Source organism: Ambystoma mexicanum, chromosome 12, assembly GCF_040938575.1.
Source record: "Ambystoma mexicanum isolate Mex_15411 chromosome 12, UKY_AmexF1_1, whole genome shotgun sequence".
Classification (NCBI taxonomy): Eukaryota; Metazoa; Chordata; class Amphibia; order Caudata; family Ambystomatidae; genus Ambystoma; species Ambystoma mexicanum.
The window spans coordinates 576,825,640-576,969,818 of NC_090936.1; the positions used below are offsets into that span (position 1 = coordinate 576,825,640).

Consider the following 144,179-nt stretch of genomic DNA (forward strand, 5'->3'; position numbering starts at 1 on the left):
GTCAGTGTTACTGTCTCATCAGCAGCTTATATAGCAAAACTAATCAATGTAGCAAGACAATTCCTCACCACAGATATCTGCATCATAAGGGCGAGGTTAGATTAATGAAACGTCCTTTTTGCGGGCACATCCAAAAAGAACTTAAATAAACTGCAAGTAATACAAAATACTGCCCTTAGAGCAGCAATGAACATCCCAAAAAAGGACCACATCACAGCCGCCAGAAAAAAGGTCTCACTGGCTCCCGATTAAAGAAAGGATTATCTTCAAGACTCTCTCTATTACCCACGAATGTTTGATCAAGACCTCCCCCCAGTACCCGTGCCAAAAAAAATTGAAAGAACACAATCCAACAGACCAATAAGATCTCTCCATGCCCACAAACTATCCATACCAAGAGTGAAATGAGCCCAAGGAGGGGGGTAAGCTTCACAGCAGTCGCAGTTAACCACTGGAACTCCCTCCCAGCAGAACTAAGAGCAGAGATCTCATACTGGGCTTTCCAAAAAACCCTAAAAACCTTTCTCTTTGCCTAACTACTTCCCTGCTTGCAATCTTTCTTGAACTAACTGAACTTCTTTCTCCTATCAGAATGTCTTCTTCCAATGGATTACTGATATGCCCCCTGTTATGAACCAAGCTTGAGTATAAATGTAACTGGTCTGCAGCAATGCCCTGGTGCCTGAGGGTTTAGGCGCTCTACAAATGAAATAATAAAATAAATATCTGAGTGCAAGGCACCGGCACACCATGGAGCAGCATGTTTTACTGGGCGTGGTTGATAAAGCAAGCATGATAAGTGTTATTATGTAGCTAGACTGGCATTGGAATGCAGCCAGTCTAGCCATTTCTTATTGTGATATATCATTTTATTTTGGTCAGCTTTGATAAAGCAAGCATGATCAGTGGTATTATTCTTTCCGGTGTTCTTTGGTTAGTAAGTGCTTCCATTTTAGGTGAGCAGTTGTTGCAATAACTCCATACCTGGGTTGCATTTGAGCATCAAGTATTCACCTAACAGGAGATCTTTCTATTTTTCTTTGGTTAGTAAGTGCTTCCATGTTAGGTGAGCAATTGTTGCAAAAACTCCATGACATTTTGTTTTGGGCATCTTTGATAAAGCAAGCAGGATCAGTGATATTATTCTTACTGTGGCATGACATTTTAGATTGGGCATCTTTGATAAAAGCAAGCATAAGTGTTATTATGTAGCTAGACTGGCATTTTATATGCAGCCAGTCTAGTAATTTCTTATTGTGGTAGGACATTTTGTATTGGGTATCTTTGGTAAAGCAAGCACTATAAGTGTTATTATGAAACAAGCTGGTACTTTTATTCAACCAGTCTAGCCATTTCTTATTGTGGTATGACATTTTGTATTGGGCATCTTTGAAAAAGCAAGCATAATTAGTGTTATTTTATAGCTCGACTGCCATTCTAGTGCAGCCAGTTTGGACATGTTTTCATACTTTGGCATGTATTTTTAATGGTAAAGCCAACTGGAGTATGTTCTTATGCGGGGATACTGCCATATATAGGCAGAACAAACATGGACTTGTTTTCTTATCACATCATTACTGGCATTATGCGCAAAGCAAACATGAGTATGTTCTTATAAGGGAATGCTAGGGTATAATGGTGCAGTCAGCATGGAAATGTATGGGCACAGCCAGTGTGGAATTGTTTTATACTGGCACATATTGTGCAAAAAGGCATAATGAAAATGTGTTAGAGAAATGCTCCTGTGCACTGTTGGTGACTTGCATCTATTGGATTTTTTTCATGTGTTACTCTACAAACCCCAATTGCAAACTGTTTGGCTTTTTACCATACTTTCCTAAAAAAGTGTGCTCTTAAGTGCACCATTATTTTAGAAAAATTATCCGGGGGGAGGCGGGGACCCCATGAACCACCCTTTATTGGTGCAGGCTGTGGCATATCTAAGACGTATACTTACACCCCTCCCGTTAAAAAATTCAGCAGCCGCCACTGAATATGTGCAATGACATGTAAAAACATGAATGTGCAGGTATCCCAGGACACGTTTTTAGCCTGCTCTCCTCTGTAATCACAGACTAGGTTCTGCAGTAATACGGGTTGAACTCGACAAACCACACAATCATGTGCACAAGAAGACGTGTCCGAGAGCCTTCGGCTAGAATGCACGCGTTTTTCAAAAGCACTGCGGCTCCTTCAGTCCCAGTCCCATCTGGAGCACCTAATTAACCAACCTGTACTAGGTTTGAGGCTTGCTCGTAGTCTACCTTATCACTCATGGTGCAGAACCTCATGAGAATTTTCTGGGACATAGTTTGAAGGAATAAGGCCAGGCTGAGTACTTGTCGCAGGCAGGAGGCACTTTAACCTGCTTCTGGTGTACGACTGACAGGATGAGTGATGATGCTGAGGCGGTCTCGCGCATGCGCATATGACGCACCGCGTAGCCCGGGGCTCATAAACTGCATGAGGGCACAACAGAACCTTGGTACTCTCTACACTAGAGGAGAGGGCGAATGGGGTCACGCATCAATTGATCGTATGCCCCCATAAGACACCTCGCCCCAATTAGCTGCCGACACGTTTGCAGTGTGTCTTAAACAAGAAAGCGAAAACACATCACACATCTGCCGTGAAGCTGAGCGTTGCACGCCTCTGCCATTTAAACACTTAAGATGAGACCGTGTCACTGGCATTTCTGGAACTTAATTGTTTTGTTAACTTAGTCCATTGCCTCTTTTGAAATATTGAAGATGAGCCTATTCGACGCAGTTCGTCCTCTTCTAATGACATGTCTATTTATTAATAAAGCGCAGACGCCCGCAATAGAAATGACGCACTTTTTTTTTGCCTCACCTGCAAGGAACTTCTCTATCGAGAACACAGTAGAATCCATGCTCATTATGGGATCGCATTGGTAATTTGCATAGATGCGTTCCCCCTTGTGCTGCCCCCCCTCTCCTCCTTCCCGTCGATTTATACTAGATCTGGCCGGCACGTTCGGCGACGGTTTTTCATAAAATGACAGGGTTATGTCTCGCAGGAAGTACGCACTTTGAATGTCAGCTTTACTCGCCGCAGAACGCTAAGGGAGACTCGCTGACTGAAGGGAGTGCTCAGGGGCAATTCATTTTACCCCGCCGTGCCCTATTTTCCCGACACGTCAAAACTAGGAGAATGTAGCCGCAATTCAGCTGATGAGGCACGTTTATTATTTATTTGTTTAACTCGTTTGTGAATGGTTTAATATACTTTGACGATAGCTCACAGGATGGTAAACGCTCGGTGCAGACATGTGGGCAACCGACTCGTCACTGCTTGAATCCCTAGGCGGGGCTGGCTCTCTCCTTCATCCTTCCGACGTCGATGCATTGCTTACCAATACATTGGGCAGTTATTGCAGCGCTTAGAAGCAGCATGAAGTGTTGTGTACACAAGGGGGTGGGGGTTGATCTCTAATGTTTGCACAGATCGCGGTTTGAACAGTTTCTTGGTGTTGCCAAGAGTCGGGGCAAAAGAGGAGAGAGGGCAGACACAAGTTGGCATCACCTTCCTGCCAGATGTGGAGATGGCAGCAGCCCCCTGTTGGAGTGGGCCAAAGCAGGGAACTATTGATTCCAGCTATGGCAGGGTTGACCTGAAACGGCCACCTAAGTACTCCATAACAATTCCCTAAACCAAACACATGTTCTTGCTTTTAATGTCGTGGACTGCTCTGGTTCCGTTACAGTGCTCATCATACCTAATCGACTTTCTCATCGATCGTCCTTGCAGGGATGGCTCCTTGGTTAACTGACACTCATTAGGGTCCCCCTGCCCTCGCTGAGCCACAGGTGGGCGAGGCCTCGCGCTCAGGGAGGCACGGAGCTGTCTCTGTCGGGGGTTCCCCGTTGCCATTTCTCCATCGCCTTTCATCCCTCTCGTCGCCTGGTGCTTACCCTGGTTGCCAGGAGACGTGGAGGCGGTTGCTAAGAGACAGCCGCGAAACGTCAGACTCCGGCCTTCAAGGAAAAGAGAGGGTAGGACGTGAGGGAGAAAGGAGGGCGGCGGGGAAAGGCGGGGTGGGAGGGAGCAGGCACCTGTACCTCCGATAGACAAAGGCAGAGTCCGAGAGCCTGCTCCCAAAAGCGGTAGGGAGTTAGGGGAAGGGCACACGGGGGTGGGCAGGGAATGTAGAGGGAGAGACACAGTCGGGGTTAGAAGGCATCGCTGGCAGCTTCTCCCACAAGGCTCAGGAAGCGACACCACCCTGATGTGAGGGCATCGGACAGCGGCTTGTGGTGAGTAAGGAGACTCTTTGTCGTCGCTGTAAGGTTGGGGGCGTAATAGTAAGGAGAAGCAAGAAGACGTGAGCCCCAGGTAAAAAGGGAACAGGGGCAGGGGATGGGGTTAGAAAGTCCGCTCCGCTCGTTCAGTTGGTTTTAAATGTAAGGGCGGAATATGGCGCATTCTCCAGTTGCTCACAACTCTTAGGGGGAGGGGGGCCTTATATGAAGATAATGGCCCCGGGGCCGCTATATATATTCCAATATGACCCCAGCACTACGGCAGGGCATTAACATGATTGAATTCCTCGTGGTCTAAGCGTACAGCCAGAGAGATGGCAGGACACGTTGCATCTTTGCTGCAGAATGAAGCCTCCCGTAGCAACTCAGAAGCGGGGCTGTCAACTTTTAAATTTCGCTGCTGGCAGGGAGATGGGCGACACGCTTCATGGGCGACCCACACCCAGGCGTGGTCGCGATGTAACGGGAAGTCACGTCGCAGGTACATATCCGTGGGCTGCACGATTTTTTTTTTTATGACACTCCGCTTTCCACCAAAAGTAAGTTGAGGAAATAAGGGCTCCAGGCAGCAGTGATGAAGAAACAGTAATTTATTTCATTACAGCGACAGCGGCCTATGAGAGCCAAATGCCAACATGGCGCTCTCCCTGCAGTCTCCACTGTAACTCCTCCACATTCTTTTCAATAACATTCTTAGAACTTAATGAGCTCATAGTGCAGCTCAATGTTAAACTAGGATCTGGTAATACATTTTTATGAACTTGTTTTAACTTACACTTACATCATAACATAAGTGATGGGTGGATCCTTTAAAAAATAATCATAACTACTGACATTGCTCTGGGCAACCTTCTACACCATAACTATTGTACCTCCATTACAGAAGGGGACCGGCCAAAAACTTCAAAACCAGCCCTGGTCCTGCCAACCAGTGGGAGCAGACAAGTCAGAACTGCGACGCCATGCCCCCTCCCCCCTCATCCCCCCTGCACGTGAACACACGCGACCCCAGACTTATTTCAGCCTTCGGGTATCTAAATGAAGTGGTTCTGTTTGATACCCTGTGTGTAAGCAAGGCACCACCAGCGTCTGAGCTTACCGTCCTTCCAAGGGAGACAATAGTAACCAAAAAGTCTTTGAATCAGTCACAACCACTGGCATTTCTCTAGACACCCTTCCATGGCATCGTATGCAAGGACGTCTTGGTCTTGCCTTGTTGTGTGCAGTCTGGTCCGACTGTTAGACCTCAAAGCCAAAGCATGGCTGAGGTTCCTTGGGCCCCCCTGCACAGAGCATGTGGCCAAACAGTTCAGACTGGACTGCATCTATTGGATGACCAAGACTGATTTGCATATGACTGGCCCCCTTCTATAAAGCCACAGATGGGTTATAAATCATGGTATTTAAGGCTGCCCAGAGCAATGATAGTGGCGATGATTGATTCAAAGACTTGCATCACTTTTTGATTTATCGACGCCCCCCCCCATATAATTATGTTTCTCATAACCCCACCCCTTTTTATGTTCACATACCTTTAAATTGTAGTTGGTTATTTATAATGCGCTTAATACCCAGAGGTTTCTAAGCACGGACCCGGGGATCGAACCTGTGTTGCTCAGCGTCGTCTTGCTTCCAAGACAAGCACGTTGCCCCTGAGCTATCCTGCCAAGACAAGTTGACACACCCACAAAATAGTTAATTTGAATATTATTTGTAGGGCACCTCCGCTGGTTCATGTACCAGTCCTCCAGTGTGGGGAGTAGCTGGGGAGAGCGTTTGGGGAGATGGGCAGAGAGCGTGGCAAGGGGCAGGGTGCCTGGCCTCCTCCATGCAGAAGGTCAATGTGCCACCCACCACCCTACTCACAGGGCAATAGGCGTGGACCACATTACCACAGCTTCTAGGCTGGGGGCTGGTAGGAGTACATGAAATTGTTCTGGTGAACTTGTTGTAAACACAAAGCCAATGTGCCCAGAAACACCCTCTCCAACTGAACATTGAAGCCTATCATGTATGCCACGTTCTGTTAGGAGAGGAACCTGACCCGCAAGGGATTGTGCCATGAGCAACTAAGAACCTACTCAGACGGCAGCTCAAAAGGGCCATGCAGTTTGCGCCAGCCCTCATACTTAAATCATCACTATAAATCATAAGGGTGCTATCAGCTCTGTAACTCAGTGATAATTTGCCATATTCCTGTACCATTCTGTTGTTTATACTCTCCCCAAAAAAATATATCTTTGGTTCACGTCAAAATAATCCCGTTTGATAGCTGTGTTCTGTTCTTATCCAATTCAGAAAGTAGTCAAGTCTTGGAGTGGTGTTATGTGTAGTCTTATACACTAGTTGGACAGGTGTTGGCGTTAACCTCAATTTTGTTCTTAACCTCTACACGTGCTTCGTCACAGTGGCTCCAGTGGGAGGAGGTTTTTCTAATGCTCACTACTTCAACATGTCCTTCTTATTTTGGGTCAATTAATCTTGCTGCTGAGTATCCTGCCTCTCAGCAACAGCTCCTTGTGCTATGGAAGTTATCTTTTTATGGATAGTTCTCTGGGATTCAGTTGTCTTCGAGATTTGAAACACCCTTGGATCTACGATTTAAACAGGGACGTCATTTAGGGGTCGCACCTGAGGTCTCCCTTGCAACCCCTGAAAAAAAAAAAAACTATTAAACTGTGGCTCCTGGGCTGTGGCCAGCAGCATGTTGCTCTTTGTTTCTGGAGTGGCTGGTTTTCTAATAGCTATAGCTGGTAAGATGGCTCAGTGGGTTGAGCGCTCACTGCTCCAATGTGCGTGTGATTTGCAGGTTGGAGGTTCGGCTCCCAGCAAGGTCAACTCAGCCTTTCATCCTGCTGAGGTTAATAAAGAGTACCAACACAGGTTGGGTGATACTGTATGTATATTTGTTCTATATGAAGCGCTTAAGCGTAAGTGCTGCATAATAACACATCCTTGTCGTTTGGCCTTGGACGTCTGCTTGCACTCACAGTAATTTGGTAAAATCGGCCTAGACGTGCTGATATTAACGATGATTATGGTGATCCATTCTTGTATAAATGTATATCACTTGACAGTGATATTGTAACCATATTTTTCGAAGTGTACTTAGAAACAATGCTATGTGATGCCACTTCATGTTTTGTCAAGGGGTGAAAGGTCGTGTTCCATCGTTTCCTGTGATGTCACTTTGGGCTAGGGTCAAATGACATCACTTCCTGTGATGTCATCAGAGGTCAATGGTTGTTGTCACTTCCGCTACCCCAGGCATTTTGGTGAAATGACGTCCCTGGATTCAAATCTCGGGGACAACTGAATCCTGAAACCTCCTGAAGACCCACTGGAGCCACAGAGGCGAAACACGTGTTGAGGTCAGGATCCACACTGGTCTGACTATTGCATAAGCCTAAACATAATAGCAGTACAAGACTTGAATTGAATAATAACAGAACACAGCTATCAAGGATATCATTTTTTGGGTAGTATATCAACAACAGGATGGTACAAGCATATGGCAAATTATCATTGAATTAAAGAGCTCATATCATGCTTAGGATTTAGAGTGATAATTTAAATATGAGGGCTGGTACAAACTGCAGGACCCTTTTGAGCAATCAATTCAATTAAGAGTTTTGTGCAGTCACAATATTGGGACATCCTTTGCAGACAGCTACGCGCTTACAATATTTTATTCTGATTCTCCGCATGAAGGTTGACCAATGCCTGCACCTGTGATTGTAGGCCTATTGAGACGGTGTTAGAGAACCCGGGGCACGTGCCATCAGCACCACGGAGTGTTCACATCCCCCAATCCCCGGAGACAGCCATGCGCAATAACAAGCTGTCAGGGCACAACACATCAGTGCAGAAGGGTTTCTGCACCCCTTATCAGGGCTACTTATCCAAAATGTGGGACCCATGACATTATGACTGCAGGATGTCCCGCCTCTTAACTCCGCGCGGGCAGTTATACAGTAAGAGAGAAGAGAAGCCCGTCACGTTATCACTGTAGACTGTCTGCACCCCTTAATACTTGGGGGCATTTATATAGTATGAGGCAGGCTCTTGCCTAGCGCAACACCAATGCAGGGTGTACACACCAGGCACTACACAGTATGAGGGAAGCCAAAGTCCTGGAAAATCCTCACTGTAAGATGGGTACCCCCCTTAACACATCAGGGGCAATTATAGGGCATGGGGGAAGAGAAGCGTGCCACTTCTTCTCCGCAAGGGGTCTGCACCCCTTAATAAACAAAGGTAGAGAGATGCCAGGATCCAGCACATTATCACTGAAGGGGGCATGCACCCCTTATTACCCCAGGGCAGCGATACAGTATGCGAGGATCCCTCAGAGTAGAGAGCCTGTGTACCCTAATATTCTAGGGCAGTTATACTAATAGGGATGGGGACGTCAACCATGTAAGGTGCCCATACCCCCTGCACCCCGGGGCAGTAACACACTATGAGAGAAACCATTGCCTAAAATATCATCACCAAAGGGTTTCTCTTTCCTGCACCCACATTCGGCGGGGGGGGGGGCGGTTATATGGTATAAGAGAAGTGGGGCCTAGCAGCGCCTCATTACGGGGTGCACACACAATTAGCGCCCTAGAGAAGATTTTGAAGTTCACTGCCCATTATATGAAGTTAGCATTTAAATGATTTTTTCGGGAGTAAAAAAATAATTCTCATTCCCAAAGGCGGTATTTAATCATACATCATTGTGTAATCCATACGTCTTTGCACCAAGTAATTCATGCACATTTAAAAATGCATTTTTATCTTAAAGTTCCTCTTGGGGTAAGGCATTACCCTAATCAGAGCTCCTTCTTGTGGCACTGCTCTGGTGGCACACCTGATCCAAACAGGATGCTAGTTGGGGGCCGGCTTCTGTGCGTGGGTTGTTCCCTAATTCTTGTTGGGAAAATGTGCACTCCTTTTTGGGGGAGTACTTGCTTGTTTGTAAGGAGTACAAATGACTGGTACAACACTTACCCGCAGGGCACTTACACACTATGTGAAGGTCCAGTGCCTAGAAACCACCGCTTACTACTTTGTGAGCAATTATATGGTACTTTATTTATTTATTTTGTCATTTGTATAGCGCACATAACCCAGAGGCATCTAGTCGCTTTTTGCTTAAGGATTCGGTTGCAGTGGATGCGTGTAGAGAGAAGCCAGGGTATGGAACGTCTTCACAGCAGGGTGTCTGCACCCCCTTGTAACCTGGGGGTAATGATGAGCGAGTCGAGGTCTGTCACATTGTCATAGCCGGTCAAGTGGCACTGCGAGTAGAGCGCTCGCTTTGACACCCGTGCAGAGCCTGTTAACGCAGGTTCGAATCCCGGCAGGGCCAAACTCAGCCTTTCATCCTTCCGAGGTCGATAAATGAGCACCACACACCGTGGGTAATAATAAGCAGCGCTCAGATACCTGAGGGTTCGTAGCGCTATATAAAAGCCTAATTATTATTGCAGGGCACTACCACCCTTAAGTGTTGCATGGGTGAATATCCAGCATGGGGTAAGTGGTGCTGGGCAACGCTGCCAGGCACAAAGCGAGGCCTGGTAAACTGTGTCCCATAGCAGCCAGGCGGGGCAGAGGGGCAGCAGCCTAGCAAACAGGGCCATGCTCCCCCTCTCCCTTTCCACTACACAGGCGACGCACAGTCACGGCCCGGGATGACAAGAAGTAAGGGGCGAAGTTTGAAACATCACCTCGCCCTTCCTTCCCAATCAGGTTCTAAGCACCCAGGAAGCGCGGGTAGCGAGCAGGCAGTCATACAACAAAGGGGCGCACCCCCGGGTGCTTAGACCGTCGGCGCTTTGCCGGCCTGGGGGCTGGCACCACAGCCCCCACATGTACACAACAAGGATCCATGGCTTGCCCCTTGGTCCAATATAAGGAGCTGTTTTTCTCAGGAAAGACACAAACAGTTTGGGACCCTGCGCGGGGACCCAAACACAGCGAGTACACTGTGAACGCAGAGTCTCGTGCTTTTCCTGCTGCGCATCCCGCGAGGGTGAGGGATTTTCAGGGTGTCTCTGCAGGGTGGCAGCTTCCAGGAATACCCCAGGAGCAGTTCGTGCGTTTCAGAGGGCACGCCGCGTTGTCCCTGCATGGTATCAGCATTGCCCAGTAGCCCGGGGGCCTCTTTTGCATTGCAGGAGAAGTGAGTACAGCAAGTTCAAGAAGGATGACCGCAGTGCACTGAAAAGAGTACTACGGAGAAATACCGATCTGTTTCCGAAACATGTAAGGATGCACGTGAAAATCACACGTGCAATACACATTGATATTGGTAAACACAGCACACATAGTGGCCAGAGTCAGAAAGAAACCTTTTGATGGGAATTGTTCATATTCTTAACATTTTCTGACACATTTCAGAAACATTTTCAATGAAATTTCACAAGCATCTGTCACTGCTGCCAACGGGTGTAATTGTTGCAAAAAACACTGGTCGGGAAAAAGTCTAACAAATATTGTTTGGTTATTGTCAGCAGATTGCATCCCACCTTTCATTTCTGCCAGAGAGCAATGCGGTCATTGTGTGGGGACATGGTGGTGGCCAGGCTGGCTAAGGGTGATTAGGAGGAATGGGAGGGGGAGGGTCCCTCCTAAATTGGATCTAACCTATAAATGGGATGGGGGTGCCTGTTATTTATGCCTGGGGGTAAGGGGGTTGCTGTCTGGAGGCGTTGGTGGTGGCAACGGGGAGAGCATGGTGAAGGATGGTAAGGGGGCATGCCCCCCCCCCCCCAATTGGATGAAACCTAGAAACAGGATGTGCCTCCCTGTTATTTCTTCCAAAAGGAAAAGAGGGGGGTGTCTGCTGGAAGGGCTGTGGTAAGGGGACGGGAGCAGGGCGCAGGGGCCTACTAATGGGTTGAGGGATAACCTAAAAAGGTATATAATGATAAGTTATTTATACAGCGCCTTAATCCAAAGCACTTTACAGAGCACATATTTACATACAATACCACTCAACCTTTATCGACATCCAAAGGATGAGTTGGCCTTGCCGGGATTCGAACCTACGAGCTGCAGATCACGCTCAGATCATAGCAGCGAGCGCTCAACCCGCTGAGCTATCTTACTGGCTTATGGTGTAACGGGAGGAAGGGTCCGTACTATGTGTAAGTGGGGCAAGGGGCTGATGCTGACCTTTAGGCTCACTGCTGGTGGGACTGCTTTTGTACCACTTACTCGTGGTTCAAACTTATCACCTTTTGTTGCCCTCTGATCGCAAAATGAAGCAACATATCCTCAAAGTGTCCTGCTCAGATTCTGGCGCTCATTGCAGGCCGGGATTTCACTGGCAATGCGCTTTTGCATGGCAAGAACAACTGTGTTTTCTTGAGCAATATTTTTCATGGAGATTTCTCTGCAACAGTGTTTTGCCACAAAGGTATTCACGTGCCACCCTGTCACATAAACATGCATTTAAGGAAGAATATTCCACATTCCTTATAAATAAAAGCAAAGTTCTTTATCAGCCAAATTTTTTCTTGTAATGTCCAATAATTGGTACATTCCAAATTGCAAAGATAATTCCTAAATTCAAGCACTAGTTACAGTGGCATGCCTAGACTCTTTTAACTGGGGTGGGCCAAGTCGGGCTTGGATTTAGGCAGTGGTGGCTTGAAGTATGAGCTCCGGCGCACGCACGCACGCACGCACGCACGCACGCACGCACGCACGCACGCACGCACGCACGCACGCACGCGCGCGCGCACGCACGCACACACACACACACACACACACACACACACACACACACACACACACACACACACACACACACACACACACACACACACACACACACACCTCCCCCCCTTCCCCTAGTTTAGCATAATGGGGTTGCACCTAGGGTGGCCAATCAGATTCAAGGGGCAGCACGTGCTACCCAAGACCACTTCCTGAGCACACCACTGGCTAAGAGCCTCAGATAGCATATTCAAAGTATTGTATACATATCCAAAAAATAATAAGAACAATTCGCCTCGCCTGCTTCAGACAGGCCATAGACCGGAGCGCTGTGTTTCCCAATAGGAATCCCATATTTAGCTTCAGAAGGAAGTCAGCAACACTTTATGCTGCCCCTCCAGGTGGGCATATATCCTGTTAGAGACACGGCCTTGTTAGACAACGAAGGTAGTTAACGATAATCAACAGTTTACAGTCAATATGCATTAAATTAGTGCTGTAAAATTCGTTATGCAATCATTTTTAATAGTACATTTTCAGTAGAAATACACATTTGCTTAAAAAAAGCTAAGGGCCAGTCCCTTTCACTTTACATAAAACAATTATTATTCACAATTCAATTTATGTTAAAAAACACACAGATAATGTAGTTGTGACACTTTGTTATTAGAGCCCTTTAGTGGCCTCAATCTGATTGTCAGGTAATTGATTCTATTGACAGCGCTGGGAGCGATTGCTATCTTGCACTGTTTATACAACCCTACTTCAGGTAGCTTTATTCGTCAATCTAGTGCTTTATCTAGATGGAAGAACTCTACATGTTTCAGTTCTCAAAGCATTATCAAGGAACTTTCATCAGGAGTGGTGTCACTGTCTCTGGAGATATTATAGTAAAAATAACAATAATAACAGCGGTTTTCCATCAACATTAGAGCGTACTATCAATGCATATCTCTTGAGTTGGTAAATCTTGGTGTTCGTGTTTTTATGTTGAACTTAAGTGTTCTTTACTGCAGCTAGTCTTGTCAGGGTGAGTGGGTCTTTAAAAGGTATGTTCCTGTGTATATCGGGAAGTTATCCTTTTAATAGTCCGATGTTGGCTTCTGAATAAGTCTATTCGGACCTCTGTTTGAGAGGGTATCTTAATGCTTAAGATGTAAGGGAGCCTGGAGAAGTAATCTCAGTAAAATTTCTCTCGTCTGTCCTTCTGTGTTAGTGAGATCGTCATCCCCCGGCAATTTCTATTCAGGTGTGCCTTTCCATTGGTATAATGTAGCCCAAATTGGGGAGGCGAGCAGTCGTCATTTGTCTTGTTAGATTTTCATATCGTGGTGACGATAATTACTGAATCTTGTGTATTCTAGTAGATAAAGTTAGAGTGCTCCATTTGTTCACGCTTCCAAACACCGTATCGGTAAAAGTAACGTTACAGACGACTGCTCGCCTCCCCAATTTGGGCTACAAGCTCAGGGGCTACAACCAAAAGGCTATAGCTAGCCCTGTGTCCCGACAGTCCCGACATTAGCATAGCCCCGGATCTTTTCCAGACCTAGCAACACCCAAATACGTAATGAACATTTCGTTTACCAAACAATACACAGAATCGTTCAGATAATTCCCAGCTATAACCATGCAGACTTTCCGCCAGCCTCAGAGTTTAAACACATTCAGTGTGGATTTGTGTAGGTGTTTCATTGCCAGCAAATGACTGAAGGGCTTTTATGCTGCCTCATAGCCTGGTCTTTGGTCAGAGGGTGTGTAGTTGTGGGTCTTAAGAAGAATGAGTCCCCATCTTTTTCAAGTCCCTCCACCATGTCAGCCTCGTGATGGTGGCCGAGCTTCCCCCATCTGCGTGCCTCGTCTCTGGAACCTTTCCCTCTGCACTCGAAGCCCTGAGACAGATGATCCATGTAATTGCTCACAGGGATTTAAGGGGCGTGCACACCATGCAGTGCTAATTTGCTATGCATCGGACTTTCTCATACTCTTAATGTTTTGCAAAGCCATTGAACTGGACTGTGTGGAATGCTATTTGCGAGGGTGTAGTGGGCTTAGCTTTTTTGTATTACTAAAATGATGCAGGTTGATGTGTCTCTGAGAGGGAGGTCGGCTAATCAGACCCTGACGCTTAGTAATGCTGAATGCTGAAAAGCATAGCGCAAGCATGTAACTCTGCTGCGACTTTCTGCTGACACCTCTCACCAGTTGTCTTATAGTTTGATAACCTGGCAGTCCAAAGTGAGATATGCATTCCTATCAACTGGCAGATGGAGCACTCCGCTGCATCAGGCAGGATCTGCCTTTAACGATGGGCACGCCTGATCCTACATTTAATTCTATACCTGTGTGCTCACAGAACATGGCAGGTGACAAATCCAAATGTAAGCCATGTCTGGTTGTGACTTGGTGGTCTCTGGGAATCCACAATTATACTGGCCAAGGTAGTTAGGTGTCATTTTAATGTTACCTAGGTTTACAGTGACCTGCCTATCAGGACCGCTTGTGTATTTGGTGTCTGGGACTGAGTTTCACCCAAAACAGACCATTTGATCTCTGCCCCTGCAAAAGCCTTTGTCTTAACTGGCAAAGGTTTGACACTGTCGAGGAAGAATTGAACTGCCCTGAGTGTACAGGAGGAGGTCCAGGGCTGCAAAGGGCAGGCTATGCCAAGCCAAAAGAAATCACACCAGAGGCGACTTGATATTGAAAGACAAGAGAAGGGCCTGAGTTAGAATTGCCAGGAGATACGCATCAGTCCGCAAAAGGGCTGCCTTAGAGTCTCCCAGGGCTCCTAAACTTCCTGTACCCCCTTTCCCTTTTTCTACAGACAAAGCACTCTGGGTCTGACATCACCAGGCACAGGATTCTGAAAGAGTACCCGGGGTTGGACTCCTTTCAGAAGTCAATAAGGGAACCATTCTGCTGTAGAAGATTTCCCATTTAAGGGGGTGACCTCCCCCACCCCCGGTTGAATCATGTTTGGACACCTGAAGAAGAAGGATTTCGTCGCAAACTCTGCTGGAAGTACAGCTTGCTCCAAAGTCCTCTGCCATAGAGGTAAAGACACAGACCTCCAAGAAAAGGGCAAGCCTTCTCACTTAAACATCCCATATGGGGTGATCTCTTGACTGGATACGACCTACTGTAGCTGAGACCAATGGTATCCAGGACCAGCTCACTGGAGGTGAGAGAACCATGCACGTGATCGCTGGAAGTCCCTCCAGCAGGGACGTTATTTCAGCAAAATTCCAGGGGGAGCGGAAGTGACATCACATGACCCTTGACCTCTGATGACATCACAGGAAGTGATGTAATTTGGTCCCACCCCAAACGGACAACACGGAAAGCGCAGGGACATGACTTTTCACCCCTTGACAAAACAGGAAGTGGCATCACATAGCATTGTTCCTAAGTACACTACGAAAAATATGGTTCAGATATCACTATAATGTGATATACCTTTCATACAAGAATAGATCACCATATGTAGTGTTAATATCAGTGTGTAAAGGCCCACATTACCAAATTACTGTAAATGCAAGCAGATGCCCAAGGCCAAATGATAATGATGTGTTATTATATAGCATCTACGATTAAGCACTTTATATAGAACACATATACACTCAGTCTGTGTTGGTACTCATTTATCAACCTCAGAAGGATGAAAGGCTGAGTTGAGGTGTTTAAGAACAGACAAAGTCAGTGACTCGCCCCCTGAAGTGTGCCTGAAATAAACCTTTCATGAGTCTTGCAATTATTGTATAGAATTCCAGAAAGACAAATTATTTGTTATTCCTATTCATTCTTATTTAGGGTCACTGCTCAAAGTGTCACACTTGTGGAACCCCCTGTTTCTTTTAAGAATCTGTACAAAAAAAATCAGCCACTGCAGAAACAAATAACCACATGGCGCTGGCCACAGCCCTGGAGCGACCACAGGGGTTGCAGCCACCCCCAAATGATGTTCCTGCCCCCCAGTGACCCCTGTCTCTCCCTGCATCACTGAACTGCTTTGACACCGGCATGGTCAACACCAACACCATCCAAGCTGCTGCAAGGGAATCGGCAGAGTCAGTTTCGATCTTGATGCTAGACCGCCTCATGCACCTGTATGTTTTGCTCGACACTGACACCAGAGCTCTGCATCCCCATCTTGACACTGTTAGCTTCTTTTGGCCCCAATCCCTCTTTGTGGCAGTACAATAATGCAATTATGAGCCAGATGAGCCCACTCTACAAGTCTTTGTTTATCCACATCTGAGTCGACTGAGTCTTTCAGCGCCACCGACACGCCCGCCGTGTCCCAGCGTCTTTGACCTGCAAGTAGTCCTTGTTGCCAAACCACACCGTATCACTGGACCCTGTCAATGCCACATCCTGACTCGACCCCGGTCCAGTGCTGAAAGCACCCAGTCTCATACTTGCTACTTGCCGAAAAGACTGAAAAACAAGAAAAAAGGTAGTGATAGTAGTTATGTCACCATGGACCGCTTCAAAGGGCCTTAGTGACATTTAAAACCCAATTTCTTACCCTTATAAAGTCATTCCTTGAACTGGAACATTAGCTGCAGGACCTATTTACCTAGCTACCCCTGTCTTCAGACCCAGAGTGCCCCCTTTCATCGCAGAGTCTGCATATTATGTGTCTTCTTTTAGAGGGGTGGGCTATAGTGCTTTTGATTAGTGTGCGTGTATTTTTGCTTTAATTAAAGTATCCTATTTTTATTGAAACTTGGATGGACATTCTTTTATCTGGGTACCTCAGTGCTATTGCTGTTTGGCATGCTTCTGTGCTAGCTCGCACCCCTCCTGAACATGATAGCCTGCCCCCAGCCAGGTTTCCACAGCAGGGGAAGGCGGTACACCCATCGGGCTGTGTCTGTCAGTGGAGGAACTTTCCTGAAAATGTTGGCGGGAGGATTATGATTGTGCTCACTAAAGGTTTACTAGTAGTGTGGGACTGAGTAGGAGTTTTATTGTGTCCTCCTCCCTCTAGTCCTGCAGAAAACAGTAATTTCATCACATTGACTTTCCCCTTTTCATTGCCAGCCTTTTAATCTCACCTTGTCTTCTAGCACTCAGGTGCCACCTTGATGGTGTTTAGTTGCACTTTACAAAATGTCTAAATAAATACATTTCACTGCTTCAATATAGACATTTCAAATTCTTCCAGTGGAAATGTGTCAGATAGATACATTTCCGACAAAAAGTAAATTTGCTGGATTGGTTTGCAGCAAAGTGACTGGAAAACACGAATAAAGGGCCTCAGCTGGTTTGCCAAGGTCAGTTCATTGTTTCTTCAGAAAAAGATTAAAAAACATATAAACAGGGAATAATGCAGAGATGATACTGCCACCAAGCGGACTCTTTATAATTTGCCTGCAAACTTTCAAGCCCACATGGGTCCCTCCCTGCGGCAGAGCTACCGACGGCCTGAGGAAGAGACACATCCGGTCTTGAAAACTAGCAAGCAATCAATTGGAGACAGCGTAATCATAGGTGAGTCCAGGGAGTATCCTGGGGAGGCGCGTGCTACCCCTGTAATCTGATTGTCCACCCTAGGCGCCAGCCCATTATCCTAAACTTTGATTATTATCACAGGAATGTAAGACGCTGTGATGTTGGTAATAACACTTTCAAAACAGTAATGTAAGATACCAATAATAGTAATTAAAGTACCTATGGGTAGTGGAGACAAATAGTAAATTAATGCTATTCAGACGTGTGTGTGTGCGTGTGTGTGTGCGCGCGCGCGCGCTCGTACTTCATGCAACCCTTCCATAAGTCAGTGACTCACTTGGGCCACCCCAGTCAAAAGAGTCGGGTCATGCCACTGAGCCTAATTGTTAATGTTAATGGTATTTGTACCACACACCATCACCACCGGAGTGGTCCCCAGGCACTCTGCTGGATCTGAAAAGAGGGTGTGAAAGAAAGAGGGGAGTCGGTGGAGTTAGTAGGGTGTAGTGGGACTAGGAAAGTGAGAGTTGTGATGTTCTGTTGGCAACTTCAATTCAGTTTGCACCGTTCGCTGAGCTTAAGTGCGGTTTTCGGGTCGGTGCGAATTCCCATGTGCTGTTGTGCTGGGTTATGTGTTGTTAGTCTGTTGTTGCAATGTGGTGAAGTACGTGCGGATTGCTGTGCAGAGTAGTGGTTGTGTGAGTTTCTGTATCAGAAGTTTATGCAGAAAGTTGAGGTTTTAGTATTGGGTTAGCAGGATTTTTCCCTTTTTTTGGCTAGCTTAACATAGATACAAGATATGGCTAAGGGGCACAATCTACCTATATGCAAGATATGGCGAGCTTAACACAGTCTATCTAGATGCAAGATATTGTTAGCTTAACACAGTCTATCTAGATGCAATATATTGTTAGCTTAACACAGTCTATCTAGATGCAAGATATTGTTAGCTTAACACAGTCTATCTAGATGCAAGATATGGCTAAGGGGCACAATCTACCTATCTGCAAGATATGGCTATGGGGCACTATGTAGATACAGCGAGACACAACAATTTGATAATAGGCTAATGTACATGGGTTGGACAGTTTAATGGGGAGCAGTAATTGCTGGTCCCCCCTGTCAAGACAGCACCTACCTTGTCAGTCGCTGCTGGTTGACGGATGCAGGCGCCACAGGCTAACATGGGACAACACGGTCTGGAGCTGTCTCTGCAGGTGCCATCCTTTGCCTCAGCCCCTTCACCGCAGGGGCTGCAATGGGCAGTGGGCTGCCCTAGCACGATGAATGTTATGAGGCTCTGGATCAATCAAGATTGGGGGAGGGATTACACCTTGGCAACCACCGAACGGCTCGGGTACAGGGAAGGAGGGGAGGCAGGACGAGGCAAGTGTCCTGCACAGAAGACCGCAGGAAGGGGCAGGGGCTCTACAGCACCACTCACCTGCACCTGGAAGCTAAAATGGCAAGGTGAGGGGCTACAAGACAGGGGTCTAACCCTCGGTATTGGTGGAAGTTTGAGCAGCCAATCAGGGCTTTGGGAAGGGATGGGAGGTGGAAAAGGGAGTTCAGGATAGGGGGGGTTCGGGGCAAGCGTCCTGCACAGAAGACCACATGGAAGGGTCTGGGGGCTCTACAGCACCACTCACTTGCACCTGGAAGCTAAAATGGTGAGGTCAGGGGCTACAACACGGGTGGTCTAACCCTCGATGTTGGTGGAAGTTCGAGCAGCCAATCAGGGCTTGGGGGAGGGATGGTAGGTGGAAAAGGGTTTGGAAATGGAAATTGGGCTCGGGAGAGGGGCAGGAGGGGGAAAAACGTCCATCACAGAAGACCACAAGGAAGGGGCTGGAGGGTCTACAGCACCACTTACCTGCACCTGGAAGAAGGATGCAAACAGCAGAAAAGAACAGAAAAAAGATGGAAAGGGGAAGGTGAGAGGTTGCATATGAGAGCGAGGTATGGCAGAGGTCGTAGAAAAAGGAAAGGCAGAAGAATGATGCAAACAGCAGAAAAGAACAGAACAAAAAGCTGTAAAAAAGGGAAATCAGTGAGCTCACAGTGCGGGAAGGGGGACACTCACCTCGCAGGGACCCGGACGCAAGATGGAGTGGAGCAGTCCTGGTCTCGGAAGGTGGTCCTGCCTTCCTCTGGAGGAAAGGCCAATCAGGGGTAGGGATGGTGGGGCGAGCGGGAAAATGAGCAGGGGACAGGTCGCACAGGAAAGCCAGGTACGGCAGAGGCAGTAGAAAAAGGAAAGGCAGAAGAAGTATGCAAACAGCAGAAAAGAACAGAACAAAAAGAAAGAAAGAGGGCAGGGGAGAGGTTGCATATGAGAGCGAGGTATGGCAGAGGTCGTAGAAAAAGGAAAGGCAGAAGAATGATGCAAACAGCAGAAAAGAACAGAACAAAAAGCTGTAAAAAAGGGAAAGCATGGAGTGCACAGTGCAGGAAGGTTTAAAAAAACCCAGAAGAACCTGCACTCTTCGTTTGGCTAACACGGTATGTGTTTATTGGAATAGCATCCCTCCTCACGTATCAGGTGGGCCCGTCTATTCTATGCATCAAATAGGAACTCAGAACCAGAGGCGTTGCTAGGAGGGGGCACAGGGGGCAGTAGCCCGTGTCTTTTGGATATAGCCCCGGATAGAAGATCAGGGGCTAGAACCAAAAGGCTAGCCAGCCCCGAGTCCCGACAGTCCCGACATTTGCTTTGCCCCGGATCGTTTCCAGACCTAGCAACACCCCTGCTTAGAACACATCTCTTTGGCCCCCAGTTGAGAGCCAACATCTCCCTAGATACTCTGGGTGCCTGAAGCAAAGCTGCCCCCCCATGATCTTGGATTGCACCCACCTTCTAAGTATGCACATAATCTTGAATCAAACTACCGCCTTGTATCGCGCTCTGCTGCTATCGTACTTGGTTTGTGTTTCATAAATAACCAAACATACAAAGTGCATGCAATTTGCATCTTCTCGTATGAGCTAAATAGGTAGATAACTAGAAAAAGAGCTGCTCACTCTTCTGATTCATTATTTTTTTCATTTCGGGCACACTTTTGCACACTTCTGTGTTTCGGTGGATTGATGCCCCTCCCCCGCCACTAGCGCCCTTTTCTGAGCGGCACTCAGTTTATGAAATGGGCCATAACGCCAAAGTAAACTTAGAAAGTTACTCTGTTAACCAGACTCCAGATCCATGTTTCCACCTGATATCCGCCTGCTGCCCTCTATTAACAGGAAAAGCTGCACTGCATATCGGGAAGGTTAGCCAAAGCGGGATTATGCAGATTAACTCACAGAAAAACCCAGCCTGAGTCTCAGAGGAGGTGCTCGGCAAAGTTTAACCACTACACCCCCTTGCCTTCTGTTACTGACACCATTCACTTTTCTGCACAGTCTATTTTTGACTATGCCGCTCATGGCTCTGGCTTGACAGTCACAGAATTAACATTGTTGAGTTTGGTCTGGAGGTACAACCTATACAGAGGCCCAGGCAAATAATCCACCAACCTTCCAAGATTGGCTGAGCACACACCCAAGCCCTTCATGCAGCCAAGATTCCATAGTAATTTACAATTCTCTACAACTGCCTGGGAAACACATGCTTTTATGTCAACCCTTTAGGACATACACACGTCCTCCATGTTGCACAGCCATTCTCCACCTAACAGGACTAAGATGCACCCGTGCTGTTACTTACACTCTTCAGCTCTGTATCTCTCCGGCCTCTGTTTTCATTCTTACATTCCCTTATCTTCCCCTGACTCACTGTCTGTCTTCCCGCAGGCCAAGGTCTGGATCCTCTTTCACAGACACAGCCGCCACTCCACAGACAAGCAGAGGTGCTCTGATACTACTTCAGTCGTGGTTTGGCACAGTATAAAATAACATAACACTTTTTCATCATTTGGGGAATCAAAACATGGCAATTTCACAGAGGGATTCTTTTGAGATCCCTTCCTTTTAAGCAGATATTGGGACAGCTAGGTAGAGGTAATTCCAGCAGTTTCCCTAGGCTGGCACAGTTCAGTGATATTTGACTGCAAGGGATAACACTTTGATTCTCGAGTTCCAAATGCAAAAACTTAACCATTTCCTTTCAGTGTTCTGTTCAAAAAGTAATGCTGAGAAGGAATAATCTGTCTTTTTCCTCATCTCCCTTCAGCATCGTGGGGTCATATTCGACATGGTGGCACATCGGACACCAGCGGCAGCCTTGTGGATCATCGCAAGACAGGTCTGGGCATCTGACAGGAGCAGAAGAAGCCAGTGTGGATGTACTGTGGATCTGCACATCTGTAACCAGCAGCAGTACCCTCAGGCGATGTATGGTGATGTGCACACCTGAAACCAGCAGCGGTGTCTGGTCATTGCAAGGCAGGTCCACACAGATGACTCCAGCAGCATCCAGGGTCAATGTACGGAGGATCCGCACGCCTGAAACCGGCAGCGTGTTGGTGTGCCACAGGCCTACACTTTTCAGAAGCGTGGTGAGGACTGTTGGACAAGCAGCCAGACACATCTGATAGGAGCGCCCGCATCCTGGGGAAGTGTGCATCCAGGCTGCATAACTGACGGATCTGGGAATGGGGGGGGCCTATATACCTAACTCCGGCAGCAGCACCACTCATCTGAGTATGGTCGGTCCACCTATCTGATATGAGTGAGAGGCCTGTGGAACAGAGCATGATGACCCTTCGTGTGGTGTGAGGGTAGATGCGTGTTCTGACGGCAGTGGCAGTATCATTTTTATGGGGTACATTTGGCCTTCCCCTCTGGCAGCAGTGGCACTATTTTGGTAAGAGGCACTACAGGCCTTCCCATATGACACCAGCAGCAGCGGTGTTCTTGGTAAGCCGCGCGACAGCTCTCAGCCAAGGTCCAGCAGCAAGGTGCAAGGTACTTCTAGCAAATAATCAGGCCTATGCAGCAGCATGGTGGACAGGAGTATCACTGGCTTGACAACAGTGGAGGTTAGCCAGTTGTGAGGGGCCTGTGCTGCAAAGACAGTTGGCAATAAGAACATCACTGAACAATATTTACACAACATCGCACCTTCGAGCCTGAATCCTAATGTATGTCTTTAAGGTCACTTCAGGCCCGCTTCCAAGTGCAAATTTGCCTTTTCCCAAAATACAAGCAGCCTTCGAAAATAAGAATGTTGTTTCATCTCAAGTCCATGTCTAGAGGCTGTTTAAAATAAAAGCCCTGTCTGGAAAGCTGAGTCCTGAGGAAGGAAGCATACCCTTTTGCTTTTGGCTTACCCGTCTGTTGGAAGATCAACGGCGTGCCTAATGCAGTGACCACTGTTTGTCCAGCAGGTAATAGAACCTCCACATGAATACTCTGCTCAGGCATCAGGGAAGCCTACTAAGACTGAATGCAGAAGGACCTACATTTCGGTCGGCCATATTGACTCTGGCGTATGTGACACAGAAAATTCAGAGCTACCGTGAAAGGAAATTTCTCTTTAGACATTGATGTGGGAGCAGTGAAAGAAGCATTGGGCCACATTTTAGACATATATTGATTCTGATTAGAAACATAAAACTAGTGCGTAAACTCAGAATTTCAAACTTCCTTGCTTCCTCTTAGGGATGATGATATACATTTCAGAGAATGTAGGGATCTGTTATAGTCTCCCGAGTAACATTTTCCTCAGCATAACAAAAGAATTCGGGGGGCATCACTGTGCTGCTCATCATAACACAGACCTGCTCAAGAAGACCATTGCTGCTGAGGTGAACAGTTGACATAAGTGCCTTATGCATTTGTTTGCACGCCCTTTTTTTGTAGGAGATCAAAATGTGCTTCTTTTGTGTAGCAAAGCACACATGGAATGAGAACCAGCTAATAAGTGGTATGGAATGTAGCAATGGCTCCTGATCTCTGCAGACAGACAGCAGAAAAGAGCAACTTGATGGAATATGATATAATATAATATATGCTGCGTCGGAGCATGTTTCGGCTTTTATGGATAGACTAGAACTTCTTCAGGTTTTTTAGCTCCATATCACTCTCCACTTTTAACAATGGAACAATGTGCATTATTGTCACTGGCATTAGACATGCAGATGGCACAGATGTCTAGATCAGTGTAGTCTTGGGAAATTGTCACAAACACTTTGGTTACTGCAGCTGATTCCCAGCAGCCGAGGTTGGAGAGAAGATGCTTGGTCCTCCTCCTGCATCCTCCATCATGATCATGAGGCATGCCCTGTCTTTGTTGTTGGTGGCTCTCGTCCTCCACGCAGTGAATGGCTGTCCTGTCCTTTGTGTCTGCCAGGAGCGCTCTGTGGACTGCAGCAATCAGCGTCTCTTCTCCGTCCCACCAGATCTCCTCCTGGACACCCGCAATCTAAGTCTCGCTCACAACAGAATTGCCAACATCCCACATGGTTACTTGTCCTGCCATGTGGAGCTTCAGGTCCTGGACCTACGGAACAATTCCCTCTCTGAGCTGCCTGAAGGCCTCTTTGTCAATGCCCGCCGGCTTGCACACCTAGACCTGAGCCACAACAACCTCAGCCACCTGCCTGCCGGAATTTTCCAGATGGCTTACAGCCTGGTGCGGGTGAACCTCAGCCACAACCCAGGACTGAGGCTGGTCCATCCTCTGGCGTTCCGGGGCCTGTCTCAGCTCCGCCACCTGGACCTGAGCTTTGGGAGCTTGTCATTTCTGGGGCTGGAGGCACTCGAAGACTTGTCGGGGCTGGTGATTCTGCAGCTGGGCGGGAACCCCTGGGTGTGCGGCTGCACAATGGAACCTCTGCTGAAGTGGCTGCGGGCTAACATCCAGCGATGTGTCGCAGGTAAGTAGATTCCTAACTGCCATGCATGTGTGTGCGCCTGGAACACTGCATCTCTTAATGTGTGATTCTACTTGGTGTTGTTTGGTTATTTACCCACCCATTGATTCCCTATGACCATGCTAATCCCTATGGCCATTCCCAACCCACTTCCTGCACCCCTCCCTGCCCAAAACACACCCTATTGGGATCTCTTTGAGCTATTTTTATCAAACCTTAAAACCATAATAATGTGCACTGAAAGTGCATGCCAGGGTTTTTTCAAAGCAGTCTTCTGAGAGCTAATGGTGTAAGTGGTGCTACTAGTGTAATAATGCCTTTAGCCACTTCATTTGCAAGCAGTAAGTGTGCCTTTCCCTGAAGTCCTGTTATAAACAGGCATTAGCAATGCCAACAGTTTCTGCTTGTGTATAGGTATTAGATGGGCATGTGTCAGGCACAGCTATCATATGCCCAGGTGCGTGCACCATTTCCAAGCCGATACCATTAATGGCCAGTTAGTACCATTACTGCAATGCCTGGCAAATACCTTTCCCATAGCTACACAAAAGCCCAAACTGTTGGCATTGCTAATGCTAGTTTAATGAATGCTCTCTGTACTCTCATTGGGCGGCCATTTTAAATTTAATGCAAATTGCATGCAGGGGATACCAACTTTAGCACGTACGTGCTGTTGGGTCCACCGCATGCGATTTTCATCATTTGCAAGCTGGAATGTAATTACAAAGAGTAAAACAAGGTGAGATCTTCTTGTTTAGGCTGTTTTGCACAAAATAACAGCCACCTGCAAATTACACTTTGATGGCAGTGTGATTTAATGGATTTCTATGGAATCCATCTGCTAATTAACAGGTGCAAATGTGAGGTGGTTGGCATAGGAATCCATTGGGTGCACACCTGCATGAAAATCTCATACAGCGTAAAACCTGGTGCTCTTCCAAGGGAGGAGGGAAGCAAAGCGGAGATGCAAACTGCACAATGTGGACCTCATATGCATCGGAGGGTCACGAAAATGAGCTGGAGCGCAAAACGGAAACGTGAAAGCAACATGTCTTGTTTTTATGCTTTCATTTTCCACGCCGCTCTTTCGAAAATGACCCCCAGTGTGTTCTCAGGGTATTATTCATTACAATGTTATATGAATCCACATTATTTTCACTGAAATGTTTGCAGCAGTAAATGATTATCCTTATATTGAGTCTTCTCCGTTTATTCGCTCACTCTCTCTCCCTTTCCATCTATATTTATCTTTATACATAATGATAAACCTTCATTGACATATATTTTTGAAACTTGAATCTATCTTCACACAGTCATGTCAGTTTTGAAATCACTGGTAAACCGCTTTATAATTCAGGCGAGCATGTATGTTTTGTGCTGAATGCATGTTTTCAGCTGCTCCTACTTCTGTGAACAATAGGGTGATAAATGGCGGCCCGGGAGGAGAACAATTTCATCTTTTTATGCCCAAAAAGGAGAATCTCTGTGTAGCGGTTTCCCTTATGTTTAGCTCTGAGGCCATTAGTGCATGCGGCTTCTCCCTGTGTTAACTGAAGGTGTGGATAGAGCAGTCACTGTCCCGGGGGGCTAGGTGTCCTCAGGAAACGTCTCCTAAGAGCTGGTTGGTGGTGCTTCATGCGTGCGGTTTCACTCAGTAAGGACAACCTTCTGACTTTCCATAGTGCACACAAGGCCGAAATGGAGAACCGATTAAGGCACCTTTGTTTCAGAGTTTATTGTAACATAAGGCCCTCCCTTTCTCCCTTCTAAGCATCGAACCTCTTTGTGACCTCTGCGCCCTGATACCCTTGGGTCTGGTGCGCAATATAAATAAATAAACAAACTAACAAACACACAGACGTACACACACCCACACTCACCCCTCCCCAGTCTTGCTAGGCAAATTTGATAGGTGCTTCTTCATCTAGTAATGCCTTTGTGAGGCAAGATGATCCTCAACACATTCTCCCTTTTAAGGAGAGCCAATGAAACTTGCTGAGGACTCCCACGATTATGTCATAGTTTCCGAAACCCATGTTATGTTCTCGCGCAGGCATTGGCAGCACAGGGAACGGAATTGTAGCCGAGGTTTAGAACCCCGAATATACAGTGGCCCTTAATTCCTAAAGGCTGCTGGGCACAGGAGGCAGACTCATCTTGCAGTCCCATCCTCTGCAGGTAAGCCCCCTGACTCACAGAAATGATATGCGCACAGTGATGTCTGGGACTTGAAGCCAGATCCCTCTTGCATAGCTAACACATCCAACATCTAGTTAGCTACTGGTCCCCACTTTGACTCCCATGATCCCTCACCAGTGACTGTGCTGGCTGGGGCTGATTGCAGTTGTACCCAGAATATCTGGAGAGCCAAAGGTTGCAGCCCCCTGTCATAGGAGGAGACCTAGAGTCAGGCGTTCAGCCATCTGGAAGCTTGGTGCACCAGGCAGGTGATGGGCCTTAAAACTCCACTCACCGGTAAGCCGATTGCACTATGTAAGTGACGCACTTTAAAACTCCACTCACCGGTTAGCCGGTTGCATGATGCAAGTGACACATTTAAAACTCCACTCACCGGTAATCCGGTTGCACGATGCAAGTGATTGGCCTTAAAACTCCATTTACTGGCAATTCCTATTTTCCATTCCTACACTACAGCAGGGCAATGGGAAGAGTGGCGGTGGGAGCTTACTAAGGGGTGCGCCCCAGGGATCGACTTCCACTGCTGCGGCCTGGCAATCCCAACATTTTGTGTGTGGACAACACTGCTTGTGCAAAGGAGTTTTCGGTAAGATGTTCATGTTTATGATAACTCTTTCTGACTTGTGTCAACCCCAAAACGTTTTGCTTGGACTTGCTAATTATTTTAGCTTGTCCCTAGGTGAGTGGGAATCTTTTACCCCACTCATCCTGTCGTTTACTCTTTTTATGGGTGACCTTTTTAAGTCTCTCCATTGTGTGTGCTTGGATTTATAGTTCTCTATCATTTTTGGGCTTAGGCTGCGTTGCCCCTTTGGGCTTCCCTGTTAATTTCTCTTTAATGTGCTTGGGTAAACTGTTGTTCCCAAGGGGTAAAGAGGGATGTTCATCCCCTTTACATTTTATATAGTGAGCCAGCACATCCCACCTTATGTGAAGTGCCTGGGGGAAACAATGCATCCCCTTTCTTACTTACCTGGTCACATTTTTATTACAATTGCAAGTTTACTTTAACGGCTGGTGGCAGTGTAACTACTTTTATGAGTTTTCGTCATTATTACTCATAGGCTGTTAAATCAGCCTCGGAAATGCACAGATGAGCCACCATTCTACTCCTTCTTTTTTTTACCATTTCTCACATGTTTCTTGTTTCAGAGGTCTTCCCCTACCATTCTAGTTGGGAACAACCTCAGTTGAAGTTTTGTCTTTGGCAGAAATCCTTTATGTTCCCCGTCTAGCACCAGAGTGTCTGAGAATGCCGGAAGCGAGGGAGGAGTCGAAAACTCTGCAGCCCTTTGTCTTTCACTTTGCCTGAAAGTAACCAGTTCTGTAAACTGCAGGGAGAGTTCGCAGAAGTTGTGCTGTAGTTCCTGTTAAATAGTCTGATCCTGGAAGCTGCGGACAAGTCGACTACTGTAGCTGATTCCAAAGAGGAAGATGATGAAAAGACATCTGTAGTGATTTCCAGCGACTGGAGAGCTTGCTGTGTAACCGGAGCCTGATGCAACCCTTCCATCCAACAGACCTGCAACCACTACTACCCAGAGGCTGGTGAGATCCATTAGTCTCAAGACCTGCATTTAGAGCTATCCCATGACGAGCTGCGACCGTGCTGGGCTGCAAACCGCCAATACCCTGGGACCTCGATCCTGGGTGTGGTGCATAGGCTTCTGAAGTCCGAATCCAGCTGAAACCTTAGAGGACTCCTGCTGGACCTCCAGAGACATGATTTGAATCTGTGAAGTCTCCTCACTAGAGTGCAGGACTGGGAGACAGAAGAAAACTCGACCAACAATATTCGTTCTTCATCTGGCTTCTTAAAAAGGGTGCAAAATCAACAGATCTCCAGGTATCCATGAAGAAACCTTTTCTGGAAGTCTCCTCTGACAACTGCTGCTGCAAGTTCCCATCCAGTGTGCAGACCAAGAACCCAGGGACCGGGTCCTGTGCTGCTGCACCCTGAAGGCATCCCCTCAGAACATCTCTTTTCTCCTAAGGTACTGTGTTGACTTGGGTGATACCTTAAGGCTTGTGTGAATCCTTTGAGGCTGAGTGGGTGATTCATGTGGTTGGGAGTTTACCCATACAACTTCTATCAAGCCCTTAAATACTTTTAGCTAATTCTAAAGTGAATACTTACTTGTTTAAAAAGATCTCCTTTGGAACTCTGACCTTCCTGCAACTGAACCCCACTCTGACCTGCATACAGCTGGCTCCTAGACAACTAGGGTCCCTCTTCTGCCTGTGGGAGAACTCATGCAGACAAGGGAAGGATTTAATAAGATAAGGATTCTGTCTTGAAAGTACAGCAAGTGTAAAAGTACTTACTCGCTAAAGAAGTTAGTGTGGCAACTATATCTCTGTGAAAGAAGAAGTTACAAAGTGTCCTTAAGTGTCCGAAAGCAGCCGAGGACAATCGGAGCGGCTTATCAGGGCCAAACCTACTTCGTTTCTGAGGAGAAAGCTTCCCTATATTCTCTCTAAGTCACAAGAAAATGGTTTAGCACAATAGAAGTGACTTGACTTAACTACATTTTTTTTGGAAAAGAATATTAGTTCAAGGGAACCGTTGACAATCAAACACACAAATAGGATCATTATTATTTCTTTTTCTCCTGATGAGCCATTGCAACAGGCAATGGGGAAACACGTGTTGAGAAAATAAATACAATTTGAATCTGGAATATGAGCCTAACGTTATAATTTGTTGAGTGTGAAAACAATGAAAACAAACACAATTTGACTCTGGAATAAAAAAGGTCAAAGTTGTAATTTGATCAGTGTGATAACAACACTATGCTAATAAATTTGATTTAAATCACCCAACATTAATTTTTCATTAATCATTTAAGGAGTTGGCGCATTGAAGAGACAATTTTTGCATACAAACCAATTAATGCATTCAGCTTGTGTAGTAGCCACACAAATCTATGGGAAACACTCATGCTGACAACTTCGCATTTTTCATAATAGGAAAAACCAACCTTAATTTTATAAAATTGATGTCGCCAAGGTTGAGCTTAGTTTGGCTACAAATACAATTTCCTTAAGTTTATACTTACATTTGCATTCTGCTCCTCTAAAAAGAATGTATGTTATGTTGCTTACTTTGAATGGTGTTTCCCCCTTCTGAAAAGTAATGTGTTGTTACTGTTTTATTTTTCTGAACTGAATGAGTGTAAAAGCTTACCAATATGGTTTTAACTATCTTGAAATACATTGTGTCTTTCTGAAAGTGTACCATTGGGTTTTTGCTTTCCCTGGTCTGCTTTTACAGATCTAAAACAGTCTTAGAATTTATACTTCTCTTTAAGTAGCTGAATGCCCCTTTAAAATGTATACAAGTCATTTCACTGTAACAAGTGTCAGTGCAAGCCACTACTAGTCAAACAGTGGAACTGTCATATTAATGTAACATTTGTCGGTGTGAGCCATTACTATTTAAGTAGTCACTTGAAAAGTAATAAGTATTGCAACTGTTTTATTATTTTTAACTGAATGAGTGGAAAAGCTTACCAAGAGTTTTTAACTACCTTGAATAGCAGATTGTCATTCTTAAAGTGTACCATTGGGTTTTGTTTTCCCTGACCTGCTAAGTGCAGTTCTAAAACAGTCTTGAAGTTAATACTTGTTAATACTTGTCTTTGAGTTGCTTGTAGCCCCTCTTAAAGGTATGTGGGTCTCTACTTACCTTGAATAGCTGCTGCTCTTTTAAAACCTGTAACACAGGGTTGTACTTTTCCTGAATTGCTTAGTGCATTCTTAAATAGTTATTGAGTGTTCATACTTATCATTGAGTAGCTTCAGCCACTCCAGAAAGTCCAGGAGCTGTTTTACAAGCTCTGAACTGTTTTTAAAAAGTAATGTTGCAAGGTGTATACTTGTAACAGGGTTGGTCTATTAAGTGATTTCTGTAAGTGAGTGTCACTGCGTAACTGACATGGTCTACTACGCTGAATTACTGTTCGTATTATAAAAGAATATCTAACCTGGTTTTATTCTCGAAGAATAGTATATTGCTATCATCAATGTAAAACTATTAGGTTTGACTCGCCTTGACTTGCTTTTTGCTCCTTTAAGTAAGGTTATACCTTGGTTTGTATAACACAGGTATTGAGTTGGTTTCTTTATAATTGTGTTTATATGATATGTAATAGTACTTACTTAGCCAAGACTTATCTTGGCCTACTTGTATTTAAATAAATCCTTTATTTTTACAATACATAAGGCCTCATTACGAGGCTTGCGCTGACGGAATGAAGGGGGTCGGTACGGGACCGGCCCCCTTCATTCCGTCAGGGCTGATTATGAGGTTCCCTTCGTGGGACCCGGATCAGACGTCTGGTAAAACCAGACATCTTTTCCGGGTCCTGCGAAGTGAAGAGGGAGGTAACAACGGGACACATGTAATGTGCCCGTTGTTACCTCCCTCCACATTCCCATTGAGCCCTATGGGGGCTCAAATGGGAATGGGGAATGGTTCCTGCCAGGAGGACTTACCGGGTCCTCCTATGTCGGAATGACCTGCTAAGTCCCCATTGAAGGAACCCGGTAAACGAGCCCGGTTTGGAGGCAGCCATGGAGCTAATAGCTCCATGGCTGACTCCAAACTCGTAACGAGAGCCATAGTGTTTCAGTGTTTCTTTGGACCATATGTATGCTACAATTTCATTGTATCAAGCTACAACCCTCACTCCCTCCTAAAATATGCCTGGCTGCTCTGCCCATGCTACCCACATTTCAGGTGGTACAGCCTTAAACTAAGAGTTGAGTTTTTGTACTGCCTCCGATATGGTTTTATGAAGCCCTTAGTTGGCCTTTAGAAAAACTGTCCCTAACAGAAGGTAATTTGAGATTTAACCCACACTCGCAATTAATTTATTTTTAAGTCATTTTTTTTCCTTGTGTGCACAAGTGGGACCTGCCAATGGCACACAGGTTTTGTGAATCAGGACACAGTGAATTATTATAATCCAGGTGCAAATTCGCACTGCATCCAACTACACCCTTTTTATACTTAACAGGTATTTATCTCACTTGGTAAAGCATAAAAATTAGATTTCCCTCAATTGCTCTGTTTTGAAGTATTGCAGAAAAATGGAGAATAAAATGAGAAGGCTATAATATATCATGGTTAAAACAAAGAAAAATAAACCAGTTCTTATTCACATGAAAAGATAAAATGGAACGAAAACCTACGCGATTTCCTTACAAATGAACCCCCAAAACATTTCAACAAAAATAAGTCAACCCATGATCTCTTCACAAGAAAAATAATAAATTAACACCAGGAAACATTGATATAAAATCCAATTGATATAATATCCAATCAAAAAAATATTAAAAGGTCAAATAATTGCGGAAACCCACAGATAGCCAATGCACAATATGAATATTTTGTTTTCAGTAAAAAAAGAAAGCACTGCAACAGGGAACTGTGGGAATATGATTGCAATACATACACAAAATAACAAAAACAGAATACATTATAATTCATTCTACATAGAATATTTCATGACACTTTATAAAAACAAGTAGTTTGTTGGTTTGTGCGCCATATTTGAGATCATTTGAGATGTTTTTTGTAACATTTGATAACAAAGCAATGGCATTATTTCTTATAACATATAGAGTGTAAAATAGTTTTCTAACGTAGTTCTTTAAGTGTTCAAGATTTCAAATTACTTTCTGTAGAGTTCAATATTTTGAAAAGGCTACTACTGAAGCATATTGGCCCAGGGTTGCCTTGAAAGGTATGTTATGTTATTTGAGTAGGCTTTTATACTGCACCACATCACCACACTAGTAGCATCGGGGATCCCTAGGCTTTTCCACGGAGTGCCTCATCCAGGGGAATCCAGGTCTTATCTGCTTGAGGAAAGAAAATAAGCAAGGGGAAGATAAGAAGATTTTGGGGCGCAGGGAATACATGCTAAAAACACAGGGAGGGCTGGATGGGTGAAGCGGGGGAAGAATGTTTGTGATGGCACGTGTGCATGTCAGGTCTGTTAGATGGACCATACTTCCGTAAAAGAGAGAACGAGGCAATGCCCTAAATTGTTTGGCTAATTCCATCGGTTTCCAAGGCGGATTTGGAAAATTGTAAGTTAGTACACAATGTTATGTTAGATGCATGAGGGGCTCGAGTGTGCTTGGGCAATCCTCAAAGTGTGGTGGTTTATTTGCCCGGGCATCTCTATACGTTGTACCCCAGCGCAAACTCCAGAATGTTAAGTCTATGACTGTAAAGCCTAAGCCAAGAGCGTCCTTGTCAAGGATAGGCTGCATATGAAGATTAATGTTATGAATAGAATGTAAGGGGATGGAGTGATCAAACGAGGAAAGCAAAATTGAAAAAGCCTAGTAGCTTGATGCGAAGAAGGGACGTTATTAAGAGGGTTCTGTCTCATGTCATGATAGACTTTATTTTAGCTCATGGTGAGACTGGGTGCTGCCTTACGTGGCCATAGGCTATGAAAATATAAAGTCTCGGGAGGAAAGCTTAGGGGCAACGTGCTCGCCTCAGAAGCAAGATGACGCAGAGCAACACAGGTTCGATCCCCGGGTCCACGCTTAGAAACCTCTGGGTATTAAGCGCGTTATAAATAACCTATCATATCATATGCAGCCATTTATAGTGAACTCCCTCTACATGTGATCTTCGGACTGTGTGAAAGGCAGGTGTGGATGTGCAACAGAAAAGGGTAGGCAGGGAGAGAAGGGTCAGACTTCTGCCCTTCTGTATGCAGTGACAGCCCGCCACTTCTTTGAGTGTGAAGCCTTCTAATGATGTGACTAGGTCTTTGGTTCAATGGTGGTCAGGCTTTTAAGCTTTGCACAACACCCTGCTGCCATTGTGAGCCTGAGTGTGTTCAAACCATGCAAAAGGGGGTAGAAGAGCAAATGCCCTTCTACTTCGTCTCTCTCTCGGTCCTGAACAGCTACATGCTGCCAGGTTCCTCTTCTTCCTCGTCTTGGTATTTGCATGGAGCACTTTCTTCCAATCAGGATGGTCTGAGCCTCCCCTTTGTGGCAACAGTCTAAATACATTGCTTTATACATCTCCATGATACATTTTCAAAAAGCCTGCCTTTTTTGCCCTGTACTTTCCTTTCCCCTACTCTTAACACATCTGCTACAGATGTAGTTGGCAACCCTAAATCTGCCAGTTCTTAAAATAATGTAGCTCTTTGAACCCTAAACGTTTGGCAACTCAAAATGTGATGCTGTATTATTTCATGTTCTCCACTGTATCACAATCACTGTCCGCATGATACCCAATCTTTTGTAATATTCTGTTTAGTCTCGTATGTCATACTCACAGTCTGCTTAATAGCATGTCTTGCTTCCAGAGACGTCATTTTAACAAAATGCCTGGGGTAGCGGAAGTGTCATCACATGACCCTTGACCTCCAATGCCATCACAGGTAGTGATGTCATTTGACCTCACCCGAAGTGACATCACATGAAGTGATGGAACACGACCTTTCACCCCATGACAAAACAGGAAGTGGCATCACATAGCATTGTTTCTGAGTTCACTATGAAAAATAGGGTTACGATATCACTGTAAAGTGATATACATTTCATACAAAAATGAATCACCATATGTATCGTTAATATCAGTGTGTATAGGCCCATATTACCAAATCACTGTGAATGCAAGCAGACGTCCAAGGCCAAACGATAACGATACGTTATTATATAGCACTTACGCTTAAGCGCTTCATATAGAACAAATATACATACAATATCACCCAACCTGTGTTTGTACTCATTTATCAACCTCAGCAGGGAGAAAGGCTGCGTTGACTTTGCTCGGAGTAGAACCTGCAACCTGCAGATCACACACAGATTGCAGCAGCCAGTGCTCAACGCACTGAACTATCTAATCTGCTATAGCCTTCAGAAAACCTGCCACTCCAGAAACAGAGTCACATGGTGCTGGCAACAGCCCATGAGCCTCAATGTAAAAAAAATGTTGTTTTTTTTTAATTGATTTTTTTCTTTTTAGAGGTAGCAAGGGAGACCACAGGGGTAGCAAGGGAGACCACAGGGGTCGCAGTTGCGACCCCTGGTGACCCCTAAATGACGTCCATGTTTGCTTCATGAGCAGGCTGCGGTTCCACTCCAGTTTATCTAAAACTAGTGGTTGAATTGTATGATAGTCTTCAGTTGTTACTATCTGCCCATTGTTCCTGCCACTACTTCAAATGTTCTTTCTAATGATAAGTTTAATTTTTGGGAGGACATAGAGGCACTTTTAAATAAGGGTGGGTATGAACTGTGGCTCCTCTGGAAGCAAAAAGGCCTTGGTTGAGGCCTGCTAGAAATGCTCTGGGATTGGTTATAGTCAGTGGTCGAAGTGTACGAAAAGAAGTAGTGTCGCTAGGTCTGGAAAAGATCTGGGAGTACCCTAAAGTCGGGACTGTCGGGACTCGGGGCTAGCTAGCCTTTTGGTTGTAGCCCCTGAGCTTCTATACGGGGCTACAACCAAGGACCGGGGGCTATAGCTCCCTCAGATTCCCCCTAGCAACCCCACTGAGTGTAACTATCTTAAATGCTGGCCTGCCCCAGCTCCCTACCAACCCCATGGGCAAGAACCCTCCCACGTGCAATACAAATGCCATGCCAGGGTCCCGCCTTTCCTTCATTCCACCCCTCCACTGTGTGAAGGCTGAAAGAAACATAATGAAGGAAAATGCATTTTAAACGACCCCCAATACCTTTATTCATTGTCCCTCACAGCATGCAGCCTTACGCGCCCTCCCCTTTCTAATCACCCACCATTTGCACCTCTTAAGGGCCATGGTAAAGATTAAAGCAACCCCATTAACTGCATGAACAGCTGTGCCTGCTGTATTTTCGCGTTATGTTGCTCGAATGCAAAAGAAAAAATCTGATTACTGCGGGAGCAGTGCTATGATGGTGCTTGGGAATGGGATTTATCCCAAGCAGGCCACTGAAAAAATAACAACAGTCCAGAATGTATGCGATAGCTCACTGTGATGCGAGGTTGGAGTTGATCCACCAAGTATCAGGTTCAAATCCCCAGTGAAGCAAATACAAAACACAAACGTCGTACCTCTGGCAGCATGACCCCCAACGCAGTGCACTAACGTGGAAGCTTCAACTACTTCCTATACATTTATTTTAAAATGAAACCATTCTGGAACAGTTTCTTTTTAAAATACAAGTATAGGAATGGTAACACTAAATTAAGAAAAAGTAGAGGAGCACTGTTCCTGCTCACTTCGACCACTGATTGTAGTGGTGTGAGAGGCAGGATTCCTCTTGGGCTGGGCTGTTCTGGGAGTTAATCTGCATAACTCAGCTTGCTCTCCTTTTTTTACTTGATCTATAGTTACTGTGGGCTTCATCACGAGTTGGGCGGTAACGCCAGCGCTATTACTGCTGGTGCTATTAGCCCTACCGCCAAACCTCCCGGTGCTATTAGTGATGGATCACGGGTTTGGCGGAACGGTTAGTGCCCATTCCCCATTGGGCCCATTCGGGAATTCCTCATTCCCCATTGGGCCCAATGGGGAAAATGTGCAGTATTACTGTTGGCGGATTTCCCGCCAGCGGTAATAGCACCGAAAATCAGCAAATTTGCCGCTGGGCTTCTACTGATGTCATGAACCACAGATTATGTGAAGGAACAGCCCCCTAAACAGCACGCACCATTTTAAATGCACTTTGTATATGCAGTGTGAACGGATCTTTTTCTTTTTTATTGTGATTTAGTTTACAACAAACTTTTTACACACTAACAAATCCATCGTTAAAACTCCAAAAAAATCAAAACATTTCCCATCAAACTATACATCTTAAAACACAGTATTTATGCATCTTTTCATTTTCATTGTACAACAATTCCTCCATTTTACTATTTTATCTTCTTACAATGTTGAATCAAAATGCTTTCATCTTAATGTGTACACATACACTAACAGGGTAATTCATAGAAATTCGCACAAAAATGGCGCACGTGGCTGGCGCACAGTGTCCCAGTGCGATACACTGCACCAGCCGAGTGTGAAAAAATCCTTTTCATCGCACAGCGTACTCATGGATTCTAGGCTCCGAAAGCAGCCGTGGCTCAGAGTGGCGCAGCGACCCTGCAGCAGCGCCAGTTACGCCCCCAAGAACGCCCTCGCGCAAGGAAAAGCCTTCAAAGTCCCCAAATCATCGCAAAGGGCTGCGCTAACCCTGGACCAGTTCACAGGGCTGGCAAACAGCAAACGCCAAGCGTGGAACGTGTATTTCAGTGGTTTGCGGGAAGTTCCACACGCGATTGTCCTGTGTACATGTGCATCAGGGGTGCGTGGGAAGTAACACACGCAAAAGCAGCAGGGTATGTGTATTTCAGGGATGCACGGGAAGTATCACACGCAAAAGCAGCAGGGTACGTGTATTCCAGGGGTGTACGGGAAGTATCACACGCAAAAGCAGCAGGGTACGTGTATTTCAGGAGTGCGCGGGAAGTATCACACGCAAAATCAGCAGGGTACGTGTATTACAGGGGTGCGTGGGAAGTATCACACGCGATTCCATCAGGGTACGTGTATTCCAGGGGTGCGCGGGAAGTATCACACGCAAAAGCAGCAGGGTACATGTATTTCAGGGGTGCGCAGGAAGTATCACACGCGATTCCACCAGGCCCCCACTCATGTCTCCCTGCACCCCCACCCCCAGCCACCAGGGGCAGCCTCCACCAGGCCCCCACCCATGTCTCCCATCACCCCCACCCCCCGGCAGTGCAGGGCCAGCCTCCACCAGGCCCCCACCCATGTCTCCCACCACCCCCACCCCCCAGCCACCAGGGCCAGCCTCCACCAGGTCCCCACCCATGTCTCCCATCACCCCCACCCCCCAGCAGTGCAGGGCCAGCCTCAACCAGGCCCCCAGTCATGTCTCCCTGCACCCCCACCCCCCAGCAGTGCAGGGGCAGCCTCCACCAGGCTCCCACTCATGCCTCCCTGCACCCCCACCCCCCAGCAGTGCAGGGGCAGCCTCCACCAGGCCCCCACTCATGTCTCCCTGCACCCCCACCCCCCAGCCACCAGGGGCAGCCTCCACCAGGCCCCCACTCATGTCTCCCTGCACCCCCACCCCCCAGCCACCAGGGGCAGCCTCCACCAGGCCCCCTCACATGTCTCCCATCACCCCCACCCCCCAGCCACCAGGGGCAGCCTCCACCAGGCCCCCACTCATGTCTCCCTGCACCCCCACCCCCAGCAGTGCAGAGGCAGCCTCCACCAGGCCCCCACTCATGTCTCCCTGCACCCCCACCCCCCAGCCACCAGGGGCAGCCTCCACCAGGCCCCCACCCATGTCTCCCTGCACCCCCACCCCCCAGCAGTGCAGAAGCAGCCTCCACCAGGCCTCCACTCATGTCTCCCATCACCCCCACCCCCCAGCAGTGCAGGGCCCGCCTCCACCAGGCCCCCACCCATGTCTCACACCACCCCACCACCAACCCCCAGGGGCAGCCTCATCCAGGCCCCCACCCATGCCTCTCATCACCCCCACCCCCCAGCAGTGCAGGGGCAGCCTCCACCAGGCCCCCACCCATGTCTCGCACCACCCCCACCCCCAGCCACCAGGGGCAGCCTCCACCAGGCCCCCACCCATGTCTCCCATCACCTCCACCCCCCAGCAGTGCAGGGCCAGCCTCCACCAGGCCCCCACCCATGTCTCCCACCACCCCCACCCCAAGCCACCAGGGCCAGCCTCCACCAGGCCCCCACCCATGTCTCCCATCAACCCCACCCCCCAGCAGTGCAGGGCCAGCCTCCACCAGGCCTCCACTCATGTCTCCCTGCACCCCCACCCCCCAGCAGTGCAGGGCCAGCCTCCACCAGGCCCCCACTCATGTCTCCCTGCACCCCCACCCCCCAGCAGTGCAGGGGCAGCCTCCACCAGGCCCCCACTCATGTCTCCCTGCACCCCCACCCCCCAGCCACCAGGGGCAGCCTCCACCAGGCCCGCACTCATGTCTCCCTGCACCCCCACCCCCCAGCAGTGCAGGGGCAGCCTCCACCATGCCCCCACTCATGTCTCCCTGCACCCCCACCCCCCAGCAGTGCAGGGGCAGCCTCCACCAGGCCCCCATTCATGTCTCCCTGCACCCCACCCCCCAGCCACCAGGGGCAGCCTCCACCAGGCCCCCACCCATGCCTCCCTGCACCCCCACCCCCCAGCAGTGCAGGGGCAGCCTCCACCAGGCCCCCACCCATGTCTCCCTGCACCCCCACCCCCCAGCCACCAGGGGCAGCCTCCACCAGGCCCCCACCCATGTCTCCCACCACCCCGACCCCCCACCCCACAGGGGCAGCCTCCACCAGGCCCCCACCCATGTCTCCCATCACCCCCACCCCCCAGCAGTGCAGGGCCAGCCTCCACCAGGCCCCCACCCATGTCTCCCACCACCCCCACCCCCCAGCCACCAGGGGCAGCCTCCACCAGGCCCCCACCCATGTCTCCCATCACCCCACCCCCCAGCAGTGCAGGGCCAGCCTCCACCAGGCCCCCACCCATGTCTCCCACCACCCCCACCCCCCCAGCCACCAGGGCCAGCCTCCACCAGGCCCCCACCCATGTCTCCCATCACCCCCACCCCCCAGCAGTGCAGGGCCAGCCTCCACCAGGCCCCACTCATGTCTCCCTGCACCCCCACCCCCCAGCAGTGTAGGGCCAGCCTCCACCAGGCCCCCACTCATGTCTCCCTGCACCCCCACCCCCCAACAGTGCAGGGGCAGCCTCCACCAGGCCCCCACTCATGTCTCCCTGCACCCCCACCCCCCAGCCACCAGGGGCAGCCTCCACCAGGCCCCCACTCATGTCTCCCTGCACCCCCACCCCCCAGCCACCAGGGGCAACCTCCACCAAGCCCCCACCCATGTCTCCCATCACCCCCACCCCCCAGCCACCAGGGGCAGCCTCCACCAGGCCCCCACTCATGTCTCCCTGCACCCCCACCCCCCAGCCACCAGGGCCAGCCTCCACCAGGCCCCCACCCATGTCTCCCATCACCCCCACCCCCCAGCCACCAGGGGCAGCCTCCACCAGGCCCCCACTCATGTCTCCCTGCACCCCCACCCCCCAGCAGTGCAGGGGCAGCCTCCACCAGGCCCCCACCCATGTCTCCATGCACCCCCACCCCCCAGCAGTGCAGGGCCAGCCTCCACCAGGCCCCCACCCATGTCTCCCATCACCCCCACCCCCCAGCCACCAGGGGCAGCCTCCACCAGGCCCCCACCCATGTCTCCCATCACCCCCAGCCACCAGGGGCAGCCTCCACCAGGCCCCCACCCATGTCTCCCTGCACCCCCACCCCCCAGCAGTGCAGGGGCAGCCTCCACCAGGCCCCCACCCATGTCTCCCTGCACCCCCTCCCCCCAGCAGTGCAGGGCCAGCCTCCACCAGGCCCCCACCTATGTCTCCCATCACCCCCACACCCCAGCCACCAGGGCCAGCCTCCACCAGGCCCCCACCCATGTCTCCCATCACCCCCACCCCCCAGCAGTGCAGGGCCAGCCTCCACCAGCCCCCCCCCACTCATGTCTCCCTGCACCCCCACCCCCCAGCAATGCAGGGGCAGCCTCCACCAGGCCCCCACTCATGTCTCCCTGCACCCCCACCCCCCAGCAGTGCAGGGGCAGCCTCCACCAGGCCCCCACCCATGTCTCCCACCACTCCCACCCCCCATCCACCAGGGGCAGCCTCCACCAGGCCCTCAACCATGTCTCCCATCACCCCCACCCCCCAGCCACCAGGGGCAGCCTCCACCAGGCCCCCACCCATGTCTCCCTGTACCCCCACCCCCCAGCAGTGCAGGGGCAGCTTCCACCAGGCCCCAACCCATGTCTCCCTGCACCCCCACCCCCCAGCAGTGCAGGGCCAGCCTCCACCAGGCCCCCGCCCATGACTCCCATCACCCCCACCCCCCAGCCACCAGGGCCAGCCTCCACCAGGCCCCCACCCATGTCTCCCATCACCCCCACCCCCCAGCAGTGCAGGGGCAGTCTCCACCAGGCCCCCACTCATGTCTCCCTGCACCCCCACCACCCAGCAGTGCAGGGGCAGCCTCCACCAGGCCCCCACTCATGCCTCCCTGCACCCCCACACCCCAGCCACCAGGGGCAGCTTCCACCAGGCCCCCACCCATGTCTCCCATCACCCCCACCCCCCAGCCACCAGGGGCAGCCTCCACCAGGCCCCCACTCATGTCTCCCTGCACCCCCACCCCCCAGCCACCAGGGGCATCCTCCACCAGGCCCCTCCCCATGTCTCCCATCACCCCCACCCCCCAGCAGTGCAGGGGCAGCCTCCACTAGGCCCCCACTCATGTCTCCCTGCACCCCCACCCCCCAGCAGTGCAGGGGCAGCCTCCACCAGGCCCCCACTCATGTCCCCCAGCCAACATGTCACCACAATCTAGATCCCTGGCCCTTATGGTCAGCCTCCAAATTGCAAACACCCACCTGAGTATTGCATCCACCCACTTAGAAATGGCAAAAACATGATATAACCCCAATTGCAAGTTTGGAAATGAACACATGCCCCTCACATACACCCAATGGGTGTCAGAGAATGTCAAAACCCATATCATGATATGCATGAAACCAATGAGATGATACTACACATTGAAGTTTGAAGAAAAAATATGTATTAAATGCAACATAAATTGAATCAAAAATAAACAAACAATAATGGAAATTTAAAAAAAAAAGAACAAGCAGGTACGTGAAATAATGCAAAACCACAAATCATAATGCAAACAAAAGGTGTCCAAAGTCACAGTCCACAAAAGTAAATCCAATGGAAAATTAAATTTGAAAACCATTGCTCCATGGTGAAATCATAAAAAAAATATTAAAATCCAAAAGTCAACTATATACAGATAAACAATCCAGGGTCCATGATCCCAACCGAAGAAATGAAACCTATCTAATAACACTACCTAAAAAAATAACTATATACAAAAATGTGGCCCATTGTCCAAAAGGTCCAAAAAAATGCAAAACCAAAGGAAACCTAACACTAACTACATAACTATTTACAAGGGCAGCGGGCTAGTCCGACGGCTCACTTCGGGATGTTCCGGGCCAGGGCATCATCAAACTCCTGCTCAATGTCCCGGAGGCGGTCCTCCTCCAGGGCCCCGAGGGTCCACAGGGCCGTCCACATGTTCCCCCCAAACTCCCTGCGGATTGCCTCGAGGCCTCTTCCGCCCGCTGCAGCTCCGCATCTATGGCGTGGCCCAACCGCTGCCACACGGAAGACACTTCCCGTCCTGGGTCCTCCTGCCCTCCGGCCGATGCCTGCCCCTCCGATGTCGAAGGCCCCGAGCCATCATGGCTCCCACCACGTTGCTGCTGCTGCTGCGCCTCTGCCCGTGCACTGCCTCCTGCCTCCTGCTGCCTGCACATCCTCCGCCGGCTGGGGTGCAGTCGTTGATGTGCTGGACGTCCGACTCCCGACTGTGGCAGGGATGCCTCCTCCATCAGCCTGGCCGCACCGTCAGAGGCAGCTCCACAGGGCACCCAGGTGACTGATGGGTGGGAAGATGGCACGGAGGACGGCTGGCGCATAGGGGGTTCAGCTGAGGAGGGGGCCGGAGCAAGCCCCATCAAACGGAGGAATCCGGCCTGGGTGACCTGTCCCAGTAGGCTGACGCGGTCAATGAGGCATTCGAGATGACGTGCCGTCTCCTCATGAAAAGACTGCAGGTCACCTCGCATGGCCCGTTGACGCAACGCCACACCAGTCAGGACAGGCTCAACCCGGACCCGGAAAGCCACGTCCGCAGGCAGAGGAAGGCCAGTTGTCGTGAGCTCATCCCCTGCCTGAAAACGGGTCTGGACGTAGGCATCCCTGCTGGTGCAAGATGATGCAGTGACAGGATCAGGGACAGGATTGCACACAGGCACCTCCGCGGCGACCTGTGCTGCCTCCTGTCCCTGGTCCTGCACTGCACCACTAGCACCAGTGGAATACCCACCTCCAGACCCCGTCTCTGTTCCTCCTCCACCAAACGCCCCACCAACCTGGATAACTCCGTGCCATCTTCCCCCGTTGGGCCCTGTGGGGTCCCAGCTGCCCCTTCTGCTGCCGAGGAGTCCAAATCCGACCTCCGCCTCTTGGATCTCCCCCCGGCAGCTGTGGCCTGGGACGCGGCACCGGACTCCTCGCTCCCCGATGAGATCACAACCTCGGAGGGGAGCCGGGCCTTGCGTCTCCGGCTGGCGGTGCCATCCCCGCCGCTGTGCTCCACAGCACCTTCTCCGCCCTCTTCATCAGTTGACGCTGCAGACAGGGAGAAATAAAACACAGGCATCAGGGCACTGTACAATGGACACATACACACATGACAGTTGCACATGAGTGGCATTGGCAAACCTCAGACATGGCATCACAATTGGCAACACACATGTCATTTCTACATGCACACATGAGCCATACCACAGCCACATCGCAACTGCCAGCACCATACATACACATACAACAGCATGGGCAGGCAAAGGTGAGCCAGACATCACATGCAACACAGGGAGTGCACTACACATGCACGCACACCACCACACTTGCATGCATGTGTACACCTCAGCCAACTGTCGCAGTATTCCGATGGGCATCCATGTCACATCTGCCAATCAGGCTTCCACATCCCGCTGTCACATGCATCCATGTTGCATCACTGTTGCACCCTTGTCAAATACACACACATGCACATGTACACAGTACTGATACATGCAGCTGAAAACAAAATACATGCGTGACATCACGAACATGCCTACTTACATACACATTCATCCAAACATGTGTGCCCACACAACTGCATTTGGCATGCAAGCCTACACACACAAGCACCATCCATGTCTCACACATGACGGCACTCGCATGTGTTAGCCTCACTGTCCTGTATACCCCCACCCATACTCGGCCTCATACAAACAGATGTGCAACCGGCACACTACTGGCACATCACCGCACGCACAGCTTACAATCATGATGCATGTACACTTACCGCTCGACTCCAGACGGGTCTGCCTCTCAAGGACCTGGACGTGGAGCGCTGGGGATATGCGTTCCAGGACCCTCATCTGATCTTCCGACAAGTGGCCCCGGCGCCCCTTAGCATCCGCTGCCTTCAAGAGGCGCCAGGCCTTGTTCAGGGTCCTGGACCTGAAGTCCTCCCAGCGCTTCTTGACATGATGGAAGTCGCGGACTGCCACCCCCTCCGCGTTGATGGCAGTCACAATGTCCGACCAGATCCGAGTCCGTCCTTCCTTGTCGGCGCGCAACCTTCCGTAGAGGGCATCATACTGCCCCAGGACTTGCTTCACCAGGACACCAACTTCCCTGGCACTGAAGCTGGTGCCCCTCTGCCTCTCTGGCCGGGGGTTGTCAGTGGTGCCAGATGTTGCAGTGCCCAACATGACAACCCCAGAGGCAGGAGAGGGTGGGCAACTGGGTCCTGGGGCTGGGCTGTGGAGCGATGGAATCCCAGTCGGGAGTCTTTGGTTCTAGCAGGGGTGGTCACAGCAACAGCACCCCTGGCTGATGTGCAGGCAGCAAATGGCAGGGCATGTGGGCAGCAGGCAGTCAGGCAGCAGCAGATGGCAGGTGGGAGCGTGCTCGGGGCTCTGGTGGGCAGTCAATCGGCTTTCTGGGCAGGAGCGTGGTCTTCCGTGTGCTTACGCGTGGCCAGCTTGATACGGAGTGATTTGGCACGTGAACAGTCCTGCACGTCTACGTGTAGTTCGAGGAAAGGCCCTTAGCGCATAAGCGTGTCTGCACGCATACGCGATTTCATTGGACCAAAGGCCCTTAGCGCGTAAGCACGTCTGTGACGTGACGCGCGCGGGTGTTTCCCTCATTACACGTGATGACAGAGCACACGTGGATTTCTACCAATCGCGTGTGAAACTTCCTGCGCACCCCAGAAATACACGTACCCAGGCCAATCGCGTGTACGCTCACTTCCCTCCGATTACACGTGATGACACTCGGACGTGCATTTTCACCACGTGTGCTCGCATATGCGATTTCATTGGCCCAAAGGCCACCATGCGCAGCTGTGACATCACGCGCATGGCCGTAGAGAATGGCGCGTGTAAAAAAAAAAGAGATACACGTCCTAGTGTCAAAGCGCGTAATTGGTGGAAATGGCCTCATCGCGTATGCACGTCTGTGACGTGTGTATAAAAGGTACGTGTAGAACGCCATTACTTTGTACGTGCTTTTCGTGGAGAGCGAGTGGGTGAAATCTGTACTTCTTGTCGGTTCACACGCGATTTACTTCACGGCGTTTCCAGTTCGTACTCCCTGTTACCTCTGACAGCTTTTTCTCTTTTCCTCTTTTTTCTGGGCCTGTTTCCTCAAACAGCGTTCCCTTCTACTGTTGTCCTGTCTTCTCAGACAGCGTACAATTCTTCTTTTGGCGGGGGTGTTGCCAACGCGCACACGTGCACATTTTTCACGCTTTTGTTCCTGGCAGACGGTGAGTCGCGCACGTATTTAACATCTGTGCTTGCCCCGTGTGTCACGTACCCCTTCAGAGGACATTCTAGGCTGCGTGTGACACACATACGTTCATTCTTGTGTTTCTGGGTGCCACAGCGTAGTGCAGGTTTATTTTTCAACGCACGTGGTCTAGGAGGGGTTGCGTGCACCTTACCTCCCTTTTTTGGGGTGCCTGTGCGTTGTGTGACCCGTCATCTTTCCCCAGGGGTGACATACAGCCTTGCTAGAGCACTAGGGTACGATAACCATCTGGTACCCAACCCCTTTGACCCCCAATTGCCCAGGACAATAGTTCACATAGACTCCCATAGCACAATAACATCAGTGCCATACTGGGAGGCGAACAAGCCATAAGGGTGGCAAAGGTGGCCGAGCCCCAAGTGGTGGCCATGGTGGATCCGGTAGGGGACGTGGCCGTGACTTGCAGGGTACTCCTAGCCCCCCATGTGTGGAGGAGCAGTCAGGGACACCCATGCCCCCGCCCCCGGTTGAGGTTAACGTGGCTGACACCATCCATGCTCAGCCCTTGTTGGACCAGCCCACTGTGGAACCAGACCTGGCACAGGGTGACTCAATGGCTGACTTCCAGGTCAGCAGGTCTAGGCCACGTGCGCCGGTGAACGTTGGTGTCATCAGGCCACATGGATCAGGGGTAGCTAGGTCATCTGCTGCCCCGCGTAGGCAGGCTGAGGAGGCTGCAGGGGCAGCTGCGGCTCCATCCACCCCACCTCTCACACACCCAGCCAGGACAGTGTCGGTCCAAGTCCATCATGCTGACATTCCCCCTGACACCATCACACTTTTTTTTTTTTTTTATTTTATTTTTACATTTATAAAGCGCTCACACAGCCCGCAGGCATCGAGGCGCTGTTACAGGAATTGTTTGTTTTTCTTAGTTGCGTATTTTTTTTTTTGTCTTAGTTACGTATTTATAACGCGCTTAAACACCCAGAGGTTTCTAAGCGCGGACCCGGGGATCGAACCTGTTGTTGCTTCGTGTCGTCTTGCTTCCAAGACGCGCACGCTGCCGCTGAGCTATCCTCCCGGGACTTGAGCTAATGCCTGCACCAACTCCCATGCTGAGTATGCAATCCCATACTCCTAGTACAGAGTCCACCGGGGCTCCTGCCCCTAGTGTCCAGAGCGGCGTAGGACACTCAGGATCCCCACCACCTTCCAAGTGGAATAGGAAGAGTGCTCGTCCAGTAGAGGCTGATGCCCCAGACACGGCTACACAGTCCGGCCCGTCAAGGAAGCCCAGCTTCAATGAGGCCGAACTGAATGCACTTGTAGAGTATGTGTCCGCACATGACCGCAAAATGGTGATTGTTGCAGGATCCAAGACCACACCTGCACAACGTCAGGCACACTGGCAGACCATTGCAGACATCATAAGTGCCCTTGGAATCGTGAGGCGCACAGCTACTGAATGCTACAAGCGCTGGAATGACCTGAAGCGCAGGGCAAAGAATAAGCTGGCCTCAAGTCATGCCGCAACTCTAGTGACTGGAGGTGGGTCTCCAGCAGACGACATAGAACTCACTCCACATGAGCAGGTTGCTGGAACCTACGTCACGGAGGAACAGATCCAAGGCGTGGGAGAACTAGCAGATTACGAGGCATTGTCCGGTGAGTGCACATGCATGTGTGTGTCATCCATGTGCATGGTGTGTGTGGGAGGGCTTCTGTTTGGGTGCCAGGTGAGGGTGTGTGTGCCTGAGTGGTTTGGGTCACCCATGTGCCTCTTCCTATACATTCTGCGCACCATCATTTGGGTATAGCAGCATCCATTCTGCCAACATTAGACATCCAGACCAACACCACGCCAGTTGCCCTTGGAGTTTCATCTTGCCACAACATTGTTGCTTATTTACCTCTGTTTATTCTGGCAGATTGTTTGCATACCACCACTTTTACTCGGGATTTTTCAGTCCTATTGTCACATGTCTGACATGGCTATGCTACAGTGGACTGGCTTAGTTTCCTGGCCATGATTTGTTTAGACATGTCCCTGTGCTATAGGACCATTTTGGACTGGCAGCTGCAGGTTAAACATTTGAACCATTTCAATGAAAAAATCAATTACATTAGCAAACTGGACTGAATGAACAATTGGTGACCTCCTCTCCCTCTTCACTTCATGGCTAGGGTACATGCCATCTGTGTGATGTCATGTGTATTTGACCTGCCAATCACTGGCCAATGTGTGATGCCAGTGCTAGGCGGCATACAGCAAATGTCTTCATCTTCCATCTTGGTGTCATCAATGTGTGCCGGGGAGGGGTTGGGTGACATGGCACTGTTTTCATGTAGTATTTTGCAAGTGGGTATTCATTTCTGCAGCATGGAAGTGTCTTTTGATGACCCTGCATTGGTGGTGTTTGTGTAGGTAGGGATGCACACATTGTGACACTTCCACATGAACAATCTCAGGCTGCTATGGTTCTGACAGTTGACTGTCCCTTTGTTCGTCTTAATTGTCAGGTCGAGTCATCATTGCTTATCAGATGGTATGTCCCAGGGCTGTGTTTACTCCACTAGGGTGTGATTTCTATGTGAAGTAATTAGCCATCAGCTGCGTACGGGCTGCCTCACCCCGTGCCCTCTCCCCTCCCATGCGCAGCGGGCATGCATGTGGTTGGGGATGTGGGGGCACCACCATGTCCACAGCCTCCCCTTCACACGCAGTGACGGTGCATGCATGGGAGGGTTTTAGTCATGTGGGACATGTGTCAATCAAGTACTGTTTCTGTAGCCTCTCAGCCCTAACTGTGTGCCATAGTGCTAATGCCTGTTTCCATTTGTTTTCTTTTATGTCTTTGCAGGGGATGATGCACTTGATACTGCATGGGTTGTGGAGATGGTGCAGACGCAGGAGGGTTCTGAGGGCTGACCAACCACCAGTGAGGGACGTGGTGTGGTGGTGGGTGAGAACCCACAACTGCTGCAGGTCGTGCTCTCAAGGGGTGTCTCTGGCTGCACCTCCCCCGAGCTGTATTCAGGTGTCGATTCGGATGATGAGACCTATGTGCCATCGCAGGTGAGTGTTCCTGGGAGGGATTCTGTTCTGTCTGACCCACCTGCACCAGGGTTAGAACCCTCAATGGGGATGTCAGTGTTGGCAGGTACGCCTTTGGTGGTTATGGATGCAGGGTCACACTCCGCGACATCTGATCCTGTTCCTGGGCCAGCAGATCAGAGGGGAAATGCAGTCCTGCAGCCTCTGGCAGTGCCGGCACAGCAAGGCGCAGTTCGCCTTGCCCCAGACAGGTGTGGTGCCCGCCGACGTGGTGGCCGTCAGCCACCTGGCAATACTGCATGGGAGCAATCCATATACGGTATGGCAACCCAACAGGCAGCATCATCAGAGATGATGGCTCAGGCCATGGATAGGGTGGCCACTTCCATTGTCCCCACCGAAAGGCTGATGGAGCGACTACAGCAGGCAACAGACTCCATCTGCCAGTCACACAGGGAGGACATGTTGGCGTCCGACAGGGACAGGCGGGCGGCACTGGCGACTCTGCAGGAAGCCATTTCCATAGAGTCCCAGGGCCACAGGGAAGCCCTGAGGGTGGAACTCCTACACCTCAGGACGACTCTTGTTGAGCTTGAGGCTTCAACAAACATAAGGACAGAACAGCAGCTGGAGCGTCTCACACGTACGCTGTCAGCTGAGATGCAGGCAACTAGGGCGGAGGTCCGGGCATCCCGTGAGTTGTTGCATGGGGACCTCCACACACTTATCCTCCAGAACGAGACCTACCACACCTGCATGCTTGCAGCCATGGAGGAACAGACTAGGGCTTTGCGTGGGCTGCCTCCCATAGTGCCACCACCTCCTGATGCAGCTGCAGAGGGTGAGGAGAGCGACAGCAGTGATACTCCCACAATAGGGTAGCCGTGTAGGCCATGAGCCCATGGAGGTGTTTTTTTTTTGCAAGATCCACACAGGTGGGTTTTGGTGTGCACCCTGTCCTCGGACCTCCTGGGTGGCCTCCCTCACCCCCCGGGCCCATTAATGGCAATATTTGATTTTTTTTTTTTTTTTGGGGGACAGTGTGTTGCCTTGTGTGGCTCCCGTGGGCATACGCTGCATTGTGGCTCCTGCTTCCCGTTTCCATGGGCTTGCAAAGGGTGTGCCCAAGTGACATTGACGTACATGGTGACATTAGACTCCCATTCGATGTGTGGGCAGTCTGTAGTTAATACTGTGTATACATTCATAGTGCATATTGTTGTTGGATTGTACACTGCATGGTGCATTGATATGTGCCTCTGCATCCATCTCATCCTCCTAATTTGCAGGTCCATTCCTCATGTCTTCACAATGCGGTCCACCTTGGAACTGGAGTCCATGTTGTAAGCAGTGCACCTACACTCTTGCGTGGCGCTAACACTGTATACTTGGAAGTGTTCGGAGGGCTGGCATCATCAGGTAGTGAGGCTAGCAAATTTTTAAGTCTGTAATGTCATGTTTAAGGTAGGTTGGAGGTTGTGTAGGTGATTGGTATTCTTGGTAAGTATTTGGTAATGTGTGTTGTAGGTCCTGCATTACTGTGAGCATTTCATGTGTGGACATTTTTCCATTAGGGACACTGTAGCTGGTGACACTTGGGGCATGTTGTGGGGATTAATTTGTTTCCTTTCACATTGCATGACATGCCATGGTGTGTTGTGTGGCCGTGCCGGGGAGGGGTTGGGTGACATGGCACTGTTTTCATGTAGTATTTTGCAAGTGGGTATTCATTTCTGCAGCATGGAAGTGTCTTTTGATGACACTGCATTGGTGGTGTTTGTGTAGGTAGGGATGCACACATTGTGACACTTCCACATGAACAATCTCAGGCTGCTATGGTTCTGACAGTTGACTGTCCCTTTGTTCGTCTTAATTGTCAGGTCGAGTCATCATTGCTTATCAGATGGTATGTCCCAGGGCTGTGTTCACTCCACTGGGGTGTGATTTCTATGTGAAGTAATTAGCCACCAGCTGCGTACGGGCTGCCTCACCCCGTGCCCTCTCCCCTCCCATGCGCAGCGGGCATGCATGTGGTTGGGGATGTGGGGGCACCACCATGTCCACAGCCAGGCCCCGGCGTGTTGCAACATTGTGCAGGACACATGCTGCCACTATGATCCTGCACACTACTGGGGGCGCATATAACAGCTGCCCGCCAGAACGGTCAAGGGAGCGAAAGCGTGACTTGAGCACTCCGAATGTGTGCTCCACTATGCCCCGGGTTGCAATATGGGCTGTGTTGTATCTCACCTCTGGAGGCGTGATCGGGTTCCGAATTGGCGTCATCATGTGGGTGTTCAGAGGGTAGGCACTGTCCCCTGGTGAGGAGGTGATGGGTATCATTAGTGGGGTAGTGACATAACTCTGCATCTGACATGCATGCATGTGCAGTGGCATTCATACTCAACAAGCAGCCATGTATCGCCATGCCGCCCAGCTTCTAGGTCCCGGCTTAGGGTAGACATTCGGTAAATGAAGCTGTCGTGGGTGGACCCTGGATAGTTGGCATATGCTGAGGTGATGATTCCCTTGGCATTACATACTACCTGCACGTTGATGGAATGCCAGTGCTTGCGGTTCCTATAGATGTGCTCAGATGCCCTGGGGGGACGTAGTGCCACATGGGTGCAGTCAATGGCACCTAGCACTTTTGGGAATTGTGCCACACCGTAGAAATCGAGGGTGGCAGCCTGCCTTTCTGCAGGTGTCCTGGGCATGTATATGTGCCTACGGACTGATGGGCGTGCAGTGATGATGTTCAAGACCTGGTGTAGGCAGCATGACTGCGTGGCCTGTGACACCCCACCCACTATGGCACTTGTCCGCTGAAATGATCCTGTGGCCAAGAAGTGCAGTACATTGAGGACCTTCTCCAGGGGGCTGAGTGCTTGGGAGCACAGGGTGGGTGATGTGAGGTCATCCTCCCACTCACTGACCAGGTCCAGTATTATGTGTGGTGGAAACCTGTACCTCCCATACACCTGGTCATCAGGCATCCCAAAAAGGCTGGTTCTGGGAGTGAAAATTCTGGCCCTCACTATCCTCCTCCTCCTCCTTTGGTAACCCACGGCCACTGCTGCTAGGAACGGTATATTCATCCGGCCGTCTGAGTTTGTTTTTTTGTTTGCGCGCACTTTTATTCTGCGCAGGTCAACGTACGCCTGCTTCATGCTGGCGTACGTGTTTCAGGATTGGACCATTTATTTTTCGGCGCGTCGTAGGCGAACGTGTGATTCTTCCCGCCCACCCCAGGAATACACGTAGCACGCTCTCCCAGGCCCAGTCGCGAGTAAATATTCCCACCCACCCCTGGAATACACATACCCCACTCTCACAGGCCCAGTCGCGTGTGGTACTTCCCACACACCCCGTAGTACACGTACCCAGGCCAATCGCGTGTGGAACTTCCCGCGCACCCCGAAGTACACGTACCCAGGCTAATCGCGTGTGGAACTTCCCACGCACCCCGAAGTACACGTACCCAGGCCAATCGCGTGTGGAACTTCCCGCGCACCCCATAGTACATGTACCCAGGCCAATCGCGTGTGGAACTTCCCGCGCACCCCGAAGTACACGTACCCAGGCAAATCGCATGGCTGGGGGGTGGGGGTGATAGGGGACATGAGTGGGGGCCTGGTGGAGGCTACCCCTGCACTGCTGGGGGGTGGGGGTGCAGGGGGACATGAGTGGGGGCCTGGTGGAGGGTGCCCCTGGTGGCTGGGTGGTGGGGGTGCAGGGGGACATGAGTGGGGGCCTGGTGGTGGCTGCCCCTGGTGGCTGGGGGGTGGGGGTGGTGGTAGACATGGGTGGGGGTCTGGTGAAGGGTGCCCCTGGTGGCTGGAGGGTGGGTGTGCAGGGGGACATGAGTGGGGGCCTGGTGGAGGGTGCCCCTGGTGGCTGGGGGATGGGGGTCCAGGGGGACATGAGTGGGGGCCTGGTGGAGGCTGCCCCTGGTGGCTGGGGGGTGGGGGTGCTGGTAGACATGTGTGGGGGCCTGGTGGAGGGTGCCCCTGGTGGCTGGGGGGTGGGGGTGCAGGGGGACATGAGTGGGGGCATGGTGGAGGCTGCCCCTGGTGGCTTGGGGGTGGGGGTGCTGGGAGACATGTGTGGGGGCCTGGTGGAGGCTGCCCCTGCACTGCTGGGGGGTGGGGGGGGTGGTAGACATGTGTGGGGGCCTGGTGAAGGGTGCCCCTGGTGGCTGGGGGGTGGGGATGCAGGGGGACATGAGTGGGGGCCTGGTGGAGGGTGCCCCTGGTGGCTGGGGGATGGGGGTGCAGGGGGACATGAGTGGGGGCCTGGTGGAGGCTGCCCCTGGTGGCTGGGGGGTGGGGTGGTGGTAGACATGTGTGGGGGCCTGGTGGAGGGTGCCCCTGGTGGCTGGGGGGTGGGGGTGCAGGGGGACATGAGTGGGGCCATGGTGGAGGCTGCCCCTGGTGGCTGGGGGTGGGGGTGCTGGGAGACATGTGTGGGGGCCTGGTGGAGGCTGCCCCTGCACTGCTGGGGGGATCGGGGTGATGGGAGACATGTGTGGGGGCCTGGTGGAGGCTGCCCCTGGTGGCTGGGGGGTGGGGGTGCAGGGAGACATGAGTGGGGGCCTGGTGGAGGCTGCCCCTGGTGGCTGGGGAGTGGGGGTGCAGGGGGACATGAGTAGGCGCCTGGTGGAGGGTGCCCCTGGTGGCTGGAGGGTGGGGGTGCAGGGGGACATGAGTGGGGGCATGGTGGAGGCTGCCCCTGGTGGCTGGGGGGTGGGGGTGGTGGAAGACATGAGTGGGGGCCTGGTGGAGGCTGCCCCTGGTGGCTGGGGGGTGGGGGTGCAGGGAGACATGAGTGGGGGCCTGGTGGAGGCTGCCCCTGGTGGCTGGGGGGTAGGGGTGGTGGGAGACATGAGTGGGGGCCTTGTGGAGGCTGCCCCTGGTGGCTGGGGGGTGGGGGTGGTGGGAGACATGAGTGGGGGCCTGGTGGAGGGTGCCCCTGGTGGCTGGGGGTGGGGGTGCAGGGGGACATGTGTGGGGGCCTGGTGGAGGGTGCCCCTGCACTGATGGGGGGCGGGGGTGGTGGTAGACATGTGTGGGGGCCTGGTGGAGGGTGCCCCTGCACTGCTGGGGGTGGGGGTGGTGGTAGACATGTGTGGGGGCCTGGTGGAGGCTGCCCCTGGTGGCTGAGGGGTGGGGGTGCTGGGAGACATGTGTGGGGGCCTGGTGGAGGCTGCCCCTGCACTGCTGGGGGGTGGGGGTGATGGGAGACATGTGTGGGGGCCTGGTGGAGGCTGCCCCTGGTGGCTGGGGGGTGGGGGTGCAGGGAGACATGAGTGGGGGACTGGTGGAGGCTGCCCCTGGTGGCTGGGGGGTGGGGTGCAGGGAGACATGAGTGGGGGCCTGGTTGAGGCTGCCCCTGGTGGCCGGGGGGGTAGGGGTGGTGGGAGACATGAGTGGGGGCCTGGTGGAGGCTGCCCCTGGTGGCTGGGGGGTGCGGGTGGTGGGAGACATGAGTGGGGGCCTGGTGGAGGGTGCCCCTGGTGGCTGGGGGGTGGGGGTGGTGGGAGACATGTGTGGGGGCCTGGTGGAGGTTGCCCCTGCACTGCTGGGGGGTGGGGGTGATGGGAGACATGTGTGGGAGCCTGGTGGAGGCTGCCCCTGCACTGCTGGGGGGTGGGGGTGGTGGGAGACATGATTGGGGGCCTGGTGGAGGCTGCCCCTGGTGGCTGGGGGGTGGGGGTGCAGGGGGACATGAGTGGGGGCCTGGTGGAGGCTGCCCCTGCACTGCTGGGGGGTGGGGGTGATGGGAGACATGTGTGGGGGCCTGGTGGAGGCTGCCCCTGCACTGCTGGGGGGTGGGGGTGATGGGAGACATGTGTGGGGCCTGGTTGAGGGTGCCCCTGGGGGGTGGGGGCGTGGTTGTAGACATGTGTGGGGGCCTGGTGGAGGGTGCCCCTGGTGGCTGGGGGGTGGGGGTGCAGGGGGACATGAGTGGGGGCCTGGTGGAGGCTGCCCCTGCACTGCTGGGGGGTGGGGGTGATGGGAGACATGTGTGGGGGCCTGGTGGAGGGTGCCCCTGGGGGGTGGGGGTGGGGATGCAGGGAGAGATGAGTGGGGGCCTGGTGGAGGGTGCCCCTGGTGGCTGGGGGGTGGGGGTGCAGGGGGACATGAGTGGGGTCCTGGTGGAGGCTGCCCCTGGTGGCTGGAGGGTGGGGGTGGTGGTAGACATGTGTGGGGGCCTGGTGGAGGGTGCCCCTGGTGGCTGGGGGGTGGGGGTGCAGGTGGACATGAGTGGGGGCATGGTGGAGGATGCCCCTGGTGGCTGGGGGGTGGGGTTGCTGGGAGACATGTGTGGGGGCCTGGCGGAGACTGCCCCTGCACTGCTGGGGGGTGAGGGTGATGGGAGACATGTGTGAGGGGCTGGTGGAGGCTGCCCCTGGTGGCTGGGGGGTGGGGGTGCAGGGAGACATGAGTGGGGGCCTGGTGGAGGCTGCCCCTGGTGGCTGGGTTAGACATGAGTGGGGGCTTGGTGGAGGCTGCCCCTGGTGCCTGGGGGGTGGGGGTGGTGGGAGACATGAGTGGGGGCCTGGTGGAGGCTGCCCCTGGTGGCTGGGGGTGCAGGGGGACATGTGCGGGGGCCTGGTGGAGGGTGCCCCTGCACTGCTGGGGGGTGGGGGTGGTGGTAGACATGTGTGGGGACCTGGTGGGGGTGCCCCTGCACTGCTGAGGGGTGGGGGGGGGGGTGGTAGACATGTGTGGGGGCCTCGTGGAGGCTGCCCCTGGTGGCTGGGGGGTGGGGCTGCAGGGGGACATGAGTGGGGGCCTGGTGGAGGGTGCCCCTGGTGGCTGGGGGGTGGGGGTGCAGGGGGACATGAGTGGGGGCCTGGTGGAGGCTGCCCCTGGTGGCTGGTGGGTGGGGGTGGTGGGAGACATGAGTGGGGGCCTGGTGGAGGCTGTCCCTGGTGGCTGGGGGTGGGGGTGCAGGGAGACATGAGTGGGGGCCTGGTGGAGGCTGTCCCTCGTGGCTGGGGGTGGGGGTGCAGGGAGACATGAGTGGGGGCCTGGTGGAGGCTGCCCCTGGTGGCTGGGGGGTGGGGGTGGTGGGAGACATGAGTGGGGGCCTGGTGGAGGCTGCCCCTGGTGGCTGGGGGGTGGGGGTGGTGGGAGACATGAGTGGGGGCCTGGTGGAGGGTGCACCTGGTGGCTGAGGGGTGGGGGTGCAGGGGGACATGTGTGGGGGCCTGGTGGAGGGTGCCCCTGCACTGCTGGGGGAGTGGGGGTGGTGCTAGACATGTGTGGGGGCCTGGTGGAGGGTGCCCCTGCACTGCTGGGGGGTGGGGGTGGTGGTAGACATGTGTGGGGGCCTGGTGGAGGCTGCCCCTGGTGGCTGGGGGGTGGGGGTGCAGGGGGACATGAGTGGGGGCCTGGTGGAGGGTGCCCCTGGTGGCTGGGGGGTGGGGGTGCAGGGGGACATGAGTGGGGGCCTGGTGGAGGCTGCCCCTGGTGGCTGGGGGGTGGGGGTGGTGGGAGACATGAGTGGGGGCCTGGTGGAGGCTGCCCCTGGTGGCTGGGGGTGGGGGTGGTGGGAGACATGAGTGGGGGCCTGGTGGAGGGTGCCCCTGATGGCTGGGGGGTGGGGGTGATGGGAGACATGTGTTGGTGATCAGTAGTGCAAGGTGACATGTGGGTTGGCTGGTGGGCATGGCCATGGTGGATGGGTTGCCTGTGGGACATGAGCAGGGGTGCAGGGTAGTCCCCTGTGGTGTGGGCTGCCTGCAGGGGCCGTGGAGGGTGTAGAGGGAACACCTGGGAGGACCCACATGGCCAAATCACGTGTAGCATTCCCCGGCACCACCGAAATACACGAACCCTGCTGAAATCGCATGTGAATCTTCCCGCTCACCTCGGAATACACGTTCCCAGGCCAATCGCGTGTGAATCTTCCCGCGCACCTCGGAATACACGTACCCAGGCCAATCGCGTGTGGAACTTCCCGCGCACCCCGAAGTACACGTACCCAGGCCAATCGCGTGTGGAACTTCCCGCGCACCCCGAAGTACACGTACCCAGGCCTATCGCGTGTGGAACTTCCCGCGCACCCCGTAGTACACGTACCCAGGCTAATCGCGTGTGGAACTTCCCGCACACTCCGAAGTACACGTACCCAGGCCAATCGCGTGTGGAACTTCCCGCGCACCCAGGAACATACGCACACGCTATTTTTCACACAGCGGGTGTCCGTGTTTGTCGGTACCCCTTTGCACCTCATTTGTCCTAGAGGGCCACTGTATGGCCCATTCATCATGGCTGTATATGGGTGCTTTTTGTTAGCGCACATTTTGGTGCACATTTTTTTCAGTCGCAGGGGCGCTACCGCCGGCTTTCTTGTGGCGTACTTGTTTGGCCCTGTGCGCCTCTTTGACAGTGTGCTGGTTTGCCCTATTCGATTCCATGAGTACGAATTGTAGGCGAGCGTGTGGGCGTTCCGCGCACTTGCCTCCTGTACTTCTCCCGTGACGCCCATATTTTCACGCGTTGTTCCCCATTCCGAGTGTTCCGCCTACTTTTGTGATGTGCGCCGCGCTATGTGCGATTTCGCAGTGGCCGTGGCGCACGCTGTTGGTTGACCTGTGCGCCAGCGTGCGTGGTGCACATTTTTAGCGCACATCCAATGTTTTTCTCGCGCACGGACTTCCATGAATAGATGTGCGCTGGTTTCCCTGCGATTTTCGCACTTGCACTGCGATTTTCGCACTTTTACTGCGATTCGCACATTTTGGCACCTCTACGTGGGAATTTTTGGGGCACATTATTTCCATGAATCGACCCCTAAATGTAATCCCATGGCCGGCATGAACCTCCAGGGGTCACCTCTTGATCTGCAACCAGTGTTCAAACAAAGTGTGACCTACTACTGTGACCAACTGTACCTTAGTATATTGAAAGTTGACCCCATGACTGATTGCGATTCAGGATAAAAATGTTCTTTATGATTGTAACTGTAACATTGTATAAAAATGCCACAATGTATATGAAACTTCGCCGTGATACCCACGGGTCTGGGTGAGTAACAAATGTAATAAATAAAATAAATAGATAAATACAATTAGTGGTAAACTGAGCAGCCGTGTGACTCGAAGATAACCACATGGTAGAAAGGTAGTGTCAGTTACATGTTCGCAACACAAGGAGGTGTTAGCTGTTAATGTGGTTCAACAAAGGGGCACAGTGGCTCTTAAGTGTGAGGAGATAGGGTGAAGAGGGGCAGTGGCTAGGGCAGGAGTAGATTGGGATGGTCATGATGGCCGAAAGCGTGTTGAATGTGCATGTCGGACCTTTCACTCTCCAACCCTCACCTTTGGTTATTTTCAAGGATAAACATGAATTCTGGAATTAGACGTTTTCACTTTCGAGTGTAACCCATGCTCTTTTTCAGGTGAAACTACCATGTAGAAATGCATGGTTTGTAATGAACCCCATGAGGACAGAAATCTAGCATCCATGCCCAACCCCTTCCAACAACCTCGCCCACTCCATGAATGCTACCAAGTACCATACCTGGATGGAATTGTGTGATTATTAGCAGTTGCCACACTTGGACGTAGTTGTGGACGTTGGCATGCGCCGGGCCCAGACGGTGTTGGGAATAATGGTAGGTGCCGCCCCTGGAGGTATTCGCGAGTGTCGGCATGTGCCACGCTTGGGAGGGAATGTGAGCGGTAGCATGTGTGAACAGCTGAATAGGATTGTGAAAGCCAACCATTGCCACATCTGGATAGAGTAGAAATGGTTGACCGATATCACGCCTGGACTATATTGAGAATGCAATTAGGGCCAGATTTGGATGGAATCGTGAACGCTTGCTTGCCTCGCACACAGACAGGTTAGTTGGAAGTGGGCGGGGGCTGAACTTGGACACGATTGTGAATTTTGGTGAGCGTCATTTGTGGATGGGATTGTGGGTGTCGACCGGTGCCGGATCTGGATGAAAGTACAGGAATGTTCACGCATTGCACCTGAAGGAAATGTGGAAGCTCAGCATGTCACTTCTAGACAACGATGCCAATTGACCAATCCACTAACAATTTAACCCTCTGCATACACATCTCAAACTCTAACCAAACACAACCACAACCCGATAGCATAACAATCCGCACAAACTTCACTACACTGCAACAAAAAAACAAACCACACATAGAATCCCACAACAGCACAGGACGGCTACCGACTGGAAAACACCCCAAGCCCAGTGAACAGTGTTAACCAGGCTGAGGCTGCCAACAGCACATCACTGCTCTCTTGCACTTTCTCCCACTTATTCCCGCTAACTCCCCCTCCTCCCCTTTTTAGAGCAGCCAGAGTATCAGGGGACCACTCAAGTGGTGATAGTGCGCGGTACAAATATCCTTTAACATTAACATCTCACTAGAGTCTCCCCTCCTTCCAGCCTGCCAGTAACGGCACACCTTGGAGTTCTGCATGGCAGATAGCTCATGCAGCGCTGATGCGTCTGGAATCCCCTGCAATGCCTTCTCTTCTCCCCATCCCCAGCCACCTCTGCATCCCCCTCACCCTTTCCTGCCCTGCCGCCCCAGCCTTTGATGCTTTCCCTCATTAAACTGCCAGTGCCTACGGTAGGCCTGCCTTCTTTTTTCTGACCTTGCAGCTAATGCACCACCCCTACCCTTCACAATCTTCAACTCTCACTACACACCATCACAGCTACCAGCACAACTGTGTTTTACTGTGGTAACTTGCTATATACCATCTTGTTTAGCTGCTCCCCCGTCCCCGATCCTATCCTTCCTTCCCCTCTCTGCCCATCCCTTATCCCTCTGGCCGGGAGACTGGCTCTGCACCTCTGTGATTAGGCATGCAGTTTTAAAGCTATTTTATTGAGAGTTATAGTTCCGCCTTTATCACCTGCGCTGCATCACATCAGTGTAAAATGTCCGACAAAAACTCAATTTCTGAGGATGAGATGAGCAAAAAGGTTTATTACAGTTAGTCATTTAAGGGCAACGGACAGCATTCCAGCATTAACACTTTTGTAACCCACTAAACCGCCCTGCCCTTGAGCTGCGCTCCTTAAATACGCTGAAGTCGATTGACCCCACGACCTCGAAAGGCACTTACCAGGCCTTCTGGTACACTTCTCCAGCCTTATCTAAAACAATAGGTTGCTTTGTCTCCAGGGATGTATCCTTCCTTTATGTCTATGTCCATAGGGTATCACATGACTTACTAGCTGCTTGTAAAAGGGCAGCACTGGCGTCTTTCCTGTCACAACCTCATACCTGCCAACATTCTGTGACCAAAAAGATGTAGGATTTTTCAAGTTTCCAAAATAATAATTCCCATAACGATGACATCACAAGAAAATACAAAACATACATTTTTGGTACCATTGAAACATTCTAAAATACACAACCCATCAAACAGCACAACATGGAAAGATGTTGAAATGTTAAAAATTTATAATTCTGAATGGTAAGTTTACACCAAATTCAATTACCTAACTTCACAGAAGGTAATCACACAGAGCTGGTAGGCAACGTTGGCCACTGCTCTGTAGCAGCAGGCCAGGCAGTACATATTTATTGCAAGTTGAACACTACAGGGTGACTGATACCCCCCTCAGTCTGATAGGCAGATGCTGTCTGGTGGTGTTACACTCTGCCACTTGCCTTCACTGGTGGTTTGCCTAAGGGTTGCCCCTGCAAGAGTGCAGGACAGAGTCACGCAGCTGTTGGGTCAGTGGATTGGTCTGAGCCCAATCAAAGTAATGACCTACCAGCCCACTGTACAGACAGACTAATTAATGTGTTGCATGCTTTGTCCTGCAGCCTGCCTTAGAGTCACATAAATTACTTGCTACTGTAAAAAGCAGTAGGATCTATCACTGAAATCTGTAGGCGGTAGGACTGCTTAAAAAGCAGTAGTCTACTGCCTAAATCTGTAGGGTTGGCAAGTATGCAACCTCCTCAAGCGAGAGGGGTAGGTTTCCACCCCCATGACAGCGTCCGCTGTTGATGAACGGTCCCTTGTGTAATCTGGTTTACAGCAGCTGGATCCTTTGGCTTCGAAGTTGGCCGAATGTCTAGAGTCAGCATTGTGCATGCACCTGCACAGTCAGAAATGGCCACAATCAGTGTAGCCTGTGCTAAGAGAAACAGAGATACCCTAGCCAAAGCCCAATAAGATTTAAGGAAATATAGTAATCACTAGGGACACAAAGGTGACATCATGGCAAGGCATATTTACAAAAATAAATCCTCTTCCTTGTTTTCTTTTGCCAAGGAAGTCCCCCCTGGACCAGTCCACCCCTCCCACCCCCCACCTGCTTATGATTCCTTCCATCATCCCCATATTCAACGTATCATTTAAATTATTTATTTATTCTACTTCTTTTATTCGACGTGGGCCTGCACCCTTCCACGTCAGTAAATATGTACTTATACTTGACCCAGTAACAGCACGTATGCATATAAGTGTTTGCTGTTTTCATTCTAAGCAGTTATACAATGTATTCTTTTGACGCCCGACCCCAAACTACGTGGACAACACTCTGGTGTGGTCTGAGCTTTATAAAACGGCATATATAAAAAATAAACAGAATGGCAGGTGTGCAGACACAAAGAACCGCACCATGAATGCATTGAGCAGGGAATTATGTGCCTTCAGACCTTCCTACCTACAATCTGAGTCTTCTTGAATTTATTTTAAAAACTGTAGTGCGTCCGTGATGTACACTCTTGGCACTTCGCTCTCCAAATGTACATAACTGCTGGGGGGGGGTGATTGTGTATTGGAGAACTCCCCCAGCCTGACCCGATTCTGCAGAGGTACCTGCTTACTTGATAGACCTCCTCATCAATGGCCCATGACCCAGGTGTTACCAAGCCACAGACTTCCTGCTTAATCTTCTGAAAGACAGACTATTTTGGCTGCTACCTGAAAGAAAACAAATGCGGAGGCAGAACTTTGGGGGAAGCTGGGACCTCTCTATGGAGCGATCTATCAGCCCAGTTCAGAGAGTTGAGAGCCATGAGAGGTGTAATACTTTTCGTTTCAGGAAACCGTTTGGCTTGGACTCCTGAATCGCGACGATACTTCCCTGACTGTGCCTTGAACCTTGTTATGCACTTAGCCGCTGCTTGTACTCACTACATGCACCTCATGTATCTGTAATCTACTTCACTGCGTGCACTTGCGCACTTTGTACTCCGTGCCTCATATGCTTTTCCTATGTAACCTCTTCCCCTGCACTTAATTGATCTAGATGTTTCCAAAGCCTGGGAACACCATCAGATTTCCCGTTCCCCCTCCCTTTGGACGGGCCCCAAAACGACTGCGCTCGCGGTTGGTGCTATTTGAAAACCCATTAAATAAATAATGCGATTGAAAGAGCAGCGGTACCGAATATATTGATTTAAGCGCATTTGGGAAAGGGAATTGGTTAAGGGCTGTTGTGGCTGGACCTCTGCTGCTGAGTCCAGCGTTCTGCGAGCAACGGTTCTGTGGACTTTTGTGGACTTTGTGCATTTTTTTTTCATTGTGCACGTTTGTTTGTTTGTTTTAAAACGAACCTGCAGCCCGCCTCTTGCTCCTCCCAGTGACTCCCAGCATTCAATATAACACCAGTTACTACATGGTCTGCCAATAAGCAAACAAGATTCCCCTTTTCCCAAAGTGGCAGATCAGGTACCTCCCCTCCTTCGTCCCCAGTCACCATTTCATCATGCGAGGCACCTATGCCTTCCCCTTTGACTATTGGGAAAGTCAATGTATCCCATTGTACACCATTGAGGCGTACTAATACTCAACCGATTTCGGACTTAACCATGATGGAATCCACAAAAAATTGTCAAGCTGTGCGCAATTCAAATATGTCTATTTGCCCTATTGCATTTCCGCAATTACTATCAGACTCAACTGCGCTCTCAATTCATGCGAGCATATGTGAATCAGAACATTCTATAAGGGGGGCTGAATGTATATCTAGTACCACCTCGTCCTATGTGAATGAACTCCCCATGCTCAAGTCTTTTGCACTGCCAACTCTACGTCCCAACAAACCTTACCAGACTGATAATTCTGCACAAACTCTACTAATGATGCAACCAGCGCTTACAGCAATTAATGCTGCAATTTTCAGCTTGTGTAAACTCTTCGAATCAATAGACTCCAAAGTAACTCGCCAAGCTCTCCAATTTGAGGAATTAATGAAATGGCTGTCTACGCAACAGTTGTCAAAGTATCCCAAAGTAAGGAAAGTCCTGATGAGTCATTTGTAATGGTCTCTAAACACTCAGCAGCATGTCTTGAAAACCCTCCTACTGCACCAATGCCGACACAAACATCTAAATTGGTGACTCCTGTTATCTTGGCCACCTGCCCTCTGCCTCCAATTTTGGGCATAATAGGCCCTGTGCCATCTCATGCAGAGAAAACTACCCCCTTTTACAAAGAACACCTCGGGGGATGAAGTGCCTCCTCGACTTGTGGAGATGCCAAGTGTGCCAACTGTGTTGCCCGTTGGCCAAAGTCATCTACAACAATTGAAATCTAAAAATCCCAAATTTAACAATATTAAAAAAAAATCTGCAATTCCGATCAAGAAAACCAAAAACATGATTGGAACAAAAAATCCAAAAAGCACTCTTAATACCTTTTTTAAAGCACTTGGCAAAACATCAACTTTGCCTGTAGCACAGCAAACCACTGTGTCTGCTACAATTGATCCAGTGCAATCCAAAACAACAGGAGCAATCAATCAGTCCACACTACCACCATCTACTACTAGTGTAAAATCAAAGACGACTGTGATTCTCTCTCCACTTTCACAATTGGTCCAATCACTTCGTGATGCACAGAAAATTCCTCCCTATGAATCGAATTTATTCCCCATTTCATCTGCATCTTGTAAACCGATTTTGACCTTAGATCGCCAAATGCATATAGGATCTGGGTTTCTGTACTCACAGGTGCAATCACAATCTTCAATGGTTCCCTTAATACAGCCCAAATCAGTTTCCTTTGCTCCTCCAGTACAGCAGTCCCAGTTACAGGACACTGGTGTGCCCCAGATCATGACTGATGAACTTAAAAAAAGAGTGGATGAATATTTAAACACCAACTTTGTAAAGGTATTCTCTCAAGCTGTTGGCCAGCCACCTTACCAGTCCAACGTGTTTAGAGGCTCAAGAACTTTGGCTGGTCCTCAGCAAACATCCTCTTTAGCTGCACCTGATAACTCGCAGAGGCAAAGGAATGAAGGGGCATCTAAATCTCATGTTACCACCGTCACAATGAAATGGACACCTCGTAAATCTGAACTCCGGTTGCCCTCATGACATCTGCATCCACAACATGCAAAGTTTCATACACTGATTCTAAAATGTAGAGAGGGCAACCATCGTGTGTATGATCTCAATCGACAAAGTGTCTTGAATATATTTGGTGAAATTGACGATCTGTGCAACATCTCCACGCTAGACATAGATCAGATTGAATTATTAACTGATTCTCCGCTTTCCATAGTCAGACTTTGGATTCCTTCAGGTGTGGTATGGCACTCAATATGGCGTACCAAAATGCTCTTGTTTGACATGGGATTCTTGTTATCAGAGGATCCCGTGAATGCCCTATCAAAATCTAAAACACCTATTATAACACCCAAGATATATCAAGGTACTCGACGTGAGACTAGAGATCATTGGGCAACTGAGAGCTCACATCAATAACCATGACAATATAATATTCCAACAGAATTGAGTGTTGTCAGCTGGAATTCTCGGGGCTATAGCCATCTAACCATCTCATTTAAAGATATGCCTGAACCGTACCATATCATAGCGCTACAAGAGACATGGCTAACCAAACCACCATTATGGAACAATTACGAATTGGCACTCATTCCAGCGGTGCCCACTGGAGGCAGACCGTCATCAGGCCTTCTTGTTACTGTAAATATCATAGCAGGTTTTTCAATTGTACCATGGGCCTCCGTGGGAGCGCATATACAGTTAGTTAAAATTACTAATGGGGAGAAAGTCTTTGCTGTGATCAATATATACCGAAATGTTGCTGGTATGTCTGATGAAACTTTTTTTGCTGGTCTTCTCGACATGCTTTATTATATCTCATTAGACAATATGATAACACACACCATCATATTGGGAGACCTAAATTTGGACTGTTTGAAGGATAAGCCTCAAAGCCAAGCAGTGCGTAAATGGATGTCACTCATGCATGATTGTAACTACCACATGGTGAATGGTTCAGTCCTGGGTGACGTCCCAGCACACTATACATGGCATCGCGGCTTATCCACTAGCATAATCGACTACATTTATGTCGATTATAAATTGTTTCAAATTATTGATTCTTTAACACTTAAAGACCATTCAAAGAGCGATCATAGTCTGCTGATCCTCCAGCTTGAATTGCACCCGACGCCAAAACAAAGCAAGAACTACTATCATGGCAAATTAGGAGTCAATAGTTCACGCTCACGACTGAGATGTAACCCGAGGACATTGAACCGGTTTGAGCACCTGGTTGTTGATAACTCGGAAATAGTACACAAAAATCAGTATACTGATTTGCCACACTCTTTTGCTCAGTCACGATTCCTCAGCATAACATCGTAAGACATCCACATGCTTTTGATTCTAACATCTGACAAAAAAGAGCTGAATTCAGAATGATAAAAAGACAAATCTTAGCCTCACTGTCAGTAACCAAATGGAAAGAATTACAATCTGCTAAATGTAAATATAAAAACTGGCTGCGTAGTCGGAGGTCATTTCTATACCAGCAAGACAGCGAAGCCATGGCTCTCGCAATGCGTAATAAAATCTCTTCGGGAATGTGGTTTCTTTTAAATAATCATACTTGCCATCAGCAAGCAGATGCCCAATTAAATGGAGTGCCTGAACAAGCGTGGGTTAGTCATTTCACAACTTTATATGCTGACCCAAGGTATGCTGCTTGCTCCTACGAACCGGTCTCAACATCAACCTGGCTGCTGGAAGCTTCCTATGACACCATCTACAGAATCATACAGAAGATTAGCTCCTCGAGAGCAGAAGGTCCAGATGGGCTATCTAATCAGATGCTCAAAACAAACCCACAGATATGGGCCCATATACTATCACGAATCTTCAAGGACATATTACTTACACGTAACATATCGCTGTCATGGAAGACCTCCATAATCGTCCCTATATTTAAAAAAGGCGATCGTACTGTCCCTGCAAACTACCGTCCCATAGCACTTTTGGACGCTCCAGGGAATATCTTTACAAGGCTGGTGCTTCATGAATTTAACACCTGGACAGGGACTTGCAACCATCGCGACTCTAATAAGACTGGGTTTATGGCTGGAATGGGAACAAATATAAACCTATTGACCCTCAATGCCATTAAGGGGCAATGTCAGGAGATCAAGCAGCAGGTATTTTTTGCGTTTATTGATTTAAACGCAGCGTTTGACTCGGTCAGTCGCCTTTTACTAATGAACAAGTTAAAAAGAGATAATTGTCCTACTGCCCTATATGACATCATTCATTCCTTACATTTCGCAATATCCGTCCGCATTCGAATCACCTTGGACGTACTTCTCTCAGAAAAAATTTCCACATTTCGGGGATTAAAGCAAGGATGCTCGCTAGCCTCGGCGGTGTTCAATTATTACATACAGGATGTCAAAGTTTCTTTGTCAAAGGTCATCTCTGACTCCCCCAAGTTGAACAATCACCAGATTCAATCACTCATGTATGCCGACGACTTGGTCCTAATTTCCAGGACACAGGTTGGGCTACAACGTTTACTTAATGCGTACCAAGAATATGTACATTTAAATGAATTATCAATTTATCCAACCAAAACTCAAATTGTACAATATTCACCTAGACGCAAGGGGCCTCTAGCGTTTGTTTGGACCATTGGCTCTACACCGATTGGGGTAGTACCGAATTACTGCTATTTGGGAATGGTCTTTGAGGGGAAGTTGAGAGCGCAGGGTCAGTTGGAGCGAGTGGAGACAAAGCTAATCTCAGCCATATCTCAAGCCTGCATCATCATTTATAAATATGGTAAATTTTCAATCCTGCCTGTGTGGCATTTCTGGACCAATAAAATTGTTCCAATATTACTATATGGTTTGGAATCTATGCCGACTGAGTCCCCTTTCAAATTCAATCAGTGGGAAGCTAAATTCTGGCGCTCAGTGTTACACTTGCCCCAATGCATACCGATGGCCTGGATGAGATATGAGCTGGGGTTGCTCTCACTGCAGGCACATTACAGCTGGCGTCTGTGTTCCTTATTTAGAAAATGTCTGTTGTCTACAAAGCAAGATGTTCTGTTAAAAAGTCTTGCACAGTACTTGTTTACAGCCAAACACGTGTTCGTAAATAATTGGTTGGACAAAGTCTATCATATCCTAGTCAAGGCTGATACAACTATTGATCTGTTGTTGTCCAGTCCAGACAAAGCAAAACTAAAGATACAACAAAATGATTGGATCAACACCTGTGACCATTGTCTGACTTTTCGTGATGGTGACACAGTCCGATTTCCACCGAAAAAGGTGGGCATTTTGCCACCATACTTGACATGGTGTCCTTCGCCTAAATACCGTAATGGCATTCTTCGACTCTGCTTTAATTTGTGGGTCACAACTGATATAAAAGCAAGGCACAGGATTGTGAGTGCAGATCAAAATTTATGTCGTTTTTGCAATGATGATACTATTCCTGAGACTCTCACTCATTTGATCACAGAGTGTCCAATGTTAAGATCCCAAAGAGAAATTGCTTTCATAAGACATTGCGAATACTTGGGGAATATATCTGAAACTAAATGTTGGGCGGTCTTGTTGGTCTTGTTGGGGTGCAACAACATGTCAATTCAAATTGCAGCTGTTAATTTTTTACTCAGCTTAAAATTTGAAGAAAATGTGAAATTAACATCGTAATTGTCAATGGCAGGATGTAAGAACCATAATGCTAAAGACTGGCAATAACCTAATCAATTATTTTATTGTACTTATTTTGGATTACAACACACATATTTGATGTTGTATCTTTTTACTAATTTTGTTGCACTGTAGCGATGATGTCGAGAGTATTGGTGTGAGTTGATTGTTATTGCTAAATGAACTTTCTGTTATGATGAATTAATGTAATCTATTTTTAAGAAATGTTTTATGTATTACGATAAGTTTTGTATGTATTTTTGAAAGGTTGATTGAATTCAGCCATATCAAATAAAAAATAAAAATAAAAATTAATATTCATTTAAGCAGTACAGACGCATGCTCCTAAAGAGGACCACCATTTACAATTGAAGCCTTTTGCCTTCCTCTTGATCTCTTTTGGAGTGCTGTCCCCTCGTCCGGCACGCTTCTTCAGCAGAGAGGGTCGGACTCACAGTGAATGTATTGACGGATGACTAAGCATGAAAAAAGTTGCTCCAGGTATTAAACCACTTTGTACGTGATGGGTGCAGGGCGAGTTCAAAGAAGTGTGTTGCTCGTGCTTCTAGATGCAAGTCCTACATCGACCATTCCCTTCTCTGTCTCCCAGCCCTGGGTGGCGTTGATCCTGTCCCCGCCTAATCGACTTGCTGCATTAGCCTGTATTGTGTCTCCTGCAAACAGTCTTCAGTGACCTATCCTGGCACCTAATGCATATAAGTAGAAGAAAACATAGCTCTGCGGTACTGAACCCACCACCCTGGACAACTCTGACAAAAGGAGCCCAGATGAAGGTGCCCTGCACCATACAAAGACACGTTTAGTCTTTTGCGGCTTTCCTGCCCCAATTTCCCACTTTCAACCCTTGGCACTCCTGGGGTTTCCCTACTGACACCTTGCATCGGTGCAGTGATATTAGAAATGGTGCAAGGTTTCAGTAATGAGGTCTTAGTTGCTCAGTCTTTGTGCCTTGCACTGACATTTAGAGGCATTTGCTGGCCCCTGTTGGGACAGATTTCCATTTCTGCGGGTTCCAGGATCTCATTTTATGGCTCCCTGTTCCTGGTGCCTTTATCCACTTTATTGTTTAGGGTCTCGAATTTATGATGTTTGTTGGTCGATGTACCTCAGTAAGGGCAGATTGCAATAGTCCCAGTTAGCATAGTACAGTCAGACTTCAGTGTACCTACTTAGTACAATGAGGCCAGATAAGTCCAGTTCCCACATTAAGAGCAGATTCGAGTATTCCCGGTCAGCACAGTAAGGGACCGATTCCAGTCTGACCAGTGAGCAAAGTGAGGCCACATTGCATATACTGAATTGTCACTTTAAGGGCCAATCTGACTGTGCCAAATTAGCTGTGTAAGGGCAGATTCCAGTGTACTGATAAGCACTGTAAGTGCAGCTTTCAATATGCCTAGTCAGCACATTAGGGCTAGATTCCTGTATGTCCAGCTAACACAGTAAAACTAGATTCCGATAGGCTAGCGAACACAGTAAATGTATATTACTGATAATCCAGTTAGCGCAAAAGCGGGTGGTTATACACAGTAAGGACTCATTCCAGGATGCCCATTTTGCAGATTAAGGGCAGATTTCATAGACCCAGCTAGCACAATAGGACACGATTTGAGCAGGTTCATGTGCAGAATAAGGGCAGATTTCATAGACGCAGTTAGAACAATAGGACATAATTTGAGCAGGTTCATTGTGCAGAGTAAGGTCAGATTTCATAGACCCAGTTAGAACAATAGGACATTATTTGAGCAGGGTCATTTTGCAGAGTAAGGGCAGACCCAGTTAGAACAATAGGACATGATTTGAGCAGGGTCATTTTGCAGAGTAAGGGCAGATTTCATAGACCCAGTTAGAACAATAGGACATGATTTGAGCAGGGTCATTTTGCAGAGTAAGGGCAGACCCAGTTAGAACAATAGGATATGATTTGAGCAGGGTCATTTTGCAGAGTAAGGGCAGATTTCATAGGCCAGTTAACAAAGGGTGACCAAATGGCATTATACTCATCCCTTGCCTCTCAATGCTCTGACACTGATAGCGGGTGTGTAGGGGTGTGCGGGCCAAGGCTGACCCAGCAAACTGCAAGTGAGCTGAGCAGATTTGAATAGATGCATTGATTGACAGAGCCCTTGCTCACTTGACACTAGATGGAAGTTGTATGAGGTGCGTAATAAAACAGTATACAACAATAAAACAGGAGAAAACAGAATGTGAAAATTTAGAAAACCAGCATAAGAAATTATTAAAATATACCCAATATTTACTTTGTTATTTACATTTTATGGTATCTGGTTTCATTTGTGTTTTTTCAAACAGAAACATATTTGTCAAGGAAAAAGAAGACTGCAGTATATTGCGTTTATTGACCATACATCAGACTTTGATAAGCTGAATCGTGAGAAGCTATATGGAATAGTGTCTATATGGAACATCCCGGTTGACCTCCTAGATATATTGAAATCGATACATAGAGACACAAATGTTAAGGTTAGACTAGATGGGAGAGGTGCGAGGTCAGAAGCAGTAACCACAGAGAGGATATTACATCAAGGATGTGTATTGGCACCAGCCCTCTTTTACCTATATATGATGAATTTAGGCAAGTTCGTACATAATGCTAGAGCATTTCCTCCCCATATAGGTACCTTGGCCCTTCAGTGCCTGTTATATGCCAATGATTTGGTGGGGCTGGACCGACCCCCATTGGTCTCCAACATAGTCTAAATGAAATATGTGCATGTATGAAAGAGAATGAGCTAGTAATTAATGTTATGAAATCGAAAGTAATAGTGTTTTTTAGATATTGGGGACAAAAATAAGTTTGTGTGGATGTTAAATAGGGAAATGATGCAGGTTGTGGACTACAATATATTTAGGATTCATGTTGTCTAATAGAAAATTAGATCTCCACCTGGCCAGGGATAAAAAGAAATGTAGGGTCTTTATTGCCCAGATGAAGAAAAGAAATATTAGAAATGGGCGTTTTTCATTGCTTCCCATATTAAAGTACTATGGAACAAAAGTGATCAAGTCCCTTCTTTATATCGCTGAAATATTGTTAAATATGGAGGACTTAATATGGCCAAAGCTGGAAGGTTTATCTGGAGAAGAGTCTTTCGGTTACACAACTGTGTTTCAGTGGCTGTTCTGAGGTATGAATTGGGGGTACTGTTTTTTTTGGAGTATGATTAAATGGAAAACGCTCTCATTTTATGAAAAATGCTGTAGCCTACAACAAATTCACTTTTTGTTGATGTAAGTACTGAGTGAAAGAGGAATCGTTTTCCAGAGCTAAATGCATGGGAGGTCATTACGACCCAGGCGGTAAGTACACCAACTTTACCACCATGGTGGATGGCGGATTTACCGCCCCATTCCAAGGTGAGTGGTGCGGTAAATCCCCATTTCCCATTTACCCTTCCCCATTCCCATTTTTGCTCCATAGGGCATAATGGGAGTGGGGAAGGCGCTAATTACGGCACCGTAAATTACGGTGCCGTAATTAGCACCAAGGCGGTTTAGCGCCATGGATTTTAACGCCTGCTAAAAGCAGCCGTTAAAATTGGAATCAGGCGTTAAGGGTTAACGACGGCATTAACCCTTAACGCCTGGGTCGTAATGACCTCCATGGTGTCTGAATGTCTGAATTTGCTAAATAAGGTAAATCAGTGTAAAGGAAACCTCATTAAAAATCCCATGTGTTAAAAAGTCGATTTGGATTATGACTGGTGATCATAGAGAAGCATTCAACAAATACTCCTTATTCTATAACTTAACCCTGGAGGAGAGACCTTATAATACAACAGAGGAATATATTGAGAAATGTCCATGTTCTAAGTGGGGAATATAGTTTTTCGAGATTGAGGCTCAATTTACTCTCTATGTATAAAGTGATTGGGTCAAGACTACAAACCTCAAGGAAGAATAGAAATTGTCAACTATGCATACATAAAGAGATAGTTGAAACATTAGAACACTTAATTGTGGTGTGTTTCTAATTGCATGGTTGCAGAAAAAAAGCACTCTACATGGTTATCAATCTATACAAACTTTCATCCAGCATCATATCTCTGGAGGAGGTTTGTATCTGGGAAACAGATGTCTCTAACTCTTGCAACCTTGAGATTGGTATCCGAAATTGTAACTATGACTGAAAATAACAAGTTAAGTAAAATTTAGACAATTGATGTTCATGCCAAGGGATGGATTAGAATGAGCTAAATAGTTTACACCATGAACTAACTAGTATAGGCAATGTTTTTTATGAAATGTGTAAATTATTAAGAATGATTGATAAAGGTTTTAACTTTGGCGCTAATACATATATTTGATGCACTGACAAGCGCAGTTGTGGATCAGTTGCTATGGCCGTTTTGGTGATTGGAACCTTACTGAAGTGTTTCTTTGCTGTCTATACCAAGGAGGGGGTGGGGGGGCACTTACAACAAAAACCCCAAGCAAGCAAGCACTAGCGAAGAGCTGAGAAGCACAGTTGTGTAGAAGTTAGCAGTTGCTACAGCTGTTTTGGTGATTGGAACCTTGCCGAAGTGTTTCCTTGCTGTCTATACCAAGGAGGAGGGGCACTTACAACAACCGCCCCCCCCCCCAGAAAGCTAGCGCTAGCAAAACGCTGACAAGTGCAGTCGTGGAGCAATTTGGGAGCAGTTGGAGCTGAGGGTGGATTAGCAACCAAAGCCCTGTTCCCATGACCAACGACACTGTAGCAGCATAGGAGCCCAGACGGAAAGCTCTGATGGGAGGAGCTCTGAAGATGAAAACCGGCTAAGCTACCTTCTATTACACTCAAACAGGCAGTTGGCTGGTAGCTGCTACATCCGAGCTCAGAGAGTATCTGTGCAAAATTGGAAGAACTGACGGCCCTGGGACTTTTCCCTCCACCAGGCCCCACGCCCCGGAACCTTCCTGAATCTCACCTGCCACCATCTCTCAAACTGGTGGACTCCTGGTGCCTCTGGTGGACCCTGAACATAACTAAAATGATCCTATCGCCTGCACCGCCCACCCATTGCACCCCTTCTCCTTGCTAAGAAACAACGGGGTGAGGTCGTAAAACTAATTGGAGTGGGAGAGTGGTGATTAAATCAGGCACTGTAATGGTGGAAAAAAGCTCAAAGAAATGGGAAAACACAAAATCACTCAGCGGGTAACCCTCAGAAGTGACCACTGCACATCAGGAAAGCACCCCTGAGCCCTCAGAAAGTAAAATCAAAATTGATCTCATCCCCCTGTTGGAAAAAAGACAAACAAGAGAGCCACAGGGGGCCCAAGAGTCATTGGAGGTGGGGGCTTCTCTTGAGAATATTTCAATCGATAACAATGGCTCTTTCCTGAAACTCTGCAAAGTCATCCAAATAAATTCCATGGGCCCAAAGGACTTTGCATATGACAACAACTTGGCCTCAATTGTATCACAGTTAAGGAAAAACTACTCACAACATATGGCTCATCTTCTGCGAAAGTGATATGGAGGAAGAATCGAGGCTTGAGGTTTCAACTCTTTTTCAGTCCTCTCAAGATATTTTTTATGCCACTGGTCCATCTTTGGAAACACTATAGGCACAAATAGAGGCAGTATTAAGTCTCTGCTTCCAAATTGCGTAGGACCTGTAGGGGATCCAAGAAACCTTGGTAAGAGTTGTAGACGTGACACTGAGGGCCAGCCAAGAAGCAGAAGTGACCAGAACCACTCACCAGCCCAAGGCGATGCCAAAATACCTGGAGCTTGGCAGGGGACAACTGGAGGACATAACACAACATTGTAAGATCAGAAATGATCTCTCGATAGGAGAAGAGACGTCTAATCTAGGTGAGGGAAACACCTATCTTCCCCAGTCTCTCTCACCTCTCTCACCTCTGGGGGAGGGCTATGAAGTGGCAGCCTCAGAGAGTGATGCCCTTGAGGCACTCTGTGCCGAAATTTCTCTCTTGGAAAACACGTAACAGCTCTCTAGAAGACCCCAAACCAAACAGCAGCTATCAATGAGAAAGAAACAGCAAGCCCGCCAACGCAGGATAAATGCAGAAACTAACGCCAAAGAGGGAGTGGAAAAGCCCCATAACAAGATGATGAGAAAAAAGACCTTAAGCAGGCAGATGGGGGATGGCACAAAAAGGAGGGTACAATTACAGGGCCCATTGGATAATTGGATGGCCTCTGCCAAGGCGACTGAAAAATTGCCTCCATCTTGCCAAGGCGCTAAACCACTTACACCAGAGAAGAGGCCCCCAATAGGTGGAGCGGACTGCCGTGGCTCATGTGCTGCATACTAAATCCTCATGACAACGTGGAGAGCCACTCTCCGAGTAAATCCTCTGTGCCACCGCCACAGAGCAGGGGGGGAATGATGGAGACCGGAGATGTGGAAAGAAAAACTCGCTGAGACCACTGTGGTCACTACATTCAGTAAATGCCAAAGAGGGACACCCTAGTACATAGAACCCCTCAGATCCATGGAAGCGAAGAGTGGAGGAACTCCACCCCCCCAATCTAAAGTAGCAACCAGAGACAAAGATGAATATTACAGACACACACTTTGTAAAATTGATTTAGACAATCCCACCACCTCTTGTCCATTTCTCAATCGCTCGTGGCTCCTAGAACTATTACATCTGGTACCAGACTTGAAAACCATTACATCAAAGGGCATAGGGAAGCTGGAGCTCCAACAGTTTGACAGTCAAACCAATTGGGTACTGGTTAACTTTGTCTCCTCCTTGTGGAAAATGTCTGTAAAGACGCCTTGGCATTTAAAGACCTGGGGTATGAGATTTTGGTGTTCTGTCCACATGCTCAAAGCATCCTCCACGTAGCACCACCGTTAGAAAATAAGAAGCCATCATTATGGGAAATGACTAGAGACAGACAGGGACAGGGAAGGCAGAGGGGGTATTGGTCTCCCATTAAAACATAAAATGTATGACCGATGGAAAGGGTAGAGGATTGGCAGCTTATTCCCTGGAACACTAGGGGTTTACGTTCCTTCCTTAACTACCAGCTAGCGCTGGACTTGATCAGGAGGGCTGAGCTATTTTGTTTCCAGGAGATTTGGCTGACGACCTGCTTTGAGCTAAATGGTTACACAATTCTATTTAATCTATCAAAATACCCTGAGAGGGGTTGCCCTAGGGGAGGCTTGTGTATTGGGGCAAAAACATATTTGAATTTAACAGAATACCAAATTGCGACTCCCTGCAGTAACCTAATATGTGGTCAAGTAAGTAATCTACGGCCGGAAGTGGGACCTATACTCGTGGTAACGTTATATGACCCCCCCCCGGGTGGGGAGATGACAAAGGGTCTGAGAGAGGTTTTGGTAGGCTCCCTCAGAAACTGGAGATACAGCTTCCCGCAGGGCGGTATCATTTTGACAGGAGATTTCAATGTGGACTGTGTGTACAATCACCTAGGCCTCATTTGTTCGGGGAGAAAAGATGGCTTGGGAAGCAGAGCATGCCATTGGAGAGATGCCCTAGATGAGTTTGAACTCTCTCCCTTAGTAGTAAAAGTTGGAGAAGAGCAAACAACATGGTCCAATGGAATACATAAGAGCAGGATTGATTTCCTATTTGTAAACACAACTATAAGGAGAGGTTCCCCTAAGTTTGAAATATTTCCCGGCCGAGCAGTGACCATGCCACACTCAGCATGAAGTGTAAAGGAAAAATTGAGAGACTCACCATAGCGGGGCCAGCCAATCCCACGGTAAACTAGAAGGAAACAGATTATTCTGGTCAGGGGCTAGGATTTGCCACTTTAGCAAAGCAGTCAGAGCATTGGGTCAGAGGGAAGAAGAAATCCTGGGTGATTGCAACTGGGAATTAAAGAGACTGGTGTCTACACTGGCCATATACCACCCCTCCCACCCCGCATCAGAAAGCCAGTGGCCGCCGAACACTTGGGAGAAGACCTAGATTTGACCCTGGAATATACAAGTCAAAAAGGGAACTCCCTGATACGGAAAATCAAAAGATCTCAGAACATATCACAGGCAGAAAAGAGAGAACTGCAGATAAGAGTCAGATCTAAGTTCAGAACATGGCTGCAGAACTACAAACATGGGGAACACTCAGCTGCTTGGAAACACATGGATAAACTGATCAAAACAAATGACAGAAAGAGGTTCTGGCATCTTATCCGCAGCAATAGGGTGGGCAGCAGAGCGCTGAATTTGTGTGGGGTAACGGAGGATAAAGGGATGTGTTTTTTGGGAACACCTTTAGACAGGATAGGGGCCTGGGGAACTAAGGGGGGGTTAGCTCAATGAGGGACACAGTGGTGAAAAATCACATAAGAGGAGCTGACATTGAGGGGTTGTTAAGAAAGGTATATAGAACCTGGAGGCACACCTATGTAAGATATTTTGTAGTTAGGTAAACAATGAAAGTAAACGTTTTGGAAATAAATTTGAGGTGCGGGGGGAGAAAGGCTCAACCTTGGCATCTAGGTTGGGTACGTATATGGAAAAGAGTGGTTGTTCCCAAAAAGGTTTGGGAACTCCCGTCCCCTGTGCACTGTCGTATATCTGTAAATACATATCAATAACTAAAAGGAGTTTTAGATACTCATTTTATACATTGTTTCATGAAACATTTAACATAAAGTGATTATAGTAAGTAATTTAAGTGGTACATAAAACATATTCATTGAACAAATACATTTTTTGAAGAAACAAAGATTGTAGAAAATATTGGTTTCTTTATTGTACATAGTACATGATGGTGCCCAACACATTTCGAGTTATCAACTCTTCTTCAGGGGCAATGGCACCATTTTTTAATTTTTCTAAAAAAGCAAAGGAAACATAAATCATATTTTAACCAATTATATAAGTTCATATAGCCTATAAACGTTTTAAATTCGAAAAAAATGACAATGCAGCCATCATTTGAGCAAGTGATAACAATTTGAAAAGTAATGTTAGGACGCAAATAACAGTTTACAAGCAAGTCCCTGGACTAGACATTGTGGTAGTCATTTTTTTGGACAAAAGATTTTCGAGCGACATGTAAATTGCCATTCACCTATGCTCATCTGCCCTTTTTTATTGGTACTTAGACTATTTTTCGTGACACTCTTTCTTACATACTATAGAGAGACTCAAAGAAAGGAATTTGAACACTCTATCCTGAAGCACTTCTTTAAAAACGTACCCTTGCACAACGTTCTACCCTGTGGGGTAAGCGCTTTTTTCATACGTTTGTCTAAACTAATATGCCAATTGGATTATGTACGGGAATATTACCTACCTCTCCTAGAGATACAGGACCTGTTTAAAAAGTAAAAAAGGAGTTACCTTTTGTTCCTTTGTTCAAAAAAATGACTACCACAATGTCTAGTCCTACCCAATTCTACCCAAGAGCTGGAGAAGCTCCATACTTATACCAGTGCACAAGAAGGGCCCCCATAACATACCAACACATTTTAGATTACTGGCAATGTTGGACCCTAGCGCAAATATCTTTGCTACTTTACTGCTAGAACGCCTGGTTGAGTGGGTAAAGAGAGGAGGCCTTCTTCCCTTCCACCAGAATTGTTTCCGGAAGGGATGCAGAACTACCCAATATATATGGGCCCCAAAGACCTTGATAACAGATACCCATGCGTATCCTGGTACGCCTCTTTACATCGCTTTTGTGGATTACGCAGCTGCATTCGACAGCGTCATCAGAGAAATGTTATGGGAGAAGTTAGTAAGATGGGGAATAGATCCCTCACTGTTATCTTCATCAGTTCACTTTACTCTGAAACAGAAGTTCAGGTGAGACTGTCCCAAGAAGGAAAATCCTCTCATTAATATATGTCTCAAACAGGGATGCCCTTTAGCCCCCCTGCTGTATAACCTATACATGGCAGAGTTAGCAAAAGTCCTGGAGAAGGCACATAATCACCCTCCCATTTTGTAACGGAAGTCTTGAGCTGCCTAACGTATGCCGACAACACCGTCATCATAGATCGGATGCCTAAAGGTCTCCAACATTTGTTGGAGGCTCTGCATACCTTTTCTAGAGAACATGTGTTATACCCAGATAGCACAAAGAACAAAGTCCTCACATTGGGGAGAGGAGCATATGGGGCCCCCTCATTCAGATGGAACTTATGTGGGGTTACTCTGAAGCAACGGAAGAATATAGGTATCTTGGAACAATGATTACAGCAAAATTGACCCAGGCTCAATTGAGGGAGGGAGTGACAAGCAAAGTATGGAAACAATGGCTTGTGCTGAAAAAGATCATCGACACACATGGTAGCCAAACTCTGGAGGACAAGATTAGAGATTGCAGACAGTCGATAGTGCCCAGCATTCTATATGCGCTAGAAGTCTACCATTAAATCTTGTAGACTGGTTGCCCAAGCTAGAGGCAGAAATACTGCGCTCACTGCTCGGTCTTCCATCCAGTGTTCCGGTAGAAGCAGTACGCTTGAATTAAGGCTACCTTCCATGCTCTCCCTTCAGAAGATTGCGGCCTGCAAACTGTGGGTACAACTACAGCCTAGATATTCTAGTGAGCTGGCGTTACTGAGCCTCACTATTCCTCATTCAAACCGGTGCAAGAAAAGCAATTGGTATTGGCGACTGGGGAATATGGTGGGACAACATTTTGAGGACTTGGGAATTAAAAATCCACCGGCAACTTGGTTAGACCTCCATTTTATAAAATTGGAGAGGAAAACCAGACACCATGACATCTCGCTAGGGGTGAATCACCTGACTACCCTACGAAAATATGCTATTTCTTCTCAGCATGGGGTTTGACAGGGATTCGCCAAGATCTTATCTTACAAAACCTAGCACTCCCGCTCTAACGCGATGCATCCTCTCATTGAGATGAAATATTCTCCCTGTACTGGAAAGTACCGGGGCATGGGAGGAGATCCCTTGGGTCGAAGGGGGGTGTCGCTTGTGTGCCGGACAAGTGGAATCCGAGAGACACATTCTTATGAACTGCCTGGTACTCACAGGGGAATATGAGAAGGGATATGCTAAATTTAAAATGCAGCAGGCAGATCAATTCTGGAACACAATCTTTGGGGCAGAATCGTGGTGATTGTAGCAGCTGAGCTGCATTCCATATTTGGCTGAGGGCACTACGAAAAATTGAAAGTGCTAACATAGACGTTGTCCATGGACAAACAAAACTGGGATAGTGGCAGACTGGGCAACTGGATTTTGGTTTTAAACAGGAATCATATGTATACGAGTAATTTTAATGTGCTTTATTTAAAGGTTTATTACATGTTCGAGATGTTTGAAATGTTGTATGAATTGTGCATAAATGTTAAAGTGTAAAAGGTTGACAAGCTCGCCCAAAAAGCATTACATATTTTTTTTAAAAAAGATACATTTGATAATGAATTGTGTTTGTATATTTACATAGATATTTTGTCTTTTAAGTAACGGTTTGTACCTAATAGATGATTGTCTAAGGTTCGATGTATGAACCAAATCACAACAGATAAATACATACAAATATTATTGAAAGCATGAGTTGTTTACTGTTGAATCCTATTTGGTTATATGCTGTAGAAACAAGGAAATTAGAATTATATTATGTGAGGCATTAGGTATTTTGTAAGGGAGTATACAATTTTATTTTAAGACTGTCGATTTTAAAAAACTGTTCTGTGGGACTAGGGCTGTTTTACAGCTGCTGTGCACAGAGTACAGCTAGCAATACAATTTAATAATTTTCAGAGTTTATTTACATTTCAAGTAAATGTAGGTTGCTGATTAAACAAACGGGTTAATAGAATTGGTTCAAAGCTGCTCTTTGCACGTGCAGCAGTATTGTTGTTGAATGCACAGCATTTTACCACAATTTGGTAAAATATTAACTGATTTTATTCAGGCTCACCATTGTTTATTTGCTTTGGAAAATTGATCTCAACCTGGGAACTGTAACCCATTTTATAGAGTCTTTCGCTGATTCCATTACCTCCAGATAGAGACACAGACATTGCCCATAAACCCGGGAGAAAAGGACACAGTTCTTTGAAGCAACCCATACTCTTAGTCCACTTTCTAGTTCTAGCAGGGCTGATGTCAAAGTTTGACGCTAGTTTTGAAGGCATTGAAGGATGGATCTAGTCTGATGGAGGGGGGTAGCGAGTTCCAGAGGTTGGCCGCTTGAACTGGGGGAACGGTTCCATGTGTTAAAATCGTGTCAGAAATGGCTGTGAACACAAAATATTGCGGCAAAAAGGCTGTGGTTTTGCCACTGCAATCCATGTTAAGGATGCAGGGGACACCCCCACAACTCCCAGACACATTATACCATTTAAGAGGAGCGGGGGACACCCCTGCAGCCCCCGCTCCCCTTAAATGGTGTCATTGGGTACACCTTTAACGTGGCAAACCACAGCATTTTTGCATCGATTTTTTGCAAAGGCGACATTTTTGCCACAATTTTATCACTGCATACCAGGGAAGCTTGCTCCTCCTGCAGTTTTGAGGTTGAATCTGGGGACTGTGAGGCGGTGGGTGTGGGATGATCTGGTATAAAGGGGGGCGTAATGTAGGCAGAACCTGTCTGAGAGGTATTTTGGAGCTGTGTGTGAGATACATTTGTAGGTGATTGCTAAGGTGCAGAGTGAGATTCTGCCACGCACTGGGAGCCAGTTAGAGTTTTGTCTGTGGCTTGAGATGTGGTTGGATCTTGGGATGTTTAGGGCTAATCTTAAGGAATTGTTTTGTAAGACCTGGAGTCTATAGAGGTTCGTTTCAGAGATGCCTAAGAAGAGCGTGTTGCAATAATCTATTTTGGATAGAGCTTGGGCTCCAGCTAATGTCAAGCAACTGATAGGGGAAAGGTAAGACTTTCAGGCATCGATTAGTTTATTAGTGTAGGCTGTTGACGCCATGGCACTCACTTGTTTTTTTAGAGATAAGGTGAAGTCGAGGTAGACGCCGGGCATCTTTATTTCTTTTGCAACTTTGATTGTATTACCATCAATAATGAAAGACGAGTATTGTGGGTCAAGTTTGTTCAGCCAAGCTGATGACATTACATATCTGGACAACTTGTTTTTGTTTACTAACATAATTAGGCTTGTTTTTTGCTTTTACTGACAATGAGAATTTCCACAATTTAAAAGGTGCTATATATCTACACATTAACCTTTTTATGTTCTAAAACGACTTTCCTTAGAGTTTAATTTGAGCTCATAGTGTACATACATGGGGCAATAAGCTTGCCTCAAACACACAATTAAATTGTGTACATGATGATTAACTCTAATGTTATTGTCATTTTCTGGTGCTGTTCTTTCTTTCTTCCTTACTCTAGTTTCCCAGTATGTGCCTCTAATTTGTATGCATTGTGTGTTTTTATATGTATTTTCTCTACTAACACAAGTGTGTTGTAAGTTTACAATTGTTACCTATTTATTCCATGTTTAACATTACTCAAAACTCTCATAAGGTAGCATTTATTATTTTATTATAGAAAATTACCAGATTCAAAAGATTGTACTTCTATAGTGCATGCTGCAACCCATGCCTATATGTATGTATGATTAGGTTCCTCTACTAACAACAACACCAGAATATAATTATTTGTTTACATGAGCACATTCTTTAATACATAGTTCTCCCACTCACCCCTAACATCTTTTTTCCAACATTATAAACTCAACCCGTTATAGGGCCTGTTTAATAAAATTAATTTAATATGTGATGTCATCAGTGATGTCAACAATGACATTTCTGATGTCAAATTTCATGTCCTGGGTGTTAAACTTAGCCGTGCACGGTGGTGGCACAAGTTATGGTTGCTTAGTTACCATAACTGGTGCATTTATAAGGTTTTTTGGTTTTACTTGTAACCATAATGTCCCTTTAAACAAGTTTTTTCATTGAATTTCATAGGTTTTTTTTAGTGCAACTTAACCACAACGTCCCCTTAACAAAGATTTTTCAGTGAATTTCATAGGTTTTTACTAGTGCAACTTAACCATAACGTCCCTTTAACAACGTTTTTTCAGTGAATTTCATGGCTTTTTACCAGTGCGCCCTTAATGTCCTACAACATACTAATATCATACTTACCCCAATATAGCAACATTTTAGTCCAGTTTACAATGTCATGTCACGAGACCACGCAGTCATGCACGGCATTATGACATGTCGGCGAACGCTTCTGCACTTCAGAATGGGTCAGTGATTCGCGAACAGTTCGCAACTGCATTTCCAGCTGATCTAGAATCTTTGAAGCTCAAAATGTACCCTTGCACAGCTCCTACACCCATTCATACTCTTTATCCAGTAACAATCTAGCACAGACACCATACATGGAAGGATATTAGCAAAACTGCTATTTATCTTAAAAATGACATCAGCTAATTCCATCCCTCCTCCCCAAGAGCCACCACCACCAGCTGGAGGACCTACACAACAAAAGAAATTCAGTACTTCAAAAGACAATGAAGAGGACCAAGAAGATGAGGTATAGGAAGTGCCTACCTCTAGCACCCAGAGAGAATCATGCTTGTGGCAGTTCTTTAGCACTGTTGGGAATGTACCAAAGGCTAAAGCTACCAAAGCAGACGCGGACAACCTGCACAGTACTCCTATGGGACCACATCCATGCACCAGCACACCAAATCCAACCAGTGCAATGCTCTCAGAAAGGTTGTTCCTTTCTTTGCAAGTAGTAGGCTGTCTCATCTTCCTCAACCAATACTGTAATCACACAACCTACTTCTGTGGGACACAAAATCTCACCAGCTATCTCGCAAGCGATAAAAGAGGCTGTTCATCCATATCTTTCGAAGACAACAGTCCTCTGCATATCCTGCAACACATCTGGAGGGGGAGCAATTTCAAAGTGCTTTTGAAGCTGTAATCAAGGAGCATGAGAAACACTGCCTCCAACCTTAGATGTAACACACACGCAACATCTTCCCCTGTCCAGCTGCCCCTCAATATTTTTGGTTGATGCTTCTTCCCTCATTTCCCTCCCCACCTTACTTTCTGACCTCTCCTGCAAAAAAAGAAAATCAAAATCCACCAACTAAAAAAGGTTCCTTTAGAAACCACCTTTCACAATTACAAAATAGAACTAAAAACTATTATCCTAGACTCCATCTACTTTACCTTTTGCAGTAAAGTAGTTCGACTCAATTAGACTCTTCAACAATTCCATTAGCATTTTGTGTTATGCTAATGGGAATAATGAACAATTATATACTAGAGAAAAATATAAAAGGACAGAAACAGTTTTTCTGTCCCAAATACATTTTCTCTAGCATAGAATAAGGAGCATAATCAATGAACCTTTATAACTATCTGCGGTCTCCACAGTCCCCTTTCCAGGCCATGGCTCATTAAAAGACCCAGATGGCACGTGCACACTATCACACAGGGCAGCCGTTCTACCCTTTTTAATTGTATATCTGTAACACTCCCTCAATGCCTGCTTTCAGTCACACATCCATCCACCAATCACTTCCAAAAACTGTACATATAACCCTATGGCCATATTAAGCTTCCACACACCAAGTGCCACTTAACAATCTTCTACAAATCCTTTGCATCTGCACCTCCCTTACTTATACAAACCAATTGTACACAGTGCTCCTATAAATGCACATATGCATTGTGCAGTGAGAGAAGTGCATAAATAGAAGGGGCAGTACAGATGGACAAGTGCTCATGAGAACCCAGGAAGGAATGCCAAAGGATGCCAAGGTGGGACACCACTGGGTAACTACTGGAGCACAGGAGTCCCAAGGGTGGGATGCATCTTAACCGTAACATCCTTTTAACAAAGTTCTTTTCTGTCAATTGAATAGGTTTTTATAAGTGAAAATGTTTGATGGTGTTACATCACTATATATATTATTAATAATTCCTCTTTTCATAAATATGAAGGAACTATAAACCTCCTTTAAGAGACATATTGTTTGCAACACATGCATATGTCTGTAGTTATCAGCAGTGCATGCTGGCGATGGAAATCATTGTTTAATTGCCTACATCATAAGGCTCCACCATGACCCCAGCTGAACCAAACCACTCCTATTATTCACTTCACCTACCCTGCCTCATAGCTCAGTGTCCACTATACCCTAATAATGTAACCAATGGCCAGTGCTCATGGCTTGCAACCATGGCCAGTCTCCAAATCCATGGGGCATAGGCTTCGGCCATGCCGCATTCCCCCCAAGAAAAAAATCAGAGTACCCATTTGCATTTGCCGAGGGCCAGAACCACTACCCACACACCAAATGTATATCACTAGTTTTTCTACTTGCATTCTTACACTTTCGAAAAATAAAACACAAGATATATTTCCAAAAACATGCTTTCAGGTTCTTGCTAATGCTCGTCACTCATGTTTGTTGTAATTTAGTCCATGACAGGCTGTAACCACAAGCAGAATCTTTTTTCCCATTCAAACCTACCAGTCGGCCATGCCACATTTCTCCTTGTTCAATGCCAGGCCCATTGCCCAGACACCAATGTGATATCACTGTGTTGTGTACTTACATTTTACACTTTAAAAAAAGAAACACAGGCCATATTTGCAAAACCATGCTTTCCAGTTCTTGCTGACCCTACTCGTGCATATTTGCTGCAATCCCATCCGGCACTTCATCCTGTACCCACAAGCACATTTATTTTCCCTTTCAAACCTATCCCAATTCCAAAAAACTTAACCACATAGCTGGTCCCTGCTGGCCATGCCCACTTTAACCCCATTGCTTGTCCCTTGTAGTAATGGCCAATAGCCAGATTGTCAGGGTCATAGCCTTAGGCCATGACGCAGACCATCTGGCCACTGCCCATAGTCACAGGCTATACCTCAGTCACCAAAGGTATATTACTATTTTTTCTACCTACATTATGACAATTTTCAAAAAATAAAACACAAACACATTTGCAAAACCATGCTTTCAGGTCCTTGACATCAAATGTATTCACTAGTGTTTCTACTTACATTCTTACACTTTAGAAAAAATAAAACACAAGACATATTTCAAAAAACATGCCTTCAGGTCCTTGCATATGCTCATTGCGCATGTTTGTTGTAATCTAGTTCACCACTTGAGGCTGTAACCACAAGCAGAATATTTGTTTCCATTCAAACCTACCGCTTCGGCCATGCTGCATGCCCCACTAAGTAAATTACAATACACATTTCTCCTTGCTGATGCCCAGACACCAATGTTATATCACTGTGTGATTAACTTACATTTTACACTTAAAAAAAAAACAGCACATATTTTAAAAACCATGCTTTCCAGTTCTTCCTGACCCTCTTCGTGCATATTTACTGCAATCCCAACCAGCACTTCAACCTGTACCCACAAGCAAATTTGTTCTTCCCTTTCAAACCTATCCCGATTTTACTGGCCAAAGTAAAATAGTGGCCAAAGGCTATACCTCAGTAACCAAAGGTATATCACTATTTATTGTACCTACATTATGACACTTTTCAAAAAATAAAACACGGACACATTTGCAAAAGCATGCTTTCAGGTGCTTGCCAATGCTCCTTTAAACGAGTTTGCTGCAAATCCGCCCATGATTTATTTTTTCAAAAGTGTCAAAATGGACATTCATACAATAGTCATATACCTTAGCCCCCACTTGACAAAATCCATTCAGACTTTGCACAAACATTCAAGGTTGGGTCTATAATCTTTCTGAAAACCTTTGTCCAAATTTGTCAAATGGCAACAAAATCATAAGCCATCTAAAAATGTCGAGAGACCCCCCCTTTAATTTTGCCACCTCTTGACAAAATCCCACCAAACTTTGTAAAAAAATTCGAGGTCTAAAATCTTTTTGCAAAACTTTTGTGCAGATTCGTCAAATGGCACCACATTTGTAACCCTTTACAATATTTTGGGACCACCCACCCCTCTAATTTTGACAAAACCGCACCACACCACACTGTGAAAAACCATTTCCAAATCAGGTCTACAATCAAATTAAAAAATGTCATGCAGTTTCATTGAGTGGCACCAAAGTAATAAACCATCCAAAAACTGCTTTTCACCAACCCTGTAATGCAGAAATAGGCATAGATGTCCCTGAACAACTCAAATGTTCGCCCCACACTGTTCACGGACATCTGAGAAGAAAAACATAATTTCTTTGGCTTTTTAAGGCCATATCACAGCCCATCCTCATCACCCCTCATCTCTCCACAGATTTTTTTTTCAATATGTTTTTACTGCAATATTTGCAGACATCGGCTGCTGTCTGCGAATCCAGCATGGCGGGTGTTTCTGAAAATCTGACGCAGCTTATGCTTTTCACCATCCAATCACGGACCTCATGCCGCCCTCTGGACCAATCAGGGGCCTGTCTGTGCAAAGAACTGAGTCCGTGGACCGAACCAAGATAGCACTAATTCTTTTTACCTACATTTTGGTTGTTTTAAAAAAAAACTATTGGACGTATTTACACCAAATTTACAAAAGCACGCTTTCGACCAAGCTGCCGCTCCTTGCACACATTTGGTGAAAATCCATTCAGCGGATTGGGCTGTAGGTGTGTGCAAAACATTTTTTCTATAGCGTCTATGGGAAAAACCACACATTTTGGGACCTCGCTATAACTTCCCCCCCCCTCCCTCCCTTAATGAAACCTCACCAAATTTTGTCTTATAGTTGTCTTTCATTCCTAAAAACTTTTACAGCTGTTACATTTGTTTTTACATAAAATCATATCAAAATTAATTCATACTATTTGTCTATATAAATATTTCAAAGCAATATGTTGCAGTGAGCTTAGATACATACATTTTCTATAAGAGCTCTGCAAAAATTCTGATTTACACTTCCTAATATGTACGAAAACAAATCTAACTTACTAATCAACTTTTGTGGACTGAGTACTACCTGCCATGCATACTCACATACTGTAAATCGCATTACTTTTCTGCGTCAAAATGTAATGTTCATCATGCTATTTATTCCTTTTTCACTTTAGTTGACACTATGAAGCGCAATGTGCATGGATTCAGCGTTCGTATTTAGACAACAGTGACGAAGGTTTTCAGTTTTAATTGTATAATACTGATATACATGCCGCCCATAAGTGGACATGCATAGCGATGCGAAGACAGGGCACCCAGTAAGAACATGTCGTGCTGTCTCAAAGTTTTCAGCAAGTTTACAAATACGCAGTAACGCTGGTTCATGGACAATTGCCATTGAGCACCATGTATTGCTCTAACCGGTAATTGGTTAGTCCTCATTAATAGACAGAATTTACGTACAGCTGGATTTGTTATGGATTTATATCGGCCACAGCAAGTCAGTTGACCATTGTAGTTGGGTAAACAATTCTCTACACAAATCATCATATTTATTTGAATGCTTAGTCTTCTTCAGATTAATAATGGTCTTTCCTATTGTTCGTAGCATATGGCTTTCGGGATGACATATAGCTTTCAATGGGAGAAGGCCTCTCTGTTACAGAATAGTAGCTTTCAGCGATAACAAGCCAAGTTCAACTCTAACATATTGAATTGAACAGGATAGAGGTAGGTGGAGAACAGTTTGCCAGAAATATCATTCTACTCCGTCCAACCAGGATACATTTCTGATAGACAAGGCCTCTAAGCCATAAGCTATCACAGGAATCAACCACTGAGTGTATAACATCATTATTCCTTTCAGTGAATATCCTGCATAGTTCGCAACAAAGCTACGTACGAACATTGTTATTTGTTTTGCTCGATGTATTTTCTATGAGAGGAATATAGCCAAGTCTTCTGTGAATAACAACTCACAAATATGTATAGGATTTGGTGTACTCTATAGTCCCCCAACTTGCTTCCATTTTAAGCTTATTCACTTTTTTGGTTGAAAACAGCATAATCAGAATCTTTTTTAGTTTAATTTGCAGAGAATGTTCTGAAGCAAATAAACCAAGTTCTTCTAATATTATAGATAATGAGTAAGTATAGTTGTAGGAGCTGTGCAAGGGGAACATTGTGAACTTGAAAGTTCCTAGATCAGCAGAAAGTGCAGTTGCAAACTGTCCGCGAAGCACGGTCCCATTCACAAAGTGCGGACACGTTTGTGAACAGGTCATCATGCTGCGCATGAGGTCACATGATGCTGTTCGGAAATGTCTACTATGTCAGAGGTTCGCGGACATTGACGTACGCAAAAACAGTGTAAAAAGTTGCTAGAAGTGTTAAAAATTATGTTAGAAGGTGGGAAATGGCAGAGGTTTAAGGTGAAACTTTGTAAATTGGACAAAAATGTTGCTATATTGGGGTAAGCATGATATTAGTAAGTTGTGGGAAATTAGCATACACTGGTAAAACCCCACGCAATTCACTGTAAAAACTTTGTTTAAGGGACGTTATGCTTAAGTTGCACTAATAAATCCTATGAAATTCAAAGAAAAAACTTTGTTAAAGGGATGTTATGGTGACAAGTAAAACCAAAAAACCTCAGAAATTCACCAGTTATGGTAAGCTAAGCAACCATAAGTTGCACCACCATAGTGCACTGCTAAGACTAACACCCAGGACATCAAAGATGACATCACTGATGACATCACATATGAAACTAATTTTGAGGAAAAGTCCCTACAAGGGTTTGTGTTTATAATGTTGGTAACAAGATGTTAGGGGTGATAGGGAGACCTATCAAGAACTACTTAATTTATTAAAGAATGTACTCATCTAAACAAAATGTTACATTGGAGTGTTGTTAATACAGGAACCTAATCATATATAAACATAGGCAATGGCTGCAGCATGCACCATAGAAGGACACTAGTTATAATCTTGTAATTTTGTATAGTAAAATAATGAATTCTACGTTGTCAGAGTTTTGAGTAATGTTAAACAAGTAATAACTAGATAACAATTCAACACTTACTATTGCTTGTGCTAGTACAAACAATACATATGAAGACCTACAATGTATACAAATCTAAGGCACATACAGGGAAACTAAAGCAAGGAAGAAAGAAACAGTATTACCAGGAAATGTTAATAACATTAAGGTTCATCATCATGTATACAAATGAATTGTGTGTTTGACGCCTGCTTATTGCCCCATCTATGTGCAACATGAGGTGATACCAAACCCTAAGGAAAGTACTTTAAGAACATACAACACGGTTAACGTCTACATATATTGCACCTTTTAAATTTTAATATTCTGACTGCCAGTGAACAAAACTACCTGGCCTAGATATGTCAGTGAACCGAAACTAGTGGCCAGGATATGTGATGTCATAAGTGATGTCATCAATGACATTTGTGATGTCATCTTTGATGTCCAGGTGTTAGTCTTAGCAGTGCACGGTGGTGGCATGAGTTATGGTTGCTTAGCTTACCATAACTGACGAATTTCAAGGGTTTTCGGTTTTACTTGTAAGCATACTGTCCCTTTAACGACGTTTTTTCATTGAATTACCTAGGTTTTTATTAGTGCAGCTTAAGCATAACGTCCCTTTAACAATGTTTTTTCAGTGAATATATATATATATATATATATATATATATATATATATATATATATATATATATATATGTATATATATATACATAGACACACATACACATTTTAAGCCTTTGTAACGGTACCAAAGGGAGTAGTGGTAAGCTTTTGCATTGTATCACTGTCTCAATCTCTCTCTTTTGCTTCTGTCTATCATCTCACCTTTGTTCCCTGAGATGTGTTATGTGTTCCACAACCCAGGCACTGACTCACAGACCATTTGCGCCCCAGAAGAAACAAACAGGCCCTCACATGCTGTGGGCTCCATCTGTGGCTCTGATAGGCCTGCTATGCATTTATTAATAGGGGATATTCAATGGCTCGGTTAGGGCCTGGAAGGTATGTCACAGCTGGCTGGGGTGCAGGGGGCTGTAGATGTGAATGAATCCCCTCCCCTTCTACACTTACAGTGCCTCAGAGCATGGTACCTTCAAGGAGAAGTGGGGGTCTCGAGGAGAGCGCTCCTTGTTTATGTTGGGTGTAGCTGCTGTAGTCTCGTGGTCTAGGCCCTTCAGTTAAGTGCCTAGGATGCACTTTGCGGTTCTCTTCCAAAGGGCTATGAAGCAAAAGCCTGCAGTTGCACGTGCGCGCGCGCACACACACCCACCCACACACACATATGGCAGGTTCCAGCCAATTGCCCCACGTTCTATCTGGCTTTGCTCCATGCTATCACTCCCTCTGTTGTCTAGGCAAGGCAGAGCCCAAAGCCAGAACTGAAGGACCTTGCCCAGACATCAGGAGGGAGTGGGAGTAATAGCCTGGGGTAAAGCCGGAGCGGATGCGGGAAACACATGAATCTTCCAAGCCAGTTTCAGAGTGTTAATTTGCTCTCTTCTCCCTATCTCTTTATCAGCATGATTCTTTGCCAACAGTTACTTCATATGCATCTCTCTCCCTCCTCTCTTTCAGATGCCCAGCATGCAGAGTGCCAGGGCCCTCCTGAGGTGGAGGGGATCCTCCTCTTCTCCCTGACTGAAGAGAGCTTCAAGGCCTGCCACCTGACGCTGACCCTCGATGATTATCTGTTCATTGCCTTTGTGGGATTTGTAGTATCCATTGCCTCAGTTGCCACCAACTTCCTCCTGGGCATCACAGCCAACTGCTGTCATCGCTGGAGCAAGGCAAATGAGGATGACGAGATCTGACATGCGCCGCTGATAGGCCACCGTGCCGCTGCCAGCAGAGGTGCCAGAGAGAGAGCGAGAACCCTTTATCGGTGCCAGCCTGCTCCCACAATGAGTGGAGGGCACACCATTGCCTTAGATTAGAAGCAGACATTTCCATCTTCTACCTTTGCCAAATGCCACCCATTTGCCTGTTATAGAGGGCCAAGCAATACCAAGAAGATTCAGCGCCAGATTGTTTAATTATCAAGCAAGTGTCTGTGGAGTTGTGGGGGTCAGAGTACTGCCTACGAATATAAGGGGGCATTTCCAGCCTGTACCCTCACGAATGTTCACCAAACGCATTCAGTGACAGGAAAGGTCAGAATATAACCTAGGAGATGCTGGCATCATCAGCCTTTGCCAAATTCCACCATTTTGACTGTCGCAATCACCAGGGAGGGTAGCTACCATCCCCCCACCCTCATGCCGTGCTCATGATCTATGACAGCAGAAGAAACAGGAACATTTTCGATATACCACCATTCGTTGCATAGCGACTATCACTACTGGTGGTTACCAGTCAATCTGCTTATGTGCCAAACTCTAGCTATTTTGTTCAGATCATAATGATCATGAGCTGTGTACCACTATTTGCCCACAACAATGACTGCCAGCGGTGCCCAGGAAATGCAAGAGGTTGTCATTGTCAACACACCTGAATTTGTTATGACATGGACGTGCCAGAGAATTATTTGTGACAGTCAGATGGATCCTTACCAATCCTGCACCTTTGGTCACCCAGTGTCCAACTCATGCCGGCCCTAAAGAAAAGCTGAAGTCACTCCTGCCCTTTGCCTTTATGGGAAGTCAGATGACTGCCTTCAATGCTGTGTATGGACACTTCTACCAGCCTGTGCCTGTCCAATTCCCGTAAATCCCCAATGGAGGGAAAGTACAGATCTCTCTCACAGCTGGTTTTGCTATTTGAAGACAGAGCTGTGTTTCTGCTTCCCGTCCCAACACACTGCTCTGTCTGAGTTGCACCACTTCCTGCTTCCTGGTTCTCCCCCAGCTGACATCTCCTGCTTAGTGAGTCGGGGTTCTTCCCCAGACGATCATTATTCCTTTCAATTTTCTGCAACTACCCCAGCTGACCTTTCTTCCTTCCTGTTCCTCCCACGGCTGACCTTTCTTCCTTTCTAATTCCTGGTTCTCTCCCAGCCTGTACTTCATCCTTTCAGTAGCTCCTCTCTCTTCCCCGTTCACTCACATGACCGGATCCATTTTCCATCCTACTTCCTGCTCTGTCAATTCCCCAAATTGTACCCACAGATATGAACTGCAATAGGCCAGGCAAGCCGCAGGTACAGTATTATTTATATGAAACACACTTGAGTATTATAGAATTTTACGATCACCGCTTTTGTGCAATTCTTTGTCTTAGGAGCAGTGAGAGCAGACATACATTGAGGAAAATATAGTTAAAAAGTTGATCCGTAGCCAACAACAAAGAGTGGGGGCATCGATAAGGAATCTTCTCTGCTGAGATATCAGTTTGTAAAAGTCACATTTACTTTATTTATATTTATTTATTATATTTTTATTGTACTTTTGTCCAAAGTGGTGCAAAAGTACAAGTAATGCTACAATAATTACGAACAAAGGGGGTGTGCAGATTCGCAGCTTTTAACAAACTTTAAAAGAACAAGGTTAAAGAACAGCAGGAAATGGCCAGCGACAAAAAGTTCACTTCTAAATGGACTGTGAATTGAGATAAACTAGTAGAAAGACGGAAATCAAGAGACAAAGTGTTCCAGAATGTTGGAATTAATTGAAACGAGAGACTGCACAAGGAGGAATCAGAGAAGTAGAAAGTTAGAGACTAGTACGTCGATATGAAGAAATAGTCCCAGGACGAGAGGTAGGAGCAAGTCATTTAAACACAAACACAAAATGAAATTCGAATCACATGTCAGAGGTTTCCATGTGGTTTTAACGAATACATTACAGAGACTGATGTTTTACCGAAAATGAAAACACTGAAAAAACTCTCACTGGGCCTCATTACGAGTCCGGCAGTAACCGAGCCAGAAAAACCGGCAGGTTACCCCCGGGCTCGTATTACCATTCCGCCTCTGTGATTCCCAGAATCACCGCGGCATTACGACCCCGGTGACCCGGGAATTCCGGAGGCGGAATTGTGCAAGTCCCCATTCCAAGTCCCATATGACTCCATGGGGATGGGAACAATGGAAACACCGGTTCCGTCTATGACGGAGCCAGTGTTTCTATTTCCACCTGCAGGCGGGTGGTGTTAAAACCGCCAGGTCAGACCTGGCGGGAGTGACACCTCCCGCCTGCAGTACTCTTAATCAGCCAGTCCGGAAAGATCAGTGGTGGCGGTTTTACCACCACTGTTCTTTCCGGACCGGCAGGGTCGTAATGAGGGGTACTGTTTCTTTTCTCCATTTGAAGACGTCACCCCTCCGACCCCCTGTTCCCCTATGATTTTAAACCCAACCCAGGGCCCACCCCACCCGTTTCAACCCCTTACCCTACCCCAATATATATATTAAAAAACTAAATAATTCGTAAATAATTCAGTGTTTTTTTCGTTATTTTCGTTTCTGTAAAACATCCATCTCTGAAAGTGATTTCGTTATACTCACTGGATACCATGTCAGAGGGGTACGCGAGAAAAAGAAAGCGCCAGAGGCACGAGCCGTGTGTGCTCTGCGTAGGAATGTCCAATTTCATGCCACAACCAGCCTGCTCTTTCTTTCCGTGAGCACAGAATCTGTTTCCCATGATGCTCCAGAGTTCAACAGGCCACTAGGAGTACTATAATGTTTACAGTGTGCACTGAGATCTGTCTGAATCCTCAGTGGATGGATCTGAAAGATCCACCATCTTGTAGGGACGCCATCACGCCAGGTGCATGAGAAGGTATGGGAGAATGCTCTCCTCTACTGTAGTGCTGGATAAGAGGTATTATTAGGCAACTAAGGGGCAGTCCATTTTTAAACCTTGGACGGATGACGCGCCGAGGGGGCTCTGCCAGGATTCAAACCTGTAACTGGAGGTTTCCCATAGACATGTGTTGGGCTATTTTACTGCTTAAGCCTGAGTCCAGTAGGCAATTTTCAAAGACTTCAGCAGGGATTATCCGGCAATAATGCTCCTGAGGACTAGGACTAGGACTAGCCCAGCAGATATGCTATTGCGTTATAATGCAATCATTCTATGATTGGCTTTGTTTTTTAGCAGCCTCTGATAGGAAATTATTTAGTAGTTAGTGTCACACTATCCCAGGGAAAACCAACAATCCACTGCACCATGTAAACACATGACCTAAATAATAAATCCGCTGCTTCCAGGTATGCAGCCACCACTTGTTTTACATCTTTCCACATGTACGCAGCACACATTCAGCACTGTGGCGTCTTCCCTTAGTTTCCATTCTGTGCACTCTTACCCCATCCACTCTGTGTTGCCAGACACTGTGGCACTGTGCTGTGACTCGCACACAGGTACGCTTTTCCATAGACCTCTACGGCCCACATAAGCCGCACAGAGTATTTGGCCATGTTGATTAGTGAGTGCCCAACCCAGCATATAGGGGGACACAACAGAACAGCACTTGCTAAATTCACACAGGTGCAACTGCAGTGATTCTTTGATATCCCACAATAGCTGATGCTCTCTGCTAGGATTTGTTCTGGTATGGGGCTGCCCATACCTTCAAACCTCATACTTTAGTTTTGAGATAATGTGGGTTATGATGAAGTGCCTGATGGGTGAGATACAGAACTTTAAATGCAACCCCGCCATGATCCAGGAGGCCGGCCAAGCATGGAATCGCTGTCTAAGGCTGAGTGCAAGTTCTGCAGTTTTGTTTTGGATCAATTGCAATAAGTGCACCCTTTTACAGGAAGCTCTGTGTGCACTGCAATCCCATGATCCAGATGACAAGAGTTATGGTGTGGGTCAGGGTTGCACTAGGGGCATGTGATAAATTAGAGGTGAAATTGCATAATACATAGAGGTATAAGTGGATTGAAAATTCTATGTTTGAGTTGGATTTCAAAGGAACGCTTTAGGTCTACGATCGCTTAAAGGCTGGGTCTGCACAGGATGAACCGGAGAATGTTTTGTTCATAGGAATGATGGCCATGAAAACAGCAGGCTCTCTGGAGCAACAGAGCCCACAACCAACACCTCAGCCTCAGACATTTGCTAGCAAGTTAAAGGGGAAGTTCACTAAAAAACTGAATTATTTTAAAAGATGGGCCATAATAATAAATATACATAAAAGATATTTTTGCAAAATGCTAATAGGTAAAATTTTTGGTATTACCCAATTTGTTCTAATTGAATTGATCATATGCTAAATTTGGCCGAATTCGGCCAGTATCATTTGATTGATTAAATTTGAACAAATTTGGTAATCAATACTGAATATGGGGAGCGGGGCTTGCGGGGGTGTCCCCCGCCACCCAGGTTTGATAGTGATTGCCTTGGGGGTCAGCGGGGGTGTCCCCCGCTTCCTGAAGACTGGAGGTGGGGGACGGAATAAAATAACAAAGAAGAGAAAAGTGGACCCTGCAGCTATGGATCCGACACACGTAAGAGGGATGGAACTGACACTGCAGGGTCAGAAGGAAGCGGAGAAGCAAAATGTACATGGGTTGGGGGATGTATTGCTGGGTGGGGGTCAAGGTTTTTCCAGATTTGGCAACAGCAAAATCGTATTAGTAGCGAAATTGGCCAGGGTCAATTCCGCCGAGAAGAATTCTGCCATGGTCAATTCACATATATCCAGAATTTTCAGCAAATGAACCTCAAAGTCATACATTTCAAGCACTAGGAGGCATCGATTTTATGAAATGAATGACCCTCGTTTGCTTATGTTAACTCTGCTCTCACGGCAATAATCAAGCAAAGGCCCCCTACTTGGAGCTTTTGTTTATTGCTGCCAAGGAGCAGAGAATGCTGGCAGGCTACAGCCTGCCAGTGTTCTATTGATAATTGAAGTTACTTTCTTTGTAAGTTTCCAGGGCTCCCCCGAAGTAACTTCAGTTATTAATATTCCGCTGCCTCCCGCAATCGGTGGCTTCGTAGCATTCATTATAGCCGGTACTTTCTTTTTAAGTTTACATGGCTCCCTCGAGCCCTGGAAACTTAAAAATAAAGTAACTGCTATTATCAAAATCAATAACTGCAATTATTGCAATATTGATAATGCAATTATCAATACAACGCTGGCAGGCTGTAGCCTCTCTGGTAACAATAAGCAAAAAGCTCCCAGTAGGGGCTTTTGCTTGATAAACCCAGTAGGCTCATTACATTTCACAAAATAGATGTCTCCTAGTGCTGAGGCTCATTTGCCAAAAAATGTACATAGGAACTTTTTGTAAACATATTTTGTATGTATATTTTTTATTTTGGCCCATCTTTTCAAAGAATTCAAAGAATAAAAATTTGGAGTTGACTAATAGTTCAAGTTTCATAGTCAAGTTTCCATACTTGTATGCCTATCAGGCAGGCGTATAGTACACAAGCATTGTCCACCTGCTGGGAAAAGTCTTTCAGTTTCTGCTCAAAATGCAGCATCAGCAGAGTCTAATTGGCATAGATTTAAATATGCGGTCCATGGTGGTGAACAATTGAGGCTAATGATCCCTTAACATCAGGGGAGACAAAGCCAAGCCCTGAGGGGCTCCCTTTGGCAATGTGAACAATGGTAGGGAAAGCTGGCCAGTGTGAAATGTTACCCTCAGCATGCTATTTACAAATATTGAGAACAGGTCATATCCTGCAGACCCAGTTATCATTCAACTTTCTCAACACTGCAGACTTACGTATACTTCAGAATCATTTATTGCCACAGACATAACTACTGAATCCCCCAAATGTTATAGAATCAAATAAAGTCAAATTATGTTAATCGCTCTGCCATAGCGCAGCAGTGCAATCTTTAAACATCACCAATGCAAAGGGCAAGTCTTTTCTCATCTTCTCAACGATCCAGACTATTAAGTTGGGCTGAACTCAGGTTCCCCTTATTATGCCCCCTCCAAAGCGAACATTCACAAACTGGAGCTAAGAATGCAAAGATGGACAGGCTGGACGCACACCGTGGAGGGAATAATATCCCAATTTATTAATTAAAATAATGATTCTTTTGGACCGCATTCTTTGTCAAATCTGCATTTTGTGATAAGTCACAAAAGGGAAAATTTCGAAGATTATAAGTCTTGCCATCAACATTGCTGCAGAACTCTCCAATGATCTAACGCAGAAACACTTGAAAGTTACATGACTGGTCAACATATCTCAAAAAGCACCGCGACTCACTAAACACTAAGAAGGCTTTTACTTGTAGGCAATTCCACCATGGACCAAAAGAAACCTTCAACACCTTTGTGACAATTCCAGCTCTCCTTAACCTGAGGCACCCGATATGCCAAATTGGAGGTTTGTCACTGGCTTGAAAGACCTCCTCACATATTCACTAAAGCACTGTAACGAACATAATTTACCATTGCCAGGAAATGTTAGCTAAAAACAAGGGTAGGTGGTCTCTTTAACTGTCTGGTTAGATAAAAACAGATACTTGGGTAGAACTACTACAGCGCATTCACACTGATCCAGGAGATCAGATGCTGTCCTATAGGACTTTAGGCATGTAAAGACCATAAAACCATGTTATCCATAGATACAAAGATATTGTGTCCCCTGGTCTGATCAGTGGGTTCTTAAAATACATTTCTAATGTTGTGTTCCCATGCACTCACCACCTTTTCATTAAGGAGTGCAATTCTTTCTCCATTCCCCATGATGTTATCTGAAAACCTCTTGATGTATGACCTCACTCTGTGGGATTTTCTCAACATAAAACAGTGGCAAATGGCTGCTTGAAAGAGAAGTTACGCCTCTGAGGCACATAGGTGGCGAGCACAGCCACAGTGGCCCAAGCACTCTATCTCACTAGCATATATCCACCCCCATAGAAATGTGCTGTTGCGTGTTTGTAATTTACTTCCCAAATCATGGTTCCCTTCAAATTGCTGTTTATCGTTCTGCTGCAAGGACACATTACTCACAGTGCCATTACTACTGAATGCCAATCCCACCTTTACAATCCCATTCTAAATGTGCATTAACCTGTGACTGCTGCTCGGGGATAACGGATGATCTTCCAGTTCTGGTCTCATGGAAACTTCCCTTGTGATTCTGCACTGAGGGACTGAGAGCGTTCTACCAGAGCAAGGGGGTATATGGAGGTGGAAGGGCAGGGTCCGAGGGATGTGCACGGCTGACTCTGCTGAGGGTGCCTAGGCAGACTGCTTCTCCGTCTGACCAACGCCTGAGCCAGCGCTCAATGACCACCTAACATTTAAAGCAGGGATGATCCTGTAGCATTTATCCGCCTGAATACATCTATTTTCTCCGAACCTGCTAGCCGATCTCCAAAAGGCACGCCTGGTGTTCCCCTCCATCCGCAACTACGGTGCTTGCATCCAAACACACCATCAAGCATAAAACCCACAGCCACCTCAGCGCCGCCTCACACATTCAGGATGCGAAGTGATCCAGCAATGTAGGAGCTTGATGCAAGTCTGGACTCCTCACCGACCCACTGTGCACATCAAAGGTGTGATCCATTTCACCTGCCTGCCTGAGATGTTTGAAGTGGTGGACCTTCCTGGGTTGGTGTCATCACACACTGGTAGACTTGCGCAACCCTGGGTAAAATGTATGATCGCCTAGGGCTTGGCAAGGCAAGACCAGCTTGTCTAGCGCTTCAGTAGGATGTTCAATTGGCTACATGCTGAGGAAAGGTTATAGATCAAGTAATCACATTTTTGTATAGATAGTCTATTTATATACATATATAATATATATTATTAGGCCGTTGTGCGTATGCGACACGTGGTGTATTTTTTTCTGCAAGCTTTCTCTGTGATTTTTGTGGGTGGGCGAAAGGAGGGACTGTGCAAATGCTGTTTTCTAATGTGAACTGCTTTCTTTAGTAATAACAACAACAAAAAAAGAAATAAAAAGTATAGAGATTCTGCTCCATACGACGTCAGTGATGGATGCTTTGTGTCTATTGAAGTGGGCGGGAAAGCCTTCACACTGTGGGAATTCTATGGGACTTTTCGCTATACTAATCCGACATACCCTCCCTTCGAAAACATCTCTTTCAAGAGCGAAAGGTTTGCCTCTTGCATCGCTTGGTAAAGAGCCCTTTTCTTATGCCACCCTCCAGCTCAAGATGGCACAAATGAGAAGGCGGGATGTCTGCTGGGAAAGAAAAGGGAAGGTAGGTGCTTTAGCAGAAAACAACATGGGAAGGGGTTGAGCATAGCAATCACCAGCCAATGAAAGGAGGGCAGGCACCACATCACAGCCCTACTGCGACATGTGATTGCGAGCACAAGCTCGCCACTTCTGCCCTGCCGTAACAGGAACACAAGTTAGAAAACATCTTTTTGTGAAATGTAAGTCATTTTTTGCCGCCTAAAAGTGTCCATCTTAATGCAGGACTATAGTTGTTACGATTTATACCATGCACGGCTGCCATTTGCATGGCCTCAAGGCAGTTTGGCGGATCTTAAAGTGGGTTGGTTAGGTTAGTGAGCACTGTAGAAATCACCTCCGGTTAGGGGAGTGTTCAGGGCTGGTAAGGGTTCACCAGCCCGAACCTTGGTAGGCTCGATCAATGCGAGGGCCTCAGCGAGGGCTCAGGGTCGTTACTTCCCTTGTATGCCCCCCTAAGAGGCGGTGATTGTTGTTCACACTCTGGCGTTTGTCAGCTCGTATTACGTGAGCTCAAGCACCCATTAAAAAACAAGATAGCCGCTACCATAGCAAATAGAAAAGGGACTTAGTACCTTTTCTAATACTATTGCGGCTGCGGACAGGAAGGAGCACTGGGACCGGAGAATAAAGCTCTGGTCCAGCAGGTAAGTGGGGGTGGAGAAGGGTGCAGGATGTCTTGGAGGGGTGGGGGCCTGAGGATGCAACAGGGAGAGGCTCCCTGTGGCCTCCCTACAATCAAGTTGGTGGCACCTGGGGAAGGGCCTCGGGTGGCTGGAAAATGCAGGTGGTACACTGTGTTTTCGCTCACATTTCCAGCCACCTCATTGGCTTAGCACCCTTCCCATGGTGCGAATGAGGGGAAATGCAAGATAGATTTGCTGCTGTGTTTATGAGTGCAGTTCGGAAGTATACCCAGGTACTGTGTGCAGGTCTGATTCTAGGTGGTCTTTGTTGAAAGCATAACGACATTTGTGTTCAGATGGGAGCCTTGTGTGTCTGTGGTGCTAGTGTGCATTGGCCTGGCCAGTGGTGTGGTGTGTAAATTGTATTGCTCTGTTGTTTGATGTCTGTAGGGAGGGATTTTCATTTACTGTGTGTTTGTGGCACAGTTGTCCTACTTATAGTGTGTTTGGGCATAAAGAAGTGTTGGCGCAAACAATTGATACCATAGGCAAACAATTAATCAAGGATAGTAAGTATTCCAATTGACGATCTTAGATAGGGTGGCCTACTTACATCTACAAACACATATCGAAAAATATAATGTGTTGAGTGTTCAACAGTCCGGCTTCTTATCGACTCATGGAACAGAAACCGCTATGCTTGATCTGAGAGCAAATCCTGCAAAGGTGGTTGATGATGGTTGGATTGCAATGCGGATGCTTCTGGACCTATCGGCAGCATTTGACCTCATTGATGATAATCTGCTGCTCGAGAGGTGTGTAGATCTGGTGAATTGTTCCGATAACACTATCTCCTAGATGGCATCCTTCCCCGGCCCACAAGCTGCCAGAGTGGCTTCATGGGGTTTTCAGGCACCCCCAAGGTTACTGACATGTGGTGTTCCCCAGGGGGCATGCCTTTCCCCCAAGTTGTTCAATGTGTATACAAGACCACTCTCACCTCCTGGATAGCTTTGGCATTGGTCATACTAACTATGCGGACAATACCCAGGTGGTCCTGGAACTTACCAGGAATTATGATGAGGATGCAGCTAAAATAAATGGGGTACACGGTTTAATCCATGAACGGATCACTGCTAACTCATTGGTCTTGAACAAAGGTAAGACTGAACTATTGATTCTGGGTACGAACCAGAGAATAAAAAATTGGAGGACAGGTAGGTCCAATTCGAAATACCAGTTCTACTATGCAAGTCAGTTCATGGGTGAAGACCTTGGGAGTCTATTTGGATTCAGGGCTCACCATGACAAAGCATGCACTACAAACCAAAGCTGCATGTGCGTATACGACTAAACTGATCAGACAGATTAAACCTTACCTGTCTCACAAAATATCTCTTCAGTAGCAACGGCATTGGTAAATTCAGGACTCGACTATTTTAACCGTCTATTAGTCGGAACTTAAAAGGCAACATGAAAATACACCAAACAGCACAGAACAGAGCTGTTAGAGCCGTCTGTCGACTAGCCAAAACTGAACGTGTGACACAGGCAAGAAAATCCTTCAACTGTTTGCCAGTGCACCACCGGATCAGTCACAAAGTCCTTTCACTCACAGATAAATGTGTTCATGGCATAGCACCCATCTACCTGCAGCAGCGGCTGAAAAAGACCTTAAATACACGCATCCTCTGGTCTAATGCACTTGGAAATCTGAAGGTACCCCATTCCAACCTTAAAAATTCAGGGGCACTTGTTTTGATACCTGTGCGCCAAGCCTCTGGAATTCAATACAGCCAGACTTAAGGAATATCCCAAAATATCCCAGTGTCCTATCACTTTTAAAAAAAATCATGCCAACTTCACTGTTCAATTCTAAGGACTAGATATACACTTATATGCTGATCATCATTCCCCCAACCTGAGCACCTCCTACCTTTATATCCTCTCGTCTCCCTTGTCTCCTGTTGTGTGATATGATATGATATGATTGTTTATTTATATAGCGCCTATACACAATGTGTTTCAAAGCGCTTCAAGGCAAGGGAGGGAACAAGGGAAAATACAATGACATTCTTACAGGCCATGAACAGTAAGGATGTGAAATGAACTATCGTACTCGGCCTGACGACATTTCAGATAGTGCAAGAGCTAAGACATAGATAAGGAAGGGAGGGGGAGAGTGGGAAGGAAATGGAAACAGACAGGCGACTACCATACTAGGCCTGACAACATTTCTGGTAGAACCGGAGAAAAACAAAAGGTGGGGGAGAGGGGTGCAGAAAGGGAGTTGAGGAAGAAAACAGGCTACTATCGTACTAGGCCTGGTGACATTTCAGATAGTGCTGGAGGGGCAGGGAGGAAAAAAAAAAGTAAGGGGAGGCGGAAGGAGACAGTCGAGGTTGCTATCATACTAGGTCCAGAGACAATTCTGATAGAGTAAATGCATAGAAGAAAGTAAGGGGAGGACGGGAGGAGATAGGAAAAGGGAGAAAGGGAGAGGAGAGAACAGAGACTAAGCAGTCAAAAAGAGTGGAGAAGTGGGCGCCTGTGTGCACACTGGGGCCCACAGGCGTGTTGCGCTTTATAAAACCGAATAATAATAATAATAATAATAATAATAATAATAATAATAATAATTTATGCCCAGGTACTCAGAGATTTGTATAGATGTTACAATCTTATGGCCATGCAGTGCCATATGGAGTGCTTGGTTTTTTTCTATATAACCACTTTGCACATTTAAGGACGCGTTCACACATATACAAGTCATACTTGGTCCTTTGGCATGGACATCTACAAGACAGATATGTGATTCTTGTTTAAAAACAAATATATAAGACATTACAGAAAAAACTCATATACTACAAACATACAGTGACAGTTTCAGGGGCTTCACCCTGTCAGGGGGCACCTGGGGCACCCCCTTGACTTGAGAAAGCGTGTCCACCTGGACATACAACAAAAACACTCTAAATTATTAATTATTAATTATTCATTGTTATTATTATTAATTAATTATTATTATTTCTCTTAACCTCCGTATCTCTGTGGGATTCACTCAATAGGTGTTCCTACGGTGTAGTCACACTCATTAGAACTCCACCTCACAAGATGTGCCTTATTGTCAAGAAGAATTCTACCTTCACAAGGGGACACCTGATCAATTATTCAACAGTTCTGTTTATTCAGTACATCATAAAAGCATCAGAAAGTGACATGTACTTTATAACGTGACCAGTGCATCCCACAACCAACAAAGAGTGACTTGTGCTTGTACAAAGTACAGCAATTGATAAAAAAGCATATACACATCACAAAGCATTGAATGTACAAACACAATACATTATAAAAACCTATCTCTAACAGTCCACAATTGCACATTGAATAATTACACAATATCTTGTTAAGGTCCTAATCTTAATTGTATGTAAAGGCAAAGTTCTCTTCTGCCTGGTTTCTTAAATAGGTTTGTTATTCTACAACCACATCAGTGTGCATGTTTATATCTATATCCAACATGTTTCTTCTCTTAAATTCAACACAGTTCTAGGAACTTCTTCAGGGGAAAATGTACATACAACCAGCCTATCCAGCCTATCACCTATGGACCATTTAAGGTCAATCAAAGCCCAAATAATTCAGGACACTGCAAATTCCTTCACGGGTACTACACATCTGTGGAGTAAATTCGTATCGACTCTGCATCAGTATTCTTAAATGCCATCCAATAATCTTGATTGAATCAAGCACCACCATCTATACCTTAGAGAAGAGAACAGTGCATTAGTGACTGCTGTTCTACTGTTTAATCTGAATTACATGTTATTAGTTACGGTAGACTTAAGAAATTCTTAACACTTTTAACATTGTGGTTATGCACCAATGCTGCTGAAGTTTCAATGCTTCTGCGAAAAACCCTACAAACACACACAAGACCATACATTACTAACATGCACTAAGGGCTCTTTGCATAGAAATAAAAACCAACTAGTTACATATGCACTTGTCATGGTGCATGAACTTACTCTTCATTAATATGAAGTCTCAAGCACCCAATGTGCTAAAATATCAGTCTCTCTCAGTGATGGTATTGATATATCAGCCAAGTGTCATCACACACAGGAAAACTCTCAATATCTGAAAGAATATAGAGGACCAAATGGGTCAATCTGGCTGTAGATTTAAAGGTGTATATAGTCACTGTAGTGGCTACAAATAAAGGATGGTGCTTACTGTAATCCGTGCACCAGGCCGCACATATGTCACGTCCTTGTTATAGTCTTCGGTCCAGTCCCACCTCAAAGCAAATACACAGTGCAGGAGCTATGACAAAAACCATAATGCCACCTTCAATATTACACACGCCTTACTCAGTTACATGTAATTTTGCTCAACCCGTATTAAGGTTTTAATAAAGAGAGCAACAATCGAACACAGGTACTTACCTGGCAAATGCTACGTGTTGTGTGCGGGCTGCTTAGTCAGGTATGGGGTCTCACTTCTTGCGTTACTGCCTGTGATAAATAGATAAATTGGGTGTGCACAATTACATGTAGCATGTCGCATATTATGTGAGCTTACGTATCTGCGACCTGCACCTATATAACACCCTTTGGGTTGCCAGTGCGGCCATATTGGAAAGCCTGCACGGGTAACCAAAGTAATGTATATTGATCACATTGGAACCTCTAATTACACTCTGCTCAGCGGCACCATATTTAAGCTCACACCAAATCACCAGTAATTCAATATTGGAATCTCTCAAAGCGGCCACTTTTATGTCAGTTCCATTTACAGGTATCATGTTACATTGCACAGGAGCTCTACAGTCTGTGCAGAAGTATACCACTGTAGCAAATTCTAAACAATGTATACAAAACAGTTGGGACTATTAGTGGATTGGAACAACTTGTAACCATCTGATACAAAGAACATAGCACTGTGCTCGCCAAATTACAGTGTTATACATAGTTCTAAACACCACAACTACAGTCGTATCCTCTATCTCTCACAGTGGACATCTCACTCATAACTATTCCACGTGCCTCAATATAGGTAAGAGTATGGTCGACAGTGTCATGTGCACATCTGTCATATTTATCAATTATGATTGCAGTAGTATTATGTGCAATGTATAGCTGTAATTAGATGAACAAATCGATTCCTTTGTTAAAGCCCACCTCATGGTTCTTTATCAGGAAAGTAAGCTGTTGTTCCTGTACAGATAACTTTTGATTATCATTCTCTTGGTTATTAGTGGATACAATCCTCATTACAAACTGTTTAACAGATTCTTTTTTTAGCCCTATTTCAGACACATATCATGCCCTTTGGATCCATCGCGCCTGAGCTAACAATGAGCCAAGAACCAAGCCGGTGTACAGGAAATATATTGGTATTTAATTAAATTAAAAGTAATAGAAATTAGCATGGAAATGTCAAAAACACATCTTTATCTGTGGCACCACACAATCAACCTTTCTCAGCATAAATAAATCACAAAAGTGAGTTAAAAAGAACACAGACAAAAGTCTTCCCCTTCTGTAAACTTCACTTCACAAAATAATTAATACTGGTCAATAGAGAAGTGTGATTTTGATTTTCCTGCAGGCTTAAAAGGCTAGCAGTACGATTTCAAGATTGATAAAAATACATATGGCAATTATAATTTCACCCACACTTTTGGTTTAAAATAAACACAGGGTTATTTATCGCTTTGTTTTTCAGACCCCCACCTTGCTTAGGTCTAGGTTGGGAAGTCAGACAGAAAAATTGGAATGGGTTGGGGAATTTTGGATTTCATACCCCCCCCCCTTACTGAAAGACCTGTGTTGGGGAAGCTGGAAAAAAAATGTTGGACTGAATTAAGAACAAACACACCCCTCTTCCTTAAAGAAGTTGGGGTCAGCTGGACAACAAGGATTACCCAATTAAATTATAGGCTATAGTTTTCACCGCACACTGGGAAGTGAGCTTTATTAATTTCGTATTTTTAACAAAATTCACCCCGTAGTGTTCTGCCAAATTGGGAATTAATTAAATTAATATTTTTGGTTACTTAGGCTAAGGATCTACACAGTTTTGCCCCATGCCCCACACTCCAACCAAGTATAAAGGGAAAGGATTCAAGGCAAGCAGACCCCCCCCACTTTTGGTTTTCCAGGGCTTAGTTCTACTCACATAGCAAGCCTCCATTTAAGGTTCAGGAAAGCCAGCTGCATCTCAGGACACTCCGGAAAGATAGGGCAGGGGTCTGGTCACTCCACTCTCAAGGATGGCCTCCCACTCTCCACCACAGGTCGCATTCAGCTTTGAGACCTTCCTAGAAATAGACAGCTCCACCCAGATGCACTCTCAGCAATCTCCTCTGGTGTCTTCTTACAGCTGTCAGATGACAAGTTTCAGTAGCCTTCTATCTGTCCTCCTGTCTTTCTCTTTTTTCTGTCTCCCCGGTGTTTGTGTGTCCCCTGTCCTAGTGCAGTCTTCCTTATATAGCAGAAATGACATCACCAATTTGACAATCTTGGGGAAGTACCCTGCAATAATCTCTGCCACTAGGATTGGACAGTTACTCCTCTCTCTCCTCCCAGCCCGCCTCAAAGTCAGGATTGGTTAGGGGTTTGGAGCAACATATGGCAATTGCTATTCTTTCAACTTTTTAGCAAAAACTAGTTATGTATCACAACTTCATAATTTTACTAGCAATTGCCATACAACACATATTTTCTATTTTAGCTGATCATGGAGAATTAGATAAGCCGACAACCAAATCCGTACGATGTAGCATAGCCATGTGGCATATTTCTGTTGTTTCTATAAACAGCACAACAGTTATGAAGATGTAAGTTATGAAGCATATTTCTCATTTCATTTTCTACCTTTTCACCAACTCTCACATTTGGAACATGTTCAGCCCAGCCAGAAACCTAGTCTAACTGGTCATTACAGTTCCTAGAGTCACAGGTATCCCCCGAATTGCATGGAAATTACATATGCATACAAATGCAATACAAATTACATAACAATTGTATAAATATGAAATCAATCCACAGTACGGGTGCTGAAAAAATGACTAAATGATAATAGTCTTTTAAATTAATTGTGAATGTTCATGTTCAGCAAATGGGGGCTCTGTTTCATCCAGCCCAGCTATCTGTCTCCTTGGGCCAGCCTGTGGTCAGATGTTTTTTATGAGTCTCTCTGAAGTTGGTAGTTTGCTCTTTGAAACTGCAGCCCCAGTCTTCACACATTTTAGTCTTCACACCTTTTAGTCATACTCCAGCCAAGGATGACTTTCCCTTGAAGTCCCTGATTTCAGAGCCAGCAGGTCTGGCGGACAGCAGCATATTTTATTACAAGGTCATTAAATGGGAGATGTGACATCCAGGCTACAAGTGGGAGATTTCCTTTGTGAAGTTTTGACAACAGCCAGAAACATGTTTTACAGGAAGACAAAGTGGCTGTTCAAATGTCACTGGCGTTTTGTAGGTGAAACATAATATACATTGCTTTTGTCAATCCACACATCATGTTTTGTTTTCCTGTCATTTTCTGAGAGCAGTGATATTGTTTTCCACTTTGGCTTTTTAAAGCCGTTTTATTTGCACACATATGTGGAGGCCGTTTTTGCTTTCAATGTTTAAAAATCCTGTTTTCCATGTCACTAAGATATTTGATTCCTCCTTTGTTTTTAAATTAAACTGCTGCTTGTCAATTGTTAATGAAAGGTGGGCCCCTTTCCACATGCTCTTTAACTTTACTTGAAAAACAAAAGTAAAAGCCAGGCCGTTTTTGTTTCAGTGTTTAAATTAAGGGACTTCTGTTTGATGCCTTTAAATGCACCCCACACACCAGCATCAGGACTCTAACACAGGGATGGATAAGGATGGCATTGGACCGGTGGATGCAGGTGGTAGGGGGTCAGGTCCCCTTGCATTAGCCCCAGCCCTGTGCACACTTTTGCAAGTGTGCCACTGCATTCCCTGGATGCCATCTGGAGGAGGCTCAATGTCATCAAACAACACCAGATGTACATAGAAAATATCTGCAGGTAATCAGGGATCTGTGCAGGGCTCATCCCACAGAATTGCTAGGGCCATGGACCGGCAGTGCCACCACCTCTCTATTGCAAATGCTGCCCAAACAATTGTGGGCCAGAGCGTCAGGGAGCTGGCAGAGGCTATCTCTGCAGCTGCAGAAACCATTCAGAGCACCCTGCTCCTCACCCTCCATCTTATCCAGAGCCAGGGGTTTGAGGCTTCCACCTATGTCACCCCTGTGGATGGCTCACTGTATGGCAGCTCCTGTTGCTGCTCACAGAGTAAAGTGGTGTGCACTCAGCCTGAACAAGCTGTCATGCCCAAGACAGCATGGAAATAACACTGCATTTCAGTTGATATTTGTACTGGGCACAAGGGAGGTGGAGGACATGGGTGTTGGGGATTGCAGGAAGTGCAAGGGCATGTGTGTTGGGGATTGAGGGAGATTGGAGGGCATAGGTGTTGGGGATTGAGTGAGGTGGGAGGGCATGGATGTACGGTTCACATTTATACTTGAATAGATGCGAGGCAATGATTTGCGAGTGAATGTGAAAAATGTAATAAGTGCTCATGTACAAATGTGTGAGTTTAGTACAAAGAAATGTGTTCAGAAGCAATTGTCAATGGGTTCCTGCCACAAAAGATGTCCATCACTGCCTTCTTGACACTCACTGCGTGGTGGAACTTGATGCCCAGCATGTGAGTTATATTGTCCTCTTGGGGAGCCATGCTGACATGTGGAGGCAGGGGGACATGTTGCCTGGTGCACGTTATGCAGCATGGCACACACTACAACTATTTTCCCTACCTCCTCTGGCCAATACATCAGGGTGCCTCTGGTCGGATGGAAACATAGGAAACGTCCCTTCAGTAGTCCCAAGGTTCGCTCAATGCACAGCCTGATCCTGATGTATGCCTCGTTGTAGGCCACCTCCTCTGGTGCGTGTTGATTGAGGACAGGTGTCATCAGCCATGGCAGCTGTGGGTATCCAGAGTAACCTAGGGGCAGGGGGAATGCCTCAGGGGCAACGCATTTGTCTTGGAAGCAAGACAACGCTGTGCAACACAGGTTCAAATCTCGATCCCACGCTTAAAAAACTGCTTCTGGTATTAAGCGTGGTATAAAAGAACAATTAAAATAATAATAATTATAACTTACAAGAGCAGAGGGCATAGGTGTAAGTAACAGAATTGTGAGGACATGTGGCATTAGTTCATGGCATGTTGATCAACACTCCCTTAATGAACTCATGGCGCATTGGGTAACATCATGGTTGTACATCCCTACATTTTGCTATGCGTTATGTACTACAGGGGACATGGGCAATGTCACTGCGTGATTCACCCTTTCATGTGTCAATCAACCACCAGATTTAACAGTCATACACTGTAACAGGATTAGCAATGTAAATGTTATTTGCGATATCCTGTGCTTGGCTCTTATCCATGTGCCCTGAGAGGCATATGGTTCATATTGTGCACTTTTTTGTATTAGTGTTCCTGCTCTTGGGGCATTGCATGCACCGTACATGGTATCACTGGCTGTCAGTGGTGAGCTATCATTGTACACTGGTCAACTGTGCAGTTGGCGGTGTAGGTGTGGCTTCCCTATGCACTGTGGTACCTGTAGTCCACTCTTAGTAGATTTCTTGCTATTGGATCATGCTTTTCTGTTATTCTATAGCATTGTCCGGAAGGACCTTATGTGGGGTGTCAGAGGGCAGGTCCTGCATGCACAGGGCATACATAGAGGTGTCAATGTAATGGGTGCCCCTCCCCCCTCCTCATCTTCGGGACCAATTTCACTTGTGGAGCATGTATGTGATGTGTGATGGTACTTGTACTTACCAAGGATCTAGGTTGGTTACCCTCTTCTGTGTGTCTCCATATATGCAGGCAGTGTACTGTTTCACAGGACCAAGGCATCATGGGTGGAACCAGGGAAGCGGGTGCAGCAGCGTGCCACAGTGACGTCTGCTTCACAGGTCACCTGTACATTCATGAAATGATATTGTTTCCTGTTTCTGTAGACCTCTTCCGCTGCCTGTGGGGCCGCTAAGGCCACATGCGTGCAGTCCAGAGCTACTACGATGTTGGGGAAGTGGGATGCAGCATAGAATTGTGTCTTTGTGGTATTTATCTGTGCCAGGGTGGTGGGCAGAGAGATGTGCTGAGGTGGATGCCGCAGGAGTGAATCCTCTTTAATACCCGACCTCTTCTTTGATGTAATCTACGAGATCTTCCATATAATCAATGTAGATTTTGTTTCGATTTAAAAAAGCAAAACTGCAGCTCCTAATGTGTTGCAGAAAAATACTTTAAGCAGTTTCATAAAATGCATCAAAAAAAGTATTCATTTTGTGCTTTGAAGTATCAACATGCAGAGTGTTACTCTCCCGTGTAAAACTCCAGCAGTGCACAAAATACGCATCCTACCCTAAACAGTTTCACGTCAATGAATGGCTCTAATGTGTTATAGAAAGATTTTACAAGCAAGGAATTTGAAAAACTTGTCAGAGTTTTATTTAAGTGCTGCAGTGGCAGGTGGAATTATAGACTGTGCTGGCTCAAACAGCAGGCACTGTGACATCACAACTGAGCCTTAACAACTGATAACAGATCAGCAGTGGCATCATCTTCCTTTCACACGTTAGTACTTGCTGGCTTCTATATGGGTAGGGCAGGCTGCCAGGTGTCCAGCTTCGAATCGCTGTAATGATGAGTTTCACTGTCATGTACCCTCTCCTGGTGCTACTCAATTTATCGACTTGGTTGGGAGGGACACTGCTGAAAGGCTGAATCAGGCCTTCCAGGGCACACCGCCATGCTCTGAACCCAACAATGGTAGCAACCCCGTGCTGTGCAGCAGCATCGTGCTCCCAAGACATGTGATGTTTTGGAATCACCTTCATAAATGATGGTACAGTTGCAGCTTCCCTCTTCCGAGTACCTCCCTTCTCGTCTTCTCACCATCCAGCGCTCACCACCCCGGGCTTCTATTCCTATTACACCCCCGCTCTGAGGCGACCACTACATTTCACCGGCTGCTATAATCAACCACATTGATTGCCTTTTTTTCATTGAATAGATAAAAGTGATTTGCCAAATTCTTTTTTATTCTACAAAAAAGCAACAGCACAAACGTCCACTTGATGGCGCCACTTCATTATTTTGTTTAAATAAAGGCGTGCGTTGCAATTTGAGTAGCAAGCAATCATGACAGGCTTGCACTGCTTCGCTTCACTTATCCCGAAACATCTGGCAAAACGGGCGGAATACTCAAGACTATACGATACCCGTCAAGCGGGGTTTGTGAAAAGTGCGGGTACACAGCTGAACTTATTCGTGCTGAATATTGTAAAAATAAAAGCCATTAAATCTCGCTCAGAAATGTATCTGCCATTTATTGATTTAGCTCAAGCCTTTGATCGCGTTGACAGGGAGCTATTGTGGAAGAAAATGAGGACATGGCGGTGTCCACGCGATGTGCTGCAGGCAATCAGGGCTTTATACACTTCAATCAATTTATGAGTGAGATTGAATCTTGGGGGGTCTTTATCTAAAGAAATAGGGACTGAAAGCAAGGATGCCCCTTAGCTCCTGCTTTGCTTAATTTATCAGACTTGGGAGCGTCACTGGGGAGAGCAGCAGCCTTTCCACTGAAGATAAACGGCAAGGCAATTGGTTGGCTGCTGTACGCCGACGACTTGGTCCCGATCGACCAAATGCTGATCAGCTTACAGCGCCAGCTTAGTTTCTTGCAGGTTTATGTTGAACAGAACGGGTTCATAATACATACAGCTAAGTCAAAAATAATGTGTCTTAGGCGACTGGGAGGTAAGCAGATGGCGGCTTTCAAAGGGTCCCTAGGTTTGGACTGCATTACCAAGGTAAAGTCCTGTACTTATTTAGGTCTGTGCATAAATTCGAGTTTAAATGGCACTGGGAGAGAAATGGAATTCAGATCCAAGGTTAAAAATTTAGCGGCTCACAGTGCTACACTAAATAGGCTATATGGTACATTTTCGGTTCTCCCACTGCTCTCCTTCAACAAACAATAAGCAGTTCCCATCCTTACCCATGTGGCTGAAGCAGCGCTTTGTTCACAGAGGGACATTTGGGAAATCTTAGAGGTGATATTTTGGAGAAAGGTGTTACCTTTTCCCGAAGGCAGAGCGTTGCAAGAGGGGGGCGGAGGGAGCTATAGCCATGGGTCTTATGGGTGTAGCCCCGGATAAAAACTCCGGAGCTACAATCAAAAGTCTAGCTAGGCCCGAGTCCCAACAGTCCTGACATTGGCCTAGCCCCAGATCTTTTCCAGACCTAGCAACACCCCTGGCCGAAGGGTGTTCCCATTCAAATAATTAGGGGTGAATTGGGGTTACTCTCCTCATATGTGATCGTGGGCTGGAAATCACTGTCCTATAGTCTAGCATCATATCTAAGGAAGTGCCTCCACCGTTTGAAATCTTCAAGAGTTCATTTAGAGGTGGGCACGAATGGGCGACTAAGCAATGGGCAAGGAACTGTAATGTCACACTTTCTAAAGCGGAAACTTCTCAGGAGGAGCTGATTTCTAACCGCAACATGGTGAAATGAGAACCATGGCGTCAGGATTGGATTGAGACCCAAGGCGAAAGGAAGTCATTTAAGTTATTTAATTTACCAAACCATGAACTAAGGGCCTGGAACACGATACCAAGATACCTAAGAATGTTCCAGAGCCCTCATCAATTGTTGGCTTTCGCACGTTTATCCTACTAAAGAAATATGATACGCTCGTAAACAGGAAGGTATTCATGATAGAATATCTAGGCATTGTCCAGATGTGAATGAAACAGAGTCTTTAAAACATATCTCGTTGCCATGTACTGGGCTCGCAGCATTAAGAACTACATTTTTTGGGGAAGTTATTTGAAGCGAGGCATTCCATGTCGATTGAAGAGTGGTGGATCACGTTGATGTTAGAGCAGGACTTTACTATGATATTTGCACTAATAGGTTTTTTAGAAGAATCTTTTAAATTATTCGACAAACGTATTTAATATTCTTTACGAGAGGGGTTAGAACCAGTCTGTGCACTGATCTGATGTTAGTACAGAATAATTGGAGACGGAGTGGAACTGCAAATATTTGAATCAGAAATGCTCTGGTATGGTTTTATGTTATTAGTTTATGATTGAAAAGAAAATGAAAACAAAATAATAGTAAATACTTTTAAGAAGTGGGTTGAGTCTTAACTAAAGATCGTAACATGACGAGAATTTTATATACGTTTGTGTAATTTCTTGTAATAACTGTTGATATGAACTAGGTGAGGTTTGTAATAAGCCAAGCACCTTAATAAAACATTAAAAAAAATAAAAAAAAAATAAAAATGATTGTCCAGTTGTAGCTTCCATCTTCCGAGTACCTCCCGTCTCGTATATCTCCTCTTCTCACCGTCCAGCGCTCACCACCCCGGGCTTCTATTCCTATTAATGGCCCGCTCTGAGCCTCTGAGGCGACCACTACATTTCACCGGCCGCTATAATCAACCACATTGATTGCCTTTTTTCATTCAATAGATAAAAGTGATTTGGGCAATTCGCATACTACAAAAAAGCAGCAGCACAAACGTCCACTCGATGGCGCCACATCATTATTTTGTTTAAAAAAAGGAGTGCGCTGCAATTTAAGTAGCAACCAATCATGACTAGATTTGGACTGCTCCTGTGCGAAGTTCTGCTCTGTTCTTCGTGATGAAGTGGGTGTAAAAACAAGAACACTCGGTGCGGCATAGAGCAATGGTTTGTTTATTCATTCCTAACACCACAGGTTTCAGTGCAGCCCCGGCCGGGAGCCCAATCGGAAGGTAAGGGCACCTCTTAATAGAAAACGCAAGTGACTGGCCGATGTGACATGTCAATATGTTACTCATCCTGCCCACTCAGTCCTCCACTACCCCTCCCCTCCATCAGCGCCACTTCTATCGCAACCTACGTGGCTTCACCCCCAATCGCTGCACCATGGAACCCTGTTTGGAGCCGGGGAAAGACTTCAGAAACGCTTGACTTTCTAGCAAACCCACGCCAACATGACACGGCGTCAGAACATCTCTCTGCGATGTATAAATAGATATAGTGCCGCTCTCTCTCACACACACACCAAGCCATGTGTGCTTTGGCAGGGGTTATGCCCATTCGAGTGTGTGCCCGGAAGCCCGGCCATCGCTATTGCTCCATCTGCCCCGGAAGTAGCGTTGGGCCAGTGATTATAACCCGGAGCTGTTAGGCTGATCGTCAACACGCCGGCTGAGCCCTATGGCGGCAGTAATCACTGCACACAGTGGCCACCATGTGCCACTAATCGCAATTTACAGAGAAGACACATGATGGCAGTATTCTGGGCCACTCAACAGGTATAACGTCAGACTCCAAAAAGCATTGAGCCGGTAATCATTGACCCCGAAAGATTTGTGATGTCAGTGATAATTCAGCCAAGAGCTGTTCTGCCAAGTAATCTGCTATCCAAGACGATAGATAGCAGCAATGGCTGACCCGAGTAGCACTGGTGGCAGAAATGACCCCCCCACACAGCAGCGTGAATCCTTCAGGACCAACGGCAGCAACTATCGGTCCCAAAAGAAGCCTGACATGGCGAAGGTGTATCCCGGAAATCGGGGGAGGCAAGGGGATCTCTGGCTGCAGGCCAGGGGGGCGCGGCACTGCCCCACGCAGCCAAGCATATACCTGTACTCTGCGATGGGGGCCCAGGATTTTCCCTCTGGGTGTAGACCTCTTCATATGGTTGTCAGGCAGGGAGGGGTTAGAGGTGGCCTTGGCAATCTTATACTATTAGTGCAGTACTGCTCTGCTTTGGGCTCAGTGGTGCCTCCCCCTCTCGGATCATGCAGTTACTCTCCACATTTTTTCACTTATTGAGGGAATTACGACTCAAACATCTGCTTGCACACCTCACTCCATGGACCAATGTTTGATGGCTTTCTATGGTGTCATATTCTGCCGCCACTGACCACTGATTCTCAATGGATCTGGGGCCCGGTATATTCTTGCAAACTTAGCGTGTGAGAATTGGAGAGCACTCTAAATAACTCAGTTGCTCGCATACTCACACATCCCTTCACCATTTTATATTTATTTCATTTCTATAGCCCGAAACAAGGGCCCGTAAGCATAAAGGCACTGAACAAGACAAACAAAACAATCAACAAAATCGAAAAACAAAACAAATTCATCGGATCATGGGCAGAATATGTCAGAACACGAGAACAGACTGGTTGGTATTCAGCTTCCGTTAGGAAACATGTACCGATGGACATGATCACAGGTCCGCTGGAAGGGCATTCCGCATTAGCACATACTTAGTCCATTACAATTATAAGAAATGAAGTGGGTACAACCTCTCCCACCTTATCACAGTGTCTCGAAAAGAACGGGAGATTGCTTCGACCACAGCCCATGACAATACAAACCAAGTCATTAGTGAGAGGCCAGGACAAGGGACAGAACAGTGTAAAGAATTCCCCAGGCAAATTGGTTTCTTCAATACTGGGGCCACTCAGTAATATAACGTAGGGCCTGGATGTCCCCTGTGCCTGCACAGAATGGACACCAACCAAAAGAAGGAGGCTGCAGAATCTGGAGCTCCTGGTGGCAAGACCTTGAGTCATTTCAAGGACAGAAAAGTGACAGGTGGAATCTGGATCTGTAAAATGGTTGCATGTGTCAGTGTGTACCTGCAGATGCCCCCTTGACGAACCCTCAGGAAGGAAAGGACCAGAAGACGGGCCTTCTCTGTCTAGGCTCCAAGACTCTGGAGCCTCCTCCCCATCAACATCAGACCTTCCCCATCGTGTCTAAAGGTCAGGAAAGAGCCCAAGACCTTCCTCTTCAAGGAATGGCTCCTCATTAACACCTAGGCCCACATACCCTGCACCCCCTACCCTACCTGAGACTCAGTGATCTGATCCCCACTGTCCTCCCCCATGCTGCCAATTGCCCACCCTCGCCTCCCCTGTTAGCTCCTGCTCCCTTTTTCTCTGCTTCCCTTACTGTGCTCTTGCCCCATGATTTTAAAGCGATGCGCTGCTTCTCGAAGCCAGGTCTGCGCTCAATAAGTACCCTAATAATAATCATTACAATAACCCATCAGTGCTTTGCTCACAGATGGATTACGTGGGAGAGATGATGATTTGTATTTTGGGCCTGCCTACAGTAAGACCAAACACAGCACCCCCTTTTTATAGGCCTTGTTTGTTCCTTACTTGACATAAAATAGTTTTGCCATTAGAAGTTTGGAGTGCTGCTGTGCTGAGGGGGACACCAGATGACCACCTAGGATATTCCACTCTAAGGCCCCTCTATGTCAATTGGTTGGTGAATGATATGATATGCAAAGCACATGTCTCTCTAAATCTCTGCTCTCCTGCCTTTGGGACTTTGAGAGACTACTAGGAAAGACGATGGTTGGTTCCCTAAGGGAAGGACTGCCCACTTACCTTAAATAAGGACCTGACTTGCTCCATGTCTACCTAACACATAGATTGACTTGTCCTTACCTAAGCTGGGTATTTGACTTCAATCATACCCAACCCGGGTATTTTACACCACTCTTAACTGACCCAAGGGTCTGACGTCACCCTTGCCTAATCTAAGGATCTGGCTTCAGCCTTGCCAATCTTACACCTGGTTCTGAACATTACCAATGTAGGAATCACTATGTCTGGCCCACAAATAGGTGAAGTATTAGGCTAAGCTTAGAAAAGTGCTGTGGAGTGCCGACTATGTATAGCCCGTGGTCCCACAGGGCCCGGCTAGTGGGCTACATGCTGGCCCTCCGAGGGAATTCACAGGGATAAAGAAAGACACAGACACCAGGGTAATACAGGTTTATTTAAAGGTTCTGTAGTGTGTGTTTTATTTATGTGTTCTGTCTGGGAGTGTATGTTTTATTGTGGACTAAACCATCCAGCCCACCATGGGGCTGGATGGAATGTTAAAAGAAGAGAGAAAAAGAAAAGAACAATAGAAAATAACTCCCCTTCCCAAGAATGAGCTGGGCAGGGCAGAGAGGAAAAAGAACATGAATGGTTTGAAAAGGGACCTTTGTTTGGAAAGGACAGTTAGAGAAGAGAGAAAAGAGAGAGACACTTTCCCGGGGGGTTGCTGCCTCGAATGGCCCCCTGGGCCTGAATCCTTGGATTAGCATTGGGCGGTGCATGCCCCCCAGAGACTGTTTGCTTGGCGGCTGAGCTGCAATGCCAGACCAGACAAGCTCAGAGATATTCATGGCCAGACCAGACGAGCTCAGAGATATTCATGGCCCGGGCAGCATGGTGGTAGCTGCCCGGGTCCATTAAGAACTGCCCAACCAGGATCGTGTGTGGGGGGTAGCCCTGACAGGGCTGCCTGGCCATGCTCTCAAAGGCCCACCTCGTGGCCAGCGAGGCAGGCCCATAATCAAAGAATTCCTCTTGGAGGGAATGCAGAGTCACGCAGCAGAGGCACGCTCCACCCCGGAGGGCGGAGTGGTGAAAATGGAAGCCCCGGTGGCCAACCTGGGTGAAGAGGAAGCAGTGAAGTCCTGGGTCGCTACATTGAGCAGCCGGGTGAAGAAAGCCGTGGGCTTCCCTGGAGGAGTATTTTTATTATTGTGCTCACCTATGCCAGAAAATGTACTGGTCAGGTGGCCCAGGATTTTATGTGGGGTGAAATAGCCCTAAAATGCCATAACTAAAGGCCAGAGGCATTGGGGGGGCATGCCCCTCAGTAAAAGGCCAGCTTTGGGTTAACATGGAAATCAGGCCCTGGAATGTCAAAACGAAAAGGAACAAATGTAGGCATCAAAGCTTGGAGATGCCTCAAAATGTTCCCTGACTCATATGAAGGAAGGACATAAGAAACCTTTTGTAAAAGGTCTGGAAAAGCTGAGACGATATTGGCAGAAACTTCAGTGTCCAGCATGTAAATAAAAGTGCCAAGATTGTGTGCAACCCTGCGCAACAGAAAGGAGCTTTCACTGTGACAGAAATAATTATCTATAACAAATCTGTTTTTCCCTTTCAATTAAAGATATGCGCCTGAAGAATGTGTGCAAAAGGTGCAACAAATGAAGTTCTGTTCATAAGGAGCCCATCACAGAAGAATACTTTAAGTTATGAGAATATACAAGTAAATGTGAAACTGCAACAGAATGAAGGGTTTCATGGCTGGGACATTCTTCAGTAAGATTGCAATTGTGCTTTTAAACATCAACACTTGGAGCTTCCACATGTTCAGCTGAAGTCTTTAAATATACATTATGTTGCCCTTCTGTAATCACTGTTTGCAGGAAATTACTTTTGTAAGGGTTTCATGTTCAGATTGCGTGCATTTGCTAGGGTTGAATTAAATGTAAAATGCTGTTCAGCAGTGGTGGGGAAAGACAAGTCTTAAGTTTCAATTCCCCCAAGTGTGAAACTAGCTTTTCCAATCCCGTTGTCAGGGGGATGAGATTAGGAATTCTCCTGCCCTCCTGGTTTTATGACTAAAACCACTTAAGGCCGCCATAAAACTCGCCTTAGCTGGCAACTAGCCCTTTGAAGCTCTTGGAATGTGATCTAATCTCAACACAGAAGCCCTCTTGACATCACAGCCACACATGGCAAAGGTGGGGGCTAGGCTGATGGAGGGAGCTGATTTCCCATTGTGTAAATTGGGAGACATCCGTTTCATCGTGTAATATCCATAATATTAATCCCAGAATATTTATGTTAGGATTTCTGGAAAGTTGTCAGAAACCTGCATCTGGTGAGCCCAAAATGATTTTGATGACACCAACATATCAAAAGTTATAACAAAAAAATTGATTGTGACTTCTGCATAAATGTGACAACCATAAAATTTGAGAAAATGTGTAACTAGTGATAAATATTCCGCCCACTGAATGCCAGATTCTTTAGTAATATAGTTTGGGCGTAAACGAGAAAATACTGTAGCTTCGCACCAATATGTCGCACAGTCATCAAACAAAGTTTATGCGATTCACTGAAAAAATATAGTATCAAAAAATGCTCCCATATGTGGCATAACATGATGAGAAAGGGCATTTGTAAGAATGTGAGATTTCCATGTGCAGATCCAGATCCAACCCCCTGTCCCAGTTAGATGATGGATAGTGTATCCTCCTTTTGCTTCACAGAAAATGCCAATTTTCTCTGGACCTATCGGCCCACCAATGGGAGGGACCCCTTGACCACTGCCCTATCAGTTGTATGAGAAAGAAGTGATGTCATTTACCTTATAAATAGGTCACTCCACCTCAAATGAGGACTCTCCCTAAAAATCTTGAGGTGTGCAGCTGCCAAAATCTGGAACCATCCTTGCAGAATTAGGCCTAATCTTGGAGTAAAGCCAGGAGCTGGAGTAGGACCTTTTTGGAGGAAAGAGGTAGGCCTTGACTGACCCCTTGATTGTTCCTGCAGCGAAGCCCTGGCGGCCCATGCATGCCCATAAAGCCCTTTTCTTGTAAGTATGGAACTCCCCAGCAATAGATTCAATAAGCCCTATCTATTTCAGCATTGCCATAGAGATTCCCCCATGGAAAAACCCTCTATTTTCTGTGTTTGTGTAATTTAGTCATTTCCCCATTGAAACATATTTAATTTGTCTGTGCATTATAGTAATAGTTCCCATTGGAAATCCTGGTTTGCTCTTGTATTTAAGTCAGTTTTCCATTGAACAAAATAATCTCTTATTTGCCTGTTGATTGTAGTCCTTTTCCACTTCAAAGTCCTTTGTGTGCCTGTGTAGTTAATTCAATTTCCGGTTGAAGATTCCTTTGCGTGTCCATGCATTTCAGTCACTTTCCCAGGAAAGAATCCTCCATTACTGGTGTATATCTCTAGTATATTTTGCCTATTAAATCAATTAATTCCCACATTTTATTTCACGGGATAGGGACAGTTGGAATTCGAAAATAAACTCTCCCTTCCCAGTGGATTGTAAGTCATATATTCATAAAGTGCATTCCCAAATAATTAAATTCATTATTAGCTAAAAACTAATTTGTTCATGCATTTAAATTGTGTGTTACCAAACGAATTTCTATTTGGATCTGTCAATTAAAACCCAAACCGATTTTATCATTGTGAGTAATCCCTTTGTCCAGTTATGTCTAACTGTTATGTGCCTCTGTCATTTTCACTGAAAACCCTTTGTCCTATGCGAGTTCCCCATTGCTTCAAGCGTGCCTGTCATTTGCAGTATTAGCAAAAAATTAGTGTGGTTTGCATTTTAGTTTTTGAAAAATTGGGCATAACCTTTTAAAAATCGTTTTTCCTACTCTATTCCTCTTCCCCTACTGAATGATGAGAACAGATTTCGAATTGCCTTCTCTTTCCATTTACTAGTGCTTGCTTGTCATTCCCAGCCTTAGAAAACAAGTGTCTTTTGCATTTTCATTTTTCTAGAAATTTCTCTTAACTTGTTTAAAACCGTTTTTCCCAGTATATCCCTCTTCCCCTACTGGAATTTGATAATAGATTTACAATGATATTTCCTTTAGTTTTTTTTTCATGTGCTGCATGTACAAAAATGAAATTTCCAATGGTGTGCTAGCTAGTCTGTTCTGCAGCTCTATTTGTCCTAATCTAAGCTGCCCAAAGAACCTTGTGTGCTATGCCATAGCAGTTGTCCTAATAAAGTGAAAACCCATTTTACCTGGTGCAGAAAACTGTTACCACAATTTGGTGGCTATTGTAACTGTTCATTCAATGTTCCCAATAAATAACAAATTAATGAATATTCATTGATAACCCACCGGCCTGGTTCCTGGTCTACTGTGACTCAGGGTGTGTGTAGAGGTTAGGTTCGAGACGGGTTGGAGGCCTCCTTAAATAAACAATCTGATTGTAATAATAAAAAGCGGTTTTATTGTGCGCACACTCATTGCGGGGGAAAGAGATCCCTGACTTGATTGTGCTGCATAATCATATAGTGTGACTTTTAACTTGGGGTGCCTACACCTCAGGGCCCCTATGGATGCCAGGCTCATCTCACTAGTGCCTCCATTGTAGCCCCTTTGTTTTTTTCCCCTGGCCCGGGTGAGTTCAGTATTAAAAATACTCCGGGTAAGGAATGGACCACACTGGCACCACCCCACCATCCAAGATCAGCTGGTCTGGTGAGTTGCTGGACACCTGCAGATAAATTGGTGTCAATTCAGGAGGTGGGCCACACACTGTGTTCCTGATTATAAAGGGCTTTGGGAGCATGTTGTTTATTTCCTCTGTGGTGGTGCAGCAGAGAGGTTCCTGTTGGGCTCTGCCCAGGTTCCACCGATCTGAGTGGAGCCAGCACCAAGCCATTGCACTTCCCATTGAGCCCCGGCCGCATAGGACGTCATAGCCAGGCCTCCAGGTAAGTCCTGCTCTCCCCGTCTGGCCCCAAGGAGAGTGAGCTGGATCGGGATCTTTTCCTAACTTCACCACCCGCCCTTTGTGCCCCAGGTGTGGGTGGATTTTGCAACGCTGATACCTCCACCAGGGTCTTCCGTGCAATCCGGCATTGGGACTTCTGCATCTTCTAGTCCGTCCGGACTTGCCCCTGGGTGGACCATAGCTCTCAGCCCATGCTCCAATTCAGGTTGCCTTGCAGATCCGGACTGGGGTGTTTACTTCACCGGGGCTGCACCGCGCACACGGCTCGGCACTTCTCCATCTTCTGGCCCACCTGGACTGGCCCCCGGCTGCCATGCGCTCGCTCGTGATTCGCCCTGTACACGCAGCCCCAGGTGTGAGTGCTTTTTATTTTGCTTACTTTCAAGTCGGGCTGCAGCTGGCAGACGCAACACAGCTTCACCCCTTCAGGAGGCGCTGGGGGCCACTCGAGGCTGCGACCCCCCAGGGATCACAGCTCTTCCTTTTCTGCATGTTTTTCAGTCCTTTTCCTACTGCACTTCAGAATTTTATTATGTGCCACACTTAGATGGAACTGTGAATGTTAGCATGAGCCACACTTAGATGGAAATGTGCATGTTAGCATGTGCCACACTTAGATGGAATTGTGAAGGTTAGCGGGTGCCACACTTAGATGCAATTCTGAAGGTTACCAAGTGCCACACTCAGATTGAATTGTAAATGTTAGCATGGGCCACAGTTAGATGGAACTGTGAACACTAGCCTGTGACACATATAGATAGGTTTGTGAAGGGTAGCATGTGCCACACTTAAATGGAATTATGAATGTTAGAATGTGCCACACTTATATAGAACTGTGAATGTTAGCAGGTGCCACAATTAGATGGAATTATGAAGGTTAGCAAGTGCCACACTTAGATTGAATTGTGAATGTTAGCATGTGCCACACTTAGATGGAACTGTGAACACTAGCCTATGATGCATATAGATAGGTTTGTGAAGGGTAGAATGTGCCACACTTAGATGGAATTATGAATGTTAGCATGTGCCACACTTTGATGGAACTGTGAATGTTAGCATGTGCCACACTTAGATGGAACTGTGAAAACTAGCCTATGACACAAACAGATAGGTTTGTGAAGGGCAGCATGTGCCACACTTAGATGGAATTGTGAAGGTTAGCAAGTGCCACACTTAGATTGAATTATGAATGTTAGCATGTGCCACACTTAGATGGAACTGTGAATGTTAGCATGTGCCACACTTAGATGGAACTGTGAATGTTAGCATGTGCCACACTTGAGTACTAGTGCCAGTTTTCTGGCAGAGTAATATACTTTTGGCACTGCAAACAGATTTGCTCTGCCCATGTTGACGGCCTGCTGCAAAATGGCTGTGTCAGTCCTTGCTATGGCCAAAACCTCATCTAGGGATCTCTGTTTCTGAAGCAGTTTATTTTGGAACTCAGGGGATTTGCAGCCTGTGATGACCTGGGAGCGGAGCACCTCTTCGTTGGAATTTTTCGATGAAATGTAGTGTTTTATGCGAATGTGGAGGCGCATAAAATAATTGTCGAGTGTCTCTCCCCTCTTGTGCCTGGTTGTATGAAACACGTGCCTCTCATACTCCACATCGGTATGTAGGGTGAAATATGTTGACAGCGCATGATATGATATGATATGATAAGGCATTTATAACGCATCGATACACAAGTGTTTCAAGGCGTGACGAGGCAAGGGTGGGGGAACAGAGGGAAGACAGACAACGATCCTACTAGGCCAGGTGTCATTCATATTGTGCAAGTACATGGGAAGGGGGGAGTGGGAAAGTGCGGGGGCAGAGGGAGAGGACAGTGCAGTACATGGAATAATAGAATAAATAAACAATAAGTAATCTCCCTGGATGTGGCCTTATCCACTAGTTCATAGAGAATTTCATGTACCAGTGTGCCCACCACCAATGTGAGAATGTTTTTCTTTCTGTCATTGTCCATCAGGCCCAATGCACCGATATAGACCTTAAAGTCCTTGGGCCACTGGATCCACCATGGCCCAGGTTGCTGGTATCTGTGAGATGGAAACCAACGGGCAGCTGCCAAGGTAAAGAGTCACCCATCGTGCCATCTGGAACACCCCTGATGAGCATGGGGCTTCCTTCTCTCTCGCAGCAGGTGTGTCGCTAATGTTGCACTGTCATAAAGCATACCCCACCTAAATTTCCATGCCCTGTGCCACGCCGATCATGCCAGAGGCTAATAAAGTAAATGCTTCAGGCTGGAGCAAGGTTTCACCGCCGCCGTCCGAGTCGCGTGCGGGAGGCCACGTTCCGATTGAGGGTTCTCCGTGACTTGGCCGCCTCCCCAGGCAATCATGGATCCTCATCTCCATTGTCAACATGGCTGTTGACCCATGTGTGCTGTCCCGGCACGTGGGGCACAGCATCAGGCAGCGGTGCTGCACAATGAAGGGAGGCCACACAGATGATCTGGCGTCAACTCCAACTTTATTATTACTAACTCCCCAGACCTCAGGTCTGTGCCACGTCACTTCCCCTGAACGCCCCCACCCTCAGCACTGTTTGTTGTCCCGGGTGGGTTTACAGCCCGGGCAGCAGAGCAAAAACAGCTCAGGAGGGGGTGGAGGTGGGCGCAGTAAGGGGCCCACCCAGAAAGCTGACTCTGATCTTGCAGCACAAAAGCAGCCTGCTGTGCCAGTGAGTGCTCCTGTGCGATCTGCAGCTGGCTGCTCTCTGCCGACTTTTGGATGACTGCAATGCATTATGAATATGCAAACAAAGGAATGCATATTCCAATCGCAGCGTGTGAGATGCTCTGAAGTCACACACCCTGCACCCCTCATTCTTTGTGTTGACAGCCTTTCAAGTGGGGCAATTTATAAGTGATGGCTCTTTACACAGTATGTGCTTAACATTTCAGTGTTAAGAACTGGACATGGGGCATTTGTATTCACCAGGCCAGCAAAAGTATCAGTTAGCTGAACAAACCTATGCATTCTGCCAAGAGAATTAAAATGCCACACAGAAAAAGTTTAAAACTATTTTCTTCATTTTCATGTCTCTTTATTTGATACACCACGATTCTTCTTTTTTGTTTTTGTATGTCACTTTTTATTTACATATGGCACATCCCTGGGAAGGTTGACTGTCTTTTTCTTCCCAAAGTATTCTAGTGGCTGTTTTGGGACATGGACTAAACGCATCTGCTCAGCATCAAAGGTTTTTTAATTGTCTAAACAATCAGCATCAAAGGTTTCTTAATTGTGTAAACAAGCCAGCCAATGCCCTCTGTTGGTTAATGGCATTTATGTGGCGCTCCCGTATGTAACACATATGCCTGTTTTTGTCTGATGTGTCCAATGTCCGTACAATAGTATACTGTAACGTTTTGTGTATGTGGCTCTGACCAGCATGCTATACTGTGCCCACGATTAAACGCATAAAGCAATCAAAGAAATAGTGCATTCACTAGGCCAAACACCCTTTCCACTCTGCCACACCATGATTTTCACTAGCTGCAGGCCAGCACTAATAAGAGATGCTAATGCTAGCTCTGTTAGATAGAGCATGGGCCTGTTAGTTATTGACGAAATAACCCCTGAGGCCTACGTAATAGTGAGCAGGTATTGGGTGAGGAACTGTGGACCCTTTACCATGCATTAGAAGCCGGTTTTGTTTAAAACGATTCATCAGCTTATTAATGGAAGGCTAAAGTGTGTAAGAGGTACAATCCTTTCTGTGTTGCCTTTCTGTGCATTGTTTATTGGGTAAATGGTATTACGGTATCCTGTCCTGTCTATAGATATGTTTTCCAAAAGATGTTTCTGTTTTGGGGGTTGGGCATACTCACACTGAGTACGAGCCCTTCCTCATCTAAAATTCTTCAGAAACAAGAAGCAAAAGAGCCCTTGTAACCCGACTGAGTGTCTGATTTTGCAGCTATTGTATACTCACATGCAAAAACTTAAGTTGTCCAAATTAGTATGTATGGTTTATGGTTACAAACATTTTAATGTTGGGGTGAGTGTTGTGAACAGTAATGCACTCGCGGAAGTACTCGAAGAAGTACCGCTTATCCGCTTGGTCTCGCTTGGCTCCTTGTTGCCGTTCCTGGAAAAACAATTTGCGGATTTCTTCAACACAGAGAAACAACCCACCCAATTAAGTTGGACTGGATTGCCTGATTGTCCCGCCTCTGCAGCGACAGGATTGTCCTCCTTGCTATATCTCTACCACGCACGCGCACAGCACACGCACACTTGCGGAAGTACTCGAAGAAGTACTGCTTTTCCGCTTGGTCTCGCTTGGTTCCTTGTTGCCGTTCCTGGAAAAAAACTTTGCGGACTCCTTCAACACAGAGAAACAACCCGTCAGATACTTGATAATACCTCCATCTCCACCAATCCCAGTAAGACTGGAACCCCTTGGCCGGGGGCGAAACAATCTTTTGATGTCATGTTCCTGGATGACAGCCATAGATCGTCTCGACACACCGAAGCTTTCAACTCTGACTGTCATTCCTTGATCATAAAATGCTGAGGGGGATCCTTTCCATCGTACACTCTTAACAGACAGAGTATGCTTAAAATCTTTGGCAATGTGCCTGAATTAGAAGACATCACTTCACGTGATATCGCGCAAATTGAATTCATTTCAGACAAAGTTTCCTCTATCATTAGAATATGGATACCCTCTGGGGTTGTGCTTAATACTATCTGGCAAGTGAAGATGAAACTATTTGATATGGGCTTTTTAGTGGCTCAAGACCCGGAAAGGCACACCCTTAGATCACATCATCAGTTGCCTGCCACAAATATATACGTCAGTACGGAAAGTGATCCTAAGTTTTTCTCAGACACTCGTCACACACAGTAACCATTAGTTTCTTCATCCCAGGCCCCATTAACTTTGGCAAGCTGGAATACCTGGGGTTTTTCACATTTACAGGCCTCTTTTCGTGACTTTGCACTTAACTATGATATCATGGCTCTTCAGTAAACCTGGCTACATGAAACTCCAATCTGGGATAATTATGACATGATTCTTCTACCGGCAATTAGACAAGACAAAGGCCGACCATCAGCAGGCCTATTCGTGGCTGTAAACAAGAACCGTGGCCTTATCATATCTGCCTAGGATTCTGTAAGTTCCTTTCTACTCTTAGTCAAAATTATTTACTCCTCGCATGTTATAGCCCTCATAAACATATATCGCAACCCAGCTGGCATTACAGACAATGCTTTCAATTCTGGGCTAAGTAGACTCTTTGAATTTATAGTCCAGAACCCAGAGATTACTGACACTATAATTGTAGGGGAATTCAATTTAGATTGTGTGTCACACAGGTACAGTGCCCATTCCAAAGATGTCACCAAATGTGTTTCTTTTATGTCGGACAGAAATCTGCATATGCTCAATGGAGCAATTGAGGGGACATTCCTGCCAAAGCGACCTGGCAGCGGATACCTTCAGCCAACGTTATAGATTATGTGTTTGTCGACCACAATCTATTCAGAAATGTCACATAATATCACATCATATCACAATCGCATAGTGACCATAATCTACTGGACACCACTATCAACTGGCCCACCACACCAGAAAATCAAGCACGGATGTTACAGCAGGTGACAATCAACAACGCCAAGTCACGAAAGCCAAGTCATGCATTCGTTGGTCAACATACAGTCTACAATGTTTTAATACTATGATTGGCCAAAATGACGATTGTCGTCATCCAACATCATATACAAACCTGTTGTTATCCTTATAGCAACCTATCTTTGTACCAAATCACATCAGGAGTAAACACTCCCATAGCTTCGACCCAGAAGATAAAGCCAAGAAAGCTGAATATCGATCCCAAAGAAGGATAGCTATTAAATCATCGCAAATTTTACCGAAACAAACTCTAAACCTATTACGTTCCAAGTACAAACAGTGGAATGGAGCGAACAAAGCGCACCAATTACAAAGAGACGGTGAAAAAATGCTGCAAGTGCTGTCCACAAAGAATTCAGCAGCCACTTGGGCGTTACTTAATCAGAGTGTCAAACCTCGCCGACTTGTGGCACGAATAAATTCTGTATCCGAACAACAATGGATAGATCACTTTACTTCTGTATACAGTGACCCAGGTTTTTGACAAATTTATACTAATAACTAACTCTGCCCCACAGTGGTCTGTTGTCATGATCTCTGCTTCCAAAAGATCAGGACTTGCCCGACTTCCTTGGAAGCAGACCCATAACCCCGGTTCCGAGTGCCAGCCAGTCCCAATTGGGACCTTTTGGACCCTGTCCTGGCGCCAGTGGCACCAGGCTCATAAAGATGCCCAGTCCCAGCGCTGGAAGCGCCGGGCTCATAATGCTTGGGTGGACTTACCTGCAGCAGACCATGCTGCTTACTTACCTGCCAGTTGAACCCCTGATCCTCTTCTGTTTGGGACTACTTTTCCTGTTGGGTGGGGCAGGAGCCACTCCCTAGGTTCAGAACACTGGAACTCTTCTGGAAAGCAGGAACTCTTTTCTTACCTAGGCATGGCTGTGGAAGGAGACACCTAAGCACTACAGGAGGCTATTTAAACCACACCCGATGGATGAATCTTGCTTTGCGTTATTCTGCATTCTCTGCATTAGAACGCTCATCGTGTCTTTTGCTTCTGATCTTGGGCCTAAGGGAACAAAGGCTTACCATTCTGGAATCCAGTCTTCAGCAGCACCTGTAAAGACAAAGAAAGAACAGGTTAGCACTACGGTCTTCAGTGACAGCTCTTCACTTACCTGGTCCATCGGCTGTCACCAACGCCTCGCGCTGCATTCCGGCATCTGAAAGACAAAGGCTTACCTACTCTTCGCATGCTCCGGAGGTCTTCGCACTGCATTCCGGCATCTGAAAGACAAAAGCTTACCTACTCTTCGCACGCTCCGGAGTCCTTCGGCGCTGCATCCTGCATCTGAAAGACAAAAGAAGGTGCGTTTAAAGACATTGGGCAACTTTATTACTCACGTGCCATTACTCCTTCCACGCCGAATCCAGTGGGTATTCCAGCACCCTTCAGCTTCTCTAAAGCTCCGAACTTGTACCTGCAAGATAAAAGGGACAGTTAGTGCGCATCGTGAAGCAGGCTACAAGCGCTTACTTACGTGCTTCCAGGCGCTTCTATTCCTCACGCGGGTTCGATCCTCAACTCTCATCAGCCCGCCATCCGCCATCGCCGGAACCCTGCAAAACAAGAGATATCATTACAAAAGACTTTTAAGACATTTGAAGTGCCCAGAACTTACCGTTCGTGCAGTTAACGACGGACAGCAGTCCTCTGAGGTCAAGAGGCCTGCACCCTTATCCAGTGAAGAAACTGGTTACGGCACCCTGCCCCGAGGCAGATGGAGAGCTCGGCGTTCACTTACCTAAGGTGAGGGCGTTAACCTTTGGGGTTCTACAGGAGAAGAGAAAGGGAAGAGGAGAGAGGCACCCAATAACCCCAGTTCATTAATCCCATATTTTCTATCTGCAGACATCTTACTCTTCGAGTCAGACATACAGTGCACAGAGGTCCAGCCCAAAGAGCCAACCTTGTGTTACACATCACCTTTGAAGATACGGCATTCACCCAGTCAAGACCGGCGCCTCTGCGGGAATCAGGTGAGCGTTACATCTGTAGAGTGCTCTCCCGAAATCATATAACTTTACATTAAACAAGCCAGTACGTCTAGAGCCGCTGGTCCTGATGGCCTTCACAACCAATTGTTTAAATTCAATCCTGGCATGTGGTTTGTCATTTGGAATAAAATCTTTAAGCAAGTCCTACGAACCAAAAATATACCGCAGTCACGGAATACATCCATTATCGTGCCAATATACAAAAAGGGTGATCGGATATTACCGCAGAACTATAGGCCAATTGAACTCTTGGATGCCCCGGGCAAATTATTTGCCAAATTTATCTTACAGGACTTCAACAGTTGGACTAAGATTGGCCAATATAGAGACTCCCAATCATCTGGTTTCGTAGCCGGGATGGGTACTCACATCAACCTATTATGTCTCAATGCAATAAAAGCCCAATTCCATGCGACCAAACAATCTTGTCTATTTTGCGTTCATAGACTTACATGCAGCTTTTGATTCTATATCGTGAGTCATCCTTATGTCAAAATTGGAAAGTGATTGCTGTCCAGCAACCCTACGCAAAATCATCCATGCACTACATTCACAGACCTAAGTACGCATTAGATTGAATTTAGATGGCCTTTTATCGACACCTATTGCCACCGCCAGAGGCTTGAAGCAGGGATGCTTATTGGCATCAGCAATATTCAATTATTTCATACACGATGTCAATAAATCTTTGCCGATGTGCTGCCTGATTCTCCACGCATACATGGTGTCTCCATCAAAGCACTCATGTATGCGGATGATTTAGTTCTTATTGCAAAAACACTGCTAGGCTTACAAAAGCTACTCATTGCTTCACTAGGTATATAGAACAAAATCAACTCATAATCAAGACCGATACATCTCAAATTGTGATCTATTCGGCTTCTAAAACAGCACATACCAAATTTGTTTGGGCAGTGAAAGAAACAAAACTTTTAATAGTACCAAGTTACACTTATCTAGGTACAATTTTTGAGGGCAATTCAAATGCAAATTTGCTACCGACATTTCTCAGACGAAAATCATTCTATCTCGATATGGCAAATTCATAGTGAAACCAGCGTAGTCTATTGGCATCAGAAGGCCATCCCGTGCCTTCTATATGGCCTTGAAACCCAATCCATTTGGACACAAATTGCCCTAGACAAATTAGAAGCCAAATTGTGGCATAGTATCTTGCTCCTACCGCACTGTATTCCCAGTGCTTGGCTTTGTTATGAACTCGGACTAGTTTTGCTCCATGCTGTCTACGTATGGAGATTATGTGCGTTATTTCGTAAATGTTTGATTTCCACAAGATCCATCAATATCCTGCGAACTTTGTCAACTTATTTGTTTTCTACTACCCATGTGTGTGTCCAAAGATGGATGAAAGAAATCTATCTGACCTTAAGCAGAGCTGATATCGCGATAGAGACATTAATCTCGAACCCAGATAAAGCCAAACAATTGTTATATAAATGTGACTGGATTACAAGTCGAGACAAATGCCTGAAATACAAAAATTACTGTGAGCACCTTTTTTACCAGAAACATGTTAAAATGGTGGAACCTTACCTACTGAAATCTCCTTCTCCTGTCATGGGAAATGCCATATTAAGGTTACGGTTCAATTTGTGGCCTACCCGTGAACTATAAGTCAGACGTAAAGCAATATCCAAAGAATCTAATTTCTGTCGCTTTTGTTTAAATCGAGATACCATTGAGACACTTCAACATTTAATCATGGTTTTTCCTAAATTGATGGGTCTTCGGCAGATTTATTTTAGAGATCATTGTATTTTTTTGAGTGCATTAGAAACGGGCCGTGAGTGGCAATATATCTTATGTGCTGGTAATTTGTCAATCTATTTAGCCACTGTCAATTTCTTAAAAGCTCTTAAATTGGAATCTCAAGACGTATAATCACATATGCAACATGCATCTATGTACTTTTATGTTATATTAACTTTCTGTATATTCTTTAAATGGTTTTATTGTTTGTGAATAAAAATATTGAAAAGCTGATATAATGTCAGCTAAATCAAGACATTTTTAAAACAAATACAGCAATGTGAGCACCAAGCCATGCATCTGTTATGAATTTAGAGATTCACACATACAATCCTTTTTTATCACAGACTTGTTTATCCAATATAGAGATCTCTGATCACTCTTATAGTCCTTAAAGGCTCTGTGATTTAATGCACAGCATACGGGAACCCTCACTGGTGCTATCTGTCCCCTTTCCCACTCTCATAGAGGTATTTTGAAAGAGTAGAGTAAGAGTGTACCGTACTGTCCATCTTGAAATGATAACCTTCCATCAGAAAATAATTAATATGGATAGTCTAGTATTGCCCGCTTGCGAAATGCAAGTGAGATGGTACGAAGAGAACACCTGCAACACAGGGCCAGTGTTCAGTGGGCCCTCAGAACCCGGTAGGCTGGTCACATTGCAGTGTGCCAGTATGGACAGTTTAAAACTGCATTCAGGCAAGGCCTTCCCTAAGAGCAGGTGACAGAGAAAACATTTACTTGGACAGTAACAGCCATGTTTTCACATTAGAATTCTTCTGTAAAGTACTTGCATTACAATGTAATGAAACCAGCTTCATTTATATAGCAATTATTTATTCATATTGAGGAGGGGTTTTGTCGCACAACACATATGTGTAGTTTGGGAGTGACGTGTGCCAGTCAGGGGGCACATTCTGGTGTTTTGCCCTTGGCACCAAGTTGGCTAGAAACTGCCCCACCCACCCTACCCTGCCTCTAACATAACGAGGTTGATAGTCTGAAGTGCCAAAATGACACTAACCCGCCGTCACCATCTGCACTTCTAATTTTTGACAACATTGAGGACCGAGACTTGTCCAAACTTAAAGAGAGTGCCGGTACTCAATACTGTGACGCGAAGGAAATTAAATCATTTTGCAGAGTCTTTTCGGGGAAAGCTGATCCTGCTCCCTCCAACCTCTCACCCACCCCCAATATCCCATGATCCTGTTTCCTTCCCGCCCCACACTGCAGAACATAAGGAGAGCATAACGTGAGTGCCTTGCAATTACTTTTTAACAAGTTTATTTGTTTCCAACGGTGCCTTTTCAAATCCATAAATGTATAGGTGATAGGAACTGTGGTGCAGCATTTCGAACTGAAGCCCCCAACCCCCCCACACACACAGTTGCAGTTACCTGCGTGAAATGTGCCTTCTTTCAAGATATTGCAAGTGAGCACCAAATAAAACTCACGTTTCAAGTTCCATGAATTGTGTTAGTTTCAGATATAAAAAAGAAAGGGGTTTCTTTGATGTGAATATTCACATTTGCTTACCAACATGCATCAGACATGCTAACAATATCCATACAATTCTGGAGAAGCAATTCTAGTCCTGGTTTTAACTTTGCGTTCTTGGTCTTGTAGTCTTGGATTTTCCTATTATAATCCGAGGACTACATGTCCCAGAATGCAAAATGAAAACAAGGAATGGGATTGTGTCTCTCAAATGGAATAGATAATGTTTGCATGTTTGATGCAGAACAACAAGCTGGACGTTTGTGTCAAACAACTACTTTTGATAAATGTGCTTATCACACAATTTCTTATATTTTGTGTCGTGATGAGATTTTTCAGGTTTGTAGTATTTTGTATTCTTGGACTTTAAGTCTTCCATTTCGGAAATGGAAAATAAAGCTATAATGGTACCATTTGACTTAACATGTTCCTGTGAGATTGTATATATTGTCATATGGCTCTATTATGTCATGTGTGTAATTTGCAAGTAAGCACGATATAATTGTAGCTGTTGAGAGCCAACGGTAAAATATTACTGCCAACTAAAGCTTGGAAGGTATGTGGTTGAGTGACCAAATTGCACAGTGGCTTTAAATCCTGGTTTCATTGCTTCACCAAATTGTGTGATTCTGGGCAACAATGGCAGCTTGTCCATAATTGGGGAGCAGGTGCTGACCAGCCAGTACCTACACCCATCATGAAGGAGCCATGCCAGCCCAGTGGAAAAACAGACACTCCCGCAGCTGCTTGCTGTAGCTGAGGTAGCACTCCTGGGCTGGCTTAAAGTGTCAAAGGGAAACTAGTTTTCCCTTTGACCATTTAGTTTCCGAGCACGCATTTTCAATGGACCATGTAAGGCCTGGGGCATTTTGGTTCCCTAGCCTTGCATTGCCCCTGGGGGATGCAGTCTGAGGAGCTCCACGCATAAATATTTGTAAGGGGTGCTCCTGATCCTCCCTGCATTCTAACCAATCGGGCCGCTGACAATGGAGCACTCAGGTCCTGCACACATGTGGAGGGCTCAGGAAACACTCTTTGCTTCCTGGTTGCAGTTGCTTCCTGAGTCCTTTTCGTGCTGCATGCAATCCGAAGGGCTTTCGTGAAAGTGCTGGCAGAGTCCGGACCAGGGCTGCACATAAGAGGAATTTTATTATCTATTATGTATCTATGGATGAGTGAGCGTATGATGTATGGTTGCGCATGTGAATGAGTGAGTGTATGGTGTCTGGGTGCGCATGTGAATGAGGGAGGGAATGTTGTGTGTATGTGTGTGCACCTGTGTTTGTGCTTAGTTGAGCTGATTCTGGTGGGCGAGCAGTCAGGGAATGTGGGTGGATGGATAAAGCAAGCATAATATTTGTTATTACTTGGCTAGAATGGCATTTGAGGGCAGCCAATCAAGTCATTTCTTACTGTGGCATGCCATATTATTCTGTGCCATTATAATAAAGCAAGCATGATACATGTTATTATGTTGCTAGACTGGCATTTTGGTGCAGCTAGTCTAGTCATGTTTTACTGTGGCATGACAGTTATTAATGAACATATGTGGTAGAGCAAGCACGGTAAGTTCTACCTGGCTAGACTGGCATTTGCATGCATCCATTCTAGCCATTTCCTAATCTTGCATGGCCTTTTACACTGGGCATCTCTGATAAAGCATGGTATGTGTTATATAACGTGATTAGTCTGCATTTTAATTCAGCCAGTCTAGCTATTTCTTACTGCGCATTACATTTATATCTGGGCATCCATGGTAAAGTAAGCAGGTAAAGTGTTACTACATGGCTAGACTGGCATTTTGTTGCAGCCAATCTAGATATTTCTTACTGTGGCATGGCATTTCACAGATATGGGAAGATACATGGTGCCTACCCCATGTTGCAGGGCAGCAGGAACACACAAATGCGAAAAGTCCAGAAATTGGCAGATACATGGTGCCTACCCCAAGTTGCAGGGCAGCAGCAGCATGTATATGCAGAAATGAATTGGGGGACACAATTCAGCTAGGATGAGGGATGAGGGGAGGGGATAGGACATCAAGGGCAAGAGAGGGGTGGGGGCACACAGAACATCACAGGTGACCAGGGGGTTGGGGGGGCACACACAATATCACAAGCAGCCAGGGGGTGGCACACACAACATCACAGGCACCGGGGGGGCACACAAACATCACAGGTGACCAGGAGGGGCACACACAACATCACAGGCTACCTGGGGGTAGCGTACCTGTAGTTGACAGGGGCCTTCGTTTCGGGCCTTAGTGGTAACGGGCCGGCTCCCGCCTCCCTGTTGCTGCAATTGGTTAAAGAGGACCAGAGCAGCGAATGGGAGGGGATGCCGGCTTAGGCATCAAGGTGCCAGGTCGAAGTAGCGAGGAGCGGCCATCTTGCAAGGCCAAAGGTAGTGCAAAATCAATAAAGGATCCCAATGGTAGAAAGCAAAGGCAGCTAGTAGTAGCTGCAGTCTAAGATAAAAAGGGGTAGATAAAAAGTGCTCCGAAGGAATGCGGGCTGCGCTCGGTGAAATTCTTGTCATTTTTGTTAAAGAAATGGGCAAAAAAGTAGCGCAAAGGTGCACAACATCCAGAATGAGGGGGAGACCTTACCCCAGTCAGCCAGTGCCTTGATAGCTACTGGTCACCCAGGAACAGGCCTGCAGGAGCCTGCTGTGCAAATAATATAATCTCTCTGCACCTTACATGGAAATGTTGGGATTTCTGAGAAAAAAGCCTCCCAATGGGGCAGATTTAGAGGGTCATTTTCCAGTCTCTGAGAGTGGTAAATTAGGTGTAACGACCTTGAGTAAAAGGAATACGCTTGGTCTTTGATGCCATTTCTCACTACAAGGGATGTTCACATTTTGTATGGGCTTTGGTGGGCCCACAAACAAAACGCATGTTTGCGCCACCACCATCCACTCCACCTTTCTAAAACAATGCATGTCCTCCAGCATTTGAATTTGATGAAGGTGGATATTCATTGGATTCCTAAGGAATCCACCTGCTTTTAGCAAATGGTGATAAAGGATTCTAATCCAAAAACAAAGGTGGGGGCACCTACATGGGCATCTGGGGTGAGTTCAATATATACTAAACAGAGAGGATGCCCTATGTGCTGAAAAATTCAATAAATGTGTTTCAGAAAACGCATGCTGAGGACCAGAGAGTGTGTTCTTATTAAAAATGTATTATTTTATTCTGTTACAATTTCATAAAATACATCATTTTTGAACAATTATAAGACAACAATTAATTTCCAATAAACATATATTTTTGTTCACAAAAATATATGTTTATTGGAAATGAATTGTTCAGCAATGAAGAACTCTGCTATGAAACTGGTGAACACTCATGCCCCCCTAAAAACTAGCCGGGCTAAGACCAAACTATCTGCCCCATTGTACGCACTGGAACTCGCGTCGGACAAATGCTCAATTAGAGCCGTAGAGAAACGGTGTCGCAAAAACTGTAACCCGGGAGACCTCACCAACCTCAAATCTCTCTTTGTCAACCATAAGATTCTAATTACCAAGGCCAAAGCTGCTTACTACTCAGCCACAATTGTGGCAGCCTCTAACAGGAGCAAAGCTGTCTTGAAGTAATAAAGCATTGTACCAAATCCTCACCTGTCCCTGAGGTACCAGCAACTCAGGAAAAATGTGACAGAATCCACACCATTTTTATTTAAAAAAATAGACAAAATCCAAGAGACCTTCAAATCAACCTCTCACAGCATTAGTGCTCACTGAACCCTGGCGCACACCGTATCCCTCTGGACCAGATTCTCTCCTCTCTCTCTCTCCCCTGGATCTCCTAAAAACGATTGTCTCCCACAAACCTACTTCTTACTCTGATGATATAATGTCGGCCTCCATCATTAAACAATTGACGGGCCCAGTGCTCAACATGCTCCATGGCATCCTTAATGCTCCCCTCATAGATGGATCATTCCCAGACACCCTCAACACTAGTCTCATAAGAGCAGTTTTGAAAAAGCCAACCCTAGATCCAGACGTCTTACTTGGCCAACTACTGACTCATTATGAGCCTCCCGTTTATTGGGAAAATCTTGGAAAAAGTAGTTGCTACACAAATACTTGGCAGAATTAAACAACTCTGCTACCTAAATGACTGAGATCTGCCTCAAGTGTAACAACCAATCCATCTAGGTGGTTGACAATGCCCTCCAAATCATGGATATGGGTGACCAATTCTTCCTCGTCCTCCTTGAACTCTTGGCTGCATTTGACACTGTTGATCACATCATCCTTGTCTCCCTCCTTGCCGACAGGATGGGATTTTCTAGGACTGTCCTGAATTTGTTTACTTCTTACCTCTCGGGCAGACACCAGACTGTCCAGATTAACTTGTTGTGTTCTAACTGACTTCAGATCTCCCACGGAGTCCCCCAAGGCTCCATCCTCTCACCAATCATTTGTAACCTTTACATGGAGCCTCTACGCACTCTCCTCAAAGATCCCAATATAGCCACCCACCAAAATGCAGAAGATACTCAGTTGTACATGAGAGTAAATAAAGCGGAGGACACCATTAGTCTCTGCAATTACCTAGCCATCATCCAGTCCTGAATGTCGACCTCATACTAAACCCATCCAAGATTGAAATTGTCCTCATCGGTTCGCCTGCTAAAAACAACTTGTCCAACAATGCCTCAATTATATGCACCTAAAGCATATGATCCACAACTCTAGGACTCAGCAAAATCCTTAGGCTTCACCATTGACAGCAGCCTGTCATTCCAGAAACACATAACCAAGAAGGCCCAAGCAGCCTGACCCTGAATCGCCACCCTTTGAAAACTCAAAGCGTTCGGGCAGCCGCAGGACTTCTGCACCATAGGGCGGGCCCTTAGGGTCTCACACATCAAGGGGGGAATGCACCCCTGACATGGCTCCCAGCTGCTCAATTGGCTCCCCTAAAAGCAGTCTACCACACTGTTGTATGTCTTATTATTAGTGCATGGAAATTTGACCAAATTACCCCTATCCTACGCATATTACTTTCACTTCCTTTCCAGCCCAGGATACTGTCAAAGACTGCATGTATCATCTACAAAGCAGTCCTGAGTAGCACACCAGCGTACCGGGCGGCTAAGCTCCACATATCTGGTGGCACAGGCTCCTTTTGCATCAAATCAACCAATGGTTTGAATCACAATTTGTCCGCAAAGAGAGGACACGCAAACAATTGTTCTCTTGTCAAGCACCCACCCTCTGGAACTCAGTCCCGGTGTGAGCTCGAAATACCCCCACAATTCTCCAGTTTTGAAAATCTCTCAATACATGGCTTTTTCAACAACGCCTGACCAGCACTAATTCCAATGGACACACATAGTGATGCACAGACCTCAACTCACAGTACTGCGCTACTGTTAAAAGATGCCAGCTCAAGTGCTGGTTACCCACACTCTGTACAGCACTCTGTTGCTCTCGAACTAAGTCCGCACTTTAAACAATAAAATAAAATAAACATGTAAGTGCCTCTCATCCTACACGTACATGTCAGGAAGCATTCACAATTGCACCATGGAGTGCAAACAATGCACAGAAGCCCGGATCCTCCCAAATTTCCATGCATTGTTTTCACTTTGATGTGCAAACAATCACAATTGCAAGGAGAGGACTGCTAACAGGCAAATGTTATGGTGAGCGGTCCTCTACATGGAATTGGCAGAGGGAAGAAAATACCCCCTTCCCACCAAAGCCCAAGCATGTTATCTTGCCTTCAATAAAAATTGCTGAGCAGCACATTAGGATTATCAGATCTGAAGCTATGTTATACCCCTACCTGTTCATTTCTTCATTTACATAGTTACCCTGTGACACTCATGCAGGTATCAATGGGAAATGTGGGAATTTATAGGTGGCTTTTCTCTTTGGGCACCCTCGTTTGCCCAGATCATAGCTATTAGTTCAATGTTAATTCTTTCACCCTCTTTTTTCTCTTAGCCTGCCAACTTTTGTACATCATGATAATTGTGCCAAAACAGGGCTAAATCTGGCTGTGATTGATGGACATATTTGAGACAAAGCTGCATTAGGCTAATTGGCTCACATTTCAAGTGAATGACTTAAGAGTACACCATTACATTGAGCTTTTGGTTGCAATCTCGTACTTATATTTCAGCATGCCATGCTCTCAAGGCCTGAGTTAGGAAATAAGGGACTTCCCCATGGAGACTAAAATAGTGAGTCGAACACAAACATGACTGGACATGGGGCTAGTGGGGAGGGGAGACTAGGGGGGGCATAGCGGGAGAGGAAGCATTAGAAGGTGACTCAAACAGAAGTGGTACATGAAGAGTGAGACACGCATGGACAGTGAGAGAGGACTATGTAAATGGAGAGGAAGACACAGCGAAAGATTAATAGACATGGATCAGGAAGACCTGGCAGCTGGGCCCTGGCACAAGAGCAATTTTTAGACCTTACCAGAGCTAAGGCCTGGCCCACCTAAATCCTAGATTGGTGAGTACCTGCACTTCTTTTTTTTCATTTAAAGCACTAGACAGTATAGGCCGGGATGAAGATGCATTGGCAGTGCTGTGGGTAGGTATCTGGGCTAGAGTATCAGGGAAATGGTGCTTCAAGCCTGGACCGTGGCTCATCAGCGTGGATGTGTTTAGGTCTCTGAATGGAGTGTCAGGGGATGCTGCAGGCCGCAATTGAGGTGCATTGGTAGTGCAGTGTGTTGGTCTCTGGGTTAGAGTATCAGGGAAATTGTGCTGCAGGCCTGGTCCATGGCTCATCCTGGTCCGTGGCTTATCAGCGTGGATGTGTTTAGGTCTCTGAATGGAGTGTCGGGGGATGCTGCAGGCCGCAATTGAGGTGCATTGGTAGTGCAGTGTGTTGGTCTCTGGGTTAGAGTATCAGGGAAATTGTGCTGCAGGCCTGGTCCATGGCTCATCCTGGTCCGTGGCTCATCAGCGTCGATGTGTTTAGGTCTCTGAATGGAGTGTCGGGGGATGCTGCAGGCCGCAATTGAGGTGCATTGGTAGTGCAGTGTGTTGGTCTCTGGGTTAGAGTATCAGGGAAATTGTGCTGCAGGCCTGGTCCATGGCTCATCCTGGTCCGTGGCTTATCAGCGTGGATGTGTTTAGGTCTCTGAATGGAGTGTCAGGGGATGCTGCAGGCCGCAATTGAGGTGCATTGGTAGTGCAGTGTGTTGGTCTCTGGGTTAGAGTATCAGGGAAATTGTGCTACAGGCCTGGTCCATGGCTCATCCTGGTCCGTGACTTATCAGCGTGGATGTGTTTAGGTCTCTGAATGGAGTGTCAGGGGATGCTGCAGGCCGGAATTGAGGCGCATTGGTAGTGCTGTGTAGGTCTCTGTGCCTAGAGTATCAGGGACATGGTGCTGCAAGCCTGGACCGTGGCTCATCCTGGACCGTGGCTCATCAGCGTGGTTGTGTCTAGGTCTCTGAATGGAGTGTCAGGGGATGCTGCAGGCCGGAATTGAGGTACATTGGTAGCGCCGTGTTTAGTACTCTGGGTTAGAGTGTCCGGGAAATGGTGCTGCAGGCCTGGACCGTGGCTCATCGTGGTCCGTGGCTTATCAGCGTGGATGTGTTTAGGTCTCTGGAGTGTCAGGGGATGCTGCAGACCAGAATTGAGGTGCATTGGTAGTGCTGTGTGTAGGACTCTGGGTTAGAGTATCAGGGAAATGGTGCTGCAAGGCTGGACCGCGACTCATCAGCGTGGATGTCTGTAGGTCACTGAATGGAGTGGCAGGGGATGCTGCAGGTCAGAATTGAGGTGCATTGGTAGTGCTGTGTAGGTCTCTGTGCCTAGAGTATCAGGGACATGGTGCTGCAAGCCTGGACTGTGGCTCATCCTGGACCGTGGCTCATCAGCGTGGATGTGTTTAGGTCTCTGAATGGAGTGGCAGGGGATGCTGCAGGCCAGAATTGAGGTACATTGGAAGTGCTGTGTGTAGTACTCTGGGCTACATTATCAGAGAAAGCACATGGCTTGGCCCCGAAGGGGCTGTAGGCGCCAAGGCATAACATGGTGGAGGGGGTGACCCCCCCGCCCTGCCTTCTACTTTAGCGAAAAGTCACAGGAAAGGGAAATGGGGCATAAACGTTGGCCCATATATATGTAGTGCATGGGCAGGGGGGCGGTCTTTTTGCACTCTCGTGCCCCCTGCAGCAGGACCAACTTTTCCCACTCAACCCACCCTAACATGTATTTTAATTGCAGGGTTTCTAATGATTGTCCTTATTGTCGGCGGTAACTCAGGCGATCGAGCATTGCCAATAACGAACATGCTGATGGAGGGTAAAGAGGACCAAGAGTAAATTGCCCCCTCTTAGCCTAGCCCGGCGGGGCGGGGGGCGGCAAGGTCAAAAAGGAGGTGCACCCCGTGGTGGTCAGCTTCCATCATGGGCTGGTGGTAAAAGGAAAGCATATTGGCACTCCCTGCAGCCCACCAACGGCAGCTGCCAATGTGTTTAGCCCAGAGCAGGAGGCTCCGAGAGGTTCGGGGAGTGAGACCTAAGTATGCCAGAAAAATAATGGATAAGGAGAAAAAGAGAACTGACTGTCAAGAAAGAAAGAGATAAAAGGAAAAGGGGGATGCTGAGAAGAAAGAATAATAAACAGAAAGGTGCTGGGGCTGGGAAAACTATAAAAGATATTCATGTTTGGTTTGAATTTATAGTGTGAATAAACAGTTTCCTTGTTGTGCCACAATAAGAAGAACTGGTCTGGCCTCAGTTAGCTAGCCACTGTGGGCTACAGCGCGATGGTAAATACCTTGCCAGTCTGGGGGCGAACAGTGCCCAACTGCCTATGTTATGGTGCTCCGAGCCTGGACCGTGGCTCATCAGCGTGGATGTGTGTAGGTCTCTGACTCGAGTGTCAGGGGATGCTGCAGGCCGGAATTGAGGTGCATTGGTAGTGATGTGTAGGTCTCTGGGTTAGAGTATCAGGGAAATGGTGCTGCAAGCCTGGACCGTGGCTCATCCTGGACCGTGGCTCATCAGCGTGGAAGTGTTTAGGTCTGAGTGGAGTGTTAGGGGGTGCTGCAGGCCGGAATTGAGGTGCATTGGTAGTGCTGTGTGTAGGACTCTGGGCTAGAGTATCAGGGAAGCCTGGACCCTGGCTCATCAGCGTGGATGTGTGTAGGTCTCTGACTCGAGTGTCAGGGGATGCTGCAGGCCGCAATTGAGGTGCATTGGTAGTGCAGTGTGTTGGTCTCTGGGTTAGAGTATCAGGGAAATGGTGCTGCAAGCCTGGACCCTGGCTCATCAGCGTGGAAGTGTTAAGGTCTTTGAATGGAGTGTTAGGGGATGTTGCAGCCCAGAATTGATGTGCATTGGTAGTGCTGTGTAGGTCTCTGGGTTAGAGTATCAGGAAAATGGTGCTGCAAGCCTGGACCGTGGCTCATCCTGGACCGTGGCTCATCAGCGTGGAAGTGTTTAGGTCTGAGTGGAGTGTTAGGGGGTGCTGCAGGCCGGAATGGAGGTGCATTGGTAGCGCTGTGTGTAGGAATCTGTCCAGGAGTATCAAGCCAGGCCTGACTCAGGTTTATCGATGGGGCAGTGTGTAGATCTCTGCAGTGGAGTATAGAGAGGGGGGGGCTGCAGGCCGTGATGAAGCGGGTCATCCTATGTGTGCAGTGATTTCCCAGTGATCGCCCCCCAGTTTCCCCTGGCGGCCTGTGTTTGTTTTCAGTTGCCATCATTTCTTGTCCTGTCTGTTGTTTCAGGGGCTGAGATCAGCATTTGGCATCTGGGGCCGCTGTCGGTCCATATCCTGTGATAAACCCAGACAGCAGGAGGGAAGGGCAGGGAGACAGGCCGCAGGATGTTATTGCTACTTGATCCCTGTTATTACAAGCTTGTTTCTTTTCCTGCCGGCCTTGTTTTCTCCAGGAGCCAACAAGATGATAAAACAGGGCAGAAATAGCATGCAGTGTAGGAGTGAGGGGGTTTGGCAGAGCCTTAACAATGGCATAGGAGTGCTGATGGGGTCGTGTGGGAGCTAGGAGCGAGATTACACGGTAGGCCTCATTACTGGAATAACAGCTGGTGCTTCAGTGGGACTGAGGTGCCATCATGGGCTGTTTGTGTTTCTTTATTGGAATCTCAGAGGCTCCGCAGCAAAGAATTGAGATGCTCTGGCAGAGCTGAGCAGTGCGCGAATCACAGAGGCTTCTGCAGTGCAGTATGACGATGCAGTGTGAGGGCTACACCAGGCTTCCTTCATTGGAATAACTCGGTCTCTGCAGGGCAGGAAAATCTGAGATTCATTGAGAGAGCTATGTGTTGGTTTAAGTACCAAGATGGCGGTCTTCAGAAGAAGGACTGAGACCACTGGAATATCCGTGTGTTTGCCTCAGTCGCGGATTGGCTGAGGTGCTGCAGGGAAGGCGTAACGTGTACTAGCAACGCTGTGTACATGAGCGCTGTACGGAGGGATAGCAGAACAATGCTACAGACGTGTGCGGGCCCCAAAGGTGGAGTGCCCTCGGTGCAGCAGTCGAGGTTGGAGCTGCACTGCTAACGCTGTGCCTGATTTTCAGTGATGTGATGCAAAGGTAGTGCAGGACTCCACTGACAGAGCTTTGAGTTGACCTCTGTACTGGAATGGCCTGCGTGCTGCAAACCAGGATGGAGGAGCTCTGTGTTAAGGACTCTGGGAGGCTGAGTCCCAATAAATAAGCATGTTGTACAAACACACTGGAGCTAGCTTATAGGTAGGAGTAACTGGCAAACCTGATCACAGTAGGGTGACCAGATAGAAAAAAACAAAAAAACGGGACAGGCCTAGGCATAGAAGTAGGACTAAAGTAAACACAAATACTACTGTAGTCCTACTTCTATGCCGCTGGTCTGTTGCCTGGGGCGGTTGGGGGGGCTTGGGTGGTGTGTGCTCACAGGCACACTCCTCTCATTGGAGGAGAGTGGCCAGGGAGGGGAAGGGGGAGGAAATGGGGGCAGGAAAATCATTCACGCCTTCATTGACGTGCAGTAAGAGTCGTGCTGGGCCCGATATCGAAATTGGGTCCTGGCAAAAATCGGACCGTAGAAATCCACCCTTCCAATCTCGGGACAGGGTTATAAAATTTAAAAACTCCCGGGACGGAGGGTTATTTCCTGGGACTGTCCCGGGAAAACCGGGACATCTGGTCACCCTAGATCGCAGCCATCTTAGTTAGAGACGCGATGTGATCGCTGAAACTGCAACACGTGACTGCACAGTAGCGTGTCTTAGTCACAAAACACTGTCAGAGTTGATGTGCGGCTGGTGTACTTTTTTGAAGTTTTTATTTTGAAGTGCTCTATTTGATGATGGGCCCCACAGTTGCTGATGAGGGTAGCATGGGCATACACAAGAGAGGGGTCAGTTGGCCTATCCAAAAAAGGGTGAGGTACAGCACAACATAGCCTCTTTATTGCAGAAGATAGTGTCTATCAAGGGTCTGCAACCTTAGTCTCTTCCAAAGTTTTGGACTACAGCTCTCATCAACCCAGCCATGCAAGTCAATGGTGCAGGATCATGGGAGTTGTAGTCCAACACATTTGTGGAGCCTCTGGTTGCAGAGCCCCAGTCTAGACAGATAGCACATAGGTAAAGTGCTCATCTCATGCCTGAGGCCAACCTGCACTTTGCAATTTCGAATCCAGTAGTGCAGACTCAGCCTTTCATACTTTCCAAGGACAATAAATTGAGTACCAGTAAATGTAATCACAAACAGCTATAAATACAGTGCTTACAAGCAGGAGCAATCTTGGTTGAATTGTTATATAAACACGCACTGTCAAAGCCAACAGGTGTTCGGTTTGTGTAGACCAGGACTGCCATTTTCCAGGCTTCCTGTTAACAGAAATTGATTACAAGGAGCAAATGCAAGGACACACATGTTGCTTTTTAACAAATTGCCTGAAAGCACACTTGGTGACAACATTTTTATTACACCAGGAGCTGGTTTACAGCTGCACTGCAAATAAGCCATTACCTTTCAGAAGACTGCTTAAAGATAACATTGTCATTCCCTTACAAGCACAGAGAGGCTCCAAGACTTCCCAGAGACGTCTGCTTACAGTGGGTAGGGGCAGCTAGTGCGTGGGAAGGGCCATAGGAAATAGCATAATAATAGTTTTGCATTTATAAAGCGCTACAAACCCTCAGGTATCTGAGCGCTGCTTATTACTACTCACGGTGTGTGCTGCTCATTTATTGATCTCGGAAGGATGAAAGGCTGAGTTTGACCCTGCTGGGATTCAAACCTGCGTTAGCAAGTTCTGCACGGATGTCAAAGTGAGCGCTCTACTCGCTGTGCCACTTGACCAGCTAGCATGGCTAGGAATGGTCAATGGGTGGGTAATGTCTTGCTGCAGGCAGGGCCGGCCCTAGGATTTGGGGAGTCCTGGGTGGTGGCAAAAGGTGTGCGGCACCCCCCCCTTTATTTGCACAAATAGTTACATCAGTGATATTACAAAAAATATTATAGATTGAGTCTTCAATACGCATCGGTATCATCTGAAGTTAAATTGAAAACATGTTGCCATGAGTAAGGCAGGAAACAAATAAACTGTGAGGTCCAGTACATGAATTGTCACTATTAATATGTATCTAAGTGGAAATATCAGGAGTGAGACTTTTTTAAGTAGAAGATAGTGCAAGATGAATACCTTAAATAGACTTTTAATTTTGGCAGATAAGGGATAGTGAGATGGAGAAGCTAGGATTTGTGACCAGTCTGCAATTCAGAATCTTCGTAGAAATATTTTTTGTAAAAGTTATTTTCGAAACTTTTGTTTGAAAATACCATCTGACTTGTGCATTGCAAAAAATATGGTGATTGTATAGTGCTAACTGGACTTAACTGCTGTTTTTTCAGGCATTACCCAATTGTTTTTATTTTTTATCATGGATAGACATATTTGGCCATATTGTCCAAACTAGCAACATGCTTTTATTTCAGAAGCTATATATAAGGATTAGTTTGGCTGTCAAAATAAATAAACTCCAAGCAAGTTCCAAGGATGTCATGTCAGGGCAGTGATTGGCCCTGGGGCAGTCGAGGCAGGTTGTGTCTAATGCGGGATTGCCTTATAGTGTGATAGAGCCAATTTACCTGGGAGGTCTTGGGGCAGGACAGTAAGCATTTTTCAGGTCTTCAAATTTTAACAAAATGAACAGGGCTCAAGTCCCAATAAAAAGTTGGGGCATGGGGGGCTCAATAATATATGTATAGGCACTGA

General features: G+C 46.8%; 1 protein-coding gene across 1 annotated transcript; it reads left to right on the forward strand.

Annotated features, from left to right (window-relative positions):
* Positions 1 to 4,076: 4,076 nt before the first annotated feature.
* LRRC55 (leucine rich repeat containing 55) lies at positions 4,077 to 97,698 on the forward strand. The gene is made up of 3 exons (XM_069628910.1): positions 4,077 to 4,277; positions 21,625 to 24,271; positions 89,407 to 97,698. The coding sequence occupies exons 2-3, from the start codon at positions 23,629 to 23,631 to the stop codon at positions 89,640 to 89,642; spliced, it is 879 nt and encodes a 292-aa protein (XP_069485011.1). The 5' UTR covers positions 4,077 to 4,277; positions 21,625 to 23,628; the 3' UTR covers positions 89,643 to 97,698.
* The last annotated feature ends 46,481 nt before the right edge of the window (positions 97,699 to 144,179 follow it).

Excerpts from the sequence above, each read along its gene's own strand:
- LRRC55 (XM_069628910.1), top strand. The coding sequence starts at position 23,629 with ATGCTTGGTCCTCCTCCTGCATCCTCCATCATGATCATGAGGCATGCC. Across the intron at positions 24,272-89,406 it reads CATCCAGCGATGTGTCGCAG|ATGCCCAGCATGCAGAGTGC; the intron begins GTAAGTAGATTC and ends CCTCTCTTTCAG.